The sequence below is a fragment of the Syngnathus typhle genome, linkage group LG1 (genome assembly GCF_033458585.1).
Source record: "Syngnathus typhle isolate RoL2023-S1 ecotype Sweden linkage group LG1, RoL_Styp_1.0, whole genome shotgun sequence".
Classification (NCBI taxonomy): Eukaryota; Metazoa; Chordata; class Actinopteri; order Syngnathiformes; family Syngnathidae; genus Syngnathus; species Syngnathus typhle.
Window position 1 is genome coordinate 18,108,465 of NC_083738.1, and position 137,455 is coordinate 18,245,919.

At 41.4% G+C, this 137,455-nt stretch overlaps 15 protein-coding genes and 1 long non-coding RNA gene across 22 annotated transcripts in view; 7 read left to right on the plus strand and 9 right to left on the minus strand.

The window, feature by feature from the left end:
* Positions 1–4,072: 4,072 nt before the first annotated feature.
* On the plus strand, positions 4,073–11,940 carry LOC133153083 (myelin proteolipid protein-like). 3 transcript variants are annotated; one of them, XR_009714249.1, is made up of 8 exons: positions 4,073–4,203; positions 6,104–6,290; positions 6,551–6,707; positions 6,989–7,157; positions 7,823–7,896; positions 7,973–8,038; positions 8,382–8,576; positions 10,799–10,936. XR_009714249.1 is itself a non-coding variant. In XM_061277140.1 (7 exons), the coding sequence occupies exons 1-7, from the start codon at positions 4,200–4,202 to the stop codon at positions 10,931–10,933; spliced, it is 792 nt and encodes a 263-aa protein (XP_061133124.1). In that variant the 5' UTR covers positions 4,073–4,199; the 3' UTR covers positions 10,934–11,940. The 3 variants fall into 3 exon arrangements, 2 of the variants coding, with proteins under 2 accessions (XP_061133124.1, XP_061133132.1); XM_061277140.1 differs by lacking the exon at positions 8,382–8,576 and having other exon boundaries at positions 10,799–11,940; XM_061277148.1 differs by lacking the exon at positions 10,799–10,936 and having other exon boundaries at positions 8,382–10,758.
* Positions 11,941–11,944: 4 nt separating this feature from the next.
* On the minus strand, positions 11,945–16,456 carry rab9b (RAB9B, member RAS oncogene family). Of its 2 annotated transcripts, none has more exons than XM_061277163.1 (2): positions 16,321–16,456; positions 11,945–15,078 (listed from the first exon to the last, which is right to left on the minus strand). In XM_061277163.1, exon 2 carries the CDS (start codon positions 15,038–15,040, stop codon positions 14,429–14,431), a length of 612 nt encoding a protein of 203 aa, XP_061133147.1. In that variant the 5' UTR covers positions 15,041–15,078; positions 16,321–16,456; the 3' UTR covers positions 11,945–14,428. The 2 variants fall into 2 exon arrangements, with proteins under 2 accessions (XP_061133147.1, XP_061133156.1); XM_061277172.1 differs by lacking the exon at positions 16,321–16,456 and adding an exon at positions 15,786–16,314.
* Positions 16,457–16,883: 427 nt separating this feature from the next.
* On the plus strand, positions 16,884–19,689 carry fut11 (fucosyltransferase 11 (alpha (1,3) fucosyltransferase)). Of its 2 annotated transcripts, XM_061277091.1 has the most exons (6): positions 16,884–17,078; positions 17,261–17,325; positions 17,421–17,596; positions 17,721–18,101; positions 18,415–19,037; positions 19,207–19,689. In XM_061277091.1, the coding sequence occupies exons 3-6, from the start codon at positions 17,423–17,425 to the stop codon at positions 19,355–19,357; spliced, it is 1,329 nt and encodes a 442-aa protein (XP_061133075.1). In that variant the 5' UTR covers positions 16,884–17,078; positions 17,261–17,325; positions 17,421–17,422; the 3' UTR covers positions 19,358–19,689. The 2 variants fall into 2 exon arrangements, with proteins under 2 accessions (XP_061133075.1, XP_061133066.1); XM_061277082.1 differs by having other exon boundaries at positions 16,885–17,078; positions 17,261–17,596.
* A 249-nt stretch (positions 19,690–19,938) lies between these two features.
* znf185 (zinc finger protein 185 with LIM domain) lies at positions 19,939–41,016 on the minus strand. 2 transcript variants are annotated; one of them, XM_061277053.1, is made up of 32 exons: positions 40,874–41,016; positions 40,117–40,171; positions 38,931–39,051; positions 38,498–38,593; positions 38,380–38,406; positions 38,206–38,262; positions 37,446–37,487; positions 37,297–37,368; positions 37,117–37,197; positions 36,971–37,027; positions 36,351–36,434; positions 35,991–36,272; positions 35,035–35,100; positions 34,730–34,810; positions 34,435–34,509; positions 34,028–34,102; positions 32,873–32,926; positions 32,611–32,664; positions 32,188–32,238; positions 32,048–32,092; positions 31,384–31,425; positions 30,141–30,206; positions 29,930–30,001; positions 29,743–29,805; positions 29,428–29,520; positions 29,203–29,250; positions 28,631–28,669; positions 22,438–22,491; positions 22,287–22,361; positions 22,167–22,187; positions 21,680–21,782; positions 19,939–20,752 (listed from the first exon to the last, which is right to left on the minus strand). In XM_061277053.1, the coding sequence occupies exons 2-32, from the start codon at positions 40,124–40,126 to the stop codon at positions 20,651–20,653; spliced, it is 2,208 nt and encodes a 735-aa protein (XP_061133037.1). In that variant the 5' UTR covers positions 40,127–40,171; positions 40,874–41,016; the 3' UTR covers positions 19,939–20,650. The 2 variants fall into 2 exon arrangements, with proteins under 2 accessions (XP_061133037.1, XP_061133043.1); XM_061277059.1 differs by lacking the exons at positions 19,939–20,752; positions 21,680–21,782; positions 22,167–22,187; ... (1 more) ...; positions 22,438–22,491; positions 28,631–28,669 and adding an exon at positions 28,692–28,874.
* Positions 41,017–41,134: 118 nt separating this feature from the next.
* Positions 41,135–46,340, plus strand: LOC133153125 (uncharacterized). Its single transcript, XR_009714258.1, has 3 exons — positions 41,135–41,286; positions 44,000–44,091; positions 44,784–46,340. It is a non-coding gene; the product is annotated as an uncharacterized LOC133153125 (long non-coding RNA).
* nsdhl (NAD(P) dependent steroid dehydrogenase-like) lies at positions 42,447–48,253 on the minus strand. Its single transcript, XM_061277105.1, has 7 exons — positions 47,541–48,253; positions 47,290–47,451; positions 46,935–47,081; positions 46,717–46,845; positions 45,012–45,154; positions 44,002–44,104; positions 42,447–43,473 (listed from the first exon to the last, which is right to left on the minus strand). The coding sequence occupies exons 1-7, from the start codon at positions 47,559–47,561 to the stop codon at positions 43,141–43,143; spliced, it is 1,038 nt and encodes a 345-aa protein (XP_061133089.1). The 5' UTR covers positions 47,562–48,253; the 3' UTR covers positions 42,447–43,140.
* A 42-nt stretch (positions 48,254–48,295) lies between these two features.
* Positions 48,296–50,404, plus strand: cetn2 (centrin, EF-hand protein, 2). Its single transcript, XM_061277182.1, has 5 exons — positions 48,296–48,516; positions 48,594–48,755; positions 49,080–49,208; positions 49,325–49,462; positions 49,858–50,404. The coding sequence occupies exons 1-5, from the start codon at positions 48,514–48,516 to the stop codon at positions 49,945–49,947; spliced, it is 522 nt and encodes a 173-aa protein (XP_061133166.1). The 5' UTR covers positions 48,296–48,513; the 3' UTR covers positions 49,948–50,404.
* A 416-nt stretch (positions 50,405–50,820) lies between these two features.
* On the minus strand, positions 50,821–54,088 carry gcna (germ cell nuclear acidic peptidase). The gene is made up of 13 exons (XM_061277071.1): positions 53,988–54,088; positions 53,744–53,841; positions 53,498–53,663; positions 53,340–53,412; positions 53,226–53,278; positions 53,075–53,141; positions 52,907–52,977; positions 52,407–52,820; positions 52,153–52,318; positions 51,931–52,075; positions 51,697–51,832; positions 51,388–51,592; positions 50,821–51,306 (listed from the first exon to the last, which is right to left on the minus strand). The coding sequence occupies exons 2-13, from the start codon at positions 53,831–53,833 to the stop codon at positions 51,060–51,062; spliced, it is 1,833 nt and encodes a 610-aa protein (XP_061133055.1). The 5' UTR covers positions 53,834–53,841; positions 53,988–54,088; the 3' UTR covers positions 50,821–51,059.
* Positions 54,089–54,697: 609 nt separating this feature from the next.
* LOC133153073 (serine/threonine-protein phosphatase 2A catalytic subunit beta isoform-like) lies at positions 54,698–57,215 on the plus strand. Its single transcript, XM_061277131.1, has 7 exons — positions 54,698–54,876; positions 55,256–55,465; positions 55,569–55,742; positions 55,832–55,921; positions 56,075–56,236; positions 56,323–56,441; positions 56,547–57,215. Exons 1-7 carry the CDS (start codon positions 54,775–54,777, stop codon positions 56,617–56,619), a joined length of 930 nt encoding a protein of 309 aa, XP_061133115.1. The 5' UTR covers positions 54,698–54,774; the 3' UTR covers positions 56,620–57,215.
* Positions 57,216–58,350: 1,135 nt separating this feature from the next.
* Positions 58,351–65,929, plus strand: sfxn1 (sideroflexin 1). Its single transcript, XM_061277118.1, has 11 exons — positions 58,351–58,472; positions 59,806–59,975; positions 60,039–60,209; positions 60,954–61,052; positions 61,131–61,206; positions 61,488–61,573; positions 62,814–62,941; positions 63,025–63,074; positions 63,202–63,251; positions 63,498–63,545; positions 63,623–65,929. The coding sequence occupies exons 2-11, from the start codon at positions 59,812–59,814 to the stop codon at positions 63,717–63,719; spliced, it is 969 nt and encodes a 322-aa protein (XP_061133102.1). The 5' UTR covers positions 58,351–58,472; positions 59,806–59,811; the 3' UTR covers positions 63,720–65,929.
* Positions 65,930–66,062: 133 nt separating this feature from the next.
* Positions 66,063–78,061, minus strand: atp7a (ATPase copper transporting alpha). The gene is made up of 23 exons (XM_061277021.1): positions 77,805–78,061; positions 76,464–76,587; positions 74,572–75,040; positions 73,604–74,365; positions 73,256–73,483; positions 73,012–73,175; positions 72,724–72,885; positions 72,499–72,575; positions 71,856–72,078; positions 71,545–71,778; positions 71,377–71,468; positions 70,773–70,900; positions 70,534–70,688; positions 70,311–70,445; positions 69,933–70,127; positions 69,593–69,775; positions 69,296–69,509; positions 69,080–69,226; positions 68,860–69,002; positions 68,439–68,642; positions 68,216–68,333; positions 67,475–67,577; positions 66,063–67,406 (listed from the first exon to the last, which is right to left on the minus strand). Exons 2-23 carry the CDS (start codon positions 76,581–76,583, stop codon positions 67,121–67,123), a joined length of 4,542 nt encoding a protein of 1,513 aa, XP_061133005.1. The 5' UTR covers positions 76,584–76,587; positions 77,805–78,061; the 3' UTR covers positions 66,063–67,120.
* Positions 78,062–79,179: 1,118 nt separating this feature from the next.
* atp10b (ATPase phospholipid transporting 10B) lies at positions 79,180–92,749 on the minus strand. 2 transcript variants are annotated; one of them, XM_061277034.1, is made up of 21 exons: positions 92,193–92,749; positions 89,841–90,045; positions 89,531–89,616; positions 88,883–88,989; positions 88,609–88,740; positions 88,256–88,383; positions 87,926–88,178; positions 87,389–87,588; positions 85,789–85,953; positions 84,723–85,215; positions 84,540–84,640; positions 84,327–84,453; positions 84,071–84,255; positions 82,872–83,139; positions 82,439–82,515; positions 82,200–82,325; positions 81,908–82,108; positions 81,657–81,737; positions 81,479–81,583; positions 80,672–80,844; positions 79,180–80,043 (listed from the first exon to the last, which is right to left on the minus strand). In XM_061277034.1, exons 1-21 carry the CDS (start codon positions 92,600–92,602, stop codon positions 79,803–79,805), a joined length of 3,864 nt encoding a protein of 1,287 aa, XP_061133018.1. In that variant the 5' UTR covers positions 92,603–92,749; the 3' UTR covers positions 79,180–79,802. The 2 variants fall into 2 exon arrangements, with proteins under 2 accessions (XP_061133018.1, XP_061133027.1); XM_061277043.1 differs by lacking the exons at positions 89,531–89,616; positions 92,193–92,749 and having other exon boundaries at positions 89,841–90,028.
* A 2,810-nt stretch (positions 92,750–95,559) lies between these two features.
* On the minus strand, positions 95,560–124,998 carry gabrb2a (gamma-aminobutyric acid type A receptor subunit beta2a). Its single transcript, XM_061295544.1, has 10 exons — positions 124,867–124,998; positions 124,672–124,772; positions 124,395–124,462; positions 111,145–111,365; positions 104,312–104,394; positions 101,682–101,819; positions 100,977–101,129; positions 99,265–99,509; positions 98,688–98,828; positions 95,560–97,406 (listed from the first exon to the last, which is right to left on the minus strand). Exons 1-10 carry the CDS (start codon positions 124,938–124,940, stop codon positions 97,050–97,052), a joined length of 1,581 nt encoding a protein of 526 aa, XP_061151528.1. The 5' UTR covers positions 124,941–124,998; the 3' UTR covers positions 95,560–97,049.
* Positions 124,999–125,520: 522 nt separating this feature from the next.
* gabra6a (gamma-aminobutyric acid type A receptor subunit alpha6a) lies at positions 125,521–133,365 on the minus strand. Its single transcript, XM_061296527.1, has 10 exons — positions 132,925–133,365; positions 132,738–132,844; positions 132,298–132,365; positions 131,805–132,025; positions 131,637–131,719; positions 131,414–131,557; positions 130,435–130,587; positions 129,697–129,947; positions 128,682–128,929; positions 125,521–127,297 (listed from the first exon to the last, which is right to left on the minus strand). The coding sequence occupies exons 1-10, from the start codon at positions 132,972–132,974 to the stop codon at positions 127,276–127,278; spliced, it is 1,347 nt and encodes a 448-aa protein (XP_061152511.1). The 5' UTR covers positions 132,975–133,365; the 3' UTR covers positions 125,521–127,275.
* nudcd2 (NudC domain containing 2) lies at positions 133,342–135,085 on the plus strand. The gene is made up of 4 exons (XM_061300925.1): positions 133,342–133,694; positions 133,877–133,925; positions 133,998–134,149; positions 134,237–135,085. Exons 1-4 carry the CDS (start codon positions 133,506–133,508, stop codon positions 134,318–134,320), a joined length of 474 nt encoding a protein of 157 aa, XP_061156909.1. The 5' UTR covers positions 133,342–133,505; the 3' UTR covers positions 134,321–135,085.
* Positions 134,542–137,455, minus strand: part of ccng1 (cyclin G1) — a 3,950-nt gene continuing 1,036 nt past the window's right edge. Inside the window, exons 2-6 of the mRNA XM_061299792.1 lie at positions 136,964–137,227; positions 136,639–136,889; positions 136,469–136,547; positions 135,571–135,681; positions 134,542–135,482 (exon numbers count right to left, since the gene is read on the minus strand). Coding sequence (XP_061155776.1) covers positions 135,291–135,482; positions 135,571–135,681; positions 136,469–136,547; positions 136,639–136,889; positions 136,964–137,227 — 897 coding nt within the window. The 3' untranslated portion in view covers positions 134,542–135,290. The remainder of the gene's footprint in view (positions 135,483–135,570; positions 135,682–136,468; positions 136,548–136,638; positions 136,890–136,963; positions 137,228–137,455) is intronic.

A 137,455-nucleotide genomic window follows, 5' to 3' on the forward strand; every position in this document is an offset into this window, starting at 1 on the left:
GGATAGATATAAAGAATGGCAATGAACTTGTTTTTCAGTCCTTCTATTGATAACGTACAAAGAAAGGGAAGGTTTGTAGGTTCATAAGTAAGGCAAACCTATTTCTGTTGATAGTGGTCAATGGACACTGTAACGACGAAGGTGTCCAGAATATACATATATATATGTACTCTTAAAGCTGTTGGGTTAAACTGAACCCATATTGGGGGAAATGGTAACCAAAAGGGACCCACCTAATACCGGGTTATTGGTCTGAGGGTTTAACCCAGTACACTCGGTCAAGGTTTTCATCCACCAACACATAAAAACAACCCATAACTGAGGATTTACATTCAATTTTCTTCCACGTCAGTTGACAAATTGTCAAAAAAAGTGATCAGCTCAAGTACCGCCAAATGCAATCTTCAACCCAAACTACAGGTTGAAAATAATTAACCCCACCAAGAATCCAACGCCGCTCCTCAGCAATTGGGCTAGCAGGGAAAATAATTGCATTTTCCTTTGTTTGTGTGTCTGTAGCAATTACATCATATCAGAGCACGCGTGCAGTCACTCTGGATTAGATTTGCTGCCAAAGGCTATCATATTCGTTCAGCGTTTGTTGTGGGGCAATATTTAGGAGAGCATCATCACTTCATTGTGGAAAGTCATTAATGGAAGCCAGTGCCACTTAGCACCAGTATGTAGGTTAATCTGCTGGTCAATGAAGGGAGAGGGGAGGGGTGGAGTTTTGCCAATTACCCACCTGGACAGAGTTGCATGGATTTTTGGTTCAAACAGCTTCAAAGGACTTTGTGTGCCATGGTGTGAGGCCTGCATCCATCTGCTAGTTCGATGTGGACAGCCGTTCCATACCTCAAAGACTGGGGGAAGAGATCAACAACCAACAGAGCAAGAAAGGGCATTTTGATGAGAATGAGATCGCACACAAAGACAAATAACGCCTTCAATTAGAGCCGGAATAAAGCAAGCAACGTGTAATCTTCCCTTGCACAATATTAGGGGGGAAATAAGCATGCATTTTAAACATTTCCTACAGGCTTCTCTTATTTTTATAATGCAATTTGTTGAATTTTCTGACAGCTAATGTCAACAGAGAAACTGCAAAAGCGTTTCGCTATAAAGCGATGTTTACTGACATTGATTGAGCCAAGGCACATATTTATCTTAGAAAAACATCCCAGGGCACACCATCAAATCACATCACCAACAAAAATGACCCCCCCCCCCCCCCCCTCCAAAAAAGTTCATATGCACAGGTTAATTGCTATATGTACTTTCTGCCATCTAGTGGAACAACATTTAATGGCACTATACATCACTGGCAAAGAGGGACAAAGATAAAGTTGGAGGAAATAAATAACATTCATAATACAATGATTATGCATAACAAACAAAAGTACTATTTTACTTTTTACAATCGTATGTTTGGGACCTCTGGAGGTTACTCACTAATTTGGAGTTTTAGCTCATAAGAAATGTATAAGGTACTATCTAATGTGCCCCACAGGTTGAAAGATTGGATTCCAGAGTGCTAACTGCTTGAATAAAGAAACAAAAAAGGAGTATCAAGGGCACAAAAGCCACACTGTAGGGACAAGTCATTGTACTCCTAAATGAGTGCTGTACTATCTATCATAAAAAAAAAAAAAAAATGCTTGACGTGACTGATTCAATGCAGTCAACAGAAAACAGGGGACATTGCAGGAAGGCCTCACTAAATCCGTCGTAATATAATCATCAGCCAAAGAGAATGTATTCCCTGAGCGATGACTCCCCCTTACAATATGTAATGGACTGCTGATATGATTGAGTCTTATCATGTTGGCGGTAAAATAGTTAGACACATAAAGGAGGTGTAATGTAATGTTCCTCCTGTGTGGAGGTAGCAAAAGTCCCCAGAGAGGAGGCCCCCTAGTGTTGGCTCGTGAGTGAACGATTCGTTCAAAAGCGCTTAACGAGGTAATCACACGGACACTCCATTAGGTACACTGCCATTTTCAAGTGTACCTAATAACAGGACACTTAATCCAAAGAGAGGCATAATCTCCCCGTTGTTGCATAACGGCGCATCCCTTCATGCAATAAAGTTAGCCGTTATCTTGGAGAAAACGTGCATAAAAGAAGGGGTGTTTCAGTGAGTGGTTCTTTCTTTCCTTGGCAAATCGCAAATCTACAAAAGTTTGCAGTGCTGAGGACATGTGGAGCCATAGAACCAAGTTATTTCGAAGCACCGATGGCTCAGTTCAAAAGAACGAATCTTTTCAGTGAACAAGAGCCTAACCCTAAACTTCACACTTTGGGGCTTCATTGCTTCAACCGAAACTGGGGCGCTCGACAAGATGGAGGGAAATGTGGACAGTTCAATCTTATTTGGGGTTAACCAGAACCACTTGAAATTGTGGCAGGTGTGTCCTCATACCTAACATTTCAATACGAGTGTGCAGAAGTTTTATATCCACTGTATGCCACCTATGCATGCAGTTTTGTGATAATCATCAGTAGGGCAGTATTTGCGCAGTCGTGCTAACTAATTTTACTTTCAGGCAGCAGTAATAAATTCTCACCTATGAGGGGGGGGAAAAGGGGGGGATCTCAAACGAGAGGTAGTAAAACATGCTGTAACAGCCTGGTTAGAGGAGAGCAAGCTTGTATAACATGGCTGTCTCTCTGAGGATTTTGCGGCTCCTAGCTCCAAAATAAATTATCTAATGGGGCTCTACTCGGAGAATAAGTAGATTAATTTGCTGAGGAAATAAAAAGCTCCATGACAGCATTACATATCCACCATTTGTAATATTATATATTCCATTAAATGTAATCATGTGGGGCATAAATTAAAACATGTTTAGAAAAAGAAATCTTGCGCTTGCTGATAATAGCTATCATTTTTCCAGACCGGATTATTGGATGTTAAAGAGAAGGTATGGAATGAGATTTGGGAGAGGTTGCGGCGGGGGAAAGCTGCCACCTACTGGTTGTGATTCCGATATTTTCTTTTGTGTCTTCTTTTTCTTTTTCAGAGGGCTGAGCTGAATGAGAGCGAGCACCTCTCCATGAGGCTCACCTGAGATCAATGATGCTGCATGCGCCCCTGATCCCAAAGTGCACACTCAAGAGGAGCACATCCATTCTTATTGAGTAGAATTTCTGATAGTAGCTTGGTTCTTACCTTAAAAACTCACAGGATTATTTCTGTCATAATGCAGCAATGGAAACTACCAACAGTTTTTTTTTAACCGTTTTGTATTCAGAGAACTTTTCCGTGGCAATGCAAATGATTATCTCAAGAGACATCAGATAGTACTTGGTGTGATATCACTCGAGTATTTGGATTATTTTAAGCGACACATTTGTTATTTTTTGAAAGTTTATGAAAACCTATCGAGGAAACAGCAAGGAAATGTAAGCAAAAAGCGTAGAAATTGAAAAACTAGAAACTTGGCTTACAAGGAATTTACATGGCATCAACTTTTTTTGTGGTTAACAATAGCAATTTGTGGCATGTGCAATATGTGAGGCCGCACAAAGCAGCATAACTGCGTGTGTGCGTGTGTGTGTACGCGTGCGCGTGGGGGGTCATTAAAGCCCCTCCTCCTGAAGCCCAGAAACGCCCCTCATGTTTCTTGACCTGGTATATTTCTCAATTTTGCAGTTAATTTTCATTCATTTCTGTCAATATGTATTGTACTGCGAATTCATTTCCAATTTATAATTCCTGGAAATGTTTAAGATTTCGGCAAGGCTAAACAGAATTGCTTCAAGATTTACTCTTCAGGAACCCGTTTCATCTGGAGCGTTTGAATAAATCATGTCCGATTCTAATCCTGTTTCACGGTAAAAAGTGAATTTATGATGACGGCAAGACTTCAAGATAAATTATATTAAAAGAAACAAAGTTTCCATTTGAGTGGGCTGCAATTAAGTCGCTCCTTTGCGCGTAGACTCCGCGTCTTTGCATAAAAACAACGCAGTCTGTGACAAAATTGGCCTCTTCATTATCCCCCCCGCCTTTGGAGCTCATTGAAAGGCGTCATTGTTGCTTTAAGATTGTTGTAGCAATCGCCGATGGCTCTGTCCATTGTTTGGGTGAGTTGGGTTTGATAACACGGGGGCCGAGTTGGTGCATATGATCAGTGGAGCAGCTGCAGAGCACGACACAAGTCTTCACGTCACCTCCTCAACGCATCCTGGCAGACATGGGTGAGACTTCACGGCTTCTCTTAAAAATCACTTTACAATTGCATCCTCGTAACTTCTTAGTTTGTGTCTCAACGACGGTATAGTCAACGTCACTTTGGTTTGGATCGGACTATTTTCTGCTTGACTCGATTCGGGTTTGTATCTTGTAACTTTGAAAATAAGTAAACTCACTGCGTCTAATATCTAACTGTCTGGGATTAGGGGGCTTTTACCAGTCGTTCGCATGACGTCATTAATTGGTTAATTGCCACAAGGTCCTTAAATCGGTTCTCAACAGTGTATGTACTGCGACAGGTCACAATATTAGGTACACTTGAATGATCTAATATACAGGTGTCAAACTCAAGGCCCAGGGCCCAGATACGGCCCGCCACATCATTTATCATTTATAATAATACAAAGACAAATTGTGCATCAAATTCGTGTGTGTTTACTAGAATTGCAAATTGTCTTCACTTTTAATATTCTTTTAAATATTTGACTAGTTTTTACTCCTCTGATTTGAAAAAGAGTTATTTGTCGGTTTGTTTTGTAGCTTTTACTGTATATAATATGAGGTGCTCATACATTTATTTGGGTTGACAGTCATAATGGCCCTTCGAAACAAGGCTACAATGACACCCCTGATCTAATACAAAAACTATACCCCAGAAATCTGCGTCAAAACGCGTAGTTGTAAGGGCAGCTCATGTTTTATTAGGTGTGCCTAATGTTGTGGCCCGTTAGGCTGCTCTGTCTTTTTTTTTTTTTTTTTTTGAGTGGTGTTTCGATGCTCTCACATGGATCCCAATGGATGTGGGTGAGGGACAAGTGAGGTGTTTTTGCTGGGAAAAGGTGTGAAATAACTGAACGCTGTCGCTCTCTTTCATTGCCTGGCTGTGATTTGCTTTGCAACTTGTTCAGGCTCTCACCCAATAGCAGTTGAGATTGGCCCCTGGCCATGTAACATTGACATTTAATGGATGGTAGGGTGTTATTTTCTCCCTGCTTCTCTGCAAGCCTAATAAAGAAAATTCAAGTGTGTGTTTTCCCTATAGAGTGTATAATTTGGAAAAGTGGGCCAGTTTTGTGCAAAGCATGCAGAAATACACACTTGGCCACAACAGCAATGTCCTTGTGTAGAATGCTCTATAGTCTTGGCACTGCTGCAATGGTACCAACCACAGTCATCCTGTGTACATGCTCGTATGCAGTTTTGCACTGGGACGTATTCACACTTTCTCCTCTGAAGGAAGTCAATGAATGTGTGCGTACGAGTCACAAGCACAGAGGTGCCTCTGGCTTTTGTTTGTGGGACATTGGCAGCCCTTGTGCCCCCACCACGGCGTGGGACAAAGACTGTTGTCTTTGCAGTCACAAAAGCAGCATGTATCTTGGTCAACCACCCCCTTTTTCCCACAGTCACCATGCTGCCTCATGAATGGAGTCAGGGTGTGAGCTGGGGTCACATCAGACGCATGCCTTTGACCACTGCGTTCATTCACACATGACTATAGGAATGTTTGCCTTTTCCAAATGCAGGGACGTTTGTGTGCGTGGCAGCAGATGGCTCTTAAGAGGGACCTTGGCATTTCAATGTCACATTCCAGTTCCACTATACTATAAAGTAAAGTGTTACTTTCCTGAAACTGGCTGCATCTTTCATAACTGAAATGTCTATTGCCACTTGCTGTCTATTTGTATAGACTTTACTACCAACCAATCAAAACAACTATTGACCGAAATACACTTGCGTCTCACAAAGCACCTTAAGTTGAAAAAGAAAGGCCACTTGTAGGTATTCTAATGGACTGAAATGTTGAAAATGTCATTTATAGACTTTAGGGATTGTGTTCTGGTTACGTATTTTGTTTTGTGTTGCATGTGTGACTAATGTGTCTAAATTTGGCTGCGGTTGCAGGTTGCTATGAGTGCTGTATGCGTTGCCTGGGTGGGATACCATACTGCTCTCTGGTCGCCACACTGCTCTGCTTCTCCGGCATCGCCCTCTTCTGTGGATGTGGACACCAGGCGCTCACAGAGACCGAAAGGCTCATCGAGACCTACTTTGCTCGTAACCTGCAGGATTACATCACACTTGCTTACATGTATGTGGTAGATTTAATAATGCGGGGATGGACGTTGCATTATGTATTTGATAAGTGAGGAACACTTTGTTGGTGTATAATTGGTATAGGATTTGAATAATCCTTGGAAGAATGTTCTGAACGCCTCTTTGTCAGTGCTTTAGTCAAACATTTGTCAAGAATGAATTTGTCTTAACCAAAAAACAAAAGCCATATCCCAAATTCAATGTCTGTATTTTGAAAGGCTGCATCTCACCCGTGGCTCTCCTCCTCCCTCATAGCATTCAGTATTTCCAGTACTTCATCTACGGTTTGGCCTCGTTTTTCTTCCTCTACTGCATCATGCTGCTGGCAGAAGGCTTCTACACCACCAGCATCGCCAACCAAACCTTCGGGGAGTTCCGAAGCACCATGTGTGGCCGCTGCCTCAGCTCCACGGTGAGAGTAATGGGGATCGGCAAGATTGGATGTGGCTTAATACACATCGGTCCCGCTGGGTGCCGAGCTGAAAGTCTAGCGCCCTCTTAAAAGCCCTTTGGGGAAAGATGAGGCTACAAATTGCACAGTTGAGTGATTGTGTCCAAGGAAGGGTAGGGAGACATAAAGACATATTAAGTGATAATCGGAAAAGAGGTCGATGTGGTGACTAAATGAGGCGGGTGAAAACTCACTTGGAGTTGCTCACAGGCAAATGACATTCATCCTGCTTTCTCACGTAGTTTATAGTGATGACGTACGTGCTGTCTCTGCTGTGGCTATTGGTGTTCGCCTTGTCCACTCTGCCCGTCTACTTCTTCTACAACATGGGGGCCACCTGCGACACCATCGACGTCCTGACCGAGACCCCAGCGAGCATCAACCAGCTGTGTGTGGATGCGAGGCAATACGGTAATGTTCATTCGGAATATTTGTTCATTGCTGATATTTTTAAACCAATCGCGTAATCGGTTATCGGAATTGTATTCGCATATTGGAATCAGCATCTGCCTCGAAATGCCATATCGGCGGTCATGCCCTGGAAATGCAGATTGTATCCGTAGTTACGAATAATCTGTTTTGATTTGGGGTGGGTTCAAATTTAATTTGAATCTGATTCAATTTGTGTGATTGGTGGTTTTTTTGGTAGCTTTTAATACCTCAGCAATCCGGTTCTATTTGAAACAATATGACAATAAAATTGTGAAGCTATGTGAAAGTTTTGCTAGTATTTAGTTATGATGTATTCTGTTTCCTATTACTCATTGATTTTGCTGGTGGGGGAAAAACACTGGGGGGTCTGCTTTCCTCTTTGAAAAGTCACTTCTACAGTACAGTGAAGCGGATTTTGCTAACTCCCCTGCTGGTGTGTAATAAACAGAAAGTAAAAATAGCCATGTTAATTTACTGCAATTGCTGAAAAGCAGTGCTTTTTTTTCATGCAGCCGTCAATAAGCTTTGGACCAAGGCCTGTGTTTCTGGGTATTTTATAGCGTGTGCAGGAATAGCCAGCCTGAAATCATAATGGCGCGTGCGATGAATGCTTCCAATTGATTAGCGCGACTTGACGTCAACAGGGCTCCTGCCGTGGAACGCCGTCCCGGGAAAAGCTTGTGGAATAACTCTGTCCACCGTTTGCAAGACAAGAGAGGTAACCGAGACCAAAGATTGCGTTTGAAGCGTACGTGTTAGAGCGACAGACACTCATGCAAATCCTCTCCTATCAGTACCGAATAACCTACGACCTCTACATTGCCGCCTTCGTCGGCGCGGGCGTCACCCTCATGGCTCTGGTGAGTAATTATCCGTCCGTTGGGGTCATTTGGCCTTTGGCGGTATTTACGGCTCATGTGACGCGGCAAGCGGAGGCGACGAGGCATGCCGGACCCGCATGACTGATGACTTTGAGGACTATCGCTCTCTGTGTCCCATTCTCAGCTGACATAAACATCGTCATAGTGCCGTAATGTCTACTGCTTTCCCAGCCAGGCAAATGGTGGGCGCTTTATACTCCCATGCCCCATTACATAGCCTATTACACGGGTGGGATCAAATTAATGTCATTAGCACTTAATCATGTCTCTGTTTTTCCTCTCTTCTAATGAGCCCCCCGTGTCTGCTGTTCTCTTCTTCCAGCTGACCTATACGGTGTCAACCACCTATAACTTTGCGGTGCTGCGCTATCTGGGGAGGAAAGGCATAGGTGCACGTTGTTAGGCTTGCCAGCAAGCTTCCTGTCTGTCCACAACACAGGGGATTTTGAGGAACTGCAGACATTTTTTTCCTTTTCATCACTTGTGCCTGTGTGCACAACTTTTGGGTGTTTTCACGGTAACGGACTTTCAAAACCTTTTTTTCTTTTTTCCTATCTGACACTTTGTGTTTTACTTTTCTATGAAGGATGCTTCAGTTTTATTCCAATGCCACTTCACTAATCTATTTTTATGTTGATTTTAGAGGGTTTTCTTCTTCTTTTTTTTTTTTACTTCCTAGTGGTAACCTTCTAAAAACAATTGAGTCAATAATAACCCAAGAGGGATCAAAAAGGGGTCGACGTTTTTTGGGTTACTGCGCATCCTTGCTGTTCGTGTGGGCTGCGGATCAGTGTATAATTGATGCGAATTGATTGATTTATTTATTTTTTTTAACCCCAAATTTTTAAAAAAATACTGAAAAACAACATATGTATAAAATTATCCTCATCCTCTTAAAATGCTGACCTGAATTATATCTTGACAAAACTTAGTAAAAAAAGGTTTGCCTTAAAATCTTCTTTCCAAGATGCTGGACAAAATATCATTTTAAGAGGGTGACTATAATGAAACAAATGTGGGAATCTTCACGTGTCAAACTATAAGAATGCAAAATGTATTCATTTACAGTAACCGCAAAAGTTGGGTTAAAATGAATAACAAATAAAAGCAATTTACAATATTTACCAAACCCAATTTACAAAAAATCCCCAAAATTGGGTCAAAGGAATAACCCAAATAGTATGTCCGGCGCATTCTTGACCCATATTGGGTTATTTCCAACCCAACTGTTTTTACTGTGCAATGTCGATTTTTGCTTCCTACTATTCTCCAAACAAGCTAAAAAAAATAAAATAAAAGCATTAATAAATTAACATGTACTAAATAGCCAATTTGTAACATGTGCAGCAGACAATGGGGATTATGGGTAATCTACCATTCCCCACATCTGGTTGCCATGGTGGCAGGCAAACGCGTATTTGTCCATCTCGGGACTTTTCTCACGAGCGGCCCCAACAATGGGTTCGGTTCGTTTTGCAATTATGGCCAATGAGAAGCGGGTTTAGGGGCCAGCTGTCTCTACCGGGGGTCATGTGTCAAGGAGACAGGGTGGCGTTGCTAAAGTGTCAATGGGAATTCTCTGAGACAGCAACCATGACCTCTCCACCTCCCGTTGAACAATGGAAATGATGGATGGAGTGTGAGCTGGCTAAAGGAATTTTAGATGATTTTGTTGTTCTCTTCTCACAACAAAAGACAGTCTTTTTAAGTTTGATCGAGTACGGTCTGAAATTGTTTCTCATACTTGTGAGATGGCGAAAGTGCTTACTTAGCGAATAACCTCACTGGACTAAAATCGCTTTGGGGATGACTCCGTTTTAAAGCTGCAGTAGAAATCATACATTTCTTATCATTTATATAAACACAACCATTTAATAAACACAAGTAATGAATTAATTCATATGACCATAGTATCAGATTTATTCATAAAGGTTTTGGTCTAATGGGTTAAGTCTATACTAAAAATAAGATCAAACAAATTATGAAAGTTTATTGACTTCAATCAACTACTTTTAGACATTCACTAAGACAATTTTACTAAATCAGTGTAAAATTGACTCGCAGCAATACATCGTAAATCAGATCACAGCAATAATTCAAACAAATCTTCTCTTTAAATAATCAAGTTTCATCAAACAATTGTATGTAGACGTGGAGCGAGCGTATTTAGACATAAAATAAATGAATATAGATATACTGTTTATCAGATTTTTTTTTTCTTAATTTTCATATTTCACCCTTCACAATTTGAAAGTTGAATTCTACTACATTGCAATGTCAATTTGAATTTGATTCATTGTTCAGCGCTAATGGACACGGCTGGCTAACAGAAAAACAAATTATATTTTCTGCTCGTCTTCTATCAAGATATTAATGAGTCATTTTATTCAATGGGGTCTTTTCAATTTGCAGTCACTCTCATTCTCAAGGAATTTTCTTGTAGTTATTGTATAACAATTTTTATTACTCATTGAGGCAGTATTAACTTTTAGACTTTTTTTTGTAAACAACATATTTTATTTTGGTAGTTGTAGAGCATTTGTCGAGTGGCTGTTTAATTCACTTTTTTTCTGTTGGTGATATTTGATAATAAAAGGAAGATTCCAGATTTTGCGCAGAGTGCCTGAAAGATTGATTTACCTTACAAAAACACTCCATCCTTGGCTTCCTGACATGTTGCGTGATGCCCATGTAGAGTTTGTGTTGGGCATTTTGTATTCCTTCCTCTTTTGTCCTCAGGTGCACTCCTCCATTCAGTTGGCCATGAACCAGGACAATGCGAGGAGGATGCGGTGCAGAGCCAAGAAGGAAGCCCATGACCTGTATGGCCAGCTGCGCTCCCCCTACCCTGCAAATTTATCCGACGCATCCTGACAGCTTTTTCAATGTAATTCATTCTAATCGCGTCCTCGGATTCCCTTCAGTAACTTCATGTTTTCATGGGTAATTGGCTATTTTGTGTTTGCATACCAAGCTTTGTGACCCTGATCGCTTGCTAAGTTTTGTTTGAACGGAGCTGTTACAGGTCAGTATCGTGCCAATTTACTGTTGAGTTCCCTAAACGTGCCTCAATTCCATTTTTTCACAGTATAACCTGTGTGGAATTTCAATGTGTGTGGAGAATCTGTGATGTGCTTTTTAGTGAAGGGAGGATAAAACTGCAATTATGCATTGCAAGGACACAATAATTGGGGCAGCTAGCCATTCCTGTACAGGAAGGGGCAAAATATAGCCATATTTTTTGTTGACGCAGACAAAATGGATTTTTTTCAACAGTAATATTGATGAGGAATGAAAGGTTCGAATCTGAGTTTATATATTAACAACAAATGCTTGGGAATAATTTTGGCAATTTTGTGAACCTGACCGTTGGTATAAATGGAGGCAAACATAGATGTTCTTTCGTCGAGTGTGAAATATAAATTTACACAAAAACAGATGCAACCATTATTTGACAATCATTATCAAATTATCAATAAAGATTTTGATAATGGATTGTTTAGAGATCTTGTTTAGTTTAAAATTGACATCTGAATCAACCTCTGGACAGTCAATATTCAATTTCAGCAGTATTGAATGAAAGCAGACTTATTTTTGTGTTGGATCCAAATAAAACATTGGCAATCTACTGCTTTTACTTTGGAAAACAGTAGTGGACATTTTGGCCTTTTTTTCTGACATGTTATGACAAAACCAGTAGGTTTTATTTTTTTGCACTTATTCCAAGTCTGTTGTAGCAGAGGATGTAGAATGCTATCAGTCTATTTTGTCGTTTCACTTATCACTCGTATCATTCTGACAATGTGAGTTGTTGCTGTAAGTGCAAAGCTTTACAGGGAAATAAAGCACAAGGCATGCATTCATGCACACACAAAGGACACAAAATGGGGTGATGATGGTTTTATTTCGTACGCAAGCAATGATAACCGGTCTTATCAAATGTAGTGCAAAAAGTCTAGCAAGGGAAGAAATGTGATTGTTAAATAAAAGTTGGGCATTCCAACTTTCACGCAGTTTATACCAAAAATCACTAGTTGGTCTGAACAAAACATGTTCAAGTGTCATTTGGGCAGTTTGGGTGAAGTACGTGCCCCTTCATCATGTGGTTTAGCCATTATTAGGGACAGCTCAAATTAGGGGTTACATTCATGAATATTACAGCAACATGTAAACACTGACATGAAACCACGATAAGTACTGTAGGTAATGTGATCTGCTTATGAATAACTGAATCTTTGGATCTTTGGCTATGATAGTTCCCAGGTAAACATTGTTAGGCTACACCCCTAGAAGGTCAAGGAACAATAAATATTGAAATTATACCGGAAGGGCAAAAAGATTCTGTTTAAGACAAAGAACAAAAAAAAAAAAAAAAAAGAAACGTACCATTCCTGGGTCAACTCACAACACAAGTAAAAGGTATACTACTCACTAAATGTGGAAAACTTGATCATAGTCGTGTAGAAAAGCTATCCAACACATCTGCTTAAAACCAAAACAAAACATCGGGGGCACTACATGAACAACTTGGCTTTATTTTCACAGTGATGTTTATCTACTTGCACAAGAAAAGTTAAGTCAAAAATAATATGTTCTATGTGCCCCCACTAGTCTAAACACTGCATTCAGATTAATATTGCGTTTAAGGAGCACAAATTAAACATGAAAATGTTTTACCCATCTCAGTGAGAGGCCATTTGGAAAACAGCTGAGCCATGATTGGTCTTTAGCTGAGCCCTTAGGCACTATGATATCATTTTCAGTCAGCAGCAAGTGGCAGTGCAAGGCAAAATGGCAGCCCTCTGAGATGGCGAAAATATATATTTTTTTTTCCACAAAGGCAATCTTAATCAGAAGATCGTGTTTAGACAAGTGGGGGTGTATTCAACACATTAGCGTTAAAAAAAACAAAAAAACTTGAAATCCCTTTTGAACAGTGAGGTCCAGAACAATTTGGACAATGACAGTGATGATTTTTAGATGCTCTTGAACTGAATACTTGAATCATGTTCCAGTTTTAAATTCATTGTGGCGTGTGAATGCAAAAATCATAAAAAGGTTCGACCGTACTAAATGCTCAAACCCTTATACACTTTTGCTTTATGACACCGGAATTTTAAGCAGTCGACACAAGGCTGGAAGCATGAGAGCATGAAACATGGTGCAATAACCACACAGAAATAAATTAACTTATTAAAACAACTTGTACAATACAATAATTTAAGCAGCAATCAATATTTTCATAAAATTAGAAAAACAAAACTCATTTTCTAAATGTACCTAAAATCAACACCAAGCTGGCAGGTGTTAAAAACAAACAAACATGTAAATCTGAAAAGACATTGCAAGGAAATCTCAGTACCATTTAGCAGAAATTAAGTAATTGTTATACAGTTCTATTAATACTTGGATAACTGTTTCCTGTGTGAATGGAGTTGAAAGGTTTTATCTTTACCCTCACATTCAACTGAGGTCTACATGTGTTATCACTTAAGAGGGAGCATAGCTTAAAAAAGGACTGGTTTGTTAAAGTTTGCCACATACTCAAGAAGGTAGAATTAAAAGAATGCCCTGATTAGGAAAATTGTTCAGTGCAATAATCATAACCTCCTTTCCACATCCGGGAAACAAACCCACCCGTCCGTCCCTGATCCAATATTAAACAGTGTATGTTGAACAAACAAAAAAGAAAACAACACACAACGGAATGGAGGGGTGCCTCACGGAGAAATAAACAGCAGTTTGGGAACACTAGAAAAGGAAGAGCAAGTTATAAACACTGGCGCAAATGCAGCACGGAAAATGAAAGAACACCTGTAGCTTTGGTTTAGGGTGCACAATCTGCTTTATACTGATGAAAATAAAGACAATATTACATTTTAGGACAGCTGCGATCACCTCTCGTACCGGAAATGATGTTTGTGCCTGATTGCATTCCAGATGCGTTTTTTTTTTCCTTTCTGGTGAGTCAGCAATACGCTTTTATACTCCTATGATAGTTGGAGTTTTTGAAATGTTACGAGCTAAAATCAGAAGTCAAGTGGCATCACAGAATGAATTGTGTTTGACTAATTGTTTTGGAAGCATCACTAACATAAATTTGCAAGTGCCAACTATGAGGTGAAGCGTGCAACATGACTGGAAGCAGACACAGTACAGGGTGAGCGTTTCAGCACGCCTGTACCTTGCCTGGGACAATCATTCAGCCCTTTGGATAGCGGCTGTACCCTTGACACCGCTCTCCTCAGATTACATCTTATCAGCATCAATAAAGAACACGGCCTCTGCTGTATCTTATCCAAAGAATCAGAGAGCAAGCGGTACCTGCCCTACGTGTACCATAAACAACAACTCATGGGCTTTGACCCGTCAGCAGCAGGACCTACGAGATATTTTGCGGTTGCCGTGAAGATCTATCGTCCCGCTCAGTACCGAGTGGTCGACGTGATCCTCGGCGGCCAGCACCTCCCTGACAGCTGCCTCGAACGCAGCCGTGACGTTCATGTCGTCCTTTGCGCTGGTCTCAAAGTAAGGACAGCAGCCGTTCTCCTCGCACCAGGCCCGCGCTTCATCCTCCCCTACTTCTCGTTGCTCCATGTCCACCTTGTTGCCCAGAACCACAAAAGGGAACCGCTCAGGATCTTTCACATCAGAATAATACATGAATTCCTTCTTCCAGCCGCAGAGGTTCTGGAAGCTCTGCAAGTCATTCACGGCGAATGTGAGCAGGCAGCAGTCGGCACCTCGGTAGAAAGGCGTACGCAAGGACTTGAAGCGCTCCTGGCCGGCCGTGTCCCAGATTTGGAGGGTGACGAAGCGTCCGTCCACTTCCAGGTCTCTGTTGAGGAACTCAACACCAATGGTGTGGAACGACTGCGAGTCAAAGCGATCGGTGACGTAGCGGTTCATCAAGGAGGACTTTCCAACTCCTCCATCCCCGAGCAGGATCACCTTTAGCAGGAGGCTCTTCCCGCTCATCATGCTCAGCCCTCCTCGCTGGGTGGCGCGCTCAATTCATCCTTAAAAACAGTTCAAAACTGTCTTTTAATATGGTGAGCCCAGTTGTAAAATTGAAAACAGCAGTCCTGTAGCTAGTGGTGGTCATGCGCATTACAAAGTGGTTGACAGCTGCCAAGCAACTGTTTGTATGATGGGCCTTTCCACAATGATAGCTATCCCCGATATGTCAGATTTAGCCATGGAGGTGTAAAGGTCTGAAAAGGTTGCAAAAACCTTCTAGCAAATTTCAGCTTTTGAAAATATCCGAAATTAGAAACTTTCCACGGGAGAGTAATTTAATTTCATGTATCATATTCAATCGTATTTTTATACATTTTGTCTTGAAATATTACACTACCTTAGCACTAAAAAAAAACAAAAAAAAAACGCTATTATAATAAAAGACTAAAATTATTATTTTTTTAAAAACCCGACTATTTCCCTCATCAAGAGCCAAGCTTCATTTTGGTAAATTGTTCATTTTTGCTCACTTATTACTACCACATATTTTGGCATTGAATTATATTCTTCTAAAGACTTATAAATTACCTTTCTGTGACGCCGATGTAAACTGAGTTTGTGCGTAAATCGGAAAAGTAGTCAGTGTGGATGTTTCGGGAAAGTATTAAGTAATATTAATTTCAACAACTATTCATGGGAAGACTTCTAGCCAATGCAAAATAAAACAATCAAGTAAAAACCTAGCAAACAGAGACAAATTCCTTACCTTCATTTGTCGTGGTTGTTTTAAAAAACCCAAATACTACTACTTGACATTTTCTAATGTGATAAATAGTTCGTTATAGGGATTTCGTAATCACCTCGCAAATGCGCTCGCTGTATTATGACCATCCGCCCAAATGTAAACAATGACTTTGGAGAGCAGGACTGCACATGCGCAGACATGTACCAGCTTGTCAAACTGAGCTTGCGGCTAATTGCTACTTACTGTCTTATCTAGTCTATCTCACAAGGAAGTGGTTTAATTATCGCACGAAACAAAAGAGACGGAAGTGTGAATATCACTTGTACTGCAAAACACACAGTAAAACATCAGCAGACGTATTCGGAAAGCTGAAGTCTTTTCGAACTTAGTAAACAAGCTAGCCGGGCAGCTGTGATCGCCTTGTGGACATTTGAGTTGATTAGCAACGGAACATGAACCCATCAAACCGTTTGAACACGCTTAAAAAGATGAAGGCGAACATGTGGGTTGTACAGCTCTGCAGCTCGACCCGAAAGCGTTTAACACAGGTACTTACGCCGTCCTTGGTGGTTAATTCTTGGCTGTTGCCCAGTCCCCGACATCGGGTTGAGCCTGAGGTTGATTGTAGTGACGTGTCAAGTTTGTGCATCCCTATTGGGTAGCCGTAGGAAACTTGGAACGCAAAAACTGTAATCCCAGGGTCTCAAAGCCAGTTAAGTTATTTTCATGGCAAAACCACCTACATTTTGATTTTTTTTCTCCATGAGCTCAATAATATGAGTTTTATCAAATTCGTCTGCTTTTATTCGTTTGAAAGCAAACTATGCTTCATTTTTTCTCTCATTCTGTTTTCCTACCAACTCTTCCTGAATCAACGAGGAGAAAGAAGCTGGATTTGCCCACTGCATTTGTTAATTGATTTACAGAAAATGATAAAACGTATCAGTAAAAAAAAAAATAGATGTACATTTAACTGTAAATAACCAAATAGAAAAAGTTCTGGTAGAATAATTATTTCAACGCATACATTTAACTTGTAATTGTTCATTTTTAACGATTAGTTTTTCTACCGCCTTCCAACTGTAGATGGCGCTGTGCTGCTCTACTGCTTCTGAGGTGCCCGATGAAAAGAACCAACACACACGCGTAGAAGAAGAATGTGTTGTTTTTTTCCTCCAGCTGCATCCATCGTTCGATGTCACCAAGCAGCATCCCGTTACTGCTTCCCTACAATAACTTTAACCCAATATATTAAATCCCACATTTGAAGTAGTAAGAGTACGGAATTTCTATGCGTTTCAAACGGTAACAAAGGTAAGAAGTGCATATTTGTTTTCCCTGCGCTGTAACAGTGTGTGTTCTGTACTTATTTAGTTTTAGCGGTGGATATCAAAACCTCACATTTGTATAATCACATTCAGGAAGCCATGTGGCTCGAGAGCGCAGTATAAATAATGTTTGTCTCTCACGCCTATGCTGCTTTTTTCTTCTTTCAGATGGCAAGAAGAGGCAGGCTGGTGTCCTGTATATGTTTTGGTCTGTTTGGCGTCCTGTGCTGGGTGTGGGTGTCCTTCGCCTCCTTCTCAGATGAACATGTCATGGTGCCCTATGATGCAGTGGAGCAGGCACATTTTAAACCCCAGAGTGTTCTTGCAGACATGGAGTTTGCTCCGGGAAGTTTGTACCGTGGACCTGGCAACCAAGACCATCGCAGCAACAAGGAGTTGCCCATTATCCTTTGGTGGAGTGGAGTCTTATTCCCACATTTTCCTGGAGATACTGAACGAATAGACTGTGCCACATCGTCCTGTCTGGCCACAAGTAACCACAAGGTATCAGTGATTCTCAAATGATGCCTATTATGCGTTCATCTATGTTTTACTTATGTATTCTTTAAAGTAATTTGTGTGTTCAACATTGTGGCAGCACTAAGCTTTTGATTTTTTTGATTGTAAGGTCAAGCTGTACAAAAGGACATCAGCCATCATTTTCTACGGGACGGACTTCCGGGCCTATGAAGCACCGCTCCCACGCCTCCGCCACCAAACGTGGGCTTTGTTCCATGAGGAGTCCCCCATGAATAACTACCTCCTCTCGCATGGGCCGGGCATCAGAATGTTTAACTACACCGCCACGTTCCGCCGGGAGTCCGACTACCCTTTGACCCTGCAGTGGCTGCCGTCTCTGAGCTACCTGCTGGAGCCAACGGTGGTGTCCCTGAAGGAGAAGAACCAGCTGAGGCTGAAAGGCTTGGCCCCCGTACTCTACATGCAGTCTCATTGTGACGTACCCTCTGACAGAGACAGATATGTCCGAGAACTTATGAAGTACATTGAGGTAATACGCACAAGAGTACAATATGGCTGAATGATTTTAAAAATAACCCAATTTCTTTTCACCCTCGATAATGCGATTCCCACTATGCAATTATTTTTTCCAGGTCTTCTGTGTATTTTTTGACAAACAAGCCCTGAATTATCCTGTATTAGGCTTATGCAGAAATAAAGGCAAACTTGAAACACTTTAATTACTTCACTGACAAAACACACTGAATGAAGCTCCTCAACTTACTTCAACAAACCACCAAGTTGTGGCAAAGCACAACTTTTGTCTGAATGAAGCTCAACTCACTTTAGCATTTTTCCCTCAGGTGGATTCCTATGGCAAATGTCTGAACAACAAAGCTCTGCCCGCACATCTCGAAGACACGTCTACAGCCACCGGTGAGGAGGCTTCCTTCATGAGATTTGTGGGCCGCTACAAGTTCCACTTGGCATTAGAGAACGGCCGCTGCACAGATTACATGACTGAGAAGCTATGGCGGCCCCTCCACCAAGGCTGCGTCCCCGTGTACCGGGGCTCTCCCGCTGTGGCAGACTGGATGCCCAACAACCACTCGGTCATCATCATCGACGACTTCCCGTCACCGAAAGCTCTGGCTGACTTCCTCAACTTTCTAGATGAGAATGATGATGAATATGGCAAATATTTGGAGTTCAAAAACATCCAGAGCGTCACTAATGCTCGTTTGCTGGAGGCTTTGGAGACCCGCGAATGGGGGGTGAATGACATGACCAAACCCAACTACTTGAATGGATTTGAGTGCTACGTGTGTGACCAGGAAAACACGCGGCTGGCTGCGGAGCGAGCCCATAGAAAAGCCCCAAAGACAAACCCGTCTCCAAAACCAAAGATGGCTACCAACGCTCACATGGGATGCCCTTTGCCCAGCCCAGGCTACGGAGAAGTACAAGACCTGCCTGCAGATGATGGGTGAGTCACTTCAATTGATTTAATTCTTTTCCTCATTCAAAACATATCAATATATTATCAATTTACTTTGTTACTAATTTATTGATCACCTAATATCTTAATTTATTATGCCTGCATCTAATTTAAACATCACCTGCAAAGGTTCTAATTTAGACAAATCTGTCTGCAGATGGTTGCAAATGTGGCCTCAGGACTACTGGCAGAGTCTGGACCAAGCGGAGGGCCTAGAGTCTCTCATAAGAGCCAACGAATCGGATCCTGCGCTGTTGTGGAAGCACATCCAAAGAATCGCAGTGAGCCGAGCTCGAGGCAAACACTGACGTTGGCCTTAAACAGGCCAAGGAGGATGGAGGACATCCAGGAGTCCAGATGTGCTCCACAGACTTTATTTTTTTATAATGCGGGAACAAAGCATGGCCCGTATTTGCACCTGCGCCCTGAACTGCTTTTTTTTTTTATATATAATGTGATTCTCATAAGCCAAATATTTTCAGTTCAATCATGCCACAGTGCTGAGTATTAACTTTAAACTGTGTGTGGCAAAATATGCTCTGTAGGGGTGTTATAATTCTCAGGGGCGGACATGTTTGCATTGGAGTGAAGCCAAGCTTAAATTCTGTGTGCCAAGTGTGTGTGTGTGTGGGGGGGGGGGGGGGGGGGGGATCTGAGGACAATCAGGACAGAAGCCACTGGACTTAATTAGCCTTTTTTCCTCTTTCTTAGTAGCCCAATGGTTTGCTATGCCAATGTTTTACGTGACAATGCAAAGAAACTGTGTTACTTGGCTGATATTTTACCAATTTGCTCCCAATTGTATGACGTGATGCAATATGTGCAATTGGATTTAGCTGATTTATTTTTTTTTTTTTTACTTTACAGCACCCAAATGAGCACACTATACTTGTTACATTTGTATACCAGGATAAATGTTTTATTTTGTATAGAAGCATCGGAAATATGAAACGTTTTGTTTTAAATCAGTGTGTTTAGAATGGTATTTTGTAAGAAGTCATATTTAAGCAAAGTAAATATATTGTACCCCATAGTGGCAGTGTTATTGAATTCTATTTGCAGTTAAGCCCAAAATGATCCATACTCTGACCGAGTTTTAGACTATAAAATGTAATTATTTTTTTTTGAACTTCAAACACTTGAACAGTTTTATGGGCTATTATTTAAACATATCTTGTGCATCTACTGAAAAAGGATTTGAATTGGAATTGGACAAACTAATGGAAATGAGCAAATGGCAATTGCATTTTCTCTTGAGAGTTTTTTTGCCAGTTGTGTTATTTCCAACTAAAATGATACCCATTCAACAAATGGAAATTTGAACACAAAAATTGGCCACATACAAATAGATTTGGGCTCAATTGTGTTTGCTGTGGATACAAATCCTTAAGTTACACATTCACCAGTAGGAAGAAGTGCACAAACCTGTTTTGCCAATAGAAATCTTGCCTTGCGTGAAAAGAATCTAAAGTAATTATTTTTATTGCTCGTTACAGTCTCTTGGCTCACCCTAAACCTCCATCCTTCTTGCATTGAAGCCGTCCAAACTTGTTGGAAGAAGGCTGCTTCTCACTTTAAATGCAAATGAAGAGCCGCTGCGATCAATCGAAGGTTGCGGCGTAGCAGCTTTCACAGTGGACTTTGCCTCCATGCAGGAACATATTGTCGATGAGGTCTCCCATCGGCTTCCAGCATGAGGCACACTGAGAAATAGCCAGGGTGTTATTACAAAACGTCTTTGTAAAAATATTTTAATTGCTAATTTCTTCGCCTCAAAACACTCATGACGACATGAATAATAATAAGCAGGGATAGATCATGGTGCAATTAGTCACACTCACATGCACGCCTATGGAAAATGTAGTTCCCTCAATTAACCTGAGGAACCTTAGGTTAATTAATCTTACTAAACTGAACATGAACCGAACCACAAAACCAAGGTCCATACCGAACAACACATATTTTTAAACTATCTTAAAATGTTTCCAATTATTTCAAAGTCTCCTCAACCGAACTATGATTTTTGATGTATCATTACACCCCTACCAATGATAGTTTTGTATGGTATCATCATTATAACCGGGCCCCCAAGGGCAACCATAACTCGTATGCGTCCTGCAATTTAAGTCCCTGCTAGGTAAGGACTGATTATCGGTACAGTGATTTTGAAAAGTTGAGGTTTCAATATGAGCAGAGGTAATGAGCAGACGAGACGACTAAGCAGAGTACAATATGATCGGCTGCTGGCAGAGTGGAGTAAACGAATCGTATCTTTGACGTTAAAAGGGGCCAGTCGTTCTATTTTTCCCCATGACCTCCAAGTGATTCAACGCAGTTTTATTTTATTTGTATACCTCTGCATGTGCCACGGAATCTTACTGTGGTCGTAAGGTTGGCAAGCAACCAGCTGGGTCGCTAAGAAGTCACTAGCCGAGAAAAAACTTTTTTTTCCTCTTTGCAGTCTTTGTGTCAAACTGTGCTATGAATTCTTATTTATTGATTTATTCCTACTTTGAATGATTCTTCTTTGCAAACATAGAATGATACGTCTTTTCCACCAAACATGTTTTTGAAAATAGGAAAGGCACATTTTTACGGTGTAAGACGTCACATAAATGATGCAAAAGTACCTTGAAACAATGCGGGTGGCAGTCAATGTTTAGGTGCTCGATGGTGATCTTGGCATCGCTGCCCACCAGCTGTCCACAGTACGTGCAGGGGGAGGAGACAGAGCTGCAGGGACACACACATGCACACAAACATTTTAATAGTCATAGGAAGGATGGATAATAATTGGTTTTTTTGTCCATCGACATTGTGTTGCTTCTTCTAGTGCAGGGATGTCTAACTCATTTTTTTCGCAGGCCGCATTGTAGTCATAGCTTCTTTCGGAGGGCCATTATGACTGTCAACCCAAATAAATGTATGAGCACCTCAAATTATATACAGTAAAAGCTACAAAACAAACTGACAAATAACTCATTTTCAAATCAGACGGGTAAAAACTGGTCAAATATAAAAAATTAAAAAAAGATATTAAAAGTGAAGACAATTTGCAATTCTAGTCATGACACACAAATGTGATGCACAATTTAATATATTATTTTCCTACATTACCTAGAGTAGGAAGAGGACCACCTGGAAGAGACATAGACAGAAGACATCAGGATGCAGGCCAAAGTCATTCATCAACAGTATTTCTGATCAATAGCATAAGTAAGAGATACTGCACAGTACCTATTGAGTGAGCCCGTGGCATTATGGGAGGACATCTCGGTGGTATCGACATATTCCTTCACGTACACAAAGGGCCTTAAACATACGCGGGATAAAGATGAACTCAGACAACGTGGATATTAGTTATCACTTTGATTGAAAGCATTCTCACTTTTTGGTGTCGGCTTCTGGCGTGGGGGTTCGCGGGGCCTCCACTAGCACGGTCCTGGTGTCAAAGAGGGCATCGTTAGTCTCATCGCTCACCCATGAGTGACAGCGATTATGCACACATGCCACATGCACACACTGCATCTGCTCACTGCAGCTCGGGAAGATAATTATTTTCTGTCAATGCGTGTTAATGTCGTGCTGCTTGATGGCGAGATGTTTGACAAAGCGACACCTTTAATTCGCATCAGTAATCTGACATCTGCGGAATTGTAATTGTGTGGGAGAAACGAGAAAAAAATTCACCATAGTGGGGAGGCTGACGAAAATAGAAAGAAATTTGATTAAATGCTTGTTTGTTTTTTTGCACATAGAATATTAATAAATTTGACAATTTTGCAAAAATAGGCTACCTGTCACTTTTTTATATATACAATGATCCCTCGCTACGTTGCGCTTCACCTATTGCGTATTTGCTATTTCGCGGGTTAATAAGTGACGGGAAAACAGCGTTTAAATACACGCTGTTGGCACGGGGTGTCTCGCGTCACTGCGGACTGCGTAACTGAGGAGTCGTGGGAGGTCAGCAGCCGGCCACACGTGAGGGAAGAAGTGTCAAGGAGTCAAGGTAAACCATACTTCTAACTAGAATTTTGCAATTTCTGGAGAAATTGCGTGTGAAGGCGAAATGTATGAATAACTTCTTCAGGGAATGCTGCCGAACGATGTTGAAACGTGTTGAATTACTTGAGAAATGTAGAATATTTGGAGAATTTGTGGCGAATTTCAAAATAAAAGATGTCAAGTTTTTGGTAAGTGGGAAGTTGTGGAATAGGTCGAAAAATGATGAACAGTTGAAAGTTGGAATGGGTTGAATCGGTTGAAAAATGTAGAAATGAGAAGGGAAAAAGGAATTGGGTGTGAATTTCAAAATAAAAGATGTGAAGGTTTTGGGAAGTTGTGGAATAGGTCGAAAAATGATGAACAGTTGAAAGTTGGAATGGGTTGAATCGGTTGAAAAATGTAGAAATGAGAAGGGAAAAGGGAATTGGGTGTGAATTTCAAAATAAAAGATGTGAAGTTTTCTGTAAGTGGGAAGTTGTGGAATAGGTAGAAAAATGATGAACAGTTGAAAGTTGGAATGGGTTGAATCGGTTGAAAAATGTAGAAATGAGAAGGGAAAAGGGAATTGAGTGTGAATTTCAAAATAAAAGATGTGAAGTTTTTGGTAAGTGGGAAGTTGTGGAATAGGTAGAAAAATGATGAACAGTTGAAAGTTGGAATGGATTGAATCGGTTGAAAAATGTAGAAATGAGAAGGGAAAAGGGAATTGGGTGTGAATTTCAAAATAAAAGATGTGAAGTTTTTGGTAAGTGGGAAGTTGTGGAATAGGTAGAAAAATGATGAACAGTTGAAAGTTGGAATGGGTTGAATCGGTTGAAAAATGTAGAAATGAGAAGGGAAAAAGGAATTGGGTGTGAATTTCAAAATAAAAGATGTGATGTTTTTGGGAAGTTGTGGAATAGGTAGAAAAATGATGAACAGTTGAAAGTTGGAATGGGTTGAATCGGTTGAAAAATGTAGAAATTAGAGTACAAAAACGGAATTTGAAAGAATTTTGGTTGAATTTCAAAATAAAAGATGTGAAGTTTTTGGTAAGTGGGAAGTTGTGGAATAGGTAGAAAAATGATGAACAGTTGAAAGTTGGAATGGGTTGAATCGGTTGAAAAATGTAGAAATGAGAAGGGAAAAGGAAATTGGGTGTGAATTTCAAAATAAAAGATGTGAAGTTTTTGGTAAGTGGGAAGTTGTGGAATAGGTAGAAAAATTATGAACAGTTGAAAGTTGGAATGGGTTGAATCGGTTGAAAAATGTAGAAATGAGAAGGGAAAAGGAATTGGGTGTGAATTTCAAAATAAAAGATGTGAAGCTTTTGGTAAGTGGGAAGTTGTGGAATCGGTAGAAAAATAATGAACAGTTGAAAGTTGGAATGGGTTGAATCGGTTGAAAAATGTAGAAATTAGAGTAGAAAAACGAAATTTTAGAGAATTTTGGTTGAATTTCAAAATAAAAGATGTGAAGTTTTTGGTAAGTGGGACGTTGTGGAATAGGTAGGCAAAAGATGAACAGTTGAAAGTTGGAACGAGTTGAATCGGTTGAAAAATGTAGAAGTTAGAGCTGAAAAACGAAATTTTGTGGAAATTTGTCGGAATTTTTAACGTGAAAACGTGAAATTTTCGAATTTGGGAATTTTGGGAATGTCGAGAATCCTTCCGAATGTGATTAGAATGTGCTGAATGATGTGAATTTCAAATTGGAACGACGTAAATGTGAAATGTCGAATGTGCCATTAAGAATGAATGGGGAAAAATTTGTCGGAATTTGGGGAATTTTGCGGAAACGGAAAATTTTCGGAACGAGAAAAATGGAAGCGCTCGTCGCGTGAATATTTGGAATACGTGAAAAGTGGAATGGAGTGAATCGGATGAATTATGTGGAAGCTGAAACGTGTCAAAAAAGTGTGGAGAATAAAATAGAAGAATAACTAGAATTTTGCAATTTCTGGAGAAATTGCGTGTGAAGGCGAAATGTATGAATAACTTTTTCGGGGAATGCTGCCGAACGATGTTGAAACGTGTTGAATTACTTGAGAAATGTAGAATATTTGGAGAATTTGTGGTGAATTTCAAAATTGAAAGTTTGGAATATTTGGTAAGTGGGAAGTTGTGGAATAGGTAGGCAAAAGATGAACAGTTGAAAGTTGGAATGGGTTGAATCGGTAGAAAAATGTAGAAGTTAGAGTAGAAAAAGGAAATTTTGGAGAATTTGGTTGAATTTTAAATTTGGAATTGTTGGTAAGTGGGAAGTTGTGGAATAGGTAGGCAAAAGATGAACAGTTGAAAGTTGGAACGGGTTGAATCAGTTAAAAAATGTAGAAGTTAGAGCAAATGTTGAATCCCCATAGAGAATGAATGGGAAAATAAAAAAAAGCAATTGCGCCAAAATCTTTCTAAATTTGGAACAAAACCAAAAAAAACGGCCTCAGGAGGTTCACTTTTGGGGTAAAAATGTTGAAACGGGTTAAATCGGACAAAAAACGAAGACGTTAGCGCAAATGTAGCTATTTGGGGCACTTAGTGTTGAAATAAGGTCACTTCCGGCTTGATTCGGGTCACTTCCGGTCTAGTTTGGGTCACTTCCGGTTTATTTGGGTCACTTCCGGTTTAAAACAGGTCACTTCCGGTTTAGCTGAGGTCACTTCCGGTTTATTTGGGGTCATTTCTGGTCTAAAAAGGTCACTTCCGGTTCATTTGTGGTCACTTCCGGTTTGATTTGGGGTCACTTCCGGTTTACCAGAGGTCACTTCCGGTCTATTTGGGGTCACTTCCGGTCTATTTGGGGTCACTTCCGGTTTATTTGGGTCACTTCCGGTTTAATTTGGGTCACTTCCGGTTCGTCTGAGGTCACTTCCGGTTTATTAGGGGTCATTTCCGGTCTAAAAAGGTCACTTCCGGTACATTTGGGGTCACTTCCGGTTTGATTTGGGGTCACTTCCGGTTTACCTGAGGTCACTTCCGGTCTATTTGGGGTCACTTTCGGTTTGATTTTGGGCACTTCCGGTTCATTCTGGGTTCATTGGTGGCACTTCAGGGTCATCCAAGATGGCCGCCACACTGGAATTGGGGGTCAAGGGTTGAATTGTGTAAGCATAGTGGAAGTGGGGGTGAATGGGAGTGAATGTGGGAAGAATAAGGTGAATTAAGTGAATAAATTTGGAATGGGTTGAATCGGTTGAAAAATGTAGAAATGAGAAGGGAAAAAGGAATTGGGTGTGAATTTCAAAATAAAAGATGTGAAGTTTTTGGTAAGTGGGAAGTTGTGGAATAGGTAGAAAAATGATGAACAGTTGAAAGTTGGAATGGGTTGAATCGGTTGAAAAATGTAGAAATGAGAAGGGAAAAAGGAATTGGGTGGGAATTTCAAAATAAAAGATGTGAAGTTTTTGGGACGTGGGAAGTTGTGGAATAGGTAGAAAAATGATGAACAGTTGAAAGTTGGAATGGGTTGAATCGGTTGAAAAATGTAGAAATGAGAAGAATCGGTTGAAAAATGTAGAAATGAGAAGGGAAAAAGGAATTGGGTGTGAATTTCAAAATAAAAGATGTGAAGTTTTTGGTAAGTGGGAAGTTGTGGAATAGGTAGAAAAATGATGAACAGTTGAAAGTTGGAATGGGTTGAATCGGTTGAAAAATGTAGAAATGAGAAGGGAAAAAGGAATTGGGTGGGAATTTCAAAATAAAAGATGTTAAGTTTTTGGGACGTGGGAAGTTGTGGAATAGGTAGAAAAATGATGAACAGTTGAAAGTTGGAATGGGTTGAATCGGTTGAAAAATGTAGAAATGAGAAGGAGAAAAGGAAATATTGGAGAATTGGGTGTGAATTTCAAAATAAAAGATGTGAAGTTTTTGGTAAGTGGGAAGTTGTGGAATAGGTAGAAAAATGATGAACAGTTGAAAGTTGGAATGGGTTGAATCGGTTGAAAAATGTAGAAATGAGAAGGGAAAAGGAATTGGGTGTGAATTTCAAAATAAAAGATGTGAAGCTTTTGGTAAGTGGGAAGTTGTGGAATCGGTAGAAAAATGATGAACAGTTGAAAGTTGGAATGGGTTGAATCGGTTGAAAAATGTAGAAATGAGAAGGGAAAAGGAAATTGGGTGTGAATTTCAAAATAAAAGATGTGAAGTTTTTGGTAAGTGGAAAGTTGTGGAATAGGTAGAAAAATGATGAACAGTTGAAAGTTGGAATGGGTTGAATCGGTTGAAAAATGTAGAAATGAGAAGGGAAAAGGAATTGGGTGTGAATTTCAAAATAAAAGATGTGAAGCTTTTGGTAAGTGGGAAGTTGTGGAATAGGTAGAAAAATGATGAACAGTTGAAAGTTGGAATGGGTTGAATCGGTTGAAAAATGTAGAAATTAGAGTAGAAAAATGAAATTTTAGAGAATTTTGGTTGAATTTCAAAATAAAAGATGTGAAGTTTTTGGTAAGTGGGACGTTGTGGAATAGGTAGGCAAAAGATGAACAGTTGAAAGTTGGAACGAGTTGAATCGGTTGAAAAATGTAGAAGTTAGAGGTGAAAAACGAAATTTTGTGAAAATTTGTCGGAATTTTGAACGTGAAAACGAGAAATTTTCGAATTTGGGAATTTTGGGAATGTTGAGAATCCTTCCGAATGTGATTAGAATGTGCTGAATGATGTGAATTTCAAATTGGAACGACGTAAATGTGAAATGTCGAATGTGCCATTAAGAATGAATGGGGAAAAATTTGTCGGAATTTTGGGAATTTTGCGGAATCGGAAAATTTTCGGAACGAGAAAAATATAAGCGCTCATGTCGTGAATATTTGGAATACGTGAAAAGTGGAATGGAGTGAATCGGATGAATTATGTGGAAGATGAAACGTGTCAAAAAAGTGTGGAGAATAAAATAGAAGAATAATAATAATAATAATAATAATAATAGAGAATGGTGTAGAATAACATATGTGTGAAGGCCTTCGCCTTCACACAATAATAATAATAATAATAGAGAATGGTGTAGAATAACATATGTGTGAAGGCCTTCGCCTTCACACAATTAACTTACAATACACCCATGCCCTCTAGCGGCCAACATGAACCACTACGTGTCGGAAATTTCAATAGAATGGTGTTTAAATTTCTCAATAATACATCTAGCGTTTCTACTTTTTTGGAACGGATCTCCTGCGATAAACGAGGGATTACTGTTTTTTGTTTATTTGGGGGGTAATTAAAAAGAACCATTTAAAAGCCTACCCCAGCTTTCTTAGGGTGGAAGGTTGACTATACTCAGGGCTGGTTCGCAGCCAATCACAGGGCATTAAAAATAATGATTAAAAAAGTCGTCCCAGCCCTGAGGTTTAGTGGGATTCCTTCACTTTCTCCATTTGTAATGACCCAATACGTTTGTTCGTTTTGTTTAGCTTCACATGCAAATAGGAGAATTCTCAAAGTAAATTCGACTCTAATGTGCTAAAGTAAACGTGAAATGATCCTTAAGAGCAAACAACATTGTTGTTCAGCCTCAGCAGACTGATAAAAGAGCTTTGATGGCAAGCGCGTACCAGACGACCAGCAGAGCAAACAGACCAAACTTTCACAAGATCATGAACTCACCGATCCATCGTCGACCCCTCCTGTTCACCGTAGGTCTCCCTGGAATATGAAAGCCAGCCGGATTAGACTTTCACTGTCGGACGGAGCCGTCAATATGCTGGACACGTTCCAGTAAACAGGGACTTTGTTTTCTTTTTTCTAAGTCTTCTCTGCAGAGGCCAGGGATTTATTGACCATGTGGGTCATTTTCACAATTCTGTCACTTGAGTTTGTCTTGACCCAAAGATGGAGTTTGTTTGTTTTTCTGAAACGTAGCGATAAATTACAACATGGTCAAATCCGGATTGCGCAAACAAAAAGATGGGAGTATCTCAAAAACCCGATGTGCTACAAAAACAATAAAGCCATTTTTAAAAGCAGCATTAAAAATATGGTTCAATACACGTGAATGGTTAAATGATTAAAATTTGCTTTTGACCAGCGCAATCCCAAGATTGAAAATCAAACCCATCTGACACATGCAGGGTGTATTTGTTTGATTTTTGATTTCAGAGTATTTCCCTTCCCTGCCCACTGATTCCCATTAATTCTCCTGGAGAGTATCCAAGTTTGAAGACTCTTCCATTTCCTACCTGATGGTGGTGATGGTTGTGACTGTGTGCATCTGCGAGTCCTCTGGGCTACAAAACACATCAGCATTATGTAAGTTAAGTTTCCACTTAGGTTTAGCTTGTTTTCAATTAAATGCTTGACAGCCTCTTAATTTCCACACACTCATAAATCCTGCGAGAATGGCAAAAAGTGAAAAAATGGATTTAATTTGCAGCTAATGAGCTCCGCCATGGGGAAATGACTACCTCTCCTCCTCCTCTTCTTCCTCCATAGTGCTAGTGATGGTATACATGGACGGGGACGTCCACTTGTCCCAAGGCGAGTCATTTTCTTGGGACCTAAAGACACATGACGACAGGGATTCACATTTTATACGCGGAAGGAGGAAAAAGCCACATGTTGACCACGCTTGTGACAAGTACATATCTGATATCCAACCTATTTTTATCAGCACGTCTGCACAATGTATTCTGGCTCAATGAGCAAAGGGGTCATGCCAAAAAAGCCTCGGTCAGTGGAAGAGTAAGATAGCCCCCAGCCCTCCTTCAAAGGTGACTTACTTTCTCTCAAACATAACCAGAGTATGTTGTTCCTCCTGTTGGCCAACCCCCGGAGCCTCTTGTCTGAGTGAGAACACATACATACATTGAAAGGCTTTTAGTGCACAATGGGCCAGGGGAGAACTGAACGGAACACGCCGGAGAACATGGAGTGGAGGCGTGAGAGTAAATCGAAGTGTGTCATCACCTCTCTTGTGTGGTGGTCTGCAGAGGCGTTGTGGTTTCCCACGTGCGCGCCCACGACCGGTGAGTGCTTAGGCTGAAGAGGAGGCGAGCCGTGATGGAGGAGTCGCGGCACATGGAGCGGAAAGACAAAATAAGTGCATTGTTTAAGAAATGGATTCGCGCCGATCCCGGCGCTCACTCACGTATTCGTTACACATTCAGCGGGCGAATACCTTGTGGCGGTGGTGTCGATGGGGATGACTTCCTCCGCCAACGATTCCAGGACCCGGTTGTTCATACTTGTTAGCAAGCACATGCACAAAAATGCAGTTAATGAATGAAATGAGACATGTTGACAGGGGTAGGAAGCATGTTATCAGCGGGTCTGTCTCACAGTCAAATGTTCTGGGTTTGAATTTCGGTTCAGACCTCAGTGATTTGCAACTGGTGGGTCGAAACTCAAAATGTGAGCTGAGGAGCCATTTGGGTGGATTGGTAAAGGTTATATTTTTCTCAAAAGGGTATCAATATGGGTTTTTGAGGCTGATGTCAAGTCCAATATCTAGCAGAATACAATTCAATACTAAATTAGTCAGACAATAAATGATAAATAAATGTAACGCTTCGGTAAAGAACGGATTGGTCATCCATTTAAAGTGCTTACTCAGGTTATTGTCTTACTTATTGTACCACTCACAGTGTGACTGTGGAAAAACAGTTTGGGAAGATGATGTCACCCGTTCTTTGGTTTTGTGAAGGGGCATGACTGAAATTGGTGACATAATGACAGTGCCATAAATTTCCAACATTTTTAGCTAATGAAACATTATTTTGGATTATATGGAAGAAGTCCTAGATTGTGTGTTTGTTTTCCCATGACCTCAAAACTAGTTTTCCATATATTTATTATACTGGTAAAATTGACAATAATTACAAGAAAGGGCAATTATCAATTGTAATTATGTAACCATTAACTATGGTGGGTACCACAGCAACCTAGCAGTGATTAATGTGTTCTGCGGTTTGAGGTTAGAATCTCGTGGGTGTGAATCGTTGTTAGTCATGTGGCTTGTGACTGGCCGATGGGTGTCGTATCGCTACAGAAAATGGACGGACGGACGGATGGAATATAGAGCGGAGATCTTTATGTTATATCCTAGCCCTTATTTAGTTGAATAACATATTCAAATCACCTTAGAGGACAACAATTTAACTTGGCTTCTAGCACTGGTACACTAAGATGATTAATTATTTTAGCCATCAAACAATATTGAATCAACTCTAACGGCCTTAAGTTACTTTGGTCATTAATCATTTCAAATTCATTTACTAATTTATGTCACCACATTGTAAAAATATGTGATAGTTCAAAGAAATATGCATTTAATAATGAAAGTTATTGGATTAATTATAATAAATGAAGGCATACTTTAAGAGCTTGCTGGGTGTTGGCTTACTGTAGATTTAAAAACTTACGTGATCTCTGGCTCTTTCCTCTCCATGACAGTGTGTGATGAACTGAAGGTGATAACATTTGAAATGAAATTATAAGCACGATTGATTAAATTCTTACCCGGCAGAGTAAACAGAATTCTCACGAGGATTAATTGGATTTTCTACAATACGATTTTATACTGGGAATTGATCAAAATTAACGGGTTCATTAGCTTGTTTTGAAAATCGAAATAAAATATACCGTGAAACCTCAAAAGTTATGTTTTAAAAAAAATAATGAACAACACTTTGTTTTGTTGTATTTTTATGATGTCACCACAGAAAGTACTAGGGATGGTAAAGTAAAATTACGAGCGGTAAAATTATGCAGAAATGATAAGATTTTACAAACCTCAACAATAACGCAGTGATAAATAATGCTTGTCCATCTAATAAAGGTTTTATGTGACATCACTGAAAGCATTGTGTTAAACTTTGAGGGTTTTCTCTATAAATATAGTCAATTTAATTGTAATTATTTGATTAATTCCGATCGGAACAAATTTGCGCATGATAGCATCTGATTACAATCCTATCCACAATGAAACCGCTGCATCGCAATCATGACTTGTTTATCTGCTCACAATAGCAGCACAAACAGCAATCCCAATAGAAAACGGCGCAATTTGTGTGATCCCTTCTGTACCTGTTGATGGAAATATCTGAGAGGGGCTGTTGCAGGTCAGAAGAGCTGCAGGAGAGAAAGGGGACTCGTAATCATATTGCGCTGCATAATGCATGACGAGAGCTGCAAAACTGTCACAGCTCCCAAAGCAATATGATTACCTGTTTGGGGATGTGCTCCCTATCGGGTACGGATCAAATGGATCAGTCGAGCTGAAACACAATTTCACACTGATTTCACTCTCAATTGTTAGCACGATACGTCTAGTGTCACACTGACTCTTAATGGAAAGAAGTAATGCGGTATGAATTGTAAACAGAAACTTAAATGAACTAAGGGGTAGGAAAAAATTATGACTTGGATTGATTTTGAAATCACGATTTACAAACACGATTACTCTGTGATTTCATAATTTTGTTTGACATGTTCTTTTTTTAACTCGAATGAAAATGATCCAAATGTGACCAAAATCCTCAGTATTACATTTCATCTTCGCCACTGTACTATAAATAAACACAAAGAAACATCGCCGAGCTTTTCACCATATCAAATCAAACAAGCCCAGTAAAGGCAAGTCAAGCTACCTGAACTCTGTTACTGTGGTAGTCACATGTGAGGTCAAGAGGTCCCGCTCCTCACTGCACAGTGATGGCAAGATGGAGAGGAAAGGAGCGAGGAAGCGCATCCATCACGTGATGAGCGGAGAAAAGAGGGCAGGCAAAGGTTACTGTGGTTCTTCTCATGCACTATTTACATACATTGAAAGTACTGACAGACTTGCAGGCATTTGACTAGCCTGCAAACCAGGGCAGGAAAGATTTTGTGTACGTGTGTATTTTCCAATACCTCTTCTCAGGAACGGTTACAGTCTGGGTGGTTATAGTGACAGACTCTGTGTTGCTGATGGGCAGAGAGACACATCAGAGTCAGTCGTGGTTATTGCACAAGTCATCAGATCAAAACACATTTCCTACCAGGTAGCCCTGTGATTACATCTAAATGGATTGTTTTCAGTCTAACTCATGGGGTACATCTGAGGCCGACGGAGACAAAGCAGAGATACTCCATCGGAATCGAACACTCGCTTCTACTTTCAGTGGCGCAGGTAAGATGTTCTCCTTTTTCTAAGTGTCGGCTTCAAGAAACTTTCATTTCTGAATTTATATTTCACGCTCAGAGATGGCATGAAATACAAGACTAATGGGCTTCAACAAAACTGAATGGCTGTAATGCATTTTCAACAAGTATAATTTCATTTTCACTTTTCCACCTGTATAGTTCCACCATGTTGGTATTCACCATCACATCAACATAGCCTCTCTTTAAGCCAGTGCTTCTCAATTATTTTCTGTTACGCCCCCCCCTAGCAAGAAGAAAACTATTCGCGCCCCCCCTCCCCACCGTGACTATCCTAACTTGTCTTGTAAGTCGTAAAACGTTGCACTGTCGCAAACGTGACAGAAGTAACAATGAGAGCGCCACTGCCCCCTGCTGTAGTAAACGCGCAATTACACTTTATTCTAGTACTGCCAAAAAAAAAGCCTGTTCCCCAGGGTCACACGCGCCCCCCCAGGAATAGCACCGCGCCCCCCAAGGGGGGCGCGCCCCACTATTTGAGAAGCACTGCTTTAAGCTATCGCTGATTGCTTTCAATCCATGCAGAAGGAGAAAGGTTAGTTGTTTGAGCACTGTAATTTACTTCATGACACAACTCGTAATGACCTTTTTTAAGAATTGCACTCCAACTATAGTGAAAAATCCAACGCTATTGTAAGACACAGATGGAGACCAAACGCTTTTGCAACAATTTCTCTCACTCCATGTTTCTTTTGAGATTGCATTCATTTGAGCTACCACTGGTTTTTGCCGGATATGAAATACAGAGCAGTGCAAAGCTTTGCATTCGACTTGCACAATATGGAAATACGCTGCCACTGACAAAGAGTTCACTGATTTGGAACATAGTAAAAATTGATTTTCTTTTGGCTCCTCTTCTTGTACCTTTCAAATTTAGAGTGTAGATCCTGACTCCAATGTACAGGGCTGGGGGGAACAAGCTCTTCGAGGTCTTCTTGACTGTGGAGGCGGAAAGATAACAGTAAAAATAACAGCAGAAATAAATAGAAATCACTATGGTATGGAGTGTGTGTTTGTGTGGTTTTTGTACTGATCCCGGCAAGTGACATTGAATAAGAGAAGTTACCATACATAATATTACATAATATTATGTAATTTTGTGTTGTGTTGTGCAGCATTAATGCAATAAGTAAACAGATCATAGATTTCAGAGCAGAGTGACGGAATGCAATCGTTGAAGTATAAGAAGCTCAACAGTGCCACCTTGTGATTCATCTTCTAAAACAACCTTGATGTCTTTCATTTTACTGACAGTGTGTTTTTTAACAAACCTAGAACTGAGATTCGAGAGATCCTCTGTCCTTGCTTCATAGCTGCGGAATGCTGGAATTGGATCCTGTTCTTTTCTGTTGACATTAAGGAAATTGATTAGTGAACCTACTTTGACACACGCATGCATATTTTTATCTCTTGAGTGTCTAATTTGGAACTGACTCTTGACAGGTATTTTTAGCTAGCTGTAAGAGATTTGACTCCTTTGAAGTGAACACAGTGGCCAAGTGCCATCAGGTGGCTTCTTGCCAACGCGGCAATGAAATGAATAAGAAAGTAGCTTTAGTTGTGTACCCTTCCTCTGAGCGAGTGTCCGCTGAGTCTTCCTCTTCCTCTTCCTCTTCCTCTGCCAGCACTGGCTCATCATACTTCAGGCTGAAGGAAAAACGAAGAAAAGAAATCTCATCAGATGGCAAGTGAAGCTTAAACATAACATGTTAGAGTCAAAGGAAAGTTTTTATTTTTTGTTTGTTGCTTCCAACTATGAACAGGTGACAAGTTTAGAAGAAGCAACCTTTTTTTTTTCTTTGAAGCTACTCAAACAAAGACTGCAAAAATATTTGCACATTACGTATTGAGGAAGGTGTTGCCGCCCATACCTGGTTGAGTTGACTTCGTCTGGAATAAGGTTTTCATACAGGGCGGTAAGTGTTTCAACTCTGGAGCTGCGAAGATAAGATAAGGCATGGAATTCCACGTCAAAGTCTCCTTGACATGTTTGTCGAGGTGGAATGCAAGCATACCACTGAAATACCATTGAAATACTGCACATAACATAATTAATCCTTCATATGGCACTCACTGAAATCGAAATTTTACCCAATAAAGCCTTTGCAGCACAATACAAGAAAATACACTGTCTCGTTTCTCACTCTGAGCCCTGGCACTTGGCAGCACAGTTCTGATTTGCATAACGACCACTTTATTTCAATTTAAACCGATCTATGCTCCAATTCTTTCAATAATATTGCATGAATTATTTCAAAATTGGGGTGTTGAAGAACATCACAAGTAGCAAGGCCTTCTAAAAAAACTGAAAAATACAATGCAATAATAAGCTATACGCTATTCACAATAAGTGAGGCATATTCAGCTTTTGGGGGAATTTTCATGATGAACTTAAATTGCACTTTGACCTTTAACCAACTAACGTCAAAGATTAATATTTACTACTATTGACATATAGGTTATGTCAATCAAAAGTCAAATTTAACTGGGCTGATAGTGAATGAGTAGTTACACAGCAAACTGAATTTGAGCTCCTCTTAACTTTTGAAGGCACATGTCCTGCTGCTAACATCTAGCTGCAAATACAATATTACATTGTATCTTATGACTATATGTAACTAGTTCTGATGTGCATAATATTGGAAACCGCTTTCAAGGCATTTTGACACCTATGTAAAATTTACAACCACAATAATAAAAACATTATGAAATTAATCCATCAAGGGTTCTTATACTTATTTGATTGTGAAGGTGAGACTACAAATGTAACATTCAGGTTGTGTCCTGTGACCTGCAGCTAGAATCATAACTAATTTAGATTTCTGACCTTGAGTTTTCCAAAAGTTCTGGCTCTTCAGTGATTGTGACGAGATGAGTGTCGGCAAGCCCCGAATCATCGTCTTCTGAACCGGCGGAAACGTGAAGATAATCGGCAATGAGTTCAGGGAGGGGAGCAGCCACATTATCCATTTTCATGTCTTCAGACAGGTTCTTGTTCACAGCCAAAACCGGAGGGGGGTCTTGTTTGATGGGTTCAGGGGGGGCCAACTCCACCTTTGGAGGCTTATTAACAGTGACGACCGCTGTCTTTTCACTCGAAGTGGTAATGCTGTTAAAAAGACAGTCAATCAGACAACTTGACAGCAAGGGAAGACCGCTTAATGCAGACGCTTGGCCGAGTATTTACATGTTTTGAGTCTTGGGTGGTTCTGGCACAGACGTGATGGATGTGATGGGAGGGACAGGGGGGTACACATCTGCGATCTCCACCCTGAATATGTGACCCACACACATGGACATACATATAAGCATTTGAGGCAGTCATTGCATCTCTGCAATGTGACACACGTTCATACTCATGCTATTAATCTTTTTAAACTATATTGGGACCTCCAAAGTTGAAAAGCATCATGATAGTATATCATTCTGGGGTTGAAGCATTTTTTGTTTGGAACCTTTATGAAAAATAACTGTTTTTATGCTCAGGCTAAGGCATCACTTTGGTTCCATTTTTGTGACAAAGGAGTATGTGAGTTGTACAGTTTCCTTTTGACAAAAGTAGTGCTTTGCTGCTATCTTGTGGCACCTAGGCCATTTCAAACTTGGCGGGTGAACACATTCTCAAACGTCAATCAAAACTTGTGTTCAAACCGTTGTCATCAGGCGTGACATGACATTAATATAATATCACTCTGAACAAAGTAACAAAGTTCACTTTGCATTATGGGGGAAATGGATGTGAACAATTCTTCTGAAGAAAAAAAACTTAAATGGATCGTATTTTACTTTTTAATAGTTGCTATTTACCTTTTTGCTACATATGGTGGTGATTCTTTAGCCACTGAATTTTCAGCTGCTTGAGACCTGTGTGTTACGGGGTGAATACATAGAGACGTATGAGAGCAGAACATGCAAGCACTCCTTTCTCAAAGCTGCAGAAAGTCGGGACGTACTCAAATTTCTTAGCGGCAGAGAGAACATAAGACCGTTCTTTGGCGGCAGATTTGTTCAGAACTTTGCTGGCTGCTGCCGTGCTGAAAAAAAAAAAGGAGCCAATGTGGCGTTAATGCAATCTCTTAGCAGGTAAGGTTTAAATTGAACAGCGTGTGCATGTGTGCACGTGCGTGTCCCACCGTTTCAACTGCTCCTCGCTGCTAATCTTGCTGTCCACCTTCTGGGTGGAGGGCTTCTCCGTGTGGAGAGTGCTACAGACCACACACATGTCTCACGATAACATATTCACATTTGTCACACAGTCAATACAACATCTTAGTGAGCTTACTTGTTGCCTTCGTAATGGCTATTGGTGACTTTCGATGTCCCGCTGCCAAAACACAACAAACCAACGAAAAGCTATCATCACAAGATCCTTTACTGAGTACGTTGGAGTAGCAGTAGAGGTGTAAACAATTTTGCTGGCAAAAAGGATGGTGCTTTTTTTTTTTTGCAGTACACTTGAAAATTCAATAATAATTTTATGACCTTCCAGGTGGATTGTGGCCCCTCTAGTATTTACAGACTCTCAAGCTGGTCCGAAATGTTGGAAGTAATTTCCCCTACGCCGAGTTTACTATACACAACAGATTTGGAGAGGATGTACATTGTTGAATCAAAATGTTGACCCAATGTGGTGGGTCAAATCCTCAGCCCAATGCGCTTGTTTTAGTTCAATCTCTTTGGAATCAGCACTGGGTTAGCAAATCCAGAGGATTTGCTGACTTTATGACGGAATATCCATATCAGGAAATGGAGGGAAAAAGTGCCCAACTGAAAATACTGTAAGACTAGCAAACATAAGCCGAGCGATGGGAGGAAAATTCAGAAGCGACTTGGAATTATCAGCATTTGCAGTCAACAGGTAAGTTTATTACTTCTGCTGAGTTTTTATTGATTTTACATCCTAAAAAAAGGATGTACCTTGTCAAGGTCTATGATTTGTTGCATTTTACATCTCTTGAGTATTGACTGGTATCAGATTGTGCCTGCATGGTGGACCCAATGCTGTGACCAGTAAGTGTATTCATCAGAACTGCAAGCCTTACCTAATGCCATTGGAAGTAGTACTTGTAGAAGATGAAGAAGTCTTGTTGAAAACACCTCTGTAGCAACAACAAAAATTGCGGGTCAATCCAATTTTCACAAATTGACCATCTAATTGTATATTTTTTATTATTTATTATTTAGTTCTGCCATATTTGCAGCCGTCTTTGACTTACTTGATCATGAATCCCGAAGATGGTGATCTAAGTACAAAAAAGAGACTTAATATCAGTATCACGTCGTGTTTTCCAAGTTATGAAATGCATTATGGTAATTTACAATTCTTTTTTTTACTTTTGACTGTCAGACTTCGGTGGTGCAGTGGAAGTGGGTGAAGACACTGGACTGGTTGCCGCTCCATTTTGACGCCGGGCCCTTAATTCTGCCATCCTGCATAAACACACAATGACTTAAGTTCATAGATGAAGTGTTGTATCGACTATATTTTATTTTGCGTTGATTCAGAATCTGCCTTTGTTTTTTCTTTAGCAAATCAGTTTTTCGGAATATCAATAACCTAATAATTCATATAGTAATAAGTTTCATAACATTTATAGATTATTGGCTAGGTTCAGCAACAGGCACCTTTTTTTTCTAAAATGCCATAGCTAAAGATTACAATGCATGATAAAATCTGTATTGCGTGATTTTAATTTCATTTTCATTTAAATGAATAAATAAATAAATTCATAAATAAATACAGTATAATTAGAGGCTTATAACTTACCATGGCTTCTCTTCTGCAAGTTGAACCTCCTCAAGTTCACTGCCGCGGTTCATCCAGCTGAGGTCATCCTTCAGCTTTGTCCTGACTTTGGTGGTACGGAAAACAGTTGCTTTTTCCCCCTCTGAATATAAAACAAGAGACTTACTATTATGTATTTATTATTACACTTCCCCACAGCATGGTGCAATTTGAATGTATTTTTGCACCTAACAACACCCACTATCATAAACATTAACCTTGTTAAAGGAATGTCTCTCCATCTGTATAAATAAATGAAATAAAAATGGTCAAGTGGTTTGTCAAAAATAATACTCTTCAGTTGAAGAAGGCGTGCATAGAGACTAACAACAATTCATCTCACATTCACCCCAATGGAGAATTTTGTCTTCAATGAACTCATCATGCATGTTTTGTTTTGAAGTCAAAGTACCAGGCGATACAAAACATGCAGGCCAGAATTCATAATTGAATCAGTGAGTTTATAAAACAGACGTGCTAACCAGAAGGCTACTCACAAGCTGCGCTTGCCTGTAACCGCTACATTTTTGTAAAACACTATGACCATCAGCCACTCGTGAAAATTAGTTGTCAAACCCTGCACACTGCGCCAGAAGGGCTTCAGATTACAAGGGGAGTCATTTTAACAAGAAGCGGTGTGGCAAAATTGGTATTTACAAGTATTTACGTAAGGAAGGAAAGCCCAACTAACTTTAGAGCGTGTTAATGTGGTTTTCAAATGGAAGTGAACCTTCGAGCCAGATTCCCAGTTATTTGTAGAAAGTGAGAAATTAAACAAACAGAATATTGCTGGGGGTCTCAATTTGTGTGAGGTTTTCTGTTGAAAATTATGCATTTTGAATGTTAGTAAAACTTGTCTGTACACATGGCAGTGTGACGCAAGAAGGTAGACATACAAATGGTTAAGGTTACCAACAGCATGGATTATTAATTGCACATGTTAAAAGGTGTTGGACCAAGTACGGAACCCTGTTGGACACCTTCGGCAAATGGTAATGCAAAAATCAAAATAATTCATAACTAACAGTATTTTACTTCTGAGGCTGGATATTAGCCAAAGAATGGATGTTCCAGTTGCATACAATTCAAACAATGAGACAATACCATTGTCTGAGAGCCACGCCCTGTGATGACCCATTATTGGGCAAGACACTTTCTTCCTACTCACCGGTTGCCATGGTTGGATTTTCTCTCGCGTCTTCGACTGGTTCTTATCAGGCCACCTGAAAAATGCACACGACATTTTCAGATAAGGAGGACAGAAACGAGAAATTGTACAGATTAACCAACAAATGGCTGTTTTGATAGGAATCAGCCTTCCCACGCTTTGTTCCCTTCCTCCAAAAAGAACACACTCGGAAAGGAATTCCTTACTCATCCTTCAGACATGTGGACGAGCCTGTCTTACCACTTCCTCGAGAAAAAAAAAAAAACGAAAAAATGCTATTGACTGAATATCAACGAATATTCTACGGAAAAAAAAAAAACATGACAATGATTTGTGTTAAACGTCTTCTGAAGCGGCCAACCCTTTAACCTCATTTCCAGACAAAATACAAGAACATTTTCAAAAATGACTTGTGAAAGTCTCCTTACTGAGAAAATTCGGTGAAATTCCTTGAGCAAATACGACATGAAAACGTCACTCCGTCAGAATCTTATGTTTCCTGCCACACTAATTAGTGCAAGTAAATACACAGGGGCCTCAAAAGACATATTTGTCCAAGGTTTAAGAGACCTGCCCGTACAAAATCATCAATGATTAATGAAGTGTGCTTAAGCGGCGCAAAGGAACAGAACAGGCAACTTCATAAACAAGCATTCGTGGCAAGGAACAGCTAGAAAATTATCATGGCAAACATTGACTAAAAAAAATTACAGATTGACAGATGACTTCAATCAGGAAATGATCAAAAATGACAGACCTGGTCTCTCTTAGTTATCCAGATGGGCTCGTAGCAGTGTAGTGTCCCGCTCAATGTGTCAGCTGGAAAGTGAGTGTGTGTGTGTGTCTATGTTTGTGCGTTCTTGTTTCTGACAGGTGTCTAGAGCTACAGGTACGGGCGTTAGCTCTAACAAGCTGAGCCAGTCAAGGAGTGTAAAATGTGTGGGGTGGAGCACTGTGTTTGTACCGCTCTGACTAATCCAAGTTCTTTGGTATTCACTTTGTTCTTTGGGAGTGAGCAGGCAAATTCCTGCCTTGCATGTGGCCAACTATCTAAAGAGGGAAATGCTGACATGACAACAAGGGCCGATGCATTGGCGACACGGAGCAACATCTCCGGTGGGAATGAGAAATTGCTTTTGTGCTCATTAAAGAGGAAGCAAGCATTGTAAGGTCAGCAGCAAACGATCACTTGAGACAAACACTGATAAAAGATAGCAAGGTGCCTTGGGTATTACTGTACTTAGGGAAGTAACTAAATACAAATACTTTGTTACTGTATTCCAGTAGAATTTCCAGATTCTTTAATTAGGTATTTAGATTTCTGAAAATTTCCAAAAATATATCTATACCTCCTACTCCTTACTAAAATTATTATAGTTGATAAAGATAGTGAAAATGTCCTTTGATTTTGTGTGCACATCAGCGGTAATACAAACTGTTTCTACCGACACCCAAAACACAATCATGCTCAGATGTTTTTTTTTTTTTTACAGCAAAGAAGGTGTGAATTGATTGCACAACAAGTCCGTAGTCAGATGGTAAAAGAAAGCAAAGTTTCACTCGGGTGACAAGTGTAAATGCTCGCGTCTATTGTCTGTCTCTCTTTTTACCCTCAAGCGACAAACCAGTTTGACAGCCTTGGCTAGTGACTGCAACTCCAGCAGTCAATCATGATGACGTATGGTTGCTTGAGGAAAAAAATAAAAAGCCCCAAAAAAAACTGCTGTGTCTGGCCGGCCGTGATGTTACCAACGCAACATGGGCAGATGTTTGATTTATTGGATCTGGTGATCATTTCTGTTCTTAACTAGTCAGTCATCATAAAAACAGACAATTATGTAATATTACAGAGTGATTATTAGTATTCCCCAGGTGGCACATTAGGAACGAGACATAAAGTGTAACTGCCTTGCACACTTACCATACGCCTAGTCGAACTAGCTTCTGGCTAGCAGATGTCATTATTTGACCGGAATGTCAAACTGAACTCCGAAATCTGAATATCAGTACACACAGCAAAACTAAAAACTGCATTAGATTAGATAATCTCCATTAGTTCCACAAAGAAGAAAAAAATGCAAAACAAAAGCATCACTTAACCATTCCACCACTAATTACACGTTTGTGGTTTCACTATTGCACAAACATTATTACCCAAGACTTTTTGATTCACATTATTTATATTAAATTCTGTTGTATTTTCTAACATTTTTTATGTTTTTGTTGATGTTACGGCAATATTTTTGTATTTTGGGGTCCCTGGTACTCGAGCTGTATTTTTATTCAAAGAAAACTTTTTTTTTTTTTTTTGACAGTCCAAGTGCAATTACTGAATTACAAAACTTTTTATTTAGCAACATAACAAAAAAAATCACATTTATTTCATTGTAATGAAGAACAGTACACTTTTGCAACAGCTTTCTCTCCTCGGGGAAGAAACTAACAAGATATTTGAAGCATAGGTGCAGGAATTTTTAGCATTAGTGAAAATGGTCAATTAAGGATGAGAAAACACGGCATTGTAATTCAACAACTCATTAAAGTGTTTTTTTTTTCCCATTGGATGACTGTGTGCATATGAAACAAGAGCTACCACTGCCTCCACACTCGCAAAATCTAATAAGTCCAACACATCAAAAACTCAAACACATGACAATGCTCAGTTTTGACTGAAAACACGCATCCTGCTTTATGTTTGGAGTGGTGTCACGCTGCTCTGCATCCTATGATATGTTTTGGCTTGTTTTGTTATAGTAAATTGATTCAGAGTCTTGACAGTTTGCGGGATTAAGTGCATTTTATTTGTGCTATTGAAATAGAAGTACTTTGCAAATGCTTTTGAATAATTCCCTACGTGTGGATGGGGAGATGCTGACATCTGCTGGAGCAAATATTACAGTATAGTTGAAAAGCCACAAGAAGGCTTGCCACCAGTAACCGTTGCATAGTTTGGAATGATTTGATTCAATTTGGATTCGTCCATTCAGTGCATGTGCCTCGACCGTTATCATCATTACTCTCTTTTTATGCATTCTGTCTGAGATGAGGATAGCTTTGGACCGTGCGTTCTAGCCCCTCCTTTAGGCTAACCGGAGGCTTATAGCCCATGTCCTGTTTGGCTCGCTCACAGCTGTAGTAGTGATGGGTTCCAGCCAGAGCCACTCTCATTGGCGTGAACGTAGGTTTGAAGGAGATCAGGGGGCGTAGCACCAGAGACAGAAGCCAAAGCAGAAGAGCCAGGCCGTAAACGAGAGTGTAGGGCAAGTGGTAGCGTGGCGCGGGGTAACCCAGGCCGACCAACACATCTGACATGAAGTCCCAAAATCGAACCGGTTCATCATTGGTGATATGATATGGCTGGTGAAAACAAAGCAAAAGATTCATTTTCATTTCAGCAGCCTGACGCAAACACATGGTAAACAGCAGTGTTTCCCGAACGTTATATTTAGTCAAGACATATTTTACATTAGAAAGAGCTCATGACAGATGACCAAACAAAAATAGCACACATTTTAAATATATTGAAATAATAACAAAATTGTGTCAGTTTCCTCTCAAATTTACTACTGTTCAATATGGGCCTATTAAATTGAACACAAAGACACCCATCAATAATTATGCCAACATGTATATTAGAATAAAATTAAAGTTGTTGATTTTTGTAAGCATAAAGAGCAGTATAACAGGGAAATGAATTTTAAACTGAATTGTTTTTTGCAAACACAATTGACAGAACTGAATATACTCCTCACTATGTGAAGACCAAACACACATGATTTGAGTGAAACTTTTTTGCGGCTTTTAAATGATAATGTACTAAGGCATATAAGATGATCTATCACAACACATTTTAGTGGGAAACGTTTAAAATTTAATCCCACAGACCTTTCCACATATGGGCGAGTCGGGCCTCAGGTGTTCGGCGGCAAGGATATGTCCGTGTACGACGTTCTCCACGAAGGTGAAATCCACCAGGTTGGTGCCATCCCTGGAAAACACATGAAATAAAATGTCAAATATTTTTTTGTCCTTTTATTTTTAGAAAGCCAAAAGATTTGCAGTGATCTTTAGCTGTTGCGCAGTTAAAGTCTCTTGCTTGACACGTTGGGTTGGCGCAACAGCTAAAACTCTACCTAAACCTCATATACTAGAAAATACTACTTCAAATATGCGGTGTGCCTTGATAATAAAACAAGGGTGTGTACCTTTGCAACAGAAAGCCCCAAAAATTCTTACCCTGTTGCTGTCCCCTTTGCTGCAGTATTATGTATACTCCAAAGTCTTCACTTTGCTGCAGTGGTCCATTTACTTGCGGCCCTCAGTCTCTCGTGAATGAAAAGTGTCTCTTCACAGTGGCCAAATGCCAAAACCCGGGAAATAAAAACAGTACGCCCTTGTTCGCCGTCATTGATGTTAGCTACCAGTTATTGTTAGTTATTGATGCCTTCAATGAGACGTGGAATTCATAGTATCTCGCGGTAAGTGGAAAATCACTGCGGCCGATTTGTGTTTGGACATGGGTTTGAAATGGTGCCTCAACAAGCAAACAAATGCTCTTGTAAACATAGGTGCTGGCTTCTGTTTTTAACAACAATATTTTAGCTTTTGCTTATACTAAATCATGCACATTTTTGAGAATATTCAAGAATTTTCTTTTTTTTTTTCAGAAGCCTTGCAACAAGGGGTTGCAGTTCTACAAGCATTGCAGACAACCATGCCGCTAATACAGCTATAAACACGACAGCAAAAGAACAAGAAACATTCTACGTGGTGCCATAATGCTACAGTCGTGGTTTCCACCGCAACATTTCACGCATCTACAAATAAATTCATTCAGATCAATATCAAGTATGAATGTTGCCTTGGATGAGAAGTCTGACTTGACTCAGACTCACCCGATGATGAACTTCATCTTGCCCCTGCGAGCTGTATCAACCAGGATGGGGACCAGCTGCGGGTCCCGAGGTCCAAAGATGCCATGGGGACGGATGGCAATGGTGAGGAAACCCTTCTTCTTGTCACAAGCCTCCAGTACCAACTTGGACGCAAACATGTGAAGAATTATGCATTTGTGTGACAGTGTGGACGCTGAAGGCAAGTGCTTTTTTACTACAATGTTGTCAAGTGTTTTCTATTGAGGTTGGATGAAATGTGGCAGCAATACATGTGAATAGGAATTAGGGGTTAGGGTGTCCAGGGTTAAGTTTCATAGTAGGGTGTTAAACAAAAGTCAACTAGGGTCTAGGGTTACGAACTAGGGTCAGGGTTTTCGAAGTAGAGCTTTAAACTAGAGTTAGGGTTTCATAGTAGGGTTTAAAACTAGGATTAAGGTTTCAAATTAGAATTAGGGTTTCAAAATAGGGTTTCAGATTAAAGTAAGGGTTTCACACTAGGGTTGGTGTTAGGGATAGGAATAGGGGGTTGAGGTATGGTTTAGGGCAGTGGTTCCCAAAGTGGGCGGTACCGCCCCCCTGGGGGCGGTGGAAAGCTCTGGGGGGGCGGTGAGGAAGAAAGGGGCGGTAGGGGGGCGGTAGGGGGGCGGCAGTCGATTTGTACACAACACGCACGCCGCTCTGGCCCAGTCAGATACGACAGCATAGCTAGAAAAGCAAAAGCTCAGGTTTGTAATTTCAAGCTTGTAATGTTCAGAATTTTATCTTATAATAAAAACCGCATTCTGGCGGTCTACATCATCTTGAGTTCAAGTCAACATGAAATTGGGGACTCGCCAGAACGCGCCGTGTTGTGTTGTGTTGAGCTGGTTAGGGCAATGGTCCCCAACCACCGGGCCGCGGCCCGGTACCGGTCCGTGGGTCACTTGGTACCGGGCCGCCAAGCCGCACAGAATTTTTTTTTTATCGACGATCAATTAATTCAGGTCAAGACGCTCGTCCCGGTCACGTGACATGTTTCCCCAGTCGAGCCCGCAAAGCTAATATGTGGCGACAGGCTAACTAACCAGGCAGTGAAGCATTCAAAACTGCTTCAACACATGGAGACCAAGCATCCTGCAATAAAAGACAAACCTTAAATCACTTCGGGTGTCATTGTCTCCGATTACGTCTAGATGGGACCGGCTCGTTTCTGAGAAACAAACTCAGTGCTCCCACTAATTCAACGTAATGGTAATGATATTATAAATGTATTATTTATTTATTTATATAAATGTATTATTTATTTATATAAATGCCGGTCCGCGAAAATATTTCTGACATGTAACCGGTCCGTGGCGCAAAAAAGGTTGGGGGGGGGGGGGGGGGGGGGGTTAGGAGGGGGGTGCTAGGAATTCACTGGGGAGCCAAAGGGGGCGCCAGCCTGCAAAAGTTTGGGAACCACTGGTTTAGGGGATAGGGCTTAAGTTTCATAGTACAGTTTCAAATTGAAGTCATCTTTTCAAACTAGGGGTTTTAGGTAGGGTTTTAAACTAAGGTTCGAGTTTCATAGTCGCATTTGAAATTAGGGTTGTTTCAAATTAGGGGTTAGGTTATTTATAGTTCAGGTGTTAAGGTTTGCGTTATTGCGTTAGGGGGTCATGGTAGTGTTTCAACCTCGATTCAGCTCTTCAAACAACAAGTTAAATTAAACATGTCACTCTCCTACCTTTTCTTGCTTGATTTTTGTCTCTGTGTAGTAGTCAATTGGCTTCTTGGCATAGGGTAAATCTTCTCTCCCATTCTTTATGTCAGAGCCCTCAAATACCACACTGGCACTACTCGTCAGCACCAATTTCTGACAACAACAGAAAAAGATGAAACCCTTCATCTGCCATCGCGCCTGAGACATACTATACAAATGACTTCTTATCCCGCCTGTCTCACCTGTACTCCGACTTCAATGCAAGCCTGAATGACAGTCCTGGTGCCCTGAATGTTGACCCTCTCAAACAGTCCCTTGTCATCACTAGCTGGTGATGGAGAGGCACAATGGAACACCAGAGAGACACTCTTCAGTGCTGGCAGCAGAGCCTGTGAGGAAATAAAGGATTTTGGGGGCGATATGTCGGTTATTTATATGAGATATGAACTAAATCTAGCTACCTATCTTCATATCGGAGAATAATTTTATCAGCTACAAAAAAAAAGTTGATTAAGTGATATTGATTGAGCGTGCCGGTTTGAAGTGTTCTCCTTAAGGCCCCATGCATTCTGCAGTGCAGGAAGATGAAGCCCTCACCTGCAAATCGCAGAGGTCTCCCTGGTGGAAGGCGACGCCGGGTATCTCGAAATTCTGGCGAATGTCAAACACCGACACGGTGTAGCCACGCTCCAGCAACCTCTCCACCAGGTGCCTGCCCAGGAAACCTGAGCCCCCGATGACCGCACAGCGCTTACTACTCTGAAAGACACATGGCGTAGTTTCGTCATTGCTTATGCTTCTACAGCAATGGCACAAAAACTTTTAGAAGATTGTGGGATAGAACTCACCGGTCGAACACGTGTGGCCATAGTCAGCTCAAAAATGGCAAATGGTAGTTGTGTAATTTTAAAGGTTACAACCACGAGTTACCGTGTAACGTTTTGTTAGTTTTGAACAGGTACCGTGAGTGCTGTTACCTGATTGACTGAATCAGCTGAGTGGGGTCTTATCATTGATTGGGCAGCAATGGGAAGATGCAGTACATTAGCCAATCAGATACGGCTAACGTAAAAGAGCACCACAAATTCGTCCAATCAGATAAGTCTTCTGTCTCTGCAGCTGAACCAGCCGCCGACAATTGGACGCTTTTCATTGTTCATTTGAATGGAAAAATAGTTTTCATTATTAGTCACAACTGAGAACCTCATAAGAACTGTAAACGTCAACAAGAGAGGAACACTTGTTTTGTCACTGTATTATATTTCCTAAATGTCTGAGTGTGAGTGAATTGGAAAAACGATGGAATAAGTGCAAAAGAAGCTCAAAATAATGACGTGAGCTAAGTTTTATATGTACACATATACCATACATAAAAACGATGCGATTCAAATATTTAGACTGTTGCAGAGTTGTTCCGACGTTCGCTCTTTCCGTCCAATCGTGTCACCTCTTCCCATCCCGTGACTATCGACAACCAATCAACTTTTTCTCCGACTGGCGTGTTTGATTATAACACCACGAAAGCCCGATTTACAGGACTAAAGCTATTTGGGTCTAGTGTGCAGTATCCGGACACATACGGTATAACAAAACAAGCGTCTGAACGACAAACAGCTGCTACACAAACGACTGAGGAATAAAAACATAGCGCTCCGTTTATTTACTTTTCTTGCCGCTGTCCTCACGTGACGTTGTATATTTTTTTGTATCTCGTTGGTATTTGCAGCGAATTTGATATACAACAAATATATCCTTTTATCTGCACAGGGATTCTGCGTAGGGATAATAGCGGATTTGCTCAGCCTGGTAAATACATAAGTGATGGTGAGTAAAAATGACTCACGCTAAAAATGCATTTGACAGTATACAATCTAATAGCATCTTGTTTGCGTGTCCACTAGGCGTGTGCTAAGAGACCATCCTTGCAGGGACCGGTGCCTCCCCCTCGCAAGAAGACGAGCCCCAAACCTGAGTTGACTGAGGAGCAAAAGCAGGAGATTCGGGAGGCCTTTGAGCTCTTCGACACCGATGGCGCTGGATACATCGAGGTTAAGGAACTCAAGGTATAGAGAACAGCTGTCCAGGGGGTATTGGAAGAGAAAAGTTGAAATATATTAAAGTTAGCCAGGAAAGTAAAATCCCTTCTTTATTTTCTGTACCTTAATTTCAAATCATAACTCTCAAATTCTACTTGACATATTGTACTGTAAGAGCAACGGTTTCTTATTATTAGAAAAAAAAAAAAAAAAAAAAGTGTTTGTGCAAATAGGGTCCCTGTCATCAGCATCTGCAGTTGAGTAATTAAAGCCATCCAGACACTATTTGCAAAATTAGTCTGATGGTATTTACTGAAGTTGTATTTTTTCCCCTTCTGTTCCCTGTGCAAGGTTGCCATGAGAGCTCTGGGTTTTGAACCAAAGAAAGAGGAGATCAAAAAGATGATTAGTGAAGTGGACAAGGAGGGCACAGGGAAGATCTCTTTTAGTGATTTCCTCAGTGTCATGACACAGAAGATGGTAAATATATAAACCTGTTGCTGGTTGGTCGGATGCAAAATTCTTAGAATTCCATAGAGAACGTCTCACGTTGACATGACAGGCTTTAGTAACAACTGCTGTTCCTTTTACTCGAGGCCGAGAAGGATTCCAAAGAGGAGATACTGAAAGCTTTCCGCTTGTTTGACGATGACGAGACCGGTAAGATCTCCTTCAGGAATCTCAAGAGAGTCGCAAAGGAGCTCGGAGAAAACCTCACAGATGAAGAGCTGCAGGTAAGGCAAGGGCTGGAGATAGTTAACCTCCATGAGAGGTTAATCTGGGAGATTTTGGGGCACAAATAAACATTTTGTTTTGAAGACCCATGTAAACTATCACAATTAAAAAGAGTGACATCGCAACCGATTTATTTGCAATTCTTCAATTAAGAACATGAATGTTGAATTATTGCTGACCCATTCAAAAAAGTTGGTAAACCCTTCTTGCAACGTTCCACTTTAGATTTGTAGTTTCACTTTTCTTATGAAGGAGGGATCATGTGGCATCGTACTGACAAGTTATTTGCAAAACGGGTCTCAATTAGGCAATTGTTCGGTTGATGCTTGCAAAGGTTACCAATCGATTACCTTAGTGCTCAACTGATACATGTTCCCATTCTCTTATATAAAAGGAAATGATTGAGGAGGCAGACAGAGATGGTGATGGAGAAGTGAACCAGCAAGAGTTCCTGCGAATTATGAAGAAAACTTGCTTGTACTGATGCTAATATTTGGTTTTACATGGAAAGCTGCCTATAGATTTAAACCTTTCTTGTCTCTTTTAGTATTGTATAATGTCATACGATTAAATGTGAATTGTGTTAGATCTTACTAAGAGGTCCATTAAGTCCAAGATGCTCTTGTTCAGGATGCTGCATACTTTTGTGAAGATTACATAGAGGACAAACTCAGTGCCTGCTCTAATACTTTTGCTTTAATATTTAATTCACAGTTTACACTTAATTTTGAATGTGAAACAAAGTCACATGTTCAAATTCCATGGAAATGCTTACTTGACCACCATTATAGTTACATGTTATGAATGCCTTGCTTTGTTGTGTTTATCTGTGCTCTGTATTTTTCAATGTTTATATATTGTATAGTACGTTTAAAAAAAAAAAACATAATAAAAAAAGAACATTATTTATGGTACAGATGTAATAAATACCTTTAAGCATTGCTGTTATATTTTTGGTGAACAAAAAATTAGCACACACACACACAGTTCGGAGGATCTTTGTGTGGGTTTTGGTTCAACCACATTACAAAAACAACTACCGTAATTTTCGGACTATAAGTCGCACCGGAGTATAAGTCGCACCAGCCATAAAATGCCCCAAAAAGTGAAAAAAACATATATATGTATACAAGTCGCTCCTGAGTATAAGTCGCCCCCCCCCCCCCAGCCCCCACCCAAACTATGAAAAAAAACGCGATTTATGGTCCGAAAATTACGGTACATTTCCCAGAGGTATCAATGAGAAAGTGAATGACAGGCTCCTGTTCATCTACAACATTGAAAACAAGCTCTATGGAAAATTATTGGATGATAATGACCTGTTACCTCAACCATTCCAATCGAATGCACTATGCCATTTGATTTCAAAACAAACAATTCAAACTTTATTTGGAGTTAAAACGCAACAACAAATCTATAAGTAAAAACTAGCCGACATCTGTGTGTAAAACACCACAACCTCTTTGATACAAAGCTAAACCAAAAAAACAGAGCGGAACACACACACATGCAGTGTAAAACGTATTATTGACAACTAGTGTTTTGTAAAGTCATTGCAGATATTTATTGTCGTACCATTGCCGTGTTCCACTTACCTCAGTGGTCTGAATCGTGAAGGTCACTCAGTGTATTCTTGGAGGCAAAGTCTACGCTGAGTTTGCGCATTACGTCCCGATGGCTTTGGTCCGCCAGCTCCTGGCGTACACTCTTGTAGTTCTCCTTCACAAAGTTGGCGAAAGGCGTAGGAGGACGAGGCTTGAACGGCGTGAGCAGGACGAGTTTGCCCGTGCAAAGTGCACACACAAACTTTTGAGTGTCCAGGGACTTGGAATGACGACCGATCCTACAGACAAGAGCAAGCTTAGTAACGTTGATGCACATAAAAAGCTCGTTCCATCTAAAAAAGAGGAAGTATGCCACGTACGTATTCTGACATTTGGTGCACTGGTATTTGAATTTGAACTTGATGTCGTAGCTGTGGCAGCGAGACACCATCGGCAGCTCGGGGTGCACCAAGGTGGACTTGCGAGCGTACGCCTTCCATAAGCTTCCGTGGCTGTCCCTCACGCCGTTGATCAGCCAGGTGGCAGCGTGGCACATTTCGTGGATCAGTGTGTCTCGGAGGCGATCTAGGCGGGAGATATGGCCTTGACTGAGTTCTCTGCCGTAAGCGATGTTTGACTGAATTATAGATTACATACTGCAGGTAGCATCACCTTTATAAAAGAATTACCTGCAGAATCGCAGACTTTCTCGGATAGTTCGATGCGAGCATAACGGTTCCCTCCACCTCGCTCTTGACCAGTAATACAGTAGCCTGCTGTTTTGCGCATCTTTTTGTTCCAGGTCACGGACATATCGATGGGGAGCTATAAATGTCAGCCAAGACAACGAGTCATTCAATGATCTAAGCATCATTCACATATATACATAAGTATGCCCATAGAGAGATGACACAACTCAGTACCTTCCTGTCAAAGACACTGCAGTTGTACAACTGATACAGTTTGCTCGACAGTTCTTCCTTCTTTTGCCTAAAATTGCGGCAGTAGCTGGAGGCAGGATTTGATAGAGACTCCAAGAAGCAACCTGGGGTTTTGCACAAAGCTAGTCTGAAGTAAAGACAAATGTGTTAAGAAAGCAACTGCTATATAGCTAAGGTTGAGAAAACACTCAATAGAAGGTGCACCTGCTGACGGGGCCATGTCGGGGTTCCGTCTGACTCACTTTCGGCTTCAGGGTGCTGCTTTTCCCAGGGGTCTTTACATCTGGATTTTTTTCACCTAATGAGGTGGCCCTGGGTTTCGCTGGCCCCTTTAGGACTGGAAGTGATACAGGAGGGCCCCAACTGGATTCTGAATTGGAGAACAAACAGGAGACAGGTTTTAAATCAAAATTAATACGTCAAATCTGGTAATAGAAGTGAAACATCTTATGTTGCACCAGTGTTGGTCTTGGAGGTAGAGTCAGTGACTATGTTCTTCTTTTTAAGCCTCTCCAGTAAGGACGTGAACTCGTCTTCAGATCCGGAAGAGTCGTCCAGCTTGAGAGGAGTTGAAAGCGTACACTTAGGAGAAAGCCAAGTTGTTGCAGTACGGTGGAATGGCCGAGGAACTGTGAATGGGGAGGTGGGAGGCAAAAGCAGTGATGGCGGGCTGTCTTTTTGGTCACAAATCACTGAGTTGTTTTCGTTTCGTGGCAGAGATTTTGGCTTTGTGTGCCGAGTCTTCCAAGTGCTCTTGATGACAATGTTCTTATCCTCATCCCCACTATCACTGATGAACAAAGGAGAGGCAAACTCAGATGGTTGCAGTGGTCTCCTGAATGATTTGTGTGTGGCTGGAGTCTTCTTACACCCTGGATGAAAAATTGAAAAGGGGGAAATACTAGTCACAAAGCTGTTGTTTTAAAATTAAAGTCAATGCTGATTCAATCTATAATACCTTTAGAGGATGATTCGGTCTGAATGAAGTCATCATCTGATAAGTCATCATCCACAATAAACCTTTTAAGGCTTTTGTATAACAACAGATTAAAAAAAGCTTTTTAAGACACACTTTCAGCGATAGGAATACAGTAATGCCAATTTGGACAACAATTAAAATAGTCACCTGTCCTCACTTTCACTTTCTGATACTTTCCTGGGCTTGGTAGCAGGAGTTTTCACACGGTGCAGGACTTAAGAATGGCACAGAAATATTTGCATTATGGTAGCATAATTACAGGGTTCGTTTCATACTCAAAAACTATTTTAAAACTCACATTTTTCAAAATCGCCATTATCATCATCCGAGCTCACTGCACGAACACTGGAACTGTAAACGAATAACATTAGAAATTGTTTACAAGGTGAACTGACGAAATACAATATCCTACCTTTTTATCTTCGCAACACTGCATGGTTTCTTTGGCTTAGTTTTCGTTCTTGGAGTGCTCCAGCTCACAAGAACTAAGGAATGAAAAGAGTAATATCCATGGAACCAGTGCAACGTTGAATTGGCTCAAATTCAATTCCAAAATTACATCTCACTCACAATGGTCAAATTCGTCGTCATCGGAGTCAATCGAAATGGCGCTTTTGTATGCGTTGGGCTTGAAATACTGGTTTTCTTTATCTTCGTCCTCAGGCGACCCTGATCGGTCTGCAAAATTACCCCCACTTGTGGCACCATGACGTTGCTTCTCAATTGGATTAATCAGCTACAAAAAGAAGGATAAATGAAAACATATTAGGAGACATCCATGAAGGCAAAAAAAAAAAATGAAAACAAACCGCAAACCTTTGTTTGTGCTATGTCTGGTCCATCGAACCCGGTCCAGCCCATCTTTTTGGAAACTCGTTCAAATAACTTGCGAGTATCCTCGTTCATACTTTCCTCTATAAAACAGCAAGAAACAAATCGGTCGCTTCTCTTGTTAGCATTCAATATATGTTGCTGTATTATGGCAAAGTAGCGCTAGTGAATTAGCTATTTTTCTAAGACTCTTTTGAGCATGATCAGAACGTAAACTTCGAAAAATTACCTTTTTGATGGCAATCAATTCTTCAACGGGTTTAAAAGGAACGAGAAAGTGTAGATGGGCGACTGGAAATTCGAATCTTGTGGACCGGTGCGTCATACTTTATGGACCAATGGGAGCACGCTCGTGGTGGCGTAAAGACCCAATCACAAAAAAGTAGGCAATGCTTACGTCACTATGCGGGCTCCGAGTCTTGTCGATTTTGCAATTTATAGGCATCGTAACGGGAATACTTCGACCCCTCAATCGAAGTATCGCGACTATCGGACATACATTATTGAGAAGGAGAAAAAGATCAGTTAAAAACAAAACAAAAAAAACGTAAAAGTATTGATGAAGAGGCGTATCATGTATTTTGGGGAGAGAAAAAAAACCCTGTCCATCCAAAAACTTTGTTTGCGTGTTGAATTTCAAATAAATTAAAATGAGTCACTTTTTCGTGTTTAAACTGATTATTTAAAATGGAAATATTGATGTATTATTCAGCATAGTGGAAAATTCAATTTTCTCGTTTATCAGCATCAGGTCATCACTGTTCCATCTTGTCCAGTAGAGGGCAGCCGAAACAACAAGATTGCGGCGCTGCAAAATTCATACCTGAAATAAAGTGCACGTTACGATGACGTCAATTCTATGATGTAAAAATACAAGGAAAAGCGTTCATTTCCCTTGAAGTGATGACGCAGGCTAAACATTCCTCAAATGAACTCCCATTTAGGACGTAGTTTGGCCTGCTAATGTTGTCCTCGTGGTTTTGCTTTTTCATTTGAAAGGAGGCAGCAACTCGGACATGGATGACAAGTCAGTGAGCAAAGAGTTGGACTTGTGGATTGAACAGCTCATTGAGTGCAGGCAGCTCAAAGAAAATCAAGTCCGAGCACTTTGTCAAATGGTAGGACGTGCTACAGTGTGTGTGTGTGTGTGTGTGTGTGTGTGTGTGTGTGTGTGTGTGTGTGTGTGTGTGTGTGTGTGTGTGTGTGTGTGTGTGTGTGTGTGTGTGTGTGTGTGTGTGTGTGTGTGTATAGCGGAAGCATAAATTGACTTGCTGGTCCATGCGCAAAATCGACGGTTCATTTTTACGGAACAGCAAGAACCTCTTCACTTGCGGAGAATATAAAGTGGGCCAGGGCAATCACTGCTCATCGTTGTAAAGTGGCCACATAGAGACCACCTTCCTATCAAATTGTCCATCTATAGTCAAACGTTGATGATAAACCAGGAAGACGGGCAGTGAATGAATTATAATGTGCTTTCTTTGTCCCTGTGTCAAGGCCAAAGAGATCCTGCAAAAGGAGTCCAATGTTCAGGAGGTGAGATGTCCAGTGACGATATGTGGAGATGTTCACGGTCAGTTCTATGACCTCATGGAGCTTTTTAAGATAGGCGGGAAGCCCCCGGACACCAACTATCTCTTCATGGGAGACTATGTGGATAGAGGCTACTATTCTGTTGAGACGGTGACCCTCCTTGTTTGTCTGAAGGTATAAAAACGATGATAGCTTTTGCACAATAGGAAGAGAGACCTCCTGCCTGCCTGGTTGGTTGGTTGGTTGGTTGGTTGAGCAGTTCAAATTTGGCTTCCAGGTCAGATTTCGTGAAAGAGTCACCATTCTGAGAGGAAACCACGAGACGAGACAGCTCACACATGTCTACGGCTTCTACGACGAATGCCTGATGAAATATGGAAATGCCAATGTTTGGAAGCAGTTTACCGATCTATTTGATTATTTACCTCTAACTGCACTGGTTGATAACCAGGTGAGAATCTGTACATAAAAAAAATCCAGGCTAATCACATCCAAGTTGATATGAGTAAATTCAGACCGTTTTTTGGGGGGGGGGTTAAGATTTTGTGCCTACATGGAGGATTGTCTCCTTCAATATTAACACTGGAAACCATCAGAGCATTGGATCGCTTCCAGGAGGTTCCTCACGAGGTACAAATGAAATGAAAATTCTTGATCATGCGAATGCTCTGTGTTCAAATTATTCTATTAAATACTGTGTGACGTGTGTTCTTAATGGTCCTTAATCTTGGTCACTGGAATCTGAGCTTGCATAAAGAACATTTATTTTTTCTCCACTTTTAGGGTCCAATGTGTGACTTGTTGTGGTCCGACCCAGATGAGCACTATGGTTGGGACATTTCGCTCCGTGGTGCCGGTTACACCTTCGGCCAGGACATCTCAGAGACTTTTAATCATGCAAACGGCCTCACTTTGGTTTCTCGAGCCCATCAGCTGGAGATGGAGGTACCACAAAAGAGAGCTGCCATCTGCATAAATATTGTTTTGTCCAATAAAAGCTGATAACGTAACGCTCAAATCTCCCCATTCAGGGCTTTAACTGGTACCACGACAAAAATGTCGTGACGATCTTCAGTGCACCAAACTATTGTTATCGTTGTGGAAACAAGGCAGCAATCATGGAACTTGAAGACACTCTGAAATGCTCATTGTAAGTCATTTTCTAATATTCATTCCCTTTTATGGCATATTTAATAGTGATTATCAAATTTCATAATTGAGATTTACGCTGACAAAAGATATCTCCGCTTGCCAGCCAACAGTTTGACCCGGCCCCCCGCAAAGAACAGCCCCAATCATCATGGCGATTTCCAGACTACTTCCTCTAAAGATCTCCACATGGTCATCTAATATGTGCCACCGACGATAAGGAACCGGAAGCAGGAGCTCTACCATCTCCCTCTGCATGTCAAAAAGAGTTTCAGTGCAAAACAATTGTCAAGTAGGGCATTTGCATGATAGCACTTAGGGCAGTGATGTATAATTATCAGAGGGCTGAAAATGTTCTGTTCATTGAGTTTAACTTTCTGTCACAATGGCGGCAGACTTTGCGCACTCTACAAAAGTGCAAATTGTATCAACGCTGAAGACTTCATATTTTGCAGGCAATAATGAAGCACAGACGTCTAGAAATACATCGCCAATGTAGGGATGCCCAAGAATTTTTTTTAAGACTCATACATTGCTGCATATCATGAACCACCAGATACCATGCAGATAGTGCTCGTAGACTCTATGCGTTTGTCCTTTGGAGAGGCAGATGAGTACCAAATACTGTATACGATATATGAAACACCCCAAAGCTTGGACTTGAACTGCGTTTTTGAATTTAAAAGAAATATGACTCCAAAGTTAACTGCAAGATGTCATTGCTTTTATACATTTATTTTTCATTTTATAACAATGCTAAATGAATTGAGTTACTGTTAACCGATATAATACAAAACAATAAAGACTGAAAGGGTTTGTTGTGAATAACATGCACATAGTTACTACAGAGCCAGAAGTGAGACTGAGCATGATGAAGAAAAGCTGCCAAGTAAACGGACACGAGGGGCATTAAAAACACAAAATACGAATACAGCAGTTTCCATGTAGAACGTATGATCACTCAAACCAGATTTTCTGAAAGGGTGTTGGTAGTGATACACAAAAGAATTACGGCTTACGTATAGTTTGTTTTGTTCATTCAGGTGCAAAAAAAAAAAAACCCTATTTGAAATTGAAACAGTTTTCTCCCTATATTTAATCACAACGTATTATATTTTTAAGGAATAACACGTCTCGTTTTTGATTAACATTTAAAGTCCCAATGATCGTCTCACACACACATCTGGGTGTGGTGAAATTGGTCCTCTGCATTTAACCCCATCCCCATGTAATTTGGATCCATCCCCTGGATTTAAGCCTAATATGCTATTGTAATGTTGATCAAGGCAGAAATATTAAGCATTTTACGTGGTTTAAAACATTTAAGGGCCATTGATTTATACTTCATGTGCTCGTCTACCTGACAACACAAAAATCAAAATAACCTGAGTTTGAAAACATTCTTGATTCTTTTACATTCTCTCAGTCATCAATTATTTCACCCTAATTTAGTTTTAGCTATACAAATGAATCCCCCTTTACATGAATTCTATTCAAAAGATTTGAACACAAAACCTCTTGACTGTGAAGCAGATGTGCTGACCACTAACACTCCGTGCTGTGTCCCATTCTTGCGTGCACGTTTTTGGATTAGGCGAGGAAGCTGGAATACCAAAAGAAAAGAAAAGAGTTTACCCGAATCGTGGAATATTGACAGACGGTGCTTCACAATTGCGCTCCAGATGAATCAAGTGAGCATGTGTGACGTGGCAGTACCGGAATCTACTTAAAATAAAAGGCTGTCCGAGCAACCGGCAAACATTTATGTGAAATTCACCCACGTGTGTTTGTGAACGACTAGGGTACCTTGCAGAGCAGAATTTAGATAGGATTCAGGCACGATTCTCTTCACATTGGGTCTAATATTTCTTTAGGCTTTTAATTTGTAATTTGGCAACTTCCGGTATAGGGGGGCGGGGGGGCGATGTGGTCGCGTGTGTGTGTGTGTGTGCGTGTGAGTGACTGCTCGCAAAATTAGCTGGCTGCAGCCTTTCAGGGATTCCTTTCACGGAGCACCGGAGCCCCCAGTGCAGTAAGTAAATCGTTATTCAAACTCCAAATGAAACGTTGGTGTCAGGTGAAAGGGATACAACAAGCTCTTGCGCGCGCGCGCGCGCTGATGTGCTGTGGATGTGGCGTCTCCATACTAGTTGAATTCTGCACGCACAGTTTCCCTCATCATCACATGCAAGGGCATAATGTATACATTTGTCATACATTTCTCCCCATTGTGTTGTCAAGACCCGGTCCAGATCAGACTGGTTTGGGTCAGGTTGTCACCCGGAGTGTGTTTAGCACTTCTCAGAGGGGGAGGGGGTGACCCCAACCCATCTCTATAAAATTCATGAAAATATAAGAAATAGAAGGTCGAATATGATATTGCTCTTACACAAGCAATTGGTCGTTAATGTGTAGCCAGGCAGGCCTGCTGTGATTGGCTGAGAGGGGAGGGCACAAGCGGCCGTGAGCTTGCAGATCACTCGGTCCAAAGTTCATCCTCCAACATCACCTTCATTAGCAATTAAAAGTATTGATTAACGCAGTGTGAACGCTACCCGCCACGGAATTCATATAAAATACAGTATCAAGCAAACTGGCCTTTGTGCGCGCGTGTATGTGGGCTGCTCCAACCCGTGAGAGTTTAATTCAATTTAAAGAGACCGCACATGCAGCTAGACATTAGTCTTTCATGTGTCAGTCAATCCAGCCAGCAGCCATGTTTGGTGCAATTCCAGGAGGAGTTTCATCATCCTGCAGCAAATCCTCGCAGAGACCTTTTAAGTTTGGAATGAAAATGGTTAAAAACCAGATGCGACTGGGAGCAATGAGCAGAACATGTTCATGGCAGTGCCGGCCAGTTTTATCTGGTTGTCTGCTCATACCATGACACAAACTATACCGTATACACACACAGCTTAAATAATAATGACTGTAATGAAACCCTTCAAAACTGCTTGCAGCTATGAAAAGGTGATGTGGAATTGCAAATGTAGCCATAGTAACAGTGCACAGCACATACTACCCTCATGCAAAAAAAAATTTCAACAATTGTATTTAAAAACAAAACCAAAAAATGTCATTCATTTTTTTGTAGTTGGAAACAAACTGGTTGTAAATAACCATAATGTATCAGCACTGAATAGCGTCCGTCAGTTGCAATGCTGTCAACCTTAAATTCGATTTAGGGCAGCAATGCAAGTCTGATTATCAACTAAATTGTTGTAAAGGTAGAATTACAATAAAAACTCTTCTTGGCTGTGATTATAAAACAATCGGTGAAAATTATGAAGTACGGCCGTCCTACGCTGCTGTGCTGGTTCATTGGGGTGAAGTCAAGTGACATAAAAAAAACGTCTTTTCACCAGATTAAAATGGCCGCAGAGCTCTCCACAACCATCAACATCAAGGAGCCCCGCTGGGACCAGAGCACATTTGTGGGCCGTGCCAAGCATTTCTTCACTGTCACCGACCCGCGGAACGTCCTCCTCACCAACGAACAGCTAGAACGCGCCCACAAAATCATCACCGACTACAGGTAAGCCGGCTGCAGCAATCAAAGCCACCCCAGCGAACACCCAAACCGGGAATTCTTATCCAGAAAAGGAATCGTCTCCCCGGGGCTGACAGAAGACGAACTGTGGCGAGCCAAATATGTCTTTGACTCCGCTTTCCATCCGGATACCGGCGAGAAGATGATCCTGATTGGTCGCATGTCAGCGCAGGTTCCGATGAATATGACCATCACTGGATGCATGATGACATTTTACAAGTAAGAACTCGCTAGTTAATAATCACAGCGGTTAGAATGCTGCCAACTGGCACAGAATTCACTATCAATCTTGTGTCAATCACTATAGGTATTATTTTGAATTATTTTATAAAATAGGAATTAAGCAGATGAATTTACAATGGGGCGGCTCGGTGGAGCACTGGTTAGCACGTCCGCCTCACAGTTAGGAGGTTGCGGGTTCGATTCCACCTCCAGGCCTCCCTGTGTTCGCATGTTCTCCCCGGGCCCGCTTGGGTTTTCTCCGGGCACTCCAGTTTCCTCCCACATTCCAAAAACATGCTTGGTAGGCCAATTGAGCACTCAAATTGTCCCTAGGTGTGAGTGCGAATGGTTGTTCGTCTCTGTATGCCCTGCGATTGGCTGGCAACCAGTTCAGGGTGTCCCCCGCCTACTGCCCGATGACTGCTGGGATAGGCCCCAGCTCGCCCGCAACCCTTTGGGGACAAGCGGTATAGAAGATAGATGGATGGAATTTACAATGTGAATGAACTTGTCAAACCTTCTTTCAAAGCTACCATGTCTCTCCAATTAAAGACTTAAGTACCCAATATGATATCGCAATATACTGTATTTCAAAGTGGAAGAATTTGGTTCAGTTCGGTGTACTCGTATCTTCAAAACCAATTTTCTGATTGACCATTGATGGAGGGATCGATAGACTGACATGATAACGAAAATATGAGAAACTCTTAGTGCTCATTGTCTTCATTCCGCATGGTCCAGGACCACTCCAGCTGTGTTGTTCTGGCAGTGGATCAATCAGTCTTTCAACGCAATCGTGAACTACACCAACAGAAGCGGCGACGCTCCTATCACGGTCAGGTACGCCACCAGCCGGCCAGCATCCTGCCTGGAGCTCCTGAGCCCTCCCGTTCACCGCTGTACTTCTCTCGTTCGCAGTCAACTTGGCACGGCGTATGTTTCGGCCACCACGGGGGCAGTAGCTACCGCGCTAGGACTAAATGCACTAACAAAGGTATCAGCATCTAAGTCCATTCTACTTCACATTTTAACGGGCTTGACCTCAAGCTCTCGGGTAGTGCCGACATGATGTTAGCTGCGCACAAATAGCCTCTTTGTATGAGAGGAGCCTAATTATTCACGGGGTCGTGCTCTGGAATCGGCACGTCTCCCTGCCAGCTCAGTGTTATTCATGCTGATTTATGCTCGGGAAGCTTGAACGCGTACACCATTTTAGAGATGGGATTTGTTCCCCGTTGCGTGTGTTTTTTTTAAGCCTCTTCTTTTCCGCTGCAGCACGTCTCACCTCTGATCGGACGCTTTGTTCCGTTCGCTGCTGTGGCCGCTGCAAATTGCATCAACATCCCACTGATGAGGCAAAGGTAAGATGTCAGGAGTTCACCTAAAGACACATCAACCCCATTTTTGGGTGTATATTGAAAATGTCACACATAAACAAACATTAGAAGTACCGTATTTTCCGGCCTATAAGGCGCACCGGACTATAAGGCGCACCATTAATGCATCATGTCAGATTTTTAATCCAAATCAAATCATTCTCCATTTTATCTTTTTTATTTCAACTTCAGGCGGAACAAATTACTTTATAATCATAAAATAATGATCCATAGTTTTTTTGATTCATGATTCATAGTCTTCAGCGGGCCACTTATGATTGATTTCATGACACAATGCTTTGGGCCAGTTTAGATTTAGGAATTTGGTCCATATATAAGGCGCACCAGACTATAAGGCGCACTGTTGGTTTTTGAGAAAATTTTAGGTTTTTAGGTGCGCCTTATAGGGCGGAAAATACGGTACATAAAAGTATTTAAAGTGAAAAGTGACACCATCCAATTTAAGTTACACCCTGCTGGTTTGAAAAGCATTTTTCTTAAGATTATGGCAAACACAGCAGTTATCCTGGATTCACAGTTTGAAAAAAATGTGCAGTGGAACCACTCATGGAAACAAATTTCAAAAATTAGTTGTGAATTTGAAGGCTTCTTACAAACACAAAAAAATTGTATTGAATTTGCCTGCGTTGCTTATATTAGTGAGCCTTTTAGCTTACTGTAAAACTAAACAACAGAAGCATTGTGTAGTTAAATACTGTATTATGTCTATTTTTTTAGCTAATCTATACATTGTGAAACCTAATTTATGAGCTAGCTAGAATTAGCATTAAACCTCACAAACTCTATAGTAACACATACAGACAGGTAATACAACAAAAACTCACCGGCATATATTCTTTGTAGTCTCTGGAAAATGACTCATATTAATAAATTTAAGATGTAACTTTTTCTGCGTCTCCGCACCGCCCCCTTGAGGCCAAAGCACACACAGCAGATTAGACATACCCAAAATTGACAGGAGAGGCAGTATTTCACTTCAAAAAATGAAAGCAACATTTGATTTCGCCACATTCTACAGCAGCAATTGGGAGATTTACAATACCGTTACATGAGGTTTAACACATACCTGTAACGGTGCATAGTCCCCACAGCAAGGCGTTGTCTTTCAGATGCTGTAAAAGTAAGAAAAACAGAAAATCAACATTTCTTCATTTTGAAGAGTTTTGTGTCTTTGGATTTAATTGTCTTTACTCTTTGTCCTCAGAGAACTGAAACACGGTATTCCCATAACAGATGAGAACGACAACAGGATAGGAGAATCCTCCAAAGCGGCACAGCAGGCCATCTCTCAGGTTGTGGTCTCAAGGATCCTCATGGCTTCTCCAGGAATGGGTACGGCTCAGAGGATCTACTTCCTATCACCAGTCACACCCTAAAATGCCTTTTCACAATAATCTTCCTCTTTTTCTTTTCAGCCATCCCACCCTTTTTAATGAACCATTTGGAGAAAAAGGCCTTTCTGAAGGTAAGATGCTAAAATCAACTAAATAGCGAGAATCAGATGTTCACACAGCGAGAAGAACCGGGACATGAGGGATTCACTACCTTTGTGGCCCTCATTTGTTTCTTCTTCTTCTGTGTGCTCCTTTTAGAGATTCCCATGGATGAGTGCACCAATTCAAGTCAGTTTGGTGGGATTCTGGTGAGTGGTCTGGCAGTCACCACGGTTAGCTGGCGTTGCTTCCATGAAACATGTTACACAGTATTATTTTCTATTTTGACTTCCAAGTGGAACTTTGTTCCCGCAAATTGGCACCAAGTTAAAAATATGTACATGGTTATTCTTTGAACAAGAGTAGCTCAAATACAATTTTAGAGGAGTATAATTCCAGAAAATGTCCAATTCACTTCAACGCTTTCCTCATCACAACTTCATCTCTCTTTTCAGCCTGGTGTTTGCAACGCCACTGTGCTGTGCATTGTTCCCCCAGAAGAGGTGCGTGAAAGGCTTCAATCTGTATAAAATCAGAAAATGCTCTCATTTTAGTAATACTGTACATGTGCATCCACCAGCTCTATTTCAGTTAGTCGCCTGGAGCCCGAGCTGCAAGAGAAGATCCGGGTCAGCCACCCGGGCCTTGAGCGAGTCTACTTCAACAAGGGGCTATGAAAGCCCCACCAAACGCCACTCTGACCAGGTCACCCCCACCCACCCCCTTCAGTGTGCCAAAGTTAAGTTTGCGTCTGCTCATTTCACATGCACCTTGATTCTTTCAACAATAGAGTGAATTTCATCTTCTATTTTAAATTGGCATTTTTTGTGTCTGTGCGGTATATATTTTTTAAAGTTGTTTAACTTAATTATTTGCAAATCTTTGAAGTTGTGCCAAATCTACATGACCTCCAAATGACCTCACCCAGCTGTTTCGTAACATTGCTACCCCCCAATCGTTTTATTTTTGCCAGATGAGTGACCATTGAAAAAGGCTTCTCTATCTTCAGTTAGCCATGCTTTTAAAATGGCGGCCACCGGTAATGGACCGACATGGTGCTATTTTAATACCCTCACATTTAACTTCTTCAGCTTGACAAACAAGCACAAGCAATCACTCCTCATGACTTTCAGTAAAGTTTTTATTCTGTTCAGCTTACCGTATTTTCCTCATATTGTGGCTAGGGGAGTGATTTTTCCTGTAGCAAGCACCAGGCTGTCACTGTAAGGTGCTTAGTTTTAACATGCTGTTAGCATAAATATCATGTGGTTATATTTCAAGTATTAGAACTAACATCTTTGTGCTAAAAAAAACTCATTCCCGTTATTCAAATGAGGAATGTCAGTTAAATGATATATAGTATATATACCGTAATTTTCGGACTATAAGTCGCACCGGAGTATAAATCGCACCAGCCATAAAATGCCCAAAAAGTGAAAAAACCCCATATATATGTATATAAGTCGCTCCTGAGTATAAGTCGCCTCCCCACCCAAACTATGAAAAAAAACGTGACTTATAGTCCGAAAATTACGGTATATATAATTGAGGAAATTTGGTAGTAAATGTTCACTTAAAATGTCAAGCTAATTTCACCTTTAATCCTGTGACGTCAACGGTGAAATACAATTACTCACTTTTATAAGAGTCCTGTCGGTTTACTTTACCTTTTGTTGTAATTTTGAGTCCTTTGTAGTCTTGAGTAATTGGCAAAAGAAAAAGAAGGCAGAGAAGGCACTCTCGGTTCAAGCCGTACTTAATTGTTTTATATTTACAACCTAGAAGTGTTTTTCTACAAATATTCGCAGTATTACAGAATTTCCGACAACGACTGCGCTAGTGTCAATTAATGTCAGCCTACAGGGTGTCTCGATTTGCATTAAAATTCAGATTACATCACCGTCATGAAGACACTTGAGATGGTTTTGGTATCAGACACTTCTCTGACATGTCCTCATTATGTCATTTACTTGTAAAAACCTCTATCAGTGTCATATCAAGATTCAGACAGAGTAGAATATTAGAAAAGGTACGCATCACTACCTGGACTGCGCTGGTCACTTTTAGTCATCCAACACACAAAGATTCTGATACTGGCCAGAGAACGATGTGTCTTTGGCCACTTCTAGAAATCGGGGATGACAAAAATAAACAACACACAGGTACAAAAATCATAAGCGAAGATGATGATTGAAATTCTCTATGTAGAATTCAAGTGTTGTAACGATTTAGTTGAGCAAATGCAAATGTTTACATATGTTTGTGAACTTTGATTCCATCGCTCATCATCATGGTGTGATCACTGTAAAGATGTTTGATAGTCTCGAAATCTACTGTTGTTGTATTGTATGAGTAACTTGATTGATATGTATACAAGTGTTTCCAGATATCTATCTGTACATGTTTCCAGCTGGTATGAAGTGACTTATGTTCTTGTCATCTTCAAGGTGAACTGAATGTAATGTTTTCCTGCTACAGATACATATTGGTCCACAAAAGCACAATGTTGGAATGCTGAGATGAAATGCTGCACTTTTTTGTTGCAATTTTGTCAACCCTTTGACCACAGTTTTGTTTAGTTCATCGGTGACCAGCTGAGAGAGTAGCACAAAAATCTAATTTTTATGTTTACTGTCAATTCTTGTATTGATTTTCTTTACATTCAATAAGAGCTCATACTTCTTTATGGCTGTACATCTCAAATTACTACATGAGCTAATGGTAACTGTCAATTGGAAATACAATCGAAGTGATCATGCGTTGGAATGAGTTAAAAGATTTATGTATTTCTAAAAAATGAATAGCGTTTGGTTGTGCATTTCACTAACTTAATGTGATCTTTATGTGGAATAATAAAGAGCGCCACTTTAAGGCACTTGACAGAAAACAGCACAGTGATGCCATTTTCTTTTTTTTTTATTCGTTTTTTATTTTTTTTTAAATCCAAGGCACAATAGTTTAGAACGGGTATAGATCCCATTCAGCAATTCAAAGCCATACTAATTTTATGACAAAATATACAACATTAAATCAATGTTTATTAAGTATAAATTAGGAGTCTTATTTTTGGACAGAGTTGCATGGCAGCCTGGATTAAAAGTTCTTGTGAGCCATAGCCGTAGGCTCCCCACCCCTGAATTTAGAACATTCAGGGAACACTTGCTTCATTTAACCGTACATGTAGACGTAATGTGGCGCTCTATGGGAGTCGCTTAAATAGGCTGACGTGATAACGCTCAGTGGACTTCAGGACACACGTCATTTTCTTTTTAACAACTTCCACTGTCTCTTCACCAACTAAAACAAAACCAAAGTGACGACTTGGACTCTTGTGTGACAATGTGCTGACAGAGCAAAAAATAAAGATCAAAAGGAATGTAGCCAAGCAGTAAACCAGCCAAGATTGAAAAATGCAATTAGGACCACAACTTGTGAAGACAAAAAAGCTTGGAAGCAGTAACGCACGACACTACATTACCACCATACAATCAGTAGGCTACTGATGGCCTAAATGCACTTGCTTGACATAGAAAAGATAAACTGCACAGCAATGAGCGGCACAAATGTAACAAGATAACAGCAGATTGCGTCCCGTTAAGGCCTGTACGTTGCCATGGCAACACTTGACGGCTGTTGTGTCCAAGGTGCTCTCTTTGGAATGTACTGGACTATGCCACGACGACATTTCTACTGGCACTTGGCTAACACCGTTTCCGACTTGCTCTCGAGCATCATTCAAATTTTTCACAGATTTGGATGAATGCGAGATAAATAAGGGTAGATATAAATATTCCATACATTGAATGAAAAAGAGCGCAAACTTAAAAAGGTCTTTGGGTACACAGGCACATTAAGACGGCTGCTGTCAGAGTGCAGCAGCACGCTCACATTGCCAAAATGGGGGGGGGGGGGTGAAGAAGAGAGGGAGGCGAGCCAGTTTGCTCTGAAGTGCTTGGTGCACACGCATTCTTGGAGTCAAGTGTGACGCCACAGCATCTTCCACCCAGATGGCGCCATCGGCAAAAGCCGCCCGGGGGAGAAAAACGGAGCTACCTTGGGCACTTAGTGACAATGGCCTTCAGCAGAACTCCTCGTCGCAGGGCGCCTCTCCCACCAGGAGCGAGTGTTTGTCGGGCTCACTGAGCACCTGGCTGTGGATCGAGTTCCTGTCGGAGCGCAACGAGTTGATGGACGCCCGGCTGTAATTGACGATGCGGTCGAGGAGGCTAAGCTTGGGTGAGGATCGCCGCAGTTCGCCCATCCCGATGTTGACGCTGACATCGGACAGGCTGCTTTGCCGCGCGCAGCGGCCCATCCGCGACTCCAATCGAGCCTCCAACTTTTCTGCGCTGGGCTTGGTGTAGCTATACAAAAGGTGGACCGTGAGAAGGTGGTGGATTTCAAGGTGAAGTTCATGTCGAAGAAATGTTACCATTTGAGTAGGAGCGAGGACATAACCACAGAGACGGACGACAAGGCCATGGCGGCAGAGCCCATCCACGGCTGTAACACCAAACCGATGGGAAGGAACACACCTAAGGACGCAGAAGTGTTTCGGAGATGCCACGTGATTTAAAACAAAGGAGGTCATTTGATACGCAAAATTGATATTGCCAATGAAGAATCTTGTAAGAAGGTTATATTACGAGATCATTTCCTTTAGATTTTTGCAATACATTTCACAACTACAATACATTACAAGAGAGAAATAATGTTAATATCACAATAAAACCATGATTAAAAACATTTTGAGAATGAAGTAGAAATATAATCAGAAAAAAAATACGGGGAGGATTCTGGAAATAGTAATATTTTACTCTGTGAGATTCAATCAGAATGGAATCTTTTTGAGAGCATGGACAGGACATGAAGATGTAACATGCAAACTTATCTTAGTTGTTTAATTTTACCGCACTTCCTCTCTTTAAAACATTATTTTTTTTGGATTACGTGGTACAGGTTCAAGGTTATGTTACAGTAATAGTGGAATAAGTTTGATCTTTTTCAGAATTTTATACCACAATTTATACACTTAAACACACACATTTACACACACACACACACACACTTACACGCACGCAAACACCACATCTTGGATATTTAGTGTAAAGATAAAGAGTGCTGAGCATCTTTGAGGCTCATTGCCAGCAGAGACGCAACTGTGTTCTTTTACCTGCAGCAATGGGAATGCCAACCAGGTTGTAGATGAGAGCAAAGACAAAGTTGATCCTGATCCTCTTGACAGTCTTTTTAGAGAGGTCGATACTGCTGACCACATCCAGCAGGTCATTCTGTCAACGAGAGTAAAAATGAGTGACGCGATTGCACAAATCAATTTCGTTATTTTGTGAGAGCATTTGTGCAGAAGAGGCCAAAGTCACGCATTCAATTCACACCCTGATCAAAACCACGTCTGCTGCCTCGATGGCTACATCTGTGCCGGTTCCTATAGCGATGCCGACGTCAGCCATGGCCAGAGCAGGAGAGTCGTTGATGCCGTCGCCTACCATGGCGACCCTCTTCCCCGCCTGCTGCAGCTGCTCCACCTTGGCCACTTTGTGGGACGGCAACACCTCCGCAAACACTTTCCTGATGCCCACCTAATGCAGAAACGAGACATGGAAGCTGAATCAGGGCTGCAAAGGTTAGTGAATTGGAAATCTATGGAACTCTTTTTGAGGCGGGCTTATCTATAAATGTGACTAGATGCAGGCCAGTGTCCTCCCCTCTAGTTTGATGAGGGGGGAGGCTATGTGTGGTATTTAAGTTAGCATGGTAATGGTACCAACAACCCACACTGGTGCCAATCGGGCTCACCTGTGCAGCAATGGCCCGTGCTGTCTTGCTGTTGTCTCCCGTCATCAACACGACCTCCAAGCCCATGCAGGTCAGAGTTTGGACTGCCAGCTCAGCTTCCGGTTTCACTATGTCTGCGATGGCTATCATGGCACACAGCACATCTAAAAAGGCAGAGTTCCATGTTTTCTTTCATGTTTTGAACCAGTGGCACCCTCGCATTTTGACTTCGAGCACTCACTGTCGACGGCAACCAGGACAGCGGTGCGACCCCTGCGCTCGTGCTCTATCATGGCGTCATCGATATCGTTTCGGATATGTAGACAATTCCTCCTCATCCACTCTCGATTGCCAATCAGGACTACGTAGCTTGCAGTCTGGGACGGGCCTGCGGACATACGGCACTTGAGAAACATCCTGACCTAAACCAGAAATGAGCATCGAGACCGTGGCATACGGAGTGGCTGCGGATCCATGATGAGAGAATGGGAGCTGGTTGACGTGATGGTGTCGCTGATCTGAACAAGCATGCTGTTGCGCTGGTTGTTGTCCTCGTCATCCCCATCCCCGTGCTTTGACAGCATCTCGGTGTTGCTGACCTGACACCGAATGCCGCAGCCCGGCACGGCCTGGAAGTCAGTGCACATGCCGAGCGACTCTGTGCCGAGTTCCTGCGGGCGTACGTGCGGTAATGTCTCATTACTCATGCTGATGCTCAGAAAACAGGACTTGGGTAGCTGAAGTCAAAACCAACCTGCTTGCAGTGTTTGGTGATAGCTACTCCCAGAGGATGCTCACTGTTGTTCTCTGCTGTGCCCACGATGGCGAGCAGTCGGGAGCGAGGCATTTTGTTACCCTCCACAACTATTTTGACCTGGACGACGCTTGGAGCACCATACGTAATGGTCCCAGTCTTATCAAACACCACTGTTTGGACCTGTGAATGGATGTTTGCTTTGAGTCAGTTAAACCTCCTGTGGTGGTTGTCAAGGAAACATCAGCAGTGTTGTTCAAAAGTCTTCCAACTATATTAGAAAAGTTAGCGTACGTGCTGTCAACACACATGCATGAGCACTGTTATGAACATACAGTACCTTATGTGCCATTTCCAAAGGTTCCCCTCCTTTAATCAGGATGCCATTTTGGGCTCCGACCCCGGTGCCCACCATGACAGCCGTCGGGGTCGCCAGACCGAGGGAGCAGGGACAGGCGATGCATAACACGGTTATGGAGGCCTGGAAAGCAAAGCGAATCACCGCCTCCGCCCTGGAAATGCTTTTGTCATAACCCTGCAAGGAGCAACGATTAGAACATTTTGGAAAACATGTTTTCACAGATTGGGTGTCACTCTTAATAAAACAAAACATAAAGAACATTTTTAACAAGATGAGATGCAGTTTCTTCGTTCAACCAGATAGTGAATCGCCAATGTAGGATTTGAACAATTCAGTAATTAAATATAAATCACTCACCGGAAAGTATTTTTCCACCAGGGGGAAATCCATGAACCCAATCACTATCCAGGAAATCAAAGTAAGAACTGACACGCCAACAATGAAGGGCACAAAGTAGCCACTGATCCTATCAGCATACTGCTGGATGGGAGCCTAAAAAAAAAAAAAAGCAAACACTGAGAATCAAGACACCCAAAGCACATTGAAGACGGATCATAAAGATCAATAACCCATGACACACCTTTGAAGTCTGAGCCTCTTCGACAAGTTTGACAATCTGAGACAGCGTGGTGTCCATGCCCACATGAGTAGCGCTGACCAGCAGCGAGCCATTCTGGTTAATGGAGCCTGCAATCACAACACTCCCCGGCTTCTTGGTCACGGGCATGGCCTCCCCTGAAGTTCCAAAGCAACAGCGGTTCAGTTTTGAGCCCTAAACGTAGAGGTACAGAATTCTTTGACCTCTGCAGTTTGACCAACCTGTGATGAGAGACTCGTCCGCCATAGATTGCCCTTGAAGGACTCTTCCATCGACAGGAAATTTTCCACCAGGAACTACTTTTACCACATCTCCCCTCTGCACCAGCTCAACGTCCATTTGATTCTCACTGGAAATCAGTCAACAATTCACTAAATGTATCCAATCAAACAGTGTGGGATTAATTTAACAATACTTTATGCATATAGTTTCAAAATGATCTTTATTTATTGACCTGCTGATGCGACTAGAACAACTATCTTTCAGTTCCATACAGTACAGTTCTAATTATGCGCTTAATGCACGCTGCTGCCCCCTTTTGTTAAAATGAAACTGTGTTCCTAATTATGTACTAAATAAAAAAAATCCTAATAAGACCAAATAAGACTGTATTGTGTGCTCTTTGTATAACAAATATCCAAGATTTACAGTGTCCCCTGTGGACTAGGATAAAATAACTGGATTTGTGTGACATCTGGATATGACTGGTACATAATTCTATTAGGAGCAGCCAATGAGGATTTCCTGTTGAATCACGTTGTTCTTATCTAGAGGGAATTCAAGAACAAACATTGACACAGCGCCCCAAAGGATCACAAGCGGTACCTTAGAATAGTTGAATCGCTACTGAGGAGGACCACTGTGGCCTCGGTGGCTTGCAGTGACATGAGCTTGGAAAGAGCCTCCGACGTTTTGCTCTAAAACACACAGAAAGGCATCTTAGTTTCTGCAGTTCCACATTGCACATTCAAAGCCTTATCAATTATTTTCAACCTTGGCTATCTGTTCCAACCAGCGTCCCAGGGAGATGAAGACAAACAGCATAGGCGGTGTGTCGAAAAAGGTGATGGGGTTGACTTTTGCTTTCTCCACCATGGCCACTATTAGGACGCTGGAGGAGTACGTGAAAGCTATGGAGGTGGCCAGGACGATAAGCACATCCATGTTGGCAGATTTGTGTTTTACTGCTTTGTAGGCTTGAACGTAGAAGTAACGGCCGCCGATGAACTAAATAAAGGAAAGAATTATCAGGTAGTGAGCTGCATGCAGAGGTGTAAGGGGAGATAAGGAACCTCGTGACTCACCTGCACAGGCACACAAAAAAGGAAGGAGAGCAGGTTCATGACCGAGAGGCCTGGGAGCAACTGTCTCTCCAGGAACATGGTGGCGTGGTACAAGTTGCGGTCCTCAGCCGTGGCGTTGTGTTGGTGAGCAGCGTTCATCTGGTGGTCCACGATGATCATATATACCATCATACCCATCACTGGCACACAGAAGATCAGGCTCACCAGGAAAGATTTCCTCCACCTGAGAAAGCAAATATTGGAAGTTACTCAGAGAAATGTTTTGGGTTGATCATTGACACTTTTAATGGCAACCGAGCACTATTACTAGAACTGCAGTACTAGTAGCCACGTCAGCTTTTTGGCTGCTCAGAATGTTACGCAACGTTAAGATCCAACTTTTAGACTTGCTTTTAAAAAGTTCAACAGAATTATTGTAATTCTAACGTCACAATATTTAATGTACCGGTAATTGTTTTCTTAGAGTTGCCATATCGGGGCGTGTGTGTGAATGTTTAATGATCAAAAAGTGTTAACAAAATTGAGAGCAACATTCTAAACCCACTGCCATTATGTGGATACATTCGATGGGAGATCAGTTAGACCCTGGACTGGTTTGCCAGTTGGTCGGGAGATGTGTCGAGAAAAATAAAAGCCTTCTCACTGTCTTATCTCTTTACTATGGTCCAAATGACTGGTGGCACGGTCCTTCTTCACCCAAGATGCTTCAAAACCCAAATTCTACAAACATGATAGAGCATGAATTTAGTTACAATTGCTAAAATAAATAAATAAATACAAATAAAAATCAGCCTGGAGCTTTATCTTGAATATAAAGTCATTCTCATACACAGATACAAATACAGAACAGCACAGAAAAATGGATCACCCCAATCAACTTGATGATGTCGCGTGGGCCAATAACTTCAGCGTCATACTTAATGTGTGCCTTATTGGTTGATAAGGCCACAGAGGCATATTTGATCCCATTTTCCTTCGTAAGGCTGGATTCAATTTTGTGGACACAAGAGGCACAAGTCATCCCCCTCACCTGGAAGGAGAAGAATGCATGAAATGATGGAAGTTGGGGCACCTTTGTCATCTCTTTTAACTCTAAGGACGTTTTTAACGGTGCATGTAATTGCAGTGTTGAATAAACAATGGACACGCAACTCACCACTAATTCCAAGTTTCCATCTGAACCTTCATAGTTCTCCATGACTGAGGCGGAGAAGCCCAGCTCATTCACACATTCCGCAATCTTCGCAGGGTCGATCATTTCGCCATTAAAGCGCACCTCCGCCTTTCCAGCCATTAACGCGACCAGAACAGTATAGACACCTGCACAAGGAAAAATAATAATTCTATGAATACACAAAAGATTGCTTTGAAAACACGCTCTCGACAAAATGTAAACTGACCAGGTTCATTTTTGAGGTTTCGCTCAATGTTTGCCACGCATGACGCACAAGTCATGCCTCTGATCTGGATGAAGCACTTGTCTGCACTTGAGAGTTTGTCCCTCTTGCCCGTTTTGTAATCCTGGGTGGTCCCATTGAGGGGGGTGATGTCTAATTGCTCATTAACTGGCACGACACTTGGAGACTTGAGGACACCGGGAGGCGACACAGCTGGCAAGGAATTGCTCTCTGTGGGCAAAAACAACAACAACGACAACAATGCAAGTTATTAGATCTATCGTCACAATTAAGATATAAAGAGTCTGTTATTCAAAATTGCAGTAAGACTGATGATGATGAGTGTCTCACCAGATAAGAAAGCGTCAAAGCCCATGTCCTCTATGGCGTCCCTAAGCTCGACTAAGGAGGTCAACAGGGGGTCATATTCAAAGAGGCCTTGCTTATCGGCCAAAGACACCCGTGCTGACGTCACCCCTTTTCTCTGAGACATCATGCCTTCTATTGACTGGACGCAAGAATGGCATGTCATGCCCTCAATGTGAATCTTAGCCATGGACGCCAGCGGTTGGATAAAACAAGGCTGGGGTACAGCACGGTTGACCAAGGATCGTGCAAATGCTCGAGGCGCAGCTAAAACAGGTGGAGATGAGGTAGCTGGAGGGCTGTGGAGCCCTGAAGACTCCCAGGGTTGAGTTTTGAAGTTCCCCGGAGGGAGTGCTTCAATTGCCTGTCGCAACTGAGGCACTGTGACTGTCAGCGGGTCGTAGCAGATGGAGGCTTTCTCGTCCTCGAGAGAGACCACCACAGAGGACACACCGGGCAGCGTAGAGATGTTGTCTTGGATATTGACCACGCAGGATCGACAGTGCATGCCTTTCACCGTGAGCGCCACTCGAGTCGTGTCAATAAAGTGTTCTGTCTCCTCAGAAGTGTCCGCTGGTGAAGAAACACCTGCTTTATGAGAATCCACAAACTGGGAGAGTTGCAGGGGCCGTGGTTTGAACTTCACACAAGCCTTGAAGCCGGCCAAAGAAATCTGGTCGATGATGGTCTGCACGCTGATGAGGCAAGGCAGGTACACAATGGTAGCTTCCTGAGAATCCAAGATGACTGCGAAAAATTACAGATAAACAATTAAATCGTATAGAATACTCATTGTTTGCTAAAGATAGAAATAAAGGTCAGTTTTAAATGACACTACTACAGAGTTGTTGATGTAGTGTTCATGTACCGGTGTTACAAAAAGAGCCCGAGTGATTGGGAGTTTTTGTGGCCGATGCCAATGGATTTCAGCATGATCAGTAATCCGCTTTCACCTTTGATCTTTTCAACCCCTTTCAATTTTCCAATCTTCCCCTCAATGGTGGTGGTGCAGGAATGACAAGTCATGCCTTGAATGCTCATCTTCAGGAGCGTCGCTCTGCTGTCTGTGCTGTCTGTGCTGTGAGATGGAGACACGGGCAAGTCTTTTGGCACAGCGGTGCCAGGAGTGACGCTTTCCGATGGCGAGAGCCTCAACCTGACTTCAGCGAGCTCCTGTGCAGGCGTCGATGACAGGGTGACATTGAGGCCCTCGTCTTCTGGACTCTCAGAGACCTTCAAAGCCTCCAGTGGAGCTAAAGGTGGCTGTCTTGATGTTGGGATCAGCGGGCTATCAGTTCTAACGGGTATGGCCGTAGGTAAACTTGATTCAAAGCCCATGTCATCAATGGCCTCCAGGAGGGACGCTGCGCTTTGTTGGCTGTCATTAAAAATGACCGTTGCATTCGCCTGCTCTAAAGAGACCTGCAAAATTAGAGCAAACACGTTTTAAAACACTTTCGAAAGGATTTACATGATCACATAAACAAACATTACCTCTTGGACACTTGACGTTGAAATGCACGGCCCTTTGAGCCTACTGTGAGTTTCTGACATTGTGGTGACACTAAAGTTGGGTCTCATTTTATTCAAAGAGAGAAATTCGAGAAATTGTCCTGAAGGTGTTGCGGAGAAGAACACAGCTAAGCACGGAGTGTAATTACATTTACCGCCACTAATTCTGCAAGGCGGGATCAAGGAAGTAGAAAAAGATTACCCTGCCCCAGTATTTCACTACAGGTGGGATTCATGAAGTTCACCATCAGAACTGTTCTTGAAAAACACGCCTCTATCTTTCTGGGTGACACTAAATTAAATAGACTTCAATTCTTCCAGTCGGCGACTTATCTTTTTTTTACATTTATATGACAATAAGGAATATTAAATGTGATGGAACTCACCATCATGTCAGTTAAATGTCATTTGAACAAATGTTTTAACTTGTTTGGCTCACTTAAAACTTTGGCCATAGTTTATTTGAATGTCCATTATTTGCTTTGGGAACATTCCTTCCCCCAGAACAGAAACGGAAGCAATCTATCAATTGATTTATCACAACCTAATTCTTTAAACCTGTTAAACTCTTTGAGTAAGCCTTTTTATCTCTTTTGGTGCACTAAATGCATTTCAGGCTCAAATGAAAGTCTAAGATACATTACAGTCGTATGAAAGACAGATAAACCGTGTCCACGTGATTTTAACAACATGCTTCCTTGAGAAAGCATGTGACACGCTGGAGGGATCACTTGACTCAAGCAACGTGGGGGGGGTGAGCATTTTGGATTACACAGATTGAGAACCAGTTGATCAACCAAAGTCAAATTCCTTGTTTGGCATGTACAAACTTGGCAAATAAAGCTGATTTTGATGACACATTATTTTTGTGCCAATGAAAATAACAAGTAAGGTCTGACAATGACTACAAAGACCACCATGAGAGGACTCAGACACTACATTCTGAAAAAAGACAAAGGCAAATAACATTTCCTGTGGGAGTGGCGTATCGACTTGCTGTCAGAGTCCTGCAAAGGACAGAGCTCTATCTTGAACATACAATTGCATTATCTTTGCCATTTAACCTCAGCCTGAGGGGTAAACAACAACAACAACAACCACCACCACAGGCTTCAATCGCGGCAATTTAGACTTTGTGGCTATACTCATATCGCCTGCTTTCAAATCAAAATAGGCCTGGCAAGTAAAGATCATTCGAATCCCTATGTGTTGGGATTCAAAGAATTGCCAAAACACGTGATGAAGATCCTGTTTTGAAGCGGAAGCGTTTTGCAACATGTCTGCACAGTGTGAGAAAGGGAGAGAAGATGTCGAATGAACAAATGGGAATTACCTTTATGTGTATCACCCCTGGCAGAGAACCGATGCGCTGCTCTATGGATTGGACACAGGAACCACAAGTCATGCCCCCGACACCAAGGGTGACTTCACACACACTGCCTTCCTGCGTCATGATTCTAAAACAAAAGGTGGACATTTATCAGGCAACTAGTCACTTTCTGCCAGGAAGGCAGAGCATCAACACGATGACTTGCTTTTTATACAATATGATCTATATGATAAAAACACATCACACTGAATTTAATTTCGAAAATCAAATGGATTTACTGATATGAGGATTTGAAATATTGGCAGTTGTTATTGAAAAGGCACTACTACTACTAATAAAAAATAACCGATATTTTTCCCACTTTTAATGTCTTCATTGTAATGTGTCCCAAATGAAATGTCATGATTTGCAATATATTTGCTAAAGATGCTAATTACAGTTTTGGATATAAGGTTCTTCTCTCATTGATTTTTCATGAAACTGACGAGCTGTCTTTGCCAGTTATGTCATCTCTTATCATTTACATTCTTTTATTAGGTGTTATACAAATAAATATGAACTGAGTCCAATAAAGCGCACATAGCTGAGTGACAGTCTAAGCAGACTAACCTGTTTGTATATGGCAACAAATGAATGACTCCGGAACTCAGAATAGAATACGTCAACAAAGTTGCTCCTCAATTTCAACTATAGACTACAAATGCAATATAGTAGATAAAATATGGTAATCCGATCATGTCTGGGTGTTTGTTTTTTAAAATCACAATAGATTTGAGTATTTCATGTACTACACCGTTGATGGTATAGGTACTGTTTCAGATTGATTTACAATTCAAATTTATTTCCCGAGCCCTAAATCACAAAGAAAGTCCCACATTTGGCAAATACTAATGGCATTCTCTGATCTTTATGGGCACCCTGGATAATAAAATGGAGCTTTCCACCCAATGTAAGTTGCAAACAGCTCAATAAACGTGTGTACCCACCTGTTGCCATAAAAACAACAGGTCATGTCTTCCTGTGAGTACAGGAAATTAAATAGGCCTGAATTTCACAATGGAGTCAATTTGTGACCAGATTGACTTGAGATGATTATTTCAGTAATCATATTTTATGCAAATGTGCGTTTGGTAGTGTGCCGTGATATTTTCTCCAATGTAAAAGAGGCGCTTAGCTTCATTAAATGATAGGAAACAGTGGGCTAACAGGAAGGTTACTGTTGATTTGCTGCAATGAAGGAAAAACATTTTGCGCTAAATTGAGTAAAACGTGTTGTACAAAAACGAATTCAATCTCTCTTGGAAGGAAAAGAGGAGAAAAACAATGGAAAGACGAAGCTCTTACCTTAAAAGTGAAGAGACAGACAGCTACTTTGGGTAGTAGCATTAGCCACCTTGCTTCTTGTCGTCAGGCTTTCTTACGTGCTACAGTGCACACGAGTCGTCTCGGCATTGTGTGCGCGAGGAAAAAGCAGCACTTAATTATAGTCTTTAAAGTAGTTTTGTGTCAACCTGTGACAGCTTTTGTCTCGTTTTCTCATGCCGACGTGACTGACTGACTGACTGCCTGCCACAGTGCACCGTCACCAGGAATGGGCGGGGTTTAAAGAAAGGCCTTTCTTTGACCCCGAATTTGTCTTGCAGGCCGACTTTTGGATGAAACACGATGACTGAACATATTTGTGGACGACTACGTTTAAAACAAAACAAACCCAAATATGACGAAACGTAGAGCAAGATAACATAAAAAAAAATATATTGCGTGTATTCAAAATACATTAAATTAATTGCATCCGTGACTTTTTCAAATGTAAATAATAAATAAGATCAAGGACGACAAGTATCCCGCAGACCTTTTCCCAAAATACTTCACCGGTAATGGGAGGTTATGATTTTCCAGAAATGGCATTTATGTGATCATCTGAAAATGCGAACACTGGCATAGGTTTATAGAAGTTAAGTCTTGCATATTAATATTTATCTGTTTCCAAATGAACTCAACAAGTGGCTATCAACCACAATAACGTATGATTAAATTCATATATTGCAGTCGTGTTAATTGTCCATTTGTTCAAATGTGGAGTTATGAATTGTTGCAGCTATCAAGCGATCTAAAAGTACTGCATCATACTATATGAGAATAGCAAGGAGTCACTGGTATTAACAGCTTCCCCCGCATTGTAATTCTTGATTCTTTGCATATTTAACAGTAATATAAGAGACATTTGATTACGAGACCCAGGAATGACATGTCTCATTTGCAACAAACTATATAATCCGTTTTGCTTGGTACAATGGTGTCACGTCTATGTCTAAATTTTGCAGACATGTGCATTAACTGTGCGTGCACTGTACGTTTTCTTGAAACGTTTCATATCGTGCAGACTATTAAAATGTAATGACATTTTAACATCTCCAGTCATCGGTGTCCCTTTGACCTTTGTGCAGTTACATCAGTTCAACACTGGAGCGCAGCAGTGATTACTTAAACTGCAGGGGAAAAACAAGAGGCCACCATGTTTTCTTCAATTTCTCGTTCATTTTATGTCTGGCACTACTCCAAGTATTTTTACTGATACAAAAGAAAACGTGAAATGCCTCAAAGCACCGTTTTTGGGCAATTATATGGCAAGCTATTCATCTAAAAAATGATCAAGTAATTCTGGTCATTATCTATAAAATGTCTGCAAAATGTCTCAATCATTTATTGAATTCAACTCTTGTGAGCTCTTTTGTTTTTATTATTATATCCATCCAATAAAATGCACTTTTTGTGCAATGCTTTTAAAATTAAAATTAAGCTGAAGAAAGAAGTGTGGTCTTTAAAAAATATATTCCGTCAGTGGCACAACGACAGTGAAGTATGCCAATGATAAATCAAGGCCTTTTTACAAGTAGTTTCAGCTAAAGCTTTGAATTTCCATAAGCCTTTCTGTGTGATAAGGAATTAACACACACACACACATGCACACACACTATTCACCTACGCTCAGTGTAGGACCAGCCTGAAAGACAATTAATTCATTCCATCATACATCATGTGACATTGTGTGTAGTTTACAGCGTTACATACAGAATACAGTTTTCCATGACTACTATGTTTTGCTGCATGGGCCCTGAATTCCCATCAGGAATGTAACTGGCTGTTGTTCATTCTAGCTCCAAACAAATAAAAAGAAAAAGTTTGAATTACAATTCACATGTCAAAGGGGAGTTTTTCTCTCCCTGCAGAAAGTGCTCCATGCTCAAGTGCTCCACTGCTGAGCTACTTCCAGGTGTAAAAAAAAGTTCGGAATAAATTACCATCTTAATTCTATAACAGTATTTTTTGTAGCCCTTTTCTTCATATTTTGAATGACGTTAGTGTGATGTCGTTCTCTAAGTAATCAGGGGAAGTTGGGGTCCGAGGATTGTTGGGAGAGGGTGGAGCGGAGAGCTTGGAGCGTTTAACCGCCCCTGCGCCCCTGTAGCCCCTCCACTCTTTGATCCACACTTCCTTTGTGGACGCATCCAGGCGGTCCAGATGCCTGGCTTGCACAATCGGGGAGGGGGCGATCGAGTTCCTCATCACGTGAAACGTGTACCTGGGGGAGAGAGTGCGATGGTGAGAAAGTAGGCCAGTGAAAAACATGCGGCACTTTGATGTAAATCAGGGCATTCCTTCTAAATATCCTCACTTTGAGAAGGCGTCAACGAGCAGGACGACGATGAGAAGCAGCCACTCGTGATTTTTATTATTCATTGTATTTGCCCCATAAGAAAGTTTTACAATATGGTATTTTATCATAAGTGTAAGGGGAGTCAAAACAGTACCAATTAGACTTTAATTGCATTTTTTAAAATAATGTTATTGCCCAAGAAGACTCAGTTCCAGATGTATTGTACAATAAGTGTGTTTAAAGCACGTGGGATGTTTTCTGAAAAAAGTTTTATACCGCCTCTATATTGCAGATTAACACTATCGTGGATGGGTCTGAAATATATGTGCAAAAATGAGCATCTGATGTGAAGCTAATATTTTTAATACAACCCGTGTTTCATCCCATTCTTTATGTTCAGAGGCTAATAATGTGCCTGATTGGTGTGATAGTCAAATGAGTAACCTCTTTATTAAATGTCAATATTAATGAACGTTAAATCATTGTGTTACCGTGCTATTGTTTTTTTTTTTTCCACAGAGTTGCAAAGGTGGAAGATATATTTCAATATTACCTGGGCAGTAGGGCCACCACTGTTGTGATGATGCAGATAAGGTAGAAAATGGGGTCTGCCAGTTGCTTCTGGAGCGTCCAGTATGAATTGCAGGTAATACAAGAGGTAAATGACAGCGTCAGGATGAAGGACACGGCAACACTGCCCAGCATGATGATCCAATGAACCACAGTCTGCAAACCACCAAAAAAGCAACAACAAGACTGTAGTTCCAAAATATGTCAGATACGTTGACAGTAGACATTCCAAAGTTGAACATTCCAAATTGTTGTGGTTGGAACAATGTTCATTGACGGAATGTGACATAAGGACCAATACCGATTACTACCCTATTCTCCTGTTTTTTTATTTTTATTTTTGGGTTGGGCACCCAAGGTCTTTCTTGTCAGGGGAAATGGATGGAACATTTTGCCACAAAAGATAAAACTCCAAACTAAAGTGTGATGTAACGTGCATGCTTTTTTGTCACTAAAGACTAATGAGACCAAAGAGAGTGAGACTACCCATAGAAATCCATTACATAAATATGTCTGCTGCTCAGAACAATTAAAAACCAATAAGATAAATCGATTCATATTATTAACTAGATTCACTGTAAATTCATGTATGATAAACATTACTATTTGTTAGAAGTGTTATGTTACTAAAAATAGTGCCTGTAGCTTTCTGATGGAAACAGTATGAGTCGAGAACAATAATTACCAAATTCTCCACGTTTTTTATATTTCTTATAATAGTTTTGAAAATAAAACAACTTGAAAAACATTCTGTGTCATGACTTTTTCGTTGTTGTTGTTTGGTGCTCACCCAGGATTTGATCTCTATTGACAGATGCAGCAGGATGGTAATTAAAGAAACTGCATTCAAAGGCATTCCAAATGTGAAAACGTCAACGTCCAAATCTTTATAAACCTATGGAAAAATGAAAAGTGGTGTTTTTAGACTGTAGAATGATGGTAGACTCCACTGCTGAACGTTGTCTTACCAAGTATGGAATGAAGAAGCATACGAGACTCTGGTAGAAGGCATCAAGCATGGAAACCCAGAAGGTGCAAAAACGATATTCCTAAAATAATGATGTCCACAATTACCATCAGATTTGATGGTAATTCTGGATGGAATGTCAAGAAATCAAAAGAAAATTGACTCTCTATGATTTATTGACACTCCATCCAGAATGTACAATCGTCTGCCGCCCCCCCCCCCCAAAAAAAAAGTGAATAGATTTTTACTGACCCCTGCACCTTGTCCAGTTCTATAGAGTTCAGGAACCCCGAGCAGCACTTCTGCCGAAACGTCTCTGTCCATGATCCCAAACATGATGGGGGGTGCGGAGGTGAAGAAGAGGTTGAAGAAAATCAGCAGCCAATAGTCCAGCATGGCCGTTGCTGTGAAGCCACAAAAGAACTGATACCAGAAGAGCAGGTTGACATTGGCCTGGAGAGATCAGTGACATTAAAACAAGTTTGGTTAGACGACAAGAGGACAAGCAGGACTTACACACCACCGCTCCATTTTTATTACCCACCAAATTCTTATAGAAGAAGTAAATGATCATATTGGCCAAGCGAGTGTAGCACCAGTGTCCGTGAACCAGCAGGAGCTTTTTAAGATGTTTGAAGCGAGAGATAGCAAAGTCACTCGCCATGACTGCCTGTGAATGACAATGTGAAATTACACATATAGCATTTTTTCATCAAAGTTGGGAAAGTTAATCTAAAATACATATTATTTTCACTGAAGTATTGGCATGTTAGTGATTCTAACCTGCATCCCCTCCTGACCGGCAATCCCGATCCCAATATCGGCTGCTTGGATCATGTTAACATCATTGGCACCGTCACCTGTGGTCACATGTTAACATGTTGTCACTTGAAAAGCAGTTGCGGTAGTTATTATGAGGGCTTTCAATTACTTCCAGACAAAACTTATGCAAACATTTGTTTATGGGACTCTCTAAACAAACAAAAAAGGCTGACCTCGGTGTCATTAGCATGTTGCAATAGAGCTACAGAGAGACTGGAAGACTCACAGAAAGCACACATGACCCTGCAGGAATGCATTCATCTATTTAAGCAACCTCAAACCACACTGTTGTTTTTCCGCCTGAGAAGCAATAACAAGCTCATTCATTCGATGAATGACAATAAAGAGCTGAACACAAGTCCAAACAACTGTAAAAAGTATATTTTTGATTTACCAACAGCTAGAGTCATGACTTTGAGCTTCTCCCTGATGAGCTTCACCACGCCGCTCTTCTGCAAGGGCGTGACCCGACAGCAGAGCACGGAGCGGCAGCGCTTTGCCAGCTCTACAAAACGGTCGTGCAGATCCTTGGACAGAAGCATGGCCAAGGTGTGTCCATCGATCACCAGAGAGATGTCTGGCGTGGTGTCCACATTACGAGGGTCGTTTTCATACCTCCGCACCTCTTCCAGAGTGGAATCCAGGATGGAAGTGCATACAAGCTGAAATAAATGGTTCATATTATTTGAAGGTCACAGACAGGAAAAAAAGTTGTGTTACTTTAGGCAGAACATGATACAAAGCGGGTCACAAATTTTGTTCCCATCAATCGTATGCAGTCAAAATGTCATATAAAGTGTGAGGTGATGGTTGGGAGAGTGCATCCCTGGGGTGGTCAACATTGGTAAAAATAGTTGAACCAATAAAGCTCTACTCCAGATCATGGGAGGAGAGCTAGTTCCTGTGAGGGTTCAATATTAGACTACTAATTAGATATGAAAGGCTTAGTTATCGTATTGGTGGGAACTCACTCCATCTATCAAGCATGACAAGTCCCAATGTGAAAGCTCCCCGTGTATAAGCTCCAGATGAAAAAAAAAACCAGACTGCGATTCAGGGCTATTTGAGACATGTGAACTCGGTCAGCTCGTTATGAATGGTTTCGGACCTTCACCTGACACCAGAACCTTTCGCAGACACATTTGACCTTTTGTTGTATTATAAAAGTGTTCAAATGTTGAGATGGCTTTTAAAATTGGGGGAAAGTCAATGTCAAAATTGAACGCCTCATTATGTGACCATCATCTCACTGACCATGCCTGCGATAGTCAATGAGATGAGAAGTTTTTTCATGTACTATTTTGTCACTCACAATAAATGTACAGTTGCCACATACACTACTCGATCCTTCACTTTCGTTGTTGTCGTGAGAGATGCAGGTGCGTCCAGCCTAGCTAGACTTTTGGGCCTGTGGTCAATTGTCAGTTCTGCTATTCAATGTGTTTTGGTGAGGTGCAAAATGGAAATTCTGCCTCACAAACTGCGATCCACTTATTTCGAGCCTTGGCTTACAAGCGGGGCTCCACGCCCTCATCCTCTTACCTTAGCTTGGATATAAGGTGGACATAGTAGGGCAGTAAAGTGCCTCCTCACCTTATTTTTACAGCTCATGTTAATCACCAGGTCTTCGTCTTCCAACAGTTGGCAGGCGTAGCCAATGTTGACGGCCGTTTCCAACTTGTCACCAGTCAGCACCCACACCTTGATCCCTGCTTCCCGCAGCGCCAGGATGGTGTCTGGAACGCTCTCCTGCAGACGGTCCTCAATGCCTGTCGCCCCTGCGAGAAGACATTTACAGATAGCTGTATGTTTTACAGGCGTGGGGATGGATGGGTTGTTAACTTGTTACCCAGCAGGGTGAGATTTGTCTCCAGCTCCACAGCGGTGTCCATAATGAGCTGCTCTCTGCCGTCGATGGCGGCCATAGCGCTCTGTCTGCTCACGGACCATACGTTGTAGTCTTGGGCGCTAACAACCTGCAGCACGCACATCACAACCGAGGAGATGTTGCGGTAGCAGGGCACAAACATGCTTGTAATTGTTCACATTCTCCACTGCGTACCTTCTTTGTAAAGCAAAGCGTGCGCAGCCCTTCTTTAGCATAGCAGTCGAGGTGATACTGAGTATCTGCTACGACAGTCTTCTGATTTCCATTGAGATGCTCTAGAAATGTGGAAAAACAGGCAAATATTCGCATGGTTTCCTTTTGGATCTGAGTTCTTCGGTCTGTACAAAGTGTCTTCACCGGCATATGGTGCTCCGAGCAACTCCATGATTGAGTAGTCTGCACCCTTGGTGTACAGCACACACTCTTTGGTGATGGGATGGCGCACCAGCACGGACATTCTTTTCCTGTTGGAGTCGAAGGTCAGCGTGTCCAGCACCTCAAAGACCAGGACTTGACCCGACGGCAGCCTCACTGTCACGCTGTCGGGGGTGCGGCTAAGCAGAATGAAACCGTACGCTTTGGCGGCATACACCAAAGCTGCCTCGTCTGGACTTTCGGCCTCATAATTTCGGCTGTTGGATTCAACCGTCTGACCCTGTGATGAAAAAACTTCCGAGCGATCCTCTTTCGGAAAGGGGTTGAAGCGGTCGTCCTCTTTAAAAGAGGCATCTGAGAAGGATCGGTCCCTTTTGGGGGCAAATACGTTGCGAAGAGAGCTTGCTTTCGTCAAGAGGTTGGAGAAATTATCCAGTGGATTAGTTGGCTGGAAGGAAGATGGATATTTATGCGTCTGAAAGAAAATTAAACCATTTGTTTATCATATATTTCAGCTCCATTGTATATCTTAAATTACACAACTGCAGCAAAGCTGTATTCTCCCATTTGTCGGGCTTCCAGAAATAACTCAATTTATGCAAGTAACCTCGGCTGCCCTGTATATCTCACCTTTAATACCGAGCTCATTTAGAAAAGGCTTGGTATCTTTGCAACTGGCAGAGACAAATTAGGAGCAATTTAGTACTGACCACAGATGAAAGTGGAGACTTTAAACAACTGGAGAATTCATTTCATTCGGGGAGAAGCAATTAAATCTGAGTTAAACCTGTAAGCTTTTCAAATCATATATAACTCAGAGACCTAAAGCTTTTGAATAATGAGTATATAGTAATATATTTAATTTAGAATTTTATTTACAGGGGTATCAATTTGTGATATTTATTTTTAAAGACAGAACGCAAGACACTAGGTTTAGGGCACAAAAATAAATGATTACTTCTATTAAAAGAACAAATCCCTCCCCTGTCATCTTTTCTCACTTCCTTTTTTATTTCCCATCCACAATGACAGTAAACAGAACACTCACCCTCTGTCTCCGAGCTGTTGCCATGGAAACCACCACCGTGTTGCAAATGGCAAGAGCCAGAAAAAAGTCTAGGTATGGATCCATCTTCTGACTGCTGCTGCTAATCGTACTCTCTGCTACGCTGACCTGCCCGAGCAGCTTCCTGTCTGGAATCACCTCCGTTTCCTGTGCCAAAGAAATGAATCAGTCTATTAATTTATAGCTGGTGGAAATTGAAAAAGATTTATTCAAATGGATTTTATTCTTATTTTACTTATATATACTGTATAATAAATCTGGAATGAGAGTTTATCTCATTGGATTTTCCTAATCTTGGTGTGGCTCTTCTGGCCTCTTCCCGCCACAGACAAACACAGAAACTGAACTACTCTACCGTATATTATGATGTACTATAGATAGTGCACGCTTTCCGTTTATGTGACATCGGTGGTCCAAGCCAAATGACGCTCAGCACGACCATATGCCCAGTCACGGACGCTTGGTCAACTTTCAGCCAAGATAAATGTGCTCACCACTGACGCCTCACGGATTGACCATCTGCAATGACCGCTGGTGTCCAAAAGGTCTACTGACCAAAAGGTTGAGCAAAAAAAAAAAAAGTCAGTTTGAGCTATATATAACGATTTATGTGTGTACAATGCGTTCACTAAACACACTAACACACAGTATTCGTATTTGGAGGGATTCAGTCTTTTTGTTTTGTTTCTACTTCCACAACATTTCGATGTGATAAAAAACATTCATACTAGAAAACACATTGCAAGAAGGCGCAAAAAATATACAACTTTTTCCACATTACTTTGTTGAGGGGCAGTGCAAAAGCCAAGAAAGATTCCATTAAATCACAGGGAGGACCTGGACAATGGTGCTAATGTAGACATGAGATGCATTTTTAGAGTTTTAGTCATTGACATCAATGGAATCTTCCATTCCACAATGTTATGGCCATCAGTCCATTTGTCAGCCTCTACGCACAAGGAAGTAGAACAAAGAAACTCTATTTTCAAGTGGCCTTTGTTAGTAGTTCATCCCTGACGTAGGTATGTGCATGTTAGTCTGTCTGTAAGCTAATAATAACATTGTTACAACAACACGAGTAATGGTGACAATGCCTTCCCCGCATCAATTGTTCTTACCAGCTATCGATTTAAACAATACTATTTTATGTTTGATTTGTTTTGATTAAAGTTATTGCACATTATTATTACTATAATTTAATATTATCATTCATGTTTCAGCATGGTGGCATAGTGGTTGATATGTATCACAAATCTGGGTTCAAACATTCAATGATCTATAAATTGTTCAATAATGATTCATATAGTGTCATTATTAAAAATTGTAATAATAACCCTTGATAAGCATAGGATCATTTGTTTTTCATTCAATTAAATTATTGTCCCATTACGACTATGGAGTGTTTGTGCAGATCTGACCTTGAGTGACCCTTATGCACGGTTAAGACAATTCTTCATGATTTCCCTATAGACGTATATATTTTTAGGGCTGCCTCATAGTGTCAGCCCAAGCAAGTACACAAGCCCCCTGTGGTTCCCTCCAATATCTCTAGAACCAAATCTTGACTGAGCACTCATCCTACCAGTGGACTGCTGAAGGCCACGTTGCTCTGGGCGTTTCCCGCAAACTTGTTCTTTTGTCTGCTTTCATGGTGGCGATGAGTGCCTTCGGGGCTGCTGGCCTCAGCATCCAGAGACCATCCGTTCTGTGGGGGTTGTGGCTGCTGGGTATAGATGACCTCCTCTTCGGATTTTGGCTCATCAATAACAGCCAAGCGGATGGCTAAACCCGCCCAACCAATGTTGTGTTATTTAAAATAGAGAAGAGAGACAGAGACTCACACACACACAGGCATACAGTAGTGATTTCGACACTTGCAGAAGTAAAACTTGTACTATTTTCTCAAGTACATGTTTAGTCTTGGTTTCCAAACAACACCTTCTTGCATGTTCACATTCCACTGTGGTGAACAGTTGTTTGTAAAAGTTAAACAATGAATTTTCCTATGAGGGAGTCACTATCGCTTTCCCTTTAAGTACTGTTGACACTTTCCGAGTGATAAGTGCTTGAGGACGGCTTTCACAATGTATGAATGATAGAATGTATTGGTGATGTTTACCGTTCTCTTTGTGCGGGTACTCCGTTCCCATGATGGAGCAACGTCGAAACACCATCTTGTTCTCAGTGAGCGTGCCCGTCTTGTCGGAGAAGATGTACTCAATCTGTCCTAGGTCCTCCGTAATGTTCAGAGCTTTACACTGTATTCGGCTGTCTGTCTCCTCATCGTACAGGTCGATGTCTTGCGTAATAAAGAAGATCTGGCCAATCTTCACCAGCTCAATGGAAACGTAGAGGGAGATTGGGATCAGAACCTGAAAGAAGATAGAATAATAAATATTTATTTCTAGGGGTTTTGGGGCCAAAACAAGAGGTGAAGACTTGTTTCAACCTGCAGAAGGATGATCATGCTGAAGAACATGTAGAAGCTGGACAGACTGGGATTGTCCACTTGGCCGTTGCTACTGGGCACTAGGTAAGGGGGCACGCCAGGTAGTGCCTGCCGCCAAAAGAAGTGACCTAAATGTGTAAAGACAGGAGTCTCAATCACATCAGCTGCCATAAAGAGGGAGGCTATTTTTGGCACCCTGCAACCCATCGTCATCCAGCAAAATGGGCTTGGGGCCAAAGTGACCGATCACCGGCTAGTGCAAATTAAATGCCGCCTTCCAGGTTTCAAAGCTTTTAAACATAAAGTGATGTGCATAATGATTTCATGGTTCGGTTATGTAATTCGTCACCGACCTAGTGCTCCGACGAGACACATGGCGAAGAGCAGAATGACGCAAAAGATGACGTCCACGTTCAGTTTCCGCTCCAGTTTGCTGCGTTTGTATCTTGGCCCATTGTTGTTCAGCATTGACTTTGTTTCATGGCCTTGATAGTGGGACAAGAAGGTTATTATCATTATTATTATCATCCATCCATCCATCCATCCATCCATCCATCCATCCATCCATCCATCCATCCATCCATCCATCAGCAGTTGAGATGTTCGGAGAGAATGAACAATATGTACCCGCATACACCACAAAGCCGACAGCATGGTCGCTATTTCTAACAGTGCAACCTCGAAGCAGCAGACTCTCAATTCCAGCGCCGACTTTTTCTTCATTTGGTTTCTCCCTGTGGCAGAAGAAAGAATACCCCTTGTTAGACATTCATTGTATACGTCCCACATTTTCAATTGTCTGCCTTTTAGGCCACAGCTGGGCAGCAAGAAGAGATGAGCTCTTCGATTTGTAACTCCCAGGGAAATTGATAAGAGTCTATTACACCTCTAATGATGCCTCTGATGGCATCAGAAAGTGCAGCGAGTGGGTAGGAATTAGGTTTTGCCCTGCTCTGAAAGGTTTCATGAATCCAGAAATCCATCTGTTTGGACTGCGTAACTTATGTCAAATGCCAACAGTTTTCGTTCATTGGTCCAGTTAAGCATCTTTTTCCGTTGGTCAACTTCTACTGCAGTCAGTAATTTTTCTGAAACGTTTCTCAAAGCACTGCCTGTAAATGTAATCCTTTTGTAATGTTGACTGTCTGGATTCCAGAAAGATCTTTTCTAAATATAATTAAGCTCAATCCTTATTTTGAATTTAGAGCAATCCAGATTTAACTAATGGTAACAGATTGTGTTTGATATTGGAGAGTGACCGTATTTGATACTCACACATAACACTTGAAGTAATTCAGATTGCTGTTGGGCTTTTCGCATACCACAACACTGTTGAAACTTTCAGGTTCAAAGTCAGGCTCCTGGGGAAAGACAGTGGAGCTCCAGGTCATGAAACCGGCTCTCCCAGAGTGACATCATGATTGTTATATAAGACACAGGCATATGAAGTACAAAATGTTTGCATGGCAATCAATTGGTGAGGTATTCGTTTTGTCAGGCTGCACCACTAACTACACATATAATCAGTAAGACAGGTCAGATTACTTTGGTTTGGCCGTCATCAACGATTAATGGCCGTGCTCACCGTGACGCAGAGTCCGGGCACCACCTTTCTCTCTTTGAGGTTGGTCTCGCCATCCAGGTTGGACGTCTCTATGTGGCACATCCCATTGCGGTCTGATGTGTGCAGAAGCAGTAGGTCTGCAGGGACGATTTCGTTGCAAAGCGCCTTCACAAAGTCACCCACGCGCGCATCCTTCCAACGCCGCTCCACAAATTGCTTGTCTTTTCTGGAAGACCCATGGAGACATGAGGGATTTTTGCACATGCCTGTCACTTGAAGTAAAACAAAGAGGCCTTTTTGCCCCCAGGTTGTGAGGTTTCCCACGGAAATTCCCGTGCATGTAGCTGTGCTGGAAGTGCTAGCTAACTAGTAGTGACAGACAACTGCAGGTATGCTGCCCTTCATGTACAACCTGATCGGGTGGCTTCCTCACAACACCACACCTGGGATACAATGAGCCGAAGTGCATGTATGTTTTAGCCTTTTGTGTTTTTTGATGAGTCACTAACAACATCTATCTATCTATCTATCTATCTATCTATCTATCTATCTATCTATCTATCTATCTATCTATCTATCTATCTATCTATCTATCTATCTATCTATCTATCTATCTATCTATCTATCTATCTATCTATCTATCTATCTATCTATCTATCTATCTATCTATCTATCTATCTATCTATCTATCTATCTATCTATCTATCTATCTATCTATCTATCTATCTATCTATCTATCTATCTATCTATCTATCTATCTATCTATCTATCTATCTATCCATCCATCCATCCATCCATCCATCCATCCATCCATCCATCCATCCATCCATCCATCCATCCATCCATCCATCCATCCATCCATCCATCCATCCATCCATCCATCCATCCATCCATCCATCCATCCATCCATCCATCCATCCATCCATCCATCCATCCATCCATCTATCTATCTATCTATCTATCTATCTATCTATCTATCTATCTATCTATCTATCTATCTATCTATCTATCATATATTATATTATATTATATTATATTATATTATATTATATTATATTATATTATATTATATTATATCATATCATATCATATCATATCATATCATATCATATCATATCATATCATATTATATTATATTATATTATATTATATTATATTATATATTGTATTATATTATATATTATTTTGAGCTCAATGTGCACGGTGGTCCAAATCTCAATTGCCCACAAGATAACATTTAATTTTCTATCTCTCCAGTGCTCGGAGGCAAAATGCTAATTAATGGCGAGTAGGTATAGCTAGTATTAGTCAACATCAACTCTGTATCCAGATTGTTCACCATTTGACTTTTCCATTAAAACATACATTCTGCTATTTTGGATTGGTTTTGTTGTGTTCAATCTGTCATTATCTAAGGAAACAGTGGCCTCAGACAACCTTAGTGAGCTATTCTTGCAAAACAGCAATAGTATCTTGCTTGTGTTGCTTGAACGCAAGAGGATTGACAGGACTATGAAGTCAAGATAAAGTAGATTAGATGATCTAGATGATAAGGCGCAGAATGCTTTCACTATGCGTTGTGTGTGGAACCCCACAATAGAATTTGTTGTTTTGGAAATTACCCATCCGTTTCGTCACATTGACTTTTAAAACACTCCCTTAGCCATGGTGGAAAAAAAAAACATCTAACAAGTCTAAAAATATTTAGCATGTCCAGCCAGAGTGCTGGCTAGGCTGCTTATCTCATTGCTTTTTGCCAAAGTGTCTGTCATCATTGCGTTTAAGGCCACCTCGACTGACACACAAACACATATACGCACGCACAGGTGTATATCTGCCTCAACATTCCCGCTGACTTAAGAGCAAAGGTTGCAAGCGTGCAGGTTCCGGTTCAAATGACAAACTGGGAACCCTTCAGCCTCACGTGCAAGGAAATACACATTCTCCACTCCTCCTCTCAATGTAACTCCAAAATCACACCATTGAAATGGTTGGTAAAATGACAAGAGTTTTATCCTCCTTTGTAAATTATTCATTTTACACCAGCGATTCAAAAATAGATCCCCGCTAACCTTAGTGTCTCTGCTGACACAACACCCAGTTGAGGCTTTCATCAAATGCGCACAATGCCGTAGCGAGATATACTGTTGTGAGCCTCTTCAAAAGAGGAATAATCTCCCACACAATTTCTATTTCTAAGTCGAGAATTCCCACCGGGGGCTCAAACGCAGAGGAGGAGGAGAAAACACACACACACACGCACGCACTGTGGGACACTGGCTGCACACACTCATGCAGACATTTATTTTGATCACAGAGGTGCCTTGAATGCACCATTTTGCGCTCAATGCGCACGACGACGTAGGTTGTTACCTGCTGTAGATGAAGCACGGCATGTTATTGAGCTTCTTGTCCGACTGGTACCTCCTGAAGTCCTCCCAGGCGTCTTTGAGGGCGGTGAGGGACAGAATGACACAGATGGGGATAAGCGCCACCTCGGGCTCAAAGGCGTTCACCACGGGCACAAAGTTGAGGATAGCCAGGCCCACAAAGTAGATGTTTGCCAGACGGTGAAACTGCTCAAAGAGGTTGAGGGGTATAAAGAAGAGGAGGGTGTATTTGGTGGTCTTGATAGAGTTCCCGGGAAAGTGGCGGTTGGGTTGCTTCATCTTCCCCAGGCCTTCATAAGGCAGATTGGATACCAAGCGGCGAAGGTCATTCTCTCGTACCCTTTGACCCGTCAGGGCGTCCCTGATCCGGGTCAGAGGGTTCCACCAAGCCATGGAAGAGCTCTCTGTTCTCCTGCTTGTCAACAAGCTCTCTTTCTTTCCATCGTCTGGCTGCTGTCTCACTCTTCCAGCTTGTGTGTGTTTGAGGCTTCATTCACATAGGTGACAGTTCCTTTCTGACTCGCTCCGCCCTACGCATTGACAGGTGTGTTCACATTCCTTAAGACTACCACAGAGGCGGAATACAGTTGCTCTGCAAAGGTCAAAGGTCTCTGGATTTTTTTTCCACGTGTCCTGTTTGGTTGCTTGGTATTGCAGGTGGAGCTGGATGACTTTTTATCCTGAACTGTTTTACTGTGCAACGGGGGAGCTTGATATTATTTTCGATATTTATCTAGAATTATTTTGTACTGTATAGGATATTTTTAGGCTACAAAAGAGAACAATGGAAGTGCTGGAGCCTATCCCAGGCGGCATTGGGCAAAAATCAGACTACACCCTGAACTGGCCGATTAAGTTCTTTTGAAACTAAATTCCTCCAGATGCGTTTCTTTTTATTTTCTGTGGTCCTAAGACTCCTTCATATAAATCAACACAGCAACACACCATATCCATTTGATGCAGATATTTTGTTTGTCTACTGTTGTCGGGTTTTTGCAATCTGGGTTGAATGTTGGTGTTTAAATGTGCCTGCAACAAAGCAGCTTTTACACAGATGTAAGATGCCTTGCAGTTCTTCATGTTGACATATGTTGTCTTTTCCAGATCAGGCTGCTGAACCTGTTCAAACAAACCAGATTTGCACAGGGGTCATGCCATTGATTACGATTACTATATTTACACACTGAGTCGAAGCACACCTGCCTGACTGAATGAATAGACTAAACGAGACGATTATATATAATTATATATATATATTATTTTGACTTTATTGTATTTATTTTATTCACGTCAAACATAAACTTGCAGATAATTCGTGATCAATCAAATTTGCAATGTCCTTCAATGGTCAGGTGTGTGTGATCCGTGGTCAGCTGGCGCGCGAATAGTACGGTGACGCAGCTGTGAATGCACTCTACACACACAGAGTGATACCAAAAACATACACACATGCTTTCACATAGCAGAGTCCTGTGCATCCCGAATTAGTTCAGTGACACGGAAAGACTACAAAGTCAAAAGCATCTGCCTTTTCTCTCTTTTCTTATACGTGCCAACATGAATGCCTTTTTTTGCCCACCAAGAGAACACAAAGTATTGTAGATTTGTTTTTTAGCAAAGGATGGAGGAACATGAAACTAGATCCCATGTCAGGTTACATCAAATTGAACACCGCTATTTCTTTTTTTTTTTTTTGCCAAATCCCCTTGAGCATTTGTTACACACATTCATAAATGACGGGTAGCTCTGTTAAGAGCATGGTTATATCTTCCCTGTGACCGCGAGATGAGCGGGTTAATCTGTCCTCCATTTTTTATAAACTCAATGAGAGACCTAAAATGATAGAAAATAATTAGCAGAGCCACAAGGAAAAAGAATTGAGAATAGCCAAAGCTAGCACGGCTACCAACTTATTTCCGTATTCTCTGACCAGCTCAGAAGTATGAAAACGAATCAGGGGGTCGGTCGAAAATTCTCGCTGTGAAACACAAAATGCGCAGAACTCCGACATCTGTGTCAAAGTACTTTCTTTTTCTAGCATCCTCTTACAAAGCTGAATCAGAATCATAACGCATTCCAAACTATTTTCCCACTTCTACAATTTTGTAGATGTTCACGTCAAGGGGATCTTCCATTCTACTGGTGTTTTATTGTGTTCTTAGTTGGAAATCAAACATTAGTTGTACATTATTCTGAGCTAGGACAAAATCCCTTTTAAAATATTAAATATTCAGTGTTTTGCAATATGAAATATTCACCAGCACCCATTTAAGGGATGCAATAGTGGTGAGGTCAAGGAAGTGAGTGCAGCAGAGTGGAGCAATGGAGAACTCTTTTTTCCTCTTTTTCTTTCTCTCCCTATCTTTTTTTTTTCTTGGGAGCAGTAATATTTCCTGTGGACCCAAGTCAACAGAGTGCCTCCATATGAATGCGGCTCTGCATTTACGTCGCCTTTTTTCATCCATTATGTATTCCGGGATTCAATGCTCACGTCTCTATTCAACAACACTTTTCTATTCGCTCAGTGTCGGCCTAGTTTTTCACCCACTGGTACAGACACAAAGCTACTAATTTGGTAACGGACTTTCCATGCCCTGCGCACACCATTTTATAAATGCGATGTGATCATCTTTAAAATCAAACTCAGGTGAATCAGCAGTTACCTGCCAACATTTAAAGTGCCTCTATTTAACTTCAAATTAATTTCAAACGGCCTAGTAGGCTTTTCATGATAGTTTTCTTCTTTCTAACAGAAACCTGAAGATTTTTGTGGTGACACTGATTGGTCAAACCAAAAACAAAATCTACCAAACATGAGGGAAATGTGTGTTTGAACATCTAAAATGTACATATTCATGATTTAATAGACTTTTTAAATTGTGAAGTGTGTGTGCTGGATTAACCTGAGATTAAACGTGACTTGTTGATTCGAATCGGCCACATCCCAATGTAAGGGGATGCACACACTTGTCCGACGACATTATTTTTGTTGATTTTTCCCACTCATTAAAATATTTGTTTGTTTTTAAATTTTTACCAAAACATTAATGGTGAAAAAAAGTCTCGTTTTTTTTATATGCCAAACATGCAGCATTTAAATAACTAGGGATGTGTAGGATTTTTATATCTACATGTTCGTCTGCTCTGTCATTAATATACATAAATGCTTGCACATTTTGCAAAGGTTCCTAAAGCAGACAAACATGATCAAATTCATTTTTCTGGGTTAAAATTGAATTTCAATTCATGTCAGTGAGTGCCCATTGAAGGTTGAATAGTTGTAAAAGTGTGAGGCCAGCCAAGAAAATGCCACCTTGCACTTTGTTATTGAAGTGATAGACTGTATTGAGTTTTAATTGAATTTAGGTACATCTTCATAGTTGTCAACAATCATTACACAACATATTTACAGTTTTTATGAAATATTACAATTGGAATTTACATAAACTTTGTACAAAATACGCCTGACTTCAATGCCTGGATAGCGGGATCCTTGTTAAGTTGTTTGCGGAGAACAAAACATGGACCCAGTAGCCACTGGTGTCTGGAAGTGCTTTAGTTTCAGCAAGGAGGTGCTTCAAGAGTCCATTAAAAAGAAAGAAAAGGGAGAAAAGTCCAAAAAGCACATCAACAGCAAAGTTGTGGATTTGTGTTTTCTATTTCTTTTTTTTTCTTTTTTTTTTTACGCTCCGCTGAATTGCTTGTTTGTCTCTCGTTTTTTTTTTTTTGTTTGTTTTTTTTGACGGTATGGAAAATTAGGTGTAATTCAACTGCAAAACAACAACAGTTAAGTAGAATAAATTGATCCTATTTACACAACGTGAGTATTGATTTATAAAAATGAATCATCTCGTTTTCTTTTAACATGATTTATATTTATCTACATTTTTTTCAAAACAGAAACCTAACCACAATGAAACGTATCATACTTCTATCATTCAATTCTACTGATAAAGATGATTGTGGATTGCCATATTTATGCAGCAACTCATTGCAATGAAAGGGCAGCCGATTAATATCTTCTTTCACCAGTTCGTCCCATTAAAGCCATTTGCCGCCTCTAAAGCTCTTCTCACCATGGCAGAACGTAAGGAAGAGTCCAATGTCCTTTTTTTGTTGGGGAAAAAAGAGAAGAAAAAAAAAGAGGGTGAAATGGACTTGATTTGGTCCGTGCCGCAAAAGCAAAACATAAAGGTCAAAATGTCCAACAACTCCTTCACCAAGATGTCCATGATGTCTTTTTCCTTTTCTATCCAGCATTGGCACTGCCAATTCCAACTTCCACGCCATCAACACTATCATCCTCATTGCAACTGAGATGCAAATGAAATCAAACGTGAGCATGCTTTTAAAAGGATGTTTTGGATTTACAGTAATTATAGGAAAATAGACTATCAAGGATGACTCCTTTGAAATCATTTATAAAGCTTTCCCAGATGCAGACGGCTCGGCTACGAAGTAAATAGATACTAAACAAAACAAATCCTTAAAGTATATGCAAACACAAGCATAAATATTTGATCCACAGAGAGTAAGCTACAAATGACAAATATTAGTGATATATTGAAATTCCTGCTCCGTTACCGTCCTTTTTAAAACTCTTGTTTTCAAAGTGTTCGTCCAATACGCCGGAAGGTGTTTCCCAAATGCTAAAAGAGTCACCGTAGTGTTGGTGGTGCTGCTGTCTGTCCAAAATGTCTTTGCACTCTCTTCACGTTGTCTAAAATGAACCCGCTAAAAGGTGGTGCACCGTTCACCGCTCATTCACGCAATCACACCATTTCTCTATTCCAACTAAAATCCCCGTCTTCACCAGCCTGCCTCAAGATGGCCGCCGAGCTTAATGGACGTAGTAGAGCCAGTAGACCACGTTGAAGAAGGAGAAGACGGTGGGGAAGATCATCCTGGACCACTTATCAATCGAGTTCACGTCGGACAAGTCCGGGATGTTGACCTTGAGCTGCGAGGCTCGTCTCCGTAGGCGCGACTTCTTCTGAGCGTGGCGCTCCAAGGCGCTGTGGCCATAGTTCTGGCGGGCCATGGCCGCCCTGCGGTACTGAAGCGTGGAGCTGTCGTAGGCCAGCATAGTGTTGCGGGGGTCTCCGGGCGCTCCCAGGCCCCGGGACAGATCTCCAGCGCCACCCATTTCGTTCTTCATCTCCAAGGTGCTGAACAGGATGTTGTCGTCGGGAGTCATCTGCAGCGTGCAAAGATAGGCGGAGCCATGAGAAGTGACTGCTCGTGGGGAATCGCAGAAAGCTAAGGTCGGCTACGGAATGGATGCGTAATGAGTGAACACATCACTGTGTCAAAAACTACAGTACAGTGGAACCTCTTTGTCAGTTGGAAGATTTTTCATTTAGAATGGGGCTCCATTTTCATGCCCAGGCCAAGTCTGGCTTAGACAGGCTAAGTGGGTGCTGTATGGCTCATTAAAAAAAAAAAAGGCATTCTGTGTCCTCTTGGGCATGAACTTAGCTGACTTGAATTGTCACCGGTCAACGTTGCAGTCTCCCTAAATGTGACATACTGATTGTTATCATTTTTTTCCCAATCTATTTCAAGTTTAGGGGGTTGAATCCAGAATTTGCATGCCAACTTTCACCCAGTCAGCTGAGGCCAATAAGCACTACATGCATGCTGTCCCTTTGAGACTACTACATAAATCAATTTGACTTGACTTGAATGGTTTGGTTTCCACTTTAGAGGTTCCACTGTGTTTTCAAAACTAGTGATCATCTGTCAAGTGTACGTGATAGTATAACCACAGCACTATGACACAAAGTAATTTCATCTCAGAATTTCAACCGGCATGGCTAAAATTCTGTCAATTCACAACAAAGACAAACGGAATCAAATCAAAGAGGAAGCAAGGCAAAGGAAAATGTGACAGGAGAAGGTTGAGAGAAACTGTAGGGACTTTGGCAGGAATGGAGGAGAAAAGCTAAAAAGGTTCAGGTGGGTCAGGAAAGGTGAATTCACTTGAACATTTCTTCATCCATCGCCTGACTTCTGAAGAAAACGTCCCAATGTCAGCTAGACCTGTGAGTATTGTTTTGGAGGCGAAGCCCACCACTTGTCATAACACCGCTCGCTGAATGATCTGGAATCGAGCAATCCCATTTTACCCACAGTCACTTTTCTGTATTTGTATCTCAATGATTCGACTGTAGCTACTGATGCTTTCTGCTCTTGTGTCATAATTGTAATTGTCCATCAATTTCGGTGTACAGCTCAAGTTGAATTTAGGCAAAGCCTGCAGAAAACAAACTGCTAAGCCGTGGACGTCAGGAAAATGCATGAAGAGCAAACCAAGGGGGAGAAATAACACAATGGTGGGAGTGATGGTCAAAGTTGCCTTAAAAAAAGTCTATGGAACTCAAAAAGATGCACAAAAAAAACTAAGAGCATTTCCCTCTGATCGGGTTCGATTCAGATTGATGACATCATTAGTTTTGACTTTCAAAACCTCCAGTACCTTATTTCTTTGCTCGCCTAGTCCTAATGCGGCATCGTCCACAAAGATGGGATCCCACATCGAGTCATACGCGTCAATTTCCCTCTGTTTCATTCTGGCATACAGAGCATCATCTCTCTGAACTACATTTCCCACCAGCCACTGCAAGCATACAAAATCAGCACTGTTACTTCTGGGAAATTGGAGCTTGCCACACTCACAAGGAAAGGGTGCTTCATTTCTTCATTTTTAAATATCAATACGATGATGCTGTTGGCGCTAGCTTCAAGATACTTAAAAAGGGGAGGTCACATTCAGGGATTTTTTTTTTTCTTTTTGCAAGGCTCCTTGCCCTTTAAGAGACAAAGCAACATGGAGATCAAGTGTAACAATGCCATTCATTGCTTCTGCATTCACTCCTTCGGATGCACACACAAGTATAAATGGAGTGTAAGAGGACATTTAGCATTGGTCACATTGATTTGGAGAAAAGTCATTGATTACCAGCGTGCGCACGCGCACACACACACACACGCACGTACGCACGCACACACACACACAAACAATCTTCTCACAAGAGCAGCGTGGGCATGTGTACCTTGTTGGGGTCAGGTCGAAGCTTCTCGTTATTGGCCGTGGCCGCCTTCTCAGCCGCTTTCTTCTGCCGCTGCGGGCCTTGGCCAAAGAAGATATAGTTGACAAAGGCGTACTCCAGCAGGGCGAGGAAGACGAACACAAAGCAGCCCATCAGGTACATGTCGATGGCCTTCACATAAGGGATCTTAGGGAGCGTCTCTCGCAAGTGCGTGTTGATGGTGGTCATGGTCAGCACCGTGGTAATCCCTGGAAAGCAACATTATTAGGGGAGAGCTTGAGTTCAATCCAGCGCGTGGAGTGTCTCAGCGTAACCCATCTTAATAAGTCGGAGAACACTGTACATTGTTAAAGCAGTAGTGAAGGCATAATTGTAGTAACTATATGGACAAAAAAACACTTCAAGGCTGTTAGTATGAAATAATATGAGAAAAAAAAAAAACAGCTAGCGGTTAATTTTGTACCACTGGTGAAATCAAAACAAACATCAGTGACGACGTAAACCGAGGAATGTTTTTATCATCTCACAATACGCATCAACAATCACGTCCAAAGATGTACGCCATGAAAGGAATCTACAGCCGTGGCTTTCTGCCAGCGTAAAAAACAGAATTACAAAGGATTTAACATTCAACGATTTACAGCAAAAGCTCGGGTAAGCTTGAAATAGATTCTTCTTCATTTTTACAGCGTCAAACTAAATGACAGTTTCCATCTAGTGATGGATAGTGGGATTACACCTAAATTAAACAAATTGAATTACACGTAAACTGTACAAAAAACCAGCAAAATAGCATGACCGCAAACCAGTGATGGAGGGGGTGATACTGTATTATTATAATTATTATTACTATCATCATTATTATTGTGCTCATTATGAGCTTAAAATGAAGTGCTGCAAACTGCAAAGTCTCTTAAAACCTCCATGAAGTAAAAATGTATGTGCATGTTTTAAACCAGTGTTGATAATGTATGCAATCATGTATCCAAATGGACGATAAACCATAGTGCAGTCAAACATCTGCGATTACTTACAACACGATTCACCTATTTGGTTTTGGTTTTGTTTTGTTGGTCTTTCTTTACATACAAGCACTGTGCTTGATCGACATTAGTCATCTGCATGCACAATCTGCATTTAGTCAAATTCACACGTATTATAAATAACCCAGCAGTTTGTTTAGCTCGCAGCCTCCTGTCTCATTGGCTGCACTCGCCCGCCACTGCATGTTTGCAGGACGCTGCGAGCAGGCAGATCTTGAAATCACGTTCGCCAGCAAGCATCCCATGCGGGGCTCCAACCTGCACGCGTCCCACTTCGGAACACAAATGGCGCGTGACAAGAATGACACACATAAACGCTCGGAGCGGCTCCGACCTTCCGAGCCCGACGCCAAATTTGATCTTCGTGGCATTTCGTTTTAGCGCGGCTGGAAATATGAAAAAAAAAAGTGCATTATTGTAATGGGGCTTCACTTAGCTAGCCGGTGAGAGACAGACGGACAGAGCGTAAGACAGCACGCTTCAAGGTCGAGCCGCTGCGCCTCTCTCCGCATGAGTCATGCATGGAGTCACAATCCGCTATCAGTGGCATGCTTAAAGCTAATGAGAAAACCAGTCAAAACACACATCAGACGCATGACAGGCACAATGTATGCGAAATGCCTTTCATGATGTAACTGGGGGTTATTGTTAGCAGCAGCCGGGCCATCCTACCCAGGGCCACTCTGGCGGCAGAGGCATCGTAGTTGATCCAGAAGGAGACCCATGAGAGGATGGTAATCAGGATGGAAGGCATGTATGTCTGCAGGATGAAGTAACCGATGTTCCTCTTCAGTTTGAAGCTGAGGGACAGGCGGGGATAAGAACCTGAAGGAGGAAGAAGGAATGCAAATAGATTTTTACTCCATGGTGCCCATTAATGTGCACAACAAGCCACTGTCTAGGGCACTAATGCAAAATTTCAGAAAGTTTTCTCACACACATTTGCTAATTTGTCGCAGCCCTGTCTAATAGGAAAGTAGTGCTTTGCCGCCATTGCGTGACATTAGGTGGTTTAAAGACTAAAGATCCATTATTTCTGTTGCTGGTATTATTTTTTTTTCATATTTTGGAAATAATATTGATGAGAGTCGAATTGAGGTCGATTAATCAGTGATATCGATGACATTTTCTCAGGGTAGTAAAGCGGTCCCCAACCCGACCGCCATTTTGTTTTTGCACTCTCTGACCAGCACAGACATAGCGACATTTGTGTTGCTTTGTTGCTGATGCAGAACGTTATCGTCGCCTTGCGACTAATCGGCATTTAGTGGCAACGATAAGGCAATTATAAGCAGGACTCGGTCCTTATCACACTTTACTACTTTGGCCAATGAGAAAGCAAGTAATGAAGCAGAAGTGAATCATTGTTTCGGATACCTGTGGAGAAGACCACCTTCGTGGAGATGAGTTTATAGTCGACGATGGAAAACTGTGGCAACTCAATCCTGTCGACACCAGACACCGCACCTTCTCCTCCTCGCCAGTAGAACTCGATATCGTCTGTAGTGTAGCCATCTGTCGAGCACAAAGAAAAAGTTTTGGAGAGATGTTGCGTCAGTGCTGGAGCCACTGGGAATATCACATTTTAGTTTTTAGCATAAATACTAACAATGAATACTTATATACGTCAATACATACATATGTTTCATCATAAATTAAAGCGCAGTTGAGCATAAATCATCATGTCCAAATAGTAGGTCCGTGATTTTTTGAGTCTCTTATTGTCACAATATACAATACTGTTTATTATTTTATCAATTTTATATTGCCTCGCAGGCAAGCATTTTCTCTGCAAATGGCTTTATCCTGGTTTTATTTGTAATACATTCACATTTATAATGTTATTAATCGATTTGTATGCATTGCTGTGATGGGAAACACTTGCTTTGGATCTGTGGAGAGACCTAATGAACATTTTATTGTAACACGTTTTGAACTAAATTTGATTACCCATCAATTCATAAAATTGAGAACAAGATAATATAATGTTATTTTCCCACATCACTGCATCAACTTTACACGCTTTGGTTTCCCATTGAAACTGAAAAGACTACTGCGCATTGGACACAGTCAGAATGACCTGAGAGTAGACTAAGTTTATTTCGGTAGAAATTGGAGAATGGCTTTGTACTGTATACTTCGGATCAGTACATAAAATGTGTACTTTTAAATTTTGTTATGGTGTGAAAGGCTCATGGCTTTAGGTGCGTGTGTGTGCGGAACAGATGTGTTGTCCTTTGCATCAAAGCGAATTAGGTGGCCAATGAATTAATGTAGAATTATTTAAATGAGCACACAATTCTTTGTCTCGATGCAAGTGAAGGAGAAATTGCTCAGGGCGCCACTAATTATATCAGTGATGACAATCTGGACGTACACTTAAAATAGCAGGATGCTTGACCACCTAAAAGTGTACCACGTAATAGTGTGACGTCATCCAATGGACTCGTGTTTTGAGGGCTCAAAAATATGGCAACCTGACCATTTGCTATTTTTAGAACTGGACATAGCCAGACTTGGATAGTAAAATGGCACTGAATGGAGTAGCCACTTGTGATGCATTAGGCAGCAAAAGAAAACAACTGACATGATGTAGCTTACTGTATTTGTCTCAAAAAACTGTCACGTTGTTACGTTAACTTTAAAACCAAACAATAATCGACTAAGCATGCAGCAGGTTACATTGACCCACAAACCTTTTTGGTTTTTGAAAGGCATAAGCTATAGCCCCATCAGAAATCTGTGTAGCCCCACTTAAGCCCTTTGAGCATTTTCTGTTTTATTAATTTGGCATTTTCTCCTCAACCATCTCAGTCAGGTTGCTCTTTAGTCTCCCCCCCCAAAATTCAATTGAGCTATACAAGTCACAGGCTACATACATTAAGATGGAAAACCTTTTGAAATGATTTATCTTGCGCTTCTCGTCGTTCGAACAAGGGTGTGAAGACGTTTTATAGTAGCCACTGAACATTTGTTATCAATGATCCAATTTTATTTAGAACGTGAGCTGTATTATCTTGTATTGATTTTCCGTGAAATCCAAACAAATCAGATTTGAAACAATGTTGGAGCTCAGCGGCCACACCACTGTAAATCTTTGATGGCTCAGTTGCAACCCAGCATGCAAAACCAGTGACGGGAGTCCCTGTTGCTGGAGCACGGGGCTATCCGGGCTTTTAAGATTCGTGTCTGTTAAAAATGCATCAAGTTTATCAAGTCAAGTGAGAGTTCTCTGCGCTCATTAGTCTGAATAAAATACCATGTTCTGGCATGAAGCGATTGCAACGTTAAAACCGCTGCCAGTTAATCCATATGAGAGCAGATACTGTCTGCTGATCAAAACCGGGCCTGCGTGCTTCAGTGTGTGTGAAGAGGAGCAGAAGAAGAAAAGAGGTTATGAGTGATGGATAGAAAGAGATAAAAAGGCTGTGGGATGAGAGTGTGCAAAGAAAAGAGATGAGGAGAGCGATGGCGAGCGTAATGGGAGAGGAGCGGAGAGGGGCGGTTCTGACCCGCCGCTGTTTTTTGGCACTGCCAGCCGGCCGGCACGCCGATGAAACCCAGAAAGAGTGAGCCCTACACCCATAATGCTCCTCCCAGGGGACCCAGATAACGCACGACGAGGACCTCGTGTTCCTTGCGTTCCACCCTCCCTCCCCTCTTCCTCACAGCGATGTAAAATTACAAACTCCATGAGAAATGAGCCCTTTGTACCTTGCTAACATGGCAGCGTAACATCCACAAGCACTGGATCAAGCTAGTCTAGCTGAATTAATTAGGCTGGATGTTATCAGCCGGTGAACCATTAGTGATGTTCCCCTTCTTGATCTGTATCTCTTCAAATCTCATCAGCTTCTCTCAGCATTTTACATCCCATCCCGCCTTATCACGCCGCATTCTACCTTGTGCCCCCCCCCCCAACCCAGAGAGCTGCATACGTAGGTGGGATCGAAATCTACGTCGGCGAGTGGGAGTGAGAGCCCGTTGTCAGGGACGACGGTACTTACAGCTTTCGATCTCCAGGGTGCAGTTTTGTTCATCGAGAGGGTAACGGCGCAGGTCCATCATGCAGGCTGCAGTCGTGGTGATCCTAGACACGAAAATAGACACCAGGTTGTTCGGCGCCATCAAGCATGATAATAGCAGAAATTCCCACATTCAAAAAATGCTGTGCTGATTTCCTGAACCACTCGTCGGGTTGTTGTGTTTTTTTTAGCAATTTTAGGGATGGACCGATAACACTGGTCAACAGCAAATCAGAAATTAGTCTCCCTAAATGTATTTTTGACGCCGATTTTTAAAAAAGGTCCTCACTTTTTCCAGTGCATCAGGTTTTTGAGATATTTTAATGTTCGCCCTTTAAAATCTTGCACAATACATACTTTACTATGCATTGTAATTTATAGCTATACAGAAAAGAAAAAAAACTGCTGCAAGGTGTTATTGCTGACTCAGCATTTTTATTACTTACAGGCAATGAAACTAAACAGATTATTTTACAAGGAGCCATCTTTTTCCACAACATAGTGTACGCTTACTCTTGCTTGTATTCAAATATAGTGGCACTCAACATAACTTTACTCATTTAACGAGCTCCATAAATACAGATTAAGCCGATTTATAAATGAGGGGTTTACACCAAGGCTCGGATGTGTAAGAACAGTAGCCCAATTAATGGCATCAGGTCTGATAGCACCAAAACTACAAAGAAGGAGCAGTGTAATGGAATCTGCATGCTGCCGAAACAAATAATGATTTGTTTACGTACTGACAGTGACTGAAACATTCCGACATTCTGACTTGGCGTGTGCGTGCATGTGCATGTGCATGTGCCTATGCACGTGTGTGCATTTCCTGACATTTGCCTCATGCACATTTGCCTGATATTTGCTCTGGGGAAACACAGTGGGGAAAAGTGGAAATGTGAAAATAAGAAAACAACATCATCCAGGCTGAGATCGTATGTGATTTGAAATGCAATTTTAATAAGAAGGCTGCTGCCATTTGTCTTGGCAACAAGACCAACGTAAAACAAGCTTCTATATAGACGGCATCTTACATACTGTAAAAGTATTTCTAAAATGTCAGAGGCCCTACACATGACAACATAAATGTGGTTGCTGGTGGCATTTACGCGGAAGGAAAATACAAAGTGGAAGAAGCTAGACTTCGTGTTCACAACTACATTGTTGTTTTTTGTTTTATTTCCAGTAAAGTAACATTGTTAGCTAATCGAGTATAATCTACTATTGCTAATTAGAACAGATCTCCTCAACTGTCATGTCGGCCCTATAAACATCCTCATATTATCTCTTCTGCATTCATAATTCTTTTTTTAACCAAACATAAAGATCTATATTTTTATTGTGATCCGTACACTTGATTATTGGATGGAATTTTCAGTAAGATATCCAAATACCAAAATATTTGATTGCTGCAGCCCAAGAATAAAATCAATATGGAAGTCAAGATAAGACTGCATTTATAGTTTGAAAGCAAGTCAGCCACAATTGGAATTTTGCTAATATCCAAAATAGCGTCAAAATTCTCCTTTGCTTTAACACGTGAGAACAAACCGTTGTACTGGAAAAGTGTTATTTGAAATGTTCCTCTGTAAAATATGTGCTCTGCCGGGCCCAGCCGGGCTGGTTGGGGATTTCATGTTTTGAGCTAGAGAGAGACAGTCTTCCTCACTCTCACATTCTGCCTCCTTTTTCTTGCTCTCTGGGCTCTTATGTAAGAGCCAGTTAGCAGAGCCGTGGCGCATTGGGGGATTAACGCAGGAGTCAAAATCCCGCCCTACTTTACCCATTTATGGCTAAAATGTTGTTTCAGTGTTAGTGTTCTGGCAAGTCATCGATCGCGACTCGTCAACGGTGCCACTAAATTGTTACAGAGGCGAACAGGAAGCGAAGTAGGGGATAGAAACAAAAAAAATTGAGGCCAAAATGGCAGGGGTATAAATACCAGACTATTTATAGCCCACCTACATCATCAGCAGAAGTCTTGAAGCTTTTCTGTCTGACAGAGACTCCGCATAGCTGCTCAAGAGCGGCTTGAGCCACCCTTAGCCGAGCTACCCAACTAGTCAACTAACAACTATTAATAAGAAGCAAACAATGAGCGAGGTGATAAGATTTGTGCAGGAGGCGCCATCCTGTCTCCTTCCTCCTTTTGTCTTTGCTTCACTGAGTGAAAGTGGAGCTCTGCGGCATGCAGGCTTGTTTGCGCTTCATCTCCATCACGGCAGGGCCGGGCCGGGCCGGTCCGGGCCGGTCCCCCCTCTCAGCCCGACCTGCCGGAGGAAAGACCTCGCCGGAGCATATCACGCAGATTCAAACACGCTACATTTGCTCTGCGTCCGAGCTAATAGGACATGCAGTTCTAAAAAAAGGCTGTTTTTGCTGCATGTTCCCGGGCTAGCCGCTGCGTGTGTGTGTGTGTATGTACGTGTGCGCGGACCCCCCCTGAGGGGAGCCGCGCACCTTTGTTCCCAATGACCTTGTTTACGGACATAGCACTACCACCACAAATTCCCAGACAGAAATTCATTTCGAGGCCGCGTCACAGCTCAAAGTGAATTCAAGAGTGCCAGCTTACGGATGTGAGCGTGCCGTAATCAACCTGACATTTGCATCCAATCATATTTTACCCCGTAATGAAGCCAGACAATGAAGTGAAGATGGAGTAGACGCCTCCATTTTGAGTAGAGAGCTCCCTGCACAGCCAAATTTCAAAATAAAATGTCCGCTGTGCCAAAGTCCAGGCTTATCCACACACACTGAACATAGCAACCAGCCTTGTTTGATCATCGGCCCGAGGGTGAGATTGATAACTTTAAAGGTGCAGATTGAGTGTATCGATTTGAAGAGGGCAGGATTCTATGCCTCTTCCTCTACTCAGCATCTTTTTCTCAACCTGGCCCAAGCGATGCCTTTTATTGAGCTGCGAGGATACGTCCTCTCCCAAAAGGAGCGCGGAAGATAGCGAGTGGGGCGAGGTAGCGAGAGGAGGAGGGAGGGAGAATCCTAATAGTTTCTCCATTTTGAATGAAGTCTGACCTTCACGTCTCTTTCTCTCTGGATCTCCCTCTCTTGACCTTTGCCTGTGAATTTTGAGCATCATGCTTCAGGAGGTCCTGTGTGGTCTTTCCTCTCTCACTACATGTTTTTGTGCAACATCTGAGTTCCAAATTGAGTATTCGCGCGTGTGTGTGTGTGCGTGTGTGTATGTATTGCTTGTGTATGTGTACACAGGTTCTCTCTCTGACTCTCTCTCTCTGACTCTCTCTCTCTCTCTCTCTCCACACAAACACGCACGAATGGTTGTGAGTTGCCGACTGTAGATTATTTTGGAGTTGTCCTGCTAAGTTGTGTTTTGGCCTCTCCGGGGCAAAGGGAGGACAATTTTACTGGTATACTCGTTGGGGTGAATGCTGCAAGTCAACAATATCCTTGGTCGTTTTTATGGCCATAGCAGTAAATCATGCAATCTTCTGACTATCTCAAGGCAATAAGTCATCAAAGGCTGTAAGTTTTATTTGTGTACTTGCAGGTATGAATGATTAAAGTCAATCATTTACAAAAATCTCCTTGGTTGTTTTATAGACGTTAGCTTTGTATCATGTATGTCACAATAGATATGGAACTAAATGAATCTAAAAACACGCATCATTATAAGGTGGGAGAAGTGTTCTTATCCGTGCTGAAATAATTCAGCATGCACAAATACTCTATGAGCATCCTTGTTCATTTTATAGGCATGACTTGACTCTTGAGAAAAATTCAAATGACACGTACCCCTATCCGTGCATCTTTGTTGGACTGGCTTAGTTAGGCCCCACCCCCTCTTGGTCAAAATGAATACCAGTGCACCGTTGAATTCCAGTATGTGAGACTTGGGGCGGGATTTCCATGCTACTGAATGAGGATTGTCATCACGGACACGCGCTGTGATTCCGTGGATGCATTGACGTACGTTCTCTTTTCCCTGTGAGGACTCTTCACGCAGTTGGCCATCTTGCACACATCCACTCCAGCCCTGCTGTTGCAACCAGCCCGTCCGACTCTGCAGGTATGTGTCAGCCTGCTCAGAGCACTCAGGCATCTGGACGGCCTGACTCTGACAGCAGCTTGTGTCTGGACGAGCTAGCATCAAATAAAACCTGAACCAAACCCACGAAGCAAATAACGGAGGAGCCGGGAGGCACCCGGCACTGACAAGGACAACGTATGTGAGATAACAACTGCATCTCTCTGCAGCACGCACACCCGCAAATTCAAAACAAGCCCTCTCTCCCGTCCTCCATTTCTTTTGGCAGTTATGCAAAGCATATGTGTTGGTCTTATGTAATTGGCTCAGAGTGTTATGAATTACATTTCTCAACAAAATGTTGGGATGAATAATCTGGTGCAGTGCAGATGCTTTAATATTTTAAGGAGCCTTTGCGCAAAAAAAAAAAAGGCATCTCCGTGTCTAGCGAGAGAATGACTGAATGCAGCAACATCTTGAATTAGAAACCATTTTTTCGTTTGTTTTTAAAGGTGCAAATGTGCCAACGCGCTGAAGGAGGGAGGAGGCGACGGATCGGCAGCACGGCGACAGATCTGCTGCCACAGATTCTGCGCTGCCACAGATTCAGATACAAATTCGGTGTTTGTATTGAACTGCTACATTATTGATTGGGAGCTATCAATTATAGATTGCATTCTCCTCCGAAGTACGACTCAGACGAGTTGAACCGGCTCGCTCCGATCCGTCAGCTCGCTTGTTTGCATTGGCTGCTTCATTATTGATGGGGACAAATCAATTATAGATTTTCATGATCATCAAGGGACGTGAGCAGCTAAATTAGGAAAGTGGCACTTTTGCCATACACACCTCGCCAAAATGATCAAAGCACCTCGGCATCCCGAAGGTATTAACAGGCAAGGCGAGGACATCTAACAAGTCACGGAGGAAGAAACACAGAGGACTGCATAAACTACAACGAGAGCCTTTCAAACAGAGGCTTGTGTAATATCCATGAAATTCATTGTCCAGAAACAACAGGTAATGAGAACTGATTTCATTATTCATGACCAACAAGCACAAAACAAAACATAAATCAGATGTGGAAAGTCCTTGAGGAAACTTCCCTCCAACATGGCTAGGCGGGCTTTATCGTAGAACCACTATATAGGCAAGGACACCTGGAGGAGGACAGTCGAGATAGGAGTTCAAGGAAGTGGGAAGAACTTGGAAGGCAGTGGGCAAGATCACGGGGACCTAATGGCAGCTAAACCTAAGTAAGCTGCTGCAGGAAGGTGCGACGGGTTTCAACTTCATATTGAGCGCAACGAGACCCGCTAACATACAGCAGCAGTGGAGGAGAATGGATGTTTTTTGCATTTATTTTTCAGCATATGGAGTTTTACTGGAGAAGGGATTGAGGGCAGTGAGAAAGACCACTGCAGCAAAGTGAAGACTCTAGTGTAATACTGCAGAGTTCAGAACCAAGGCACAACAACAGGGCACACTCTTGGAACTGCTGAGTCAAAATCAACCCAATTTTGGGTTAAAAATTGGACCGACAAAACATAACACAAAGCAAGCCACTTTTTTTGCACCAAACAACAGATTTTTCTGCAAAACAAACCAATGTTGGGTGGAATTGACCCAACTTTCTGGATCAGTCCAATTGTTAACCCAGCAGTCTTAAGGGTTTTAAGCTAATGTGTTTATTTGAAGTGTGTCCTCAAATGCTACTTTGATTGGTTCACACACAACTGTATTCTTCTGATTTCTGAAAGGTTATCATAGTTAAAAATAAACTAAATTGATAAAACCATAATAAAAAAACATGACAATAAAATAGTGTTTTTTGATAACGGATGATTACTAAACTATATTTCATGATAATAAGAAAAATGCAGAAATAAATGTAAAATATCCTTCATTTTTATCTCATCAGTTAGTTTTAGTATACATGAGCTTTTGAGGGTTATTTTAAATATTTTTGAAGTATTTTAGACTGAATAACTACTGTAGCTTTTTTGTTAAAGTCAACTGTGCATCTTTGACAAATAAACAGATAATTTTATGTGTACTGTATGTCACTAATAGTATGACATTAGACTGACGCCCTTGGAACAATGGCTATCCAGGTACGAGAGATAGTTTGTGATTTACTTTGACCCCAACTACGGTGCAAGTATGGAGCAGATCTTTAAAAAGAATCCTAAAAATTTTATAGTAGCCATTTTCAATTGGATTCAAATAAATTCATGGATATATTGTGCGGCACTGTCATCCACGTTGTCTTGTTGAATGTGTTCTTTGCATACAGCCTTGAGCTTCTTTTGAGTTGCTTCATGTCACTGAATTGCGCAAACATAGTTTTTCCATGGCAACGGCTTTTTCTTTGCAGTGATGATGCCACGATATTCTGCGAGAGGTATGTTTGATTTTACAGTCCAGGGCAGACAAAAATGTCTGGAAAAACTTGACGTTTTATAGGAAAACTTTCATCTTTTTTAGTGACTAGCTGAGGATAGGTTCCATAAAATAAAACATGAATAGTTGAATTTGTGACAAGTCAAGTAATAGGCAGGGGCTCAATGTAATTGCATGATAAACTGGATCAAATGCTCTTGGACCATAAATCCCAGCCCGTCTTTAGACATTGTGCCAGGCTTGAGTGAGTCAAATCTAAGCCACATTAGTTCCAATAAACCAGCATACAGTACATCATAATAACAGCCCGGTTAGATGCACCAGATACAACCTCGTTAGCTCATTACGCTTGGTAATCAATGCGCTAATCATGGCACACAAGAGGGGGCAGCTTTAAGCGGCTTACCTGAGTCCATAAAGCACGGTGCCGTCGGGATGCAGGCGGATCATCCTGTTCTTGACGGTGACGCCGTGCACAAAGGACTTCTTGTCGTTGAGGAAGTAGGTGTCCGGGACCCACAGTTGGTCGGCCACTCGGTTGTCCAGAGTGAGGTTGTAGGCGATCTCGGAGTAGGAGAGCCGCTTATCCCGCCACGCTTGTTGGAAGTACATGGTCAACGTGTAGTCCTATGGGAGGGAGGACCAAGTCAGTGGATAGATTCTGAGCCCAATTACATGAATATAATAATCAATGTTCTCATGAGCATTTTAGGAGGATTCAAGAATAATGCACTTTAATTAGTAGCAAATAATCAACAATGAATTTGGGTATCCTCCACAAAGACGGAAGTAGCTTGCTAAAATGCGAATGAGCAAATACAAATTGCTTTTACTAAAGGCTAAAACAGGAGGTCTGTGCTCAACCGAGTGTCATTCTCAAAGTTTGTCTCCAGTATTACTTAGACAAAATGTGCCTAAAATGTCCTTGACATGCTTTCGTCAAATAACTATCAAATTACTCTAGCTGAACGATTGCAGTCCAAATGTTGACATATCATTGTTTCATGAAAGAAACAGTTGAAGTGATAAAGCCAACCATTTGTTTTCATTATTGTTGTATTTTGATTTATAATTTACCAACTTCCTTTTTATTTACACCTGATGTGTTTGGTAGAAATTTTTTCGAAGGTAATGTTAATAAATAAACCGTCTTTCATATTAATTCATGGGCCATTAGCATTTATCTCAGTGTAATGCTAATGTACCATGAATTCATATGAAAGACATTACCTTCAAAAAATGCTATAAGACCAAAACATTCATGTATGTATAATAAAACTCATATTGCATTAGTATATAGATTAATTTATTGCTTGGTTTTGCAAAATTAGCATATTAAACCACAATTGCAATATTAAGGGCCCATTTTTTTGTATGAATTTCAAAACGACCCAGCTTTATTTGTTACTATAATATTAGAGATGATAAGCACTCTTGTATTACTTCTTTACATTTCAGCAACCATTTGGATCATGTTTATAAGATGCGTCATGTGAGGTTTGCACATGAATTCAGTTCATGTGTACAAACAAACCATAACTGTCTTGTCTGCAATTTACTACAATAAACTGTCAACAAAGTCATCCTTCACATACATGTAAAGAACACCCTAGCATACATGTGCGGCCACACGCTGTACACGCTCCACAAGCTAAGGAGGTCATCCAAAAGGTCGACCGCAGACTCAAAGGCCAGTGCTCTCGGCGGGTTGAAATTCAACAATCCTCTCCTAATTTTGACATCATAACCGGAGGGTAACGTTCTCAGCTGGCTGACTGTTGTCGTGCTAAAAATATCCGCCTCCGCTGGAACAAATGACGAAACTTTCCGCTTTATTGAGACAATTTTGCCCGGGATGCAAATAGCCAATAGCTTTCTCCAGCTGGGGCTTGGGCGCTTTCTCTGCTGCTCCTGGCTGGCTTGGCTTTTAATTCGCCTTGGTGATGAATAGCCAGAAGTAGTGAAGATATGGCAGAAAGCGCTAAATATTTTTGCGTTTACACCTCATCTCTCTTTCTCTGCTTCTCAGTGTTGACACCCACACACCCACGGAGAAATACAGCACTGCGGCGTTATGTGCTCTTTTACGGTGTTGCGCGGAGCCATTGCTGTAATGAAGGAATACAGCCTGTAAAACAAGGCAAACGTCATCATGCCTCTTTAGAGCTTTTTTTTTTTCCCGCCGCGCACCGGCGTGACGAAGCACTCCCCACTTTTTGGGTCTAACGAAACGCTGCGTAAAAGGGCTCCTGCCATGTTGATGTTGTTGTAAGAGGGAAAAGTCAAGTGAGGACTTTGATGTCCTTGCCCCGTTACCCGGAGCTCCCGCTGAAGCTTTTCCCTCTCACGCTCGCTCGCTGGCTCCCTCCCTCTCTGTCTCATTATCCGGCTGCCCATCGCACAGCTCCATCACCTATGGGATCGTTAGCTGCTGCTTGACGGCGCCGCGCTTGTCGCCATCTTGAGCAAGCGCAGGCGGTTTGAACTGATGCAGAGAAACACACTGAGTCGAAGTATTTCTTCTGGATCCAAAATTTACATTTGAAGTGGAATTTGTTCCGATGTGTGGGTCTTTATTGTATGAATGAAATAAAAATTGACCAGATTTTCTGATTGTCCAACCTTTTAATCTAGTATCCTTTTCTGCAATCAAACAAATTTTGTCTGCTTGTCACCTATATTTAAACAACCCTAACCCTAACAAAACTCTCATTCAAATCTTGTCTTTAACATTTCCAACACATTCTGCTTGTTAAAACTTACGCAACTATGATTTTAGGGAATGCACCAAGAGCACCAATAAAGCTTTGTCCCTTGTAAATTACATGTAGCTCTAGCTACTGTATTTGCGCCGCATTTTCACGCACCATCTCGAGTAGTTTTAGCATAAACTTGCTAAATAAGAAAACTTGCACTCAAAACTTGAGGGATTGGAACGCCACCAAGGTGTCGGTGTTTTGTTTTTATTCGTGCTCAGTTGAGTGTGCGTTGTTGTTTAGCTTTGTGGCTTTGTTAATGTAGTGAACACCTGCATGATGCCCGCTGGCTGCGCTGTGACGTTGCGAGTGCAATTACGAGATTACAGATGGTACCTTTGCACGCACACTACCAAGAATCTCTCGCTACTGATAGCCTCTAATGCAGCCCCCAACTAACTACACCATTTTGCATTGCAACATGTGATCTTGGAGTTGATCACATCTAACTTTGGTACACCTTGGACTCGTCACAAGTCAATTGCCGGGCACACATGAGAACTTCACCCAGGCGCTGAACGATCATCAGAGATTAAAATATATATTTTAAAACTTGCTTTTCATATTAATATTGTACAAGTCACAATTTTGTGTTTTCTTGTTTGCATAATTCATTTTATACTCTTCTGTGCTATTGTTCTACTTTTCATTATTTAGTCACCCTGTAAGCTCATACTAAAAACTACAACGTGGTAAAACAAATACAAAATGGGGGAAATTGGTCCTGTAAGCTCATGATTAAATCAAAATAAAAGAATGAATCCCAAAACATCCACATAAGCGCAGCAAACAAGAATCCTTTGGAAATCAAAACTGTCTGTCCTCCACTCAACACAATCAGAATTAACTGGAATTTGGAAATCGATGTATTCAGAGCCGGTCAAGTGTCCGCATAGAAGACGGAGTTCGGATGGGGGAGGTAGGTGAGAAAGGCTATGCAGCACGCAGCGTCCCAAAAACGCTGCAGATAACCGAGATCCCATGGAGGAGAGCGGGCTCGCGCAGCGACCTTCACTCTCCTTGTCACAAACTCCATTAACGTGACGCAGACGGCTCAGTGAGCACCAATGAGGGAGACATCTTGTGGAGAGGAGAACATTGAATAAAAAAAAAGAAGCGTGACAACACCCCGAATGCATAAATGCAGTGAGAGCGCAGCCGGTTTGGATCGCATCAAGGCTGGTTGCACAGCGACAGCGGCGCCGCAGTTGTGTTTGTGGGGCTAACAACCCCCCATTAGGAATCTGACAGATTGACAACGACTATGTTTGTGTTTCGCTGAGAAATCTGACAGGCGACTGTTGTTACAAGACCTCCATTACGACTACATCAGCCGTCACAGCCGATACGACAGGGAAGTGCCAATGAACACACATTTATGTTGCACAGATTTGAAGGCTCCCCTTGTAATGCACTCAGTGTCTCCTCATGGCGGAACCGCGTCCTGCTTTGTAGAACCAACCAGTACAGCTTGGTTTAGTGAGGATGAAACGCTTTACCTGTACACTGCAATCACATTACAAACCGCCTTGGTTTAAACGCTGCGATATTTTTTCGTGGTCGGCATATGAATCTTTGCTTCTCGGGGCAGGTTAGGCCCAAGGTTAGTATTATAGTAAAGAACGCTTTGGTTACCAAAATAAAATAAAACGAAAATGCTTTTAAAATGAAAAGAAATGAACTCAAACTACCCCTTACATTTAAAAAAGGAACCAACTCTAATTGTTTGTTTTCACCTTCGTTGTCTTTGTGCCTTTTCATCTTGCACTCAACAAATACTCAATTTATTTAAAAGATAATATTGAAACGAGTAAAATACTAACAAATACACAACATTTACAATGTACTAAAAACTAACCAACTTGCTTTAAAGATATAAACAGAATTCAAAAGTGAAAACAAAATAAAAATGACCAAAAATTAAAAAGCCAATTTCGCAGGCCCCTCCGAGAGGGAGGGCTGCGCCACTGTGAGGTGATCACAGCTGACTTCATTCACGGTCAATCAAAGAGGCTAATTTTATTTCCTTTAAATTCAGCAAACAAGTCATGCAATAGAGACTCCAAATGTCGGAAACACATCTGCGGCATGAAGTGGGCACTTGGCGAACACCCCCTCCCCACGCCAATCGTTCATGTGCCCCCCATAGCGGGTTTGGGAGCTGTTATGAAAGAAATATGTCAGACATCCATCAGAGAATCCGCCCATTCCTTGATCAAACTCACCAAAATCCTGCTCGACTAGCCACACCGATATTTAGACAAGGACCAAATTGTCAGTCTGCTGGGTTCATGTCCAAGTAGAGGAAACGCCGATATTTGCGCCACAGTGCAGGTGGCTGTCTCTGAAAATAGAGACCTTCGCGACAGGTACCAAAATAAGTGAGCACTTTTTGGCACCGTAATGTTAGGGCACCAACTGCTGATGATGGTGCTATCAAATTGCACATCACCCGGTCATAATTCAGTCATTCAATTGCACTCACTGCATTTGCTTACATGCGGACGTCTAATTAAATGAAACGGCATTCTGAACGATTTCCCGCCTTCCGCCCTTCCCCTAACCCCGAGGGACCCGATGATGCTCGTATGATTCTTTGGCGTTTGCAGTCAACGAGCTATTTTTTCAGCCACTTAGCTTCAGTGGAGAAAGTGCCTGACAGAATCATTAAGGAAGTCATCAACACATTAAAGGCCTTTAATGGCGGTGTTTGACTACCAACCACCAAGAGCTTTTTGTTTCGGTACCAGCCTCGAGTGAACAGCGAGGCTAATTTCAACCTGGTGCCCCTTTTGCACTGAACAGTCTTGAAAGAATGAGTTCTTAAAACCAAACATGTATTGATTATATTCATACCGCTAAATTAGAAATTGACAAATTGAAATGTGGAATATTTGTGAATTTTTTCAGTGTGGTGACTTTGTTTAGTATATGATGAGGGGAAAAAAATTGATTATTTTAGACAGTTTTCCAGGGTAAATAGCGACAATTTTTTTAATAAGGTTGGAATGAAAATTTATCGGAAAAATCCTTTTTTTTATTTAAAAAGTGTGAGTGCATCTAATCAAACCGAATCAAATTGGTCCACTTTAATGTATATTATACCTATACATACGCATGGAACCGTCTTTTATTGGAGAAATACAATTGAAGGAAATGCCGGGTTATATGCTGTGCTATGCGATGCCATGATATGAAATCAGAGTGTAAATAGCTGTCTATATACGTGTGCCCTGCGAGTGACTGGCAACCAGTCCATGATACGCCCTGCCTAAAGCTCAAAGTCAGCTGGGAGAGGTTCCAGCTCACCCGTGACCTAATGAGGATAAGCAGTTCAGGATGGATGGATGGATAATGTAATCATATACAGTATTGTTCAGATTTTACAATCAGGACTGCAATAATGGCTCTTGTCATGCATACAGACATACAGTACTTAGTATTTACAAACAAGGCCCAGTCACCACGGATTAAATATAAAGCGGAAAAGCCCAGTTTGCATGCAAGAAAGCCCCGGGATTAAGTGTTGTTCTTTTGCTATAATTATGCTTCTGACCATATTAATCTGCGCGTCCACTTAGCATAACTAATGACTTTGTCCTGCAGCTGCCATTCGTATCTTGAAGCTGGCTGGAGAGCTCAGCGGAGTCAATAGAGCAGTCAAAAGACACAAAATAAGCTACTCTTTGTAATTAAGACATCTTTATGACAATAACAATGACAGATAGTCAGGAAATCAAAGTAAATCAATGATCATTGGAAAGATTCATATCTGCAAAATTGAAATGATTTAGTTAAAATACCAATCACTGATAATGCCATAACATTTTTAGGATTACAAAATATTAATGAAGGAAATTCAGCACTCATTACATGAAAATATTTCCATTCATTTGAACAAAACGCGCTCTGTATGCTAGGCTGTATGTCGACATATATGCTAGGTTGAAGCTACAATCATGTACAGTCACTGGAATTCAACACCCAACTCAGGCAAGGTCACTAATTGCACAGGGACCGACACATCGAACTTTTAATTAAAAGACTCTCACCAATAAGAGTCTATGGTCTTTGCGCCCTTATCTGGAATTCATGTCATAAAATGAGACACGATATATAGGTAAATGATTGTTTAAAAATCTCATCATTAACTGCACAATGTACCCTCTTATAAAATATGTAAAATTTGTTATATTTTTATTTGGATAATATTGTACTTTCATTTTATTATTTCACTTGTCTTGTTCATGGTGACTCAGCTGAACGGGAGGGCGGTGCCCTAGCGCCCTCTATTGACCAGCCGCCATTGTCCAGATGTAGGCCATAAGGAAAATCCCATTTAGCCTCCATCTCAGTGTCAAATGTCAGGTCACGACTTCAACACATTCATAATCAAAATAGGCTTGTCCATCACTTTTGTCAATGATGACCTTACTGATGACTTTAGACATGGCAAATATGTAAACCTTGATGGAATTCTGCATTCTCGGAGTACATAAAAAGAATGCACATGAGGACAAAAATGTATGCATCTCGTAGAAAATAAATGTTAGAAAGATGTTTTCTTCCCTTGACTTCCTCGGCTTCAGCGGGGGGGAAAAAAAAAAAAAAGAGAAAGAGGCTGTGTTGTCATGGCAACACTGAATAAAAATAACACAAGCTTATTTTCCACACGCTGAAAATAAAACGGAGCACGATCGGTTTGTGTTTTTATGCCTGGTTATGTGACGGCCACGTTCTCTTACTAATGTCAGTGTAATGACGGTTCTGAGGGCGACGCTCACGCCCCACTAATTCCTCTGTCGTGGAAGCCACCACAGCTGGTTTGTTTAAATCTTTTAATTCGTAGGCAGCTAATTAACATTCAGAGAGGAGTATTATATTGCAGGCGGCGAGCTCAGGTATTTTACATGTAATTAACAAGTAGGATGAGAAGAGGGGGGGGGGGGGGCAGTCTAATTCCAGCACTGTGTTGCATGCTGAAAATGCAACATGGAAGCAATACTTGTTTAAATCAATCCTCATCCACATTTGGATCTCGCAAGTGTAGTTTTGGCGTTATAAAAAGATTGTGACATTGCAGGATTTAATAAATAAACCCCTACTCCACTTCAGGTTCCAACGTAAAGCAACAGCTCTAGGTGAATTTTATAATGTATTTCTTTGGGCATGATTATTGATGAATATTTTGAGATGAGAAGTTTTTTTTTTTTAGATTATTTTGTAAAAACGAGTTGTTAACTGTAAACGCATAGAGTGATCGGCACACCGCTCCACTATACAATATTTTTGAGTTATCCATGTCTGTTGCCTACTCTCTTAATATGTTTGTTATATGTTTACATGTGTTGGTAATATTTTCAAATGTGTTTAAAGATCTTTTTAAAAAAATATATAATAATTAAGTACTGTAAATGTATAAAAACATGAATATGGGATATATTTCATAGGGTGTTTTTATGTCATCGATTTCTCTTATTAGACCAAAGGTGGTCTGTTTCCTGTCATAAATTGTCACCATTATAATTTGAGATCTGTTGTGCCATTTAATGATATTTATCATTCCATGATTGGAAACCAAATTTACACGGTAAACCTAAGTGTCCTTTTCAATTACTGTTGAACGCTCTTGCACAAATTCTGACAGGTGTCTGATTTTTCCCTAACACCAGCACAAAACAGTGCAATGTGGGAATGTAATTTCAGATGCAAAGTGGGGAGGATGAGTAATGGGGTGAGAGAGGGAAGTGGTGGACATGGATGGATTCATGGCGAAGGGGGGTGTCTCAGCCATGATATCACAGTTTGCCAGCATGGATGTGTGGTCACACCTAAGACTCGGAGGACTCTTCCCTCTCAAAGTTTGTTATGTCGGGCTACCGTAGTGTTGACTTCTAGCAGGCCATGGCTGTGTTTCACACAAGGCTAAAAAAAAATCAACAATATTGGACCAATATTATAAACAGATTCTTTTGTTCAGACAAATGTCTACCTCCTTGGTCATGAAGAATCAGACATATCTGAATTATACCAAGTGATATTCGAAAATTGGGATTGCAGTGTAAGCTCAACGCAAATTCTTAAAACAAATGAGCATTGGTTTATTCCTCAATGTGCCCGCAGGTCACTTCTTGGCTCATGAAGAATGATTTATTGAAAGTACAGGACTGACCTATTTATGGCTCATGGACAGGGCAACAGTTCAATCTTGACTCAAGGAAAGAAAATCAATCCCCATAACAAATAAAGTTTTGCGAGCAGTCTACCTCCTGGATCCTTGCCGTCAGGAATAGACAAGCAGGATTCAACCGTTGTGAATGTGGCTTTATTTTGTTCTTATATTTTGTATATGCCGCTTGTGTTAAGACATGAAACATTATAGAACACGGCCAATTACAAATGTCTGTTCCACTCCAAAACAAGCAGCCTCTCCGCCGCCTCAGCGACTTCAATGAGCTCCACCAAAAATGTTGAGTTCATTCTCCACCAGAGGCGTTTGGATCTTTAATTAGACGAGCGGCCAGCTGTTCACAACACAGGCCCCCTCGCTGCTATGATGGCAGGCCAACATGCAGGCCAACGCTGATCTAAGGACTGCTTCTTTCACATCCTCCATTTTGCTTCATCCCCATATCATTAAACGGTTGTTCTGAGGCGATGATGCAAAGCTGCTAGTTAGTCCCATCTATGCATGAATTAGCCAAGCTGTGGAAGGTTCTTTAGTAACATGCTGCCTTTTTCAAATATGCTTTCAGGGGTAAAACACTTTGGTATCTGATTTGGCCATTTTTTCGCTTCAAACTTGATGTATCACGTATTTTTTACAGTTAAAGACCAAATCAACTCGCAGTGTAAGGCACGGCCAAGGAAGTATTCCAATATTCAAGTCATCTGAATAATACTTTGTGCAGGAGTACAAATACAACAATATGTCCTGACTGTCCACAAAATATACAACACAAAACCTTCTGGACAAAAACACTGAGTGTATTATGCAAGGAGTGCATGCAGACAAACACAGTAAGCCCAAAGCTCTGAACTGTGAGGCAGACATGCTAGCGAACCATTAAGATACCGTGCTGCCCCCTTAACATATAGAGACATTCTGTATTGATTTGACAATGTCATCACAGACAGTCAAACTGTCCTGCAACACAATGAGTTTCTAATATTTTGCACCGTTTAATCGTGTAACCATTCAGGGTTGAATTATTGAATCTGTTTTGTAATGTCAAGTCTCAAGTCAAAGTCAATGAATCGATCACATCATCGATATTTTTCAAGCGCAGTCCAGCACGAGCGTCGCTTTCAGAATCCATAACATGGCGTGATGTTGGTGCATGTTGTATCATACAACTTTGATGATGATTAAAGTTATCGTTAGAACAGTTTGGCGGCACATGATTAACAATTTTTCTATGTCAAACAACTTTGATTGGCCGTAATTGAAGATGGCCTTGTCCACTCCCACAGCGGCACAGGCCTCCCACTTGCAGATCCACCCAGCCATGTTTCACACGGGACTTACTCTGGTCATGAAAATGGAGCCTTGATACTGCACACCCCTGACATCATTGTTGTTTTGATCTTGTTAGATTGTCGACGGTGTCAAAACATGCTTGATGTGTATCATCAGCCGGCCACCACAGGGACAGAGAACCAGAGGAATAACCTTAACCTCTCTCCCTCCTTCCTCATCCTCCCAGTGTTGTTAAAGGCATCCTAGCCTGATGAGGAAAACCAAAGCAGCCCAGCACCAACTTCAATCCCCACAATTGCGCTTGCACCGATGATATTGATTTCGGAGAGATCGATTTCATCAGCTTCTCTGATTTCGTCCATGTGAAGAGAATAGGAGGACATTTTGACCCGTTACATAAGTCGCACGACGCTAGCTTGCGAGTTTGAACAGAAATGTTGCCATGTCAGATTCGAGACAGATGCGGCTGGCTTTTCACAGGACAAATTCTCTGCCATGGCCACGGGGGGCTGCGTGACGTCAGTCACCATTCAGCGTTTGAGCACAGTTTTGTGTTAGGCTCCACACACGGATGTACGAAGCAGTGTTTTTTTCCACATGAATGCTCGCATGGACGCCCAGTTCTTAAGTAAGAGGAGCCTTTGGAGCAAGGCAGAGGTGGATTACATGGCTGCTGAGCCCAGAGTCACAGCCAGGGATCCAGTCAAAGCGGTGGGAGGGAAAGGATGGAGGCGGGGGGGAGAATAGGAGGTGAAAAACCAATGAAGGGGTTTCTATTTCAAATCTCCCCCGGACCCCCGAGGCACTTCCGCCGTGGCTGCATCCTCCAAAAAAGTAAACAGTTTTGCTCATCTCGGACCGGTCAGTTGTTATGCTCGTGTCGAGCGTCTTCCAAAACATGTTGGACAGGTGCAAGGGCTGAACGATTTGGTAAAAGAACGTAATTTCATTTTTTTACCAAATACTGTCATTTAGAATGCAATTACATTTTCCAAGGTGCTCTTCCCGTGTGTTTTTTTTTTTTAACAAACATAAGTAATAAAAGAATCTGTATTATTACAGACATTTGATTTATGATAAATATTTGGGTCTTATAGGTTTGTGTAAATGCAAATGAAGCATAAAGGAAAATGAAAGCCACTTTATTTACTAGAACTGCGCATGAATCGGTGGTGACTCGAATTGAGTTACAAATTGGCCTAACTGAATCAAAATTTGGCATCCTGGCAAATTGAGTTACGAATTGGCTGAAAACAAACACAGAATCAAACTTTGCCATCCTGGCATGGCATCCTGTCCTCACAGATGAATTTTTGGATGGGCCTCACGTCTCTGGATGTGTGACATATCTAGTACGTACGTGAGGAATGCACATGCGTGAAAGCTACGTACATGCGTAGGAGTTGCGTGTGAATTTGCGTCCGTTGGCTGATGAGCATAAAACTCAACTGTTAAGCAATTACTCAATAAAGCACAGGTAGGCAATGTGAATGTATATACAATGTGCCATTTTTGGGGTCTTCTGAAAAGTGACAATTTTGGAGACACGAGGATTGCGCCCGAGGCGAGCGATAAATAAAAATAAAATGAAGCCTACCGATGTTCATTAATTGTTCAGTCCAAAGAGGGGCACGATTCAAAACCTACGGAACACACTTTGCCATTCGCCTAAAAATGGCCCAATGAATAATTGAAAACATCACCACTTCCAATCCCTCTTACTATTTTTGAACGATTATGTAACAATTCTACTCTCTTAGACCATTTTGTGAATCCCAATACATAGCTCAGACCTAAAAAAGGTCTGTTAGCTCAATGATAACAATGTAAAAAAACAAAACTAGGACAAGCGACCACACACATTTGAACAAATGGTGGCGCAACATATTGTGTATAAAAAGATAACATCACAATACTCGTACGATTGTACTATACGGTACTGCTCCTGGTGGCCAAGGTGGGCACACCAGAAGGAGCAGAACACTTAATTGGATTTTAGCATTATATTGTGCCATTTCAGTTTTTATAATCTTCCAAGAGCATTATGCGTTCATAACAGAAAACATGACGAAATGATGAGGGGCTGAGCAATGAATTGAAGCCTTTCATTGGCCAAGTGTTTGATGAATATTTTTAGCATAATGTATTCTAACAATTTTACAAGTAACACTGGTTTCAGTGTCTATTACACATGAATGTATCAAACCTTTTATCCTTAAAGGTGTATAAGAAATGCGTTAGTCATTCAAAACAAAGCAAATAATCATTTTTTACAAGCGATAATTGGGTGAGCAATGCAAGTTGATTGATAAAAATAATAATAATAATAATGCGTTAAGTATGATTGGTAATACAAACACACACATGGCAAGGATTAATGAGTTTATAACTAATTGCGAGAATATGCATATAATTGGCCCCCACTGAAATGGATTGAGTGGGAAAACACATGATTAAACGAACAATTGTTCTGGAATCTATATTTTTGTTCTGCCAGGAATCTGCGGCATCGGGCTAAAAATAATTCATACATCAAATTACTCCGAAATAACTAAACTGAATAAAGTATTGATATTAGTAAAACAAAAATGGTCATTTTCACACACATACAACTATGAATAAGAAAATCGGATAAAGTTACAATTGCAGTGGTATTTTTTTGCTGTGTATATGGGTCCTTTTCATATAATTTGATAATTGAAAAGACAATCACAACTGAATTTAATTTTGAAAATCAATTAGTTTTACTGATATGCGAAACTCAATTCTTAACTGTTGTTATCGTTCAATGTTTCTAATGAAGTGGGATTTTTCACACATATGGCAACATGTCTTTACCGTTATGTCCCAAACCAAGTTCCATGATCTGCCACATGTTTTGTAAAGATTACATTTTTCGATCCAACACAAATTTGTCTGAGTTCCATTTTTCCCTTTAAATATAAAATGGTCCTGTACGGCCCCCGGGCCTTAGGTTCCCCACCCATGCAGTAATACATGCCAGCCCTTAAGGAGAGGAGCGTGTGCGTGTCAACAAAATTACACTAGTGAAGCAAGAGAACGTGATGCACTCACACAAACGCACGCGCGCACACAAACTTGCACACATGCACGCACACAGCTCTGAGCGCGCGTAGCCGTGCCAGTGCGTCTGAGTGCGCCACTGAGTGTGTGTTCGGAATTCAAATGCGGCCACAGACCAACGCTGCAAATGCGGGACTGAGACGAGCATCGCGTCGGTAGACACGGGCACCCAAACCCCGCATTTAGCAAATAGAGAAAAAATAAAAATAAAACATCAACTAAAAATGCACATGACACCATAGTTTATATATCCACATGTAAAACAGTGCTAATTAGCCCAATCTCAACTGCGCCATGCATGCGCATGATTTTATGCAGGATTGAAGATGCACCTACCATATTGACTTCAGACACCATGTCTATGCTGGCTATGTCTATATTCATGCCCACGGCCACTGGTGCACCTGCAAAGACAGGCAGCCATTAAGAGGAGGACAAATCTTCTCATATCAATTTCATCTTCGTGACACAACACGCAGACGACCCATTCGACTCTGTCGTATTGTCAGCGGCTTCCATAGACTTATTCGCATTTCGTTTGTCTCGCCGCATTATGTCAATTAATGCAGATTTTGCGAGCCATGTCATCACCGCGATAGATTTTTTTTTTTACCTCCAAAATCGGGCCTCAATCGAATATCGTATCCGTTCATCAGTCTGTCCACCGTCTCTTTGACCAGAGGCATGTTGCTGGGATCTTTTAGATCCTTGACGCTAAAAAGGAGGAAAGGGGAGAAGGTGGTGTCATGCCCCCCAAAAAATGAAGATAATCAATGCATGAAGCACAGCCGACGTGAAAGCAGTTTACCTTTGTGTCCAGACAAAAGTGACGAGCAGGGAAAAAGTCAAAATCCCAAAGTGGTTTTTCCTGATCCTCCCCATCTCAACAGTTTTTGAGGCGGTTTCGGGATGCGAGTGAGGAGCGCGCACATCCAACTTGCCGGAGACGGTGCAGAGGAGCCAGTGAGGTGCGCATGCGCACTGCCGAGCCGAGATCAAAGCGCGGAGACGGCTGATGGTGCATGAGAAGCTTCCATTGCGGAGGAAGAAAATGTATGACAGGCACAACTGTATGTGCATAGTAAAGAGAAGAACCCTTTTTTTCTTTTCTTTTTTTTTCGCCGTGCACACCGCACCTGTATTTGTCAACAAGGTCCAGCAATAACAGTGGAGCGTTTACAAGTTTAGTCCCTCACGCTAAGGAGGTTGTTGTCATCGACTTCCTGGGCGAATCTCTCAAGGTGGCTTGTTGGGATTCAAGCAATTGATCAAATTCACCATCAGAGTCCAAAACAGAAAAATCTCACCAATTTCCCTCTCTCAATTAAAGTTGAAAATGGAAACTAACGTGCTTAGAATAAATCTAAATAAGATTAATTCAAACATTGCAATTAAAGCCATTGGAAAATACTGTGCTTAGATACAAATCTAAATCAAAATGTTTTTTGTTTGTTTTTTAAACCAAATGAATTAAACCACAGTATATTTTTTTGTGCTTATGGGATTTGAATACAGTAAATCCCAAGGCCAGACACAAATAGCAAAACAATTAGTAACACCCCACTCACTGTATATTTATAATTGACAGACAGGAATAGCAAAAAAATTAGTAACACCCCACTGTATGTTTATAATTGTCTACACAAACTAATACATTAAACCGTAAATAAATACACCCCAACATAACATGATCTCAAAAGACCTTAAAGGGGAAGTCAAGACAGATGTTTTTTGCAAAAATGTATCCAACACAAAGTTGGTAGCAATTTTGTACACAGTTCTGCATAACTCATTGGCTAACTTTGGACATGAGGCTCGGCATTCAAATCCAACTAACCAGTAACGTCCAGTTGGGTACCACTTTAAGACATGTTGATGAGGCAGTCATCCCAATCCTGTGCAAAAATGGGTGGCATGTCTCAGGAAGGGCATCTGTTATAAAACCTCTGCCAAACAGATTACGCGAGTGACTCTGCATGGCAAACCTGACACAGGACATTTTTTAAAATGATCTTTTTAATAACCACTTAGCTGAGCCAAAACACACATCTAGTGGTGACTTAGATCCTCCTCTCCATACAAAGATCCTAAAGCAGTCACGATGGCTCCCAGGAAGTGTGAATCCTTGACACCAATTACTACTTTCTTATGAGCAAGTCCTGGCTGTGTTGAGTACGTGTCATTCAGAATAAAGTCACTAATTACCAGAAAAGCTCACAGTCAGCCTAACATGTGTTTTTCTTCTTCTACAACTACTCTTGCAGTACAGATGCCCTGTAGCACAATGCTGCCTCTCACAGATTAGTTGCGGTACTACAATAGTTTTGCCAAGTCGACATGACAGCGGAGAAACCTTTGTCTTGTGCTGTGCCGGTCAGCTAGAGGATCAGTCAATTTTTCACCCAAATTGGGTTATTTCTTTTGCCCAACTGTTTTTACAGTGTACTTTGTACCCCTATTTAGGATCGAAATCTTAACCCAAATCCTCAACCCAATGCAGTGGGTGTCTGTCCCTTTTAGACTTAGTGCTGAGTTAGCCATTTGAGTTACTTTAAACCCAGCAGTTTTAAGAGTGTGGGGAAGGTCGCTCCACTTGGGCAATTTTTTTATGTTGCATTTGTGACGAGAAAAATAAAAAGAATTGTGTTTTCCTCGTGCAGCGTTTTCAGAAGCAGCCTGCAGTGCAAGAAAACGAACCCCCACAGAGTCATGCATGGACAAAGCCCACCCTCACCATTCATTCTCTCAGCTTTGATCACGTTTGAAGAGGGAAGTTGACTTTGATGTGCTTGCAGTGGGGGCTGTGACTCTGTAGAGGGCAGCCTTCTGAAAGCGTTGGTTCCTTCTTGCATCACTAGCAGGTGCAGCCATCGGCGATGATATCATCCGCTTTCTTTTTCATGTAACATGTGCGTTGCTGGAGGCGGCGCGCATGCCGTTATCGGACCGTCGTCGTCTGGTTTGATGGGTCAGTGGGCTCGATAGGGATGGAGACCCGTGAAGGGCAGCTCTTCGGCCTACTGATCAGAACACAAGTGGGCAGCGGTCACAGCCTGTGAAATGAATAGATGTGCGGCAGCAGAATAAATGAGTTTCTGATTCATTTCCTCTGTCAGATGAGAGCAGAAGAAATGCTGAGAGCTTCAGAGAGAGAGAATGCGGAGGGGGGAGGGTGGTCTCTCACTCTGCACGTGCCCTTTCCCTGGCCGTCTTGCTTTTAAGAGGCTCGATCCACATCCCTGCAAGACCAGAATACATACAGCACAAGCTTAGAGCCCCATCTATATATGCACTGAAACACATGTGACTCGTCTTAGCAAAGCGATGCAGCGAAAATATGAAAATAAGATGTGATTCAGCTCTTCTCCACGTTCTGGCTCTCAAAACAAGCACTGAAAATTCTCTGACAGGAACACGAGAAGCATGATGAGCAGATTTGCACTCCCCAGGCGTTACATAACATCTATCTGCCTCTCTTCTCTTTCTTGGTTGCGTTGGAGAAGTGGCCCACTTATTAGGAGTCGTCGTTCAAAGTGAGAGCTGATTTATTTTCCTGTGTGACCAAGTCCCGGTGGAGAAAGAGAGTTTTCATTAAGGCGTTTGGGGTTTTGCCGGCCCTCAGGTAACCCTTATATAAAAGCATGATGCATTCATTGGCACGTGTTGTGCCGTAAATCTATTGTTATGACAAAGGCAAGCACACAGGCTTGAATGAAATACTGCCTAACGTTATTTGGCTCCTATTCTCTTGGAGCTTCGTCAATATTAGACACCATAAACATTAAGGTACGCGAAGTTATTGTTTTACTGAATCACTACAATATTGGAAGGAAAAAAAAAGTGTGTGACTCTTTTACATGACAAATTTGTACCTTTACAAAAAAGCTGAAGAGGCTCCATTTGTACTCAACCTTTTACTGTATTCAACATTTCACAGAAGGCCTTCTGCTGCTTTTGTCGCGCGTGTGCAAGATGGAGGTTAAATGCCGACCAGGAAGGGTAAATGTCTGTAGGGATGTCTTATAAGATATTCCACAGCAAAGTGCTACCTGACTCACGTTGGGGTTAAGCCGTTCATCCGTCAATGTGGTGCCACTTTGCTCATGAATATTAGTGACCTGTCGCTGCTACTGATCCCATCTGGCTCACAGGCCAGCTGACATGTACGATACATGATACAATACATGCGTTGCATAGAATAATAGCCCGTTCATTTTCTTCACAGCCCTGTTGAATTATGCAAACTTTCTATATCCTTCATCCCAAATTCCTTGAAAAGTAACAATAGGTCAAGCTGAAGTCACACAAAACTTTAGGGTCGGACAAAACCAGGACTAAAAGCAAAAATGCAGGGCTTTTAGGAATTCTCCAGTTAGTAGTGATGCTGTTGGTGATATATTCAGCGCTGAACAAATATATAACCACAGCTGCCATCAAAATGTGAAAACTCCATCCAGCAATATAAAATAATTAAATGCGGGCTCTCTCAAGTTCATTGAACTTCTGGTGATGAATTTCACAAGGAATACCCTATTTTATTATACTCACATTTGAGCTAGCTCATTGGAATTTTCATTAAGTAAAATATTCATGCATATCAAATAACTTTGTGGCTAAGTGTACCTGGCTCTCTCCATGGTGTCCTTAGTCAGGTAGATGAACCAGTAGACCAGATTGAAGAGGCCGAAGGTCAAGGGGAAGAGAATGCGAGCATATTTGTCGATGGGGCTGGTGCCAGCCAGCTGCGGGATTTGCGGGAAGGCTGAGCCTTGCTGAAGGAATATTGGCATGGGCGGCGCCTCGGTTGCTTCACTGGGGCACATCGAGTGGTTTCTCCTCTTAAGGCCTTCTTGAGGGCAGGTGTTAGACTCCTGGGAGGCGGGCAAACGGCATGAGTGCAGGGATTGTTGCAAAGTGTTGTTGCGTAGTATTGTTTGTTCCCACGGGAAATTTCTGATGGCATGCAAGCCTGCTTATAAAAGACAGCAGGTAATTTGATGAATGCCCATAGGATGCCAGCAGATTATGCAGGGCTGGAGTTCTTCTCACACTGAAGACATTTTTAAAACATTTAACCATGAGCGCCGCACGTAAGACCCATCCCAAGAGGCCGCGGATGAGAGCGTTATAACGGAAAGTATTACTATTTACTGTGCAGTGAGGCAAGAATGAGAATGATAGAGGTGGGATGATTGATTGATGGGTAACGCATCAAAGAAGAAGAAAAAAACATTTAAATAACGAGTGCTTAACAGCAACAACTTTATGTTCATCATTAACCTTCTCAATCCAACTGTAATGCACGTACGTAGAAGAGAAAAATGCTTGCCATTACTACAAAATATGCAAATGCATAAGAAGAGCTCAATAAAACTAACTTTAATGGTAAAAATATGTTTCATTTTTCTCTTGCAATTTATTTCAACCATGAGCTTTAGAGGAAAATTATCATTTGTAATTCTAGGGTAATATTGTAAAAGGTGTTTTTGAGGCATGTGGGATTTTTAAATCAATGAATAATCATGTTCGTTAATCATGATTTGAGTAACAATAAAAAAAAAAAAAAAAAACGAAATACTTTTTGGGCTTCAATATTGCCCAGCCTGGTGCAAAACATGTAGTGTGACTCTGCGCTCACCGAAACGATGTCTTCATCGTCGCTGGCTGTAGCTAAAACCTCGAGCTTTTCTTGTCGGGCTTTTGTCCTCTTCAGGCGGTTGGCTTGCAGCGTGGCAAAGTAGTTGACTGCCGCAAACTCGATGAGGGCTGACGCCACAAAGGCAAAACACACTGCAATGAACCAATCCATGGCTGTGGCATAGGCCACTTTGGGGAGGGACTGGCGGGCACTGATGCTCAAGGTGGTCATTGTTAGCACTGTGGTGATGCCTGAGGGAAAACAAAAGCCAGTTATTATTATTATTAAGAGTTCCAATATATTATGCAGTAATATTTCCATCTCTTTTTGCTGGTCTTTTTTTTTTTTTACACATTACAACATAAGACAAAAATAAAGACATGCAAAGATTCCCACCGTTAAAAAAGAGAGAGATATAGCTATCACCTGATTGTTTGGATGCTATTTCTCTCTGCTGTAAAGTTAAACAAGCACAATAGGTAAAAACATTCAAATGTCCTATTTGCCTCTTTTTTTCCTCAATCGGCAAATTAATCGCTTATCTGAATTTTATTCTGCCAAATATCAGAATCTGCCTCAAAAAAATCCATATTGGTCAGGTTCTAATCTCTTCTATTGAATTACACGTGATTGCTCACATTACTGTTTTGAATGTTAAGATCACTTAAAGTGCTCATATGTATTTTAGACTAACTGTGCTGTGTGGATTTTTTCAAATTCACAGTAAAGATGACATACCGGCGACTGTACGCGCAGGGACGGACTCCTTATTGATCCAGAAAGAGACTTGTGACAGCACGACAACCATGATAAGTGGAATGTATGTCTGGATGAGGTAGTATCCCAGCTTCCTCTGGAGATGGAAATGGACCACCTGCACAGAGTAGTGACCTGCAAGATAAACAGAATGTGTGAGGAGAGCAGCCCGAAGGGACAGGGTAGGTGTGAGGGGGAGGGGGGGGGGGTCAAGTGCACAAACAAAGCCCTTGCCTGCCCTTGAAACAAAATACCTGCTGGGACATAGCATAGTATAAAAAAAAACCCTGTATTGCTAATGTAGGAGAAATGATTGGGGGGGGGGGGGCTTCAGTTTCATTATGCGCAACTCCTCTGTCTAAACACATGCATGGTGTTGCAGAGCAAAAATAAGATGCACACACACAGATTCGCTTTCTGCTTGATGAATGAGCATCACATCAGCCATTTCGTCCTCTTTTCAGTATTCCGCTGAGTTCACAGCAGGAAACACTTCATTTTGTAGAAAGACAAAACGCTCAGGTCGCCATCTTTCCTCTCTGTCCACTATCGCTTTAAACACTGTACAGTACTGTAAAGGTATTTATGGGTACACTAATAAGCCTGAGAACTCAGACATCTTGGAAAGGTGCCAAATTAATTGTTCAGTGCTCTGTTATGGTTTGAGGCTTGCATGGTGGAGTGAGGAGGAACCAAGCGTGGGAAGCAGGGAGGAAATCCTAGGACTAATCTTAAAAATATCTAGACAAATAATGCAAAACGAAGCAGTATGGAATAACCAAAAATACTAAATCAACAAACCCAAACAAAAATAAGATTCAAAGTAACAAGCCAAAACTTGAATTAAACTCATCGTGCTAGAAAAGGTGACGAGGTTTGGGGAAAGGTGACAATAGCAACAAAAAACGACAACAAACGGAGCTGACTGGTTGACAATAGGCCGGCAAGAACAAGTGGACACCTGTGTTGGACTTGAAAATCTCACTGGACAGCGTCTGTCCCACCAGATCATACTGCAAAAGGCTCATGGACTCTTTGGGACAATCAACAGACTTGATAGGCCCCTTTCTCCAAGTGAAAACGATTTCACTGCTGGTGTAGGCATCTAAAAAGTGACGTTTAAGAGAAAAATTGGTCAATCTCTTCACTCCATCTGTTTTATCATCAGAACACCTTTTACTCACAGCTTCCAAATCGAAGAGGACAAGTGTGACCGTCCATAGGGAAGTCCATAAGATTCATTGGACACTCTGAACTTATTGTTAGTCTATAGCAAGAGGTTGAAGACAAATCATTACCGCATTGTCCAAAAAAAAAAAAAAAAAAATGCTCGCGTCTAAATGTATAATCACCTCATTGTGTAGAGTACAGTCCCGTTTTGCATAATCCGGAAAAGCTTGTTAGGTGTGGTCATGTTGTGAGAAATTGATTTTCTGGAATTTCGGAAGAAGGTGTCCGGTATCCAGATTTTGTCTACCATGCGATTGTTCAACCGTAGGATTTCAATGGGACCCTCAAATTTGAGCCTCTCATCAACCCACATCTGTCGAAAGAACATATCCGTGGTATATTCCTGAAAGACATGAAAACATTCTCATCATTATACTAAACTTTGCTTTCATCCTCTCACAACAGTTCCTCAAGATGCATAACAACACTGAAAAGGTCATTTCAACTTTCTGCGCTTACAGAAACAAGATGACGCTTGTCACTCATTCTGGAAAATCATTCATCAGTCTATTAAGCCCTCCCACGTTGACATGTTGTCATATAGATTCAGAAGTCATCGGTAATGGCGTTATAGAGCTGGCATTGCATTTTTGCATCGCAGAATTAATATCGTACCATCTCAACATCAGACACAGGTCCAAAACTTGTCACAAAGATGTCGGTTTTCACCTCAGTAATGCCACCTGCAACACAATTCAAAATGTGCTCTAAAATAAAAGACATCAAATTAAAATTCACGATATTCATGTACGTGAAGACACCGATCATGTTAATGATTTGACCACGAGATAAATATCAAAATGCAACACTTATTTTCTATACCTTCCATCTTTCGAATCACTTTCCTAGGAAATCATTATGACTCACTTCATATATTTAGAACAGGCAAAAGAGCAAGTCATGCGGTCTTTGGTCTAACATAACATGTAAACTGCAAACAAGGCCAGAACCTCACAACGGGGAGGCAGACGTGCAAATATTTCGTCACCAAGCCTGGCACGTAATGTTTCTTGCAAACTGAAAAGGCAATTTTCCTGTCAATCTTTCAGAATTACCTCCAGATCCAGGTCGCAGTCTATTGTCATAACCGTCCAAAAGTCTATCCAGAATACGAGTGATGTTGTCTGAGTAAATCTTCTCATTTGAATTTACATTGCCGAGACTTTAAAGAGAAAAAACACACACACGTTCAAACAAAACATGACAATCTATGATAAATGTCGGACGAAAGGAGAGTCTAACCTTATCCCACAGATACAGGCAAGAATCCAATAGAAGAAAAAAATGGCCATCCCTAGAGGAATTTTGGCTATAAATGCTGCGGAAACTTCTTTCACATCAAACTATAATGAACTTTTTTAACAAATAGTGCCGACGTGACTTGTTGCTGTGCAAAAGGCGAGTGAGTGATCGGGACATCAGGAAACGAGTAATCCAATTAACAGATTACTAAATCCTCTCCTACTTTTAGACAAACTGTATATTCTGTTAGATTTTTTCCACAATTGTGTCAGCATGTAGCCTAAACGCAGTGTAAATACCAATCCAAAAAATATATAAGCTAAAAGAGGTCTTGAAAAGGTTTTTTTTCCCTTGAGTTACCAAATGCGTTAATGTTATAGGCACTAGATGGCGCTGTGACGCCAAAGTTGAACGGAAATGACATCGCCGCAGTGAAAAGAAGAAGACCTTTTGCGGAAAGAGTCGAACCACAACATACCTTATCAAAGACTCTCTCTGTCCAGATAGTTATTTTGTTACATTACTAAAGTGCACATTTTTTTACCCTTTTGGTGCATTACAAATTATTTCTTCCGAGTAACATGTCGGTGCACTTCGACGAGAGGAGCGGGCTGGTTCCCTGTCAGACAAGCTGGGGTTCGTGGAGCCAAACCATGGAGGAGGTATTCATTGAAGTCAACGTGCCCCCAGGGACGTCGGCTAAAGAAGTCAAGTGCCATTTGGCCACCAGGGACATAGAACTCAACGTCAAAGGGATAGAAATAATCAAGGTTGTCTGCTGTCTTTTTCTTGATCACAGCAAATCAAAGCAGCCAGCATAAACTAGCAAAACATTTCTGTCGTGATCTGTACACAGTAATACATTGAATAATCAGTACTGAGTGTTGTGAGTGGCGAATAATAGTTTTCACTTCAGCCACCTTCACTTTACCATATCTCCATCTTTTTATAGGGCAGGTTTTTTGGTGCAACTGTGTCTGATGAGGCTACATGGACATTAGGTAAGTCAAGAAAAAAAAAGTTTTTTAAAAAGTATGCCTTGTCTCACTTCTGTTTACTCATTTTATCGACAGAGGACAAATGTCTCATTCGAATCATACTGATGAAGACAAACAGAGAGGCGGGGAACTGCTGGTCCTCTTTGTTAGAGGGAGAATACAGCGCTAATGCTTGGGTCCAGGACCAGATGCAGAGAAAGCTCACACTAGAGAGGTTTCAGCGAGAGGTTAGTTTTGATTTTCACACGCATGTCATTATTTTCACTTCATCATTCAATGACATTTGTGAATTAATTCGAGTGTCTCCTCTCCAGAATCCTGGCTTTGACTTCAGTGGTGCAGAGATTTCAGGAAACTTTGCTGGTGGCGGTCCTGACTTTTCAAATTTACAAAAGTGACCTGCACTATAAAACCCATATTGGGGGATGTTAGGTTGGCCTCAAGAACACTATTGTCAGTAGGTCCAATATGGAAAGTGTTTCAATGTCAAGAGACTTTGGAAATGTGCCACCAATTGTTTCCTAATGGAGACCAAATCATCTGGCAAACATTAGACCGATCAAGAAGCAAAGTAAAAGGTGTGTTTATCCACGTTGGTGATTTTGAAACAAGGATGAACTCAACTTTTTAATAAAGTTTATTGAAAGGTACAAGTCCATTTGTAGACGGTCCTTTTGAAATGCATTTTGGAACCAATAGCGACACTTGTCATACAACACAAACAGCAAAGGTTACTGCAATGCAAATTCCAAATCACATTTTCGACCAAAAAGGTACCATCGTGCTCCCAACTGAAACCAGAAAGAACATATGGCACTTCACACTGTGCCAATAAATCCATCAAATGGCAAAAACAACTCATCCGTAACCACTGATGACTGCTGCGTTAATACCTTCAACATGCTTTATTACAAAAAAAAATAATCACCTTGGGTAGGAGTGTGCATTCAAGACAGCTTAGCAACCTAGGGTGGAAGTTAAGGATTTTGGGCCCGATTTCTTGGTTCCATATTTTTGTTTCACAAAATCCTTCTCCCTCCTCTTCCACATGGTGGACTGAGGACCTAGGTGGTTCAATACTTAGCTTAAAACAGGAACCCGTTCCAGGAAATACCAAACACCGTGGTACGGATTCAAAACAAGAACATACTCTCACTCGCACACCCTCGGGAGAAAAACTGAGCAGAATAGTAGTGGGTGGTTTCCTACTTCCTGTTATTGGGAGAGAAAAGCCTTTTTACTTGAAGAACACCATCTCACAGATGAGGATCTTTAAGTAAAAAAATGGGTGAGCCTAATCACCTGACAAGTTACAGCCAATCACGGAAAAAGAAATTTGGGTCAGGGAACAAGAAGGCGGCTAAGAGTTTAACAAGCTGATTCGGGTATGGTGGGAAGGTGAGTGATCTTGTAGTAGCTGTGCTTCAGCTGGCGAGCGGTTCTTCCCGAAATGGTCCAGCGAAGTCTCTGGCCGTTGGGCCTAGAGCACTTGGCGGTGGCATATTCAGCCAGGCATTTGCCCACCAACACGCGCACACACGCAAGGTCGCCATCTCTGATCTGTTGAAGAGCAGGCCAAAGAGTTTTGGTTTGGTTTTAAATCTAAATGACAGTATCTTTAATGTTCACATACATGGATGGTACTTACAGTTAATAGCTTCTGCAGACTGTCCAAGGCCTCCGAGAGTTGGTCCCTTTCCTCTGGGTCAGGTTGGTCGTCCACCTCAAGACACAGGAGAGCAATAGCAAGCAGAGATGGCTGGGAAACAAATCAGAAGAGACAAGATTCATTGAGTGAGTAGAATTCATCACCTATAACACTTTACAAGACTTATTTAAACATTTGGCAGGCAGGACATTGTGTTGTGCTTTTGTTGCCCACGGCCGTATAGTGCTCCCCAAAATTTGATTTTGGGGGCCCTGCTGTTTTCATTGTATTTGTTGTCCCTGGGTTCCATCTTAAGAAAGCATATTTCCTTTTACTGCTGTCAGCTCTGTGTCCCGCTAAACCAAAAAAGAGACTTCATCCTTAAGGCCACTTTTGTCTTGTCTGGAGGAAATCAAAGTTTGGATGAAACTGAACTTCAACAAACAGAAGTTATGCTGTTTGGTCCCAGTGGCCAGTCTCTTTGCACACATCACCCTGTTGACTTGGGCCCCCTAGCATCTTATGTAAACCATTAAACTCCAATTCTGGCCTCCCATCACTTTTCAGAATTCGTTATTTTTGTTGTCATCTTTCAATCTTTATATTGTATTTCCCCCACCTTACCTATCTGAACTTCTTCACACACCTGCCCGGTGGACCAAGTGGAGGCTCAGAGGGGTATTCAGAGTTTTCTATTGCCGGTACATCCTTTTAAATGACCTTATGTTGAACACTGTCCATCTTAGAAACACCTTTTGGATCAGCATGATACTTGGCAAATTTGCCATCGTTTTCGTGTTTATGTTGTGAATTTGTTTTGATTTGTATTTGAAATATGGTCGACCAATCGTGTTTTTGGCGTGTATGGTGTCATGTGATGGCAGAATGAGACACCTACCTTCATTTTGGAGAAGACGAAGGAGCAATGACAAGCTTTCAATTGTGCCTCCAGTCTCTCAAGGCTCAGTTTCTTCTCACTGAAAAAAAAAACCCCATTATACATCTTTTAAACATGTGACTAATGATTCTACTAAATAACATTAACCAATTTTAATAACTTGTCATCACCTGTCTGCACCAAGCTGCTCCTGTACGTAGTTGTGAAAGAGGCGGAGGAAGCGCAGGGCAGTGGGGGCTTTCACCTTCCAATTGAGTTTCTCCATAATAATCTTCTCCATTCGCATCATGTCAGACACCGTGAAGCGGTTCTGACTGATGCGGATCAGGTCGTTAGGAAGGGGGATGTTATTCTCTTCGGAGGACTTCACAGCAATGTAAAAGCAGCAGAGACCCACGCAAGACAGGTGTTTTGGTTGAATCTGGGCAGAACATAAAGACAGTCATTCAGGTGTTTTGGTGAAAACCTCGACAATTCAGGCATCATCGTACAAACCTTCATGACAGACAGGAAGCGGTCGAGCAGGCTGACGGCCAAAGAGAAGGTTTCAGAGCTGAACCCGAAGAACCTGCTTAGAGTCAGCAGGTCTTTCACTTCCAGCTCCCGCAGTCTGCTGGTCATCCTCAGTCCATTATCCGACGCGCTCTCAATGAGCCTCAGACCGCTGAGCTTTGGCTGGTAGCGGCCTTCCAGATCTGTCAAGGCCTTCAGCTGGACTGCAAAAGGCAATGCTCCGGGTCCTGTCACTGTGTCAATCATCTGTGAAGAAAATCACAGAAAATATTTAGGAAAAACGAAAATGGTGTCTACAGCTATGCTGTGCAGATTCCTGTGCGCAAAAAATAAATTAATGAGGTAAAATATACAGTACATTTATTTTAATTTTTTAGGTAAAATCGTACCCTTTTATTTCTAGTTCCACGCGAGACAAAATGAAGATAAACAGAAGATGGCATCTTTGGTTTGCTGCAGGCAGATAATCTAAAT

Bases quoted from the DNA above. Each gene is read 5' to 3' on its own strand.
- rab9b (XM_061277163.1), bottom strand. From the start codon at position 15,040: ATGATGAGCGGGAAGAGCCTCCTGCTAAAGGTGATCCTGCTCGGGGAT.
- nudcd2 (XM_061300925.1), top strand. From the start codon at position 133,506: ATGTCGGTGCACTTCGACGAGAGGAGCGGGCTGGTTCCCTGTCAGACA. The intron at 133,926-133,997 runs GTAAGTCAAGAA...TTTTATCGACAG, and splicing joins TGAGGCTACATGGACATTAG to AGGACAAATGTCTCATTCGA. The intron at 134,150-134,236 runs GTTAGTTTTGAT...TCTCCTCTCCAG, and splicing joins TAGAGAGGTTTCAGCGAGAG to AATCCTGGCTTTGACTTCAG.
- sfxn1 (XM_061277118.1), top strand. From the start codon at position 59,812: ATGGCCGCAGAGCTCTCCACAACCATCAACATCAAGGAGCCCCGCTGG. The intron at 60,210-60,953 runs GTAAGAACTCGC...CGCATGGTCCAG, and splicing joins TGCATGATGACATTTTACAA to GACCACTCCAGCTGTGTTGT. The intron at 61,574-62,813 runs GTAAGATGTCAG...CTTTGTCCTCAG, and splicing joins ATCCCACTGATGAGGCAAAG to AGAACTGAAACACGGTATTC.
- atp10b (XM_061277034.1), bottom strand. From the start codon at position 92,602: ATGGCTTGGTGGAACCCTCTGACCCGGATCAGGGACGCCCTGACGGGT. The intron at 89,617-89,840 runs GTGAGCACGGCC...GTCTTTCCCCAG, and splicing joins TGCCCGGACTCTGCGTCACG to GAGCCTGACTTTGAACCTGA. The intron at 88,384-88,608 runs GTCGGTGACGAA...TTACACATTTAG, and splicing joins GTGTCTCGTCGGAGCACTAG to GTCACTTCTTTTGGCGGCAG.
- fut11 (XM_061277082.1), top strand. From the start codon at position 17,261: ATGGCAAGAAGAGGCAGGCTGGTGTCCTGTATATGTTTTGGTCTGTTT. The intron at 17,597-17,720 runs GTATCAGTGATT...TTTGATTGTAAG, and splicing joins TGGCCACAAGTAACCACAAG to GTCAAGCTGTACAAAAGGAC. The intron at 19,038-19,206 runs GTGAGTCACTTC...ATCTGTCTGCAG, and splicing joins GACCTGCCTGCAGATGATGG to ATGGTTGCAAATGTGGCCTC.
- gcna (XM_061277071.1), bottom strand. From the start codon at position 53,833: ATGAACGAGGATACTCGCAAGTTATTTGAACGAGTTTCCAAAAAGATG. The intron at 53,413-53,497 runs GTGAGTGAGATG...TTCATTCCTTAG, and splicing joins TGACGACGAATTTGACCATT to TTCTTGTGAGCTGGAGCACT. The intron at 52,978-53,074 runs GTGACTATTTTA...GTTATACAAAAG, and splicing joins GAAAGTGAAAGTGAGGACAG to CCTTAAAAGGTTTATTGTGG.
- gabra6a (XM_061296527.1), bottom strand. From the start codon at position 132,974: ATGGCCATTTTTTTCTTCTATTGGATTCTTGCCTGTATCTGTGGGATA. The intron at 132,845-132,924 runs GTTAGACTCTCC...TTCTCTTTAAAG, and splicing joins GCCTGTATCTGTGGGATAAG to TCTCGGCAATGTAAATTCAA. The intron at 132,366-132,737 runs GTAATTCTGAAA...ATTGTGTTGCAG, and splicing joins ACTGCGACCTGGATCTGGAG to GTGGCATTACTGAGGTGAAA.
- gabrb2a (XM_061295544.1), bottom strand. From the start codon at position 124,940: ATGGGGAGGATCAGGAAAAACCACTTTGGGATTTTGACTTTTTCCCTG. The intron at 101,820-104,311 runs GTAAGTACCGTC...TGTGCTCGACAG, and splicing joins CACCCTGGAGATCGAAAGCT to ATGGCTACACTACAGACGAT. The intron at 99,510-100,976 runs GTAGGATGGCCC...GTTGCTTTCCAG, and splicing joins TGCCGCCAGAGTGGCCCTGG to GGATTACCACGGTGCTGACC.
- cetn2 (XM_061277182.1), top strand. The intron at 49,209-49,324 runs GTAAATATATAA...CTTTTACTCGAG, and splicing joins GTGTCATGACACAGAAGATG to GCCGAGAAGGATTCCAAAGA. The intron at 49,463-49,857 runs GTAAGGCAAGGG...CTTATATAAAAG, and splicing joins TCACAGATGAAGAGCTGCAG to GAAATGATTGAGGAGGCAGA.
- atp7a (XM_061277021.1), bottom strand. From the start codon at position 76,583: ATGACGCAGGAAGGCAGTGTGTGTGAAGTCACCCTTGGTGTCGGGGGC. The intron at 75,041-76,463 runs GTAATTCCCATT...CTAATTTTGCAG, and splicing joins CAGGGGTGATACACATAAAG to GTCTCTTTAGAGCAGGCGAA. The intron at 68,334-68,438 runs GTGTGAATTGAA...TCTCGTTGACAG, and splicing joins CAGACGTGGTTTTGATCAGG to AATGACCTGCTGGATGTGGT.
- LOC133153073 (XM_061277131.1), top strand. From the start codon at position 54,775: ATGGATGACAAGTCAGTGAGCAAAGAGTTGGACTTGTGGATTGAACAG. The intron at 56,237-56,322 runs GTACCACAAAAG...CTCCCCATTCAG, and splicing joins CCCATCAGCTGGAGATGGAG to GGCTTTAACTGGTACCACGA. The intron at 56,442-56,546 runs GTAAGTCATTTT...TCCGCTTGCCAG, and splicing joins GACACTCTGAAATGCTCATT to CCAACAGTTTGACCCGGCCC.
- LOC133153083 (XM_061277140.1), top strand. The intron at 6,708-6,988 runs GTGAGAGTAATG...TTTCTCACGTAG, and splicing joins GCCGCTGCCTCAGCTCCACG to TTTATAGTGATGACGTACGT. The intron at 7,158-7,822 runs GTAATGTTCATT...TGACGTCAACAG, and splicing joins TGTGGATGCGAGGCAATACG to GGCTCCTGCCGTGGAACGCC.
- nsdhl (XM_061277105.1), bottom strand. From the start codon at position 47,561: ATGGCCACACGTGTTCGACCG. The intron at 46,846-46,934 runs GTGAGACAGGCG...TGTTGTTGTCAG, and splicing joins GCATTGAAGTCGGAGTACAG to AAATTGGTGCTGACGAGTAG. The intron at 44,105-45,011 runs GTGAGTCTGAGT...TGTGTTTTCCAG, and splicing joins AAGATGAAGTTCATCATCGG to GGATGGCACCAACCTGGTGG.
- znf185 (XM_061277053.1), bottom strand. The intron at 38,594-38,930 runs GTAAGTTATAAG...GTGTTTATGCAG, and splicing joins CTTGCAGAAGAGAAGCCATG to GATGGCAGAATTAAGGGCCC. The intron at 21,783-22,166 runs GTAATGTAGGAA...GTGTCCCTGCAG, and splicing joins TGGTCCTCTTCCTACTCTAG to CTCTGTCTCCTCCCCCTGCA.